Genomic DNA, 144,179 nt, shown 5'->3' on the forward strand with positions numbered 1-144,179 from the left:
TGTCACTTTGTTTTAACGTATATGTCAACTTCATGTCAGAATCTCGTCAATGTATGTCCAAGGGTTTGACCGATAGAGATATTTTAATTTTTCGAGATTATTCGGAAGTCGATTTTTCAAAAGGCAAATATCTCCCGATCTGTAGGCATCTGAGAGACAAAACTTATGTCACTTTGAGGGAACGCATATGTCAACTTCATGTCAGAGTCTCGTCAATGTATGTCCAAGGGTTTGGAGGATAGAGACATTTTAATTTTTCGAGATTATTCGATAGTCAATTTTTAAAAGGCAAATATCTCCCGATCTGTAGGCGTCTGAGGTACAAACCTTATGTCACTTTGAGAGAACGCATATGTCAACTTCGTGTCAGAGTCTCGTCAATGTATGTGCAAGGGTTTGGGGGATAGAGACATTTTAATTTTTCGAGATTATTCGAAACTCAATTTTTGAAAAGGCAAATATCTCCCGATCTGTAGGCATCTGAGAGACAAAACGTATGTCACTTTGAGGGAACGCATATGTCAACTTCATGTCAGAATCTCGTCAATGTATGTCAAAGGGTTTGGAGGATAGAGACATTTTAATTTTTCGAGATTATTCGAAAGTCAATTTTTGAAAAGGCAAATATCTCCCGATCTGTATTAGTCTGAGAGACAAAACTTATGTCACTTTGAGGGAACGTATATGTCAACTTCATGTCAGAGTCACGTCAATGTATGTCGAAGTGTTTGGAGGATAGAGACATTTAAATTTTTAGAGATTATTCGAAAGTCAATTTTTAAAAGGCAAATATCTCCCGAAATGTAGGAATCTGAGAGACAAAATTTATTTCACTTTGAGGGAACGCATATGTCAACGTCCTGTCAGAGTCACGTCAATGTATGTCCAAGGGTTTGGAGGATAGAGACATTTAAATTTTTAGAGATTATTCGAAAGTGAATTTTTGAAAAGGCAAATATCTCCCGATCAATAGGAATCTAAGAGACAAAACTTATGTCACTTTGTTTTAAGGTATATGTCAACTTCATGTCAGAATCTCGTCAATGTATGTCCAAGGGTTTGGAGGAAAGAGACATTTAAATTTTTCGAGATTATTCGAAAGTCAATTTTTAAAAGGCAAATATCTCCCGATCTGTAGGAATCTGAGAGACAAAACTAATGTCACTTTGAGGGAACATATATGTCAACTTCCTGTCAGAGTCACGTCAATGTATGTCCAAGGGTTTGGAGGATAGAGACATTTAAATTTTTAGAGATTATTCGAAAGTCAATTTTTAAAAGGCAAATATCTCCCGATCTGTAGGAATCTGAGAGACGAAACTTATGTCACTTTGAGGGAACGTATATGTAAATGTCCTGTCAGAGTCAAGTCAATGTATGTCCAAGGGTTTGGAGGATAGAGAAATTTTAATTTTACGAGATTATTCGAAAGTCAATTATTTAAAGGCAAATATCTCCCGATCTGTAAGAATCTGAGAGACAAACCTTATGTCACTTTGGGGTAACGCATATGTTAACTTCATGTCAGAGGCTCGTCAATGTATGTCCAAGGGTTTGGAGGATAGAGACAGTTTAATTTTTCGAGATTATTCGAAAGTCAATTTTTGAAAAAGCAAATATCTCTCGATCTGTATTAATCTGAGAGACAAAACTTATGTCACTTTGAGGGAACGTATATGTTAACTTCATGTCAGAGTCACGTCAATGTATGTCGAAGGGTTTGGAGGATAGAGACATTTAAATTTTTAGAGATTATTCGAAAGTCAATTTTTAAAAGGGAAATATCTCCCGATCTGTAGGAATCTGAGAGACAAAACTTATGTCACTTTGAGGGAACGTATATGTCAACGTCCTGTCAGAGTTACGTCAATGTATGTCCAAGGGTTTGGAGGATAGAGACATTTAAATTTTTAGAGATTATACGAAAGTGAATTTTTGAAAAGGCAAATATCTCCCGATCAATAGGTATCTAAGAGACAAAACTTATGTCACTTTGATGGACCGTATATATCAACTTCATGTCAGAATCTCGTCAATGTATGTCCAAGGGTTTGGACGATAGACACATTTTAATTTTTAGAGATTATTTGAAAGTCTATTTTTTAAAGGCAAATATCTCCCGATCTGTAGGAATCTGAGAGACAAACCTTATGTCACTTTGTGGGAACATATATGTAAACTTCATGTTAGAGTCACGTCAATGTATGTCCGAGGGTTTGGAGGATAGAGACATTTAAATTTTTCGAGATTATTCGAAAGTCGAGTTTTGAAAAGGCAAATATCTCCCGATCTGTGGGAATCTGAGAGACAACACTTATGCCACTTTGAGGGAAGGTATATGTCATAGACATGTCAGAGTCGCGACAATGTAAGTCCAAGGGTTTGGAGGATAGAGACATTTCAATTTTTCGAGGTTATTCGAAAGTCACTTTTTCAAAGGCATATATCTCGCGATGTGTAGGAATCTGAGAGAAACAACTCATGTCACTAGGAGGTCACGCATATGTCAACTTCATGTCAGAGTCACGTCAATGTATGTCCAAGGGTTTGGAGGATAGAGATAATTGAATTATTCGAGATTATTCGAAAGTCAATTTTTGAAAAGGCAAATAAGTCCCGATGTTTAGGAATCTGAGAGACAAAACTGATGTCACTTTGAGGGAACGTATATGTCAACTTCATGTCAGAGTCACGTCAATGTATGTCCAAGGGTTTGAAGGATAGAGACATTTAAATTTTTAGAGATTATTCGAAAGTCAATTTTTAAAAGGCATATATCTCGCGATGTGTTGGAATCTGAGAGAAACAACTCATGTCACTATGAGGTCACGTATATATAATCTTCGTGTCAGAGTCACGACAATGTACGTCCAAGGGTTTGGAGGATAGGGACATTTGAATTTTTCGAGATTATTCGAAAGTCAATTTTTGAAAAGGCAAATATCTCGCGATCTGTAGGAATCTGTGAGACAACACTTATGTCACTTTGAGGGAAGGTATATGTCATAGACATGTCAGAGTGGCGACAATGTAAGTCCAAGGGTTTGGAGGATAGAGACATTTTAATTTTTCGAGGTTATTCGAAAGTCACTTTTTCAGAGGCATATATCTCGCGATGTGTAGGAATCCGAGAGACAAAACTTATGTCACTTTGAGGGAACGTATATGTCAACTTCATGTCAGAGTCACGTCAATGTATGTCCAAGGGTTTGGAGGATAGAGACATTTTAATTTTTCGAGATTATTCGAAAGTCAATTTTTGAAAAGGCCAATATCTCCCGATCTGTAGGAATCTTGAGAGACAAAACTTATGTCACTTTGAGGGAACGTATATGTCAACTTCATGTCAGAGTCACGTCAATGTATGTCCAAGGGTTTGGAGGATAGAGACATTTTAATTTTTCACTGTTATTCGAAAGTCAATTTTTGAAAGGCATATATCTCGCGATGTGTAGGAATCCGAGTAACAAAACTTATGTCACTTTGAGGGAACGTATATGTCAACTTCATGTCAGAGTCACGTCAATGTATGTCCAAGGGTTTGGAGTATAGAGACAATTTAATTTTTCGAGATTATTCGAAAGTCAATTTTTGAAAAGGCAAATAAGTCCCGATGTGTAGGAATCTGAGAGACAAAACTGATGTCACTTTGAGGGAACGTATATGTCAACTTCATGTCAGAGTCACGTCAATGTATGTCCAAGGGTTTGAAGGATAGAGACATTTTAATTTTTCACAGTTATTCGAAAGTCAATTTTTCAAAGGCATATGTCTCGCGATGTGTAGGAATCTGATAGAAACAACTCATGTCACTATGAGGTCACGTATATGTCAACTTCGTGTCAGAGTCACGACAATGTACGTCCAATAGTCTGGAGGATATTGACATTTGAATTTTTCGAGATTATTCGAAAGTCAATTTTTGAAAAGGCAAATATCTCGCGATCTGTAGGAATCTGTGAGACAACACTTATGTCACTTTGAGGGAAGGTATATGTCATAGACATGTCAGAGTGGCGACAATGTAAGTCCAAGGGTTTGGAGGATAGAGACATTTTAATTTTTCGAGGTTATTCGAAAGTCACTTTTTCAAAGGCATATATCTCGCGATGTCTAGGAATCTGAGAGACAAACCTCATACCAGTGTGAGGACACTTGTATGCCAACTTCATGTCAGAGTCACGTCAATGTATGTCCAAGGGTTTGCGGGATAGAGGCATTTTAATTTTTCACGGTTATTCGAAAGTCAATTTTTCAAAGGCATTTATCTCGCGATGTGTACGAATCTGAGAGAAAGAACTCATGTCACTATGAGGTCACGTATATGTCAACTTCGTGTCAGAGTCACGACAATGTACGTCTAAGGGTTTGGGGGATAGAGACATTTTAATTTTTCGAGATTATTCGAAAGTCAATTTTTGAGAAGGCAAATATCTCCCGATCTGTAGGCATCTGAGAGACAAACCTTATGTCACTTTGAGGGATTGTATATGTCAACTTCCTGTCAGAGTCACGTCAATGTATGTCCAAGGGTTTGGAGGATAGAGACATTTTAATTTTTCGAGATTAATCGAAAGTCAATTTTTGAGAAGTCAAATATATCCCGATCTGTAGGCATCTGAGAGACAAACCTTATGTCACTTTGAGGGATTGTATATGTCAACTTCCTGTCAGAGTCACGTCAATGTATGTCCAAGGGTTTGGAGGATAGAGACATTTTAATTTTTCGAGATTATTCGAAAGCCAATTTTTGAAAAGGCAAATATCTCCCGATCTGTAGGAATCTGAGAGACAAACCTTATGTCACTTTGAGGGATTGTATATGTCAACTTCCTGTCAGAGTCACGTCTATGTATGTCCAAGGGTTTGGAGGATAGAGACATTTTAATTTTTCGAGATTAATCGAAAGTCAATTTTTGAGAAGGCAAATATCTCCCGATCTGTAGGCATCTGAGAGACAAACCTTATGTCACTTTGAGGGAACGTATATGTCAACTTCATGTCAGAGTCACGTCAATGTATGTCAAAGGGTTTGGAGGATAGAGACATTTTAATTTTTCACTGTTATTCGAAAGTCAATTTTTGAAAGGCATATATCTCCTGATGTGTAGGAATCCGAGAGACAAAACTTATGTCACTTTGAGGGAACGTATATGTCAACTTCATGTCAGAGTCACGTCAATGTATGGCCAAGGGTTTGGAGGATAGAGACAATTTAATTTTTGAGATTATTCGAAAGTCAATTTTTGAAAAGGCAAATATCTCCTGATCTTTAGGAATCTGAGAGACAAACCTTATGTCACTTTGAGGGAACGGTTATGTCAACTTCATGTCAGAGTCACGTCAATGTATGTCCAAGGGTTTGGATGATGGTGACATTTTAATTTTTCGAGATTATTCGAAAGTCAATTTTTGAAAAGGCAAATAAGTCCCGATGTGTAGGAATCCGAGTAACAAAACTTATGTCACTTTGTGGGAACGTATATGTCAACTTCATGTCAGAGTCACGTCAATGTATGTCCAAGGGTTTGGAGGATAGAGACAATTTAATTTTTCGAGATTATTCGAAAGTCAATTTTTGAAAAGGCAAATAAGTCCCGATGTGTAGGAATCTGAGAGACAAAACTGATGTCACTTTGAGGGAACGTATATGTCAACTTCATGTCAGAGTCACGTCAATGTATGTCCAAGGGTTTGAAGGATAGAGACATTTTAATTTTTCACAGTTATTCGAAAGTCAATTTTTCAAAGGCATATGTCTCGCGATGTGTAGGAATCTGATAGAAACAACTCATGTCACTATGAGGTCACGTATATGTCAACTTCGTGTCAGAGTCTTGACAATGTACGTCCAAGAGTCTGGAGGATAGGGACATTTGAATTTTTCGAGATTATTCGAAAGTCAATTTTTGAAAAGGCAAATATCTCGCGATCTGTAGGAATCTGTGAGACAACACTTATGTCACTTTGAGGGAAGGTATATGTCATAGACATGTCAGAGTGGCGACAATGTAAGTCCATGGGTTTGGAGGATAGAGACATTTTAATTTTTCGAGGTTATTCGAAAGTCACTTTTTCAAAGGCATATATCTCGCGATGTCTAGGAATCTGAGAGACAAACCTCATACCAGTGTGAGGACACTTGTATGCCAACTTCATGTCAGAGTCACGTCAATGAATGTCCAAGGGTTTGCGGGATAGAGGCATTTTAATTTTTCACGGTTATTCGAAAGTCAATTTTTCAAAGGCATTTATCTCGCGATGTGTACGAATCTGAGAGAAAGAACTCATGTCACTATGAGGTCACGTATATGTCAACTTCGTGTCAGAGTCACGACAATGTACGTCTAAGGGTTTGGGGGATAGAGACATTTTAATTTTTCGAGATTATTCGAGAGTCAATTTTTGAGAAGGCAAATATCTCCCGATCTGTAGGCATCTGAGAGACAAACCTTATGTCACTTTGAGGGATTGTATATGTCAACTTCCTGTCAGAGTCACGTCAATGTATGTCCAAGGGTTTGGAGGATAGAGACATTTTAATTTTTCGAGATTAATCGAAAGTCAATTTTTGAGAAGGCAAATATCTCCCGATCTGTAGGCATCTGAGAGACAAACCTTATGTCACTTTGAGGGATTGTATATGTCAACTTCCTGTCAGAGTCACGTCAATGTATGTCCAAGGGTTTGGAGGATAGAGACATTTTAATTTTTCGAGATTATTCGAAAGCCAATTTTTGAAAAGGCAAATATCTCCCGATCTGTAGGAATCTGAGAGACAAACCTTATGTCACTTTGAGGGATTGTATATGTCAACTTCCTGTCAGAGTCACGTCAATGTATGTCCAAGGGTTTGGAGGATAGAGACATTTTAATTTTTCGAGATTAATCGAAAGTCAATTTTTGAGAAGGCAAATATCTCCCGATCTGTAGGCATCTGAGAGACAAACCTTATGTCACTTTGAGGGAACGTATATGTCAACTTCATGTCAGAGTCACGTCAATGTATGTCAAAGGGTTTGGAGGATAGAGACATTTTAATTTTTCACTGTTATTCGAAAGTCAATTTTTGAAAGGCATATATCTCCTGATGTGTAGGAATCCGAGAGACAAAACTTATGTCACTTTGAGGGAACGTATATGTCAACTTCATGTCAGAGTCACGTCAATGTATGGCCAAGGGTTTGGAGGATAGAGACAATTTAATTTTTCGAGATTATTCGAAAGTCAATTTTTGAAAAGGCAAATATCTCCTGATCTGTAGGAATCTGAGAGACAAACCTTATGTCACTTTGAGGGAACGGTTATGTCAACTTCATGTCAGAGTCACGTCAATGTATGTCCAAGGGTTTGGATGATAGAGACATTTTAATTTTTCGAGATTATTCGAAAGTCAATTTTTGAAAAGGCAAATAAGTCCCGATGTGTAGGAATCTGAGAGACAAAACTGATGTCACTTTGAGGGAACGTATATGTCAACTTCATGTCAGAGTCACGTCAATGTATGTCCAAGGGTTTGAAGGATAGAGACATTTTAATTTTTCACAGTTATTCAAAAGTCAATTTTTCAAAGGCATATATCTCGCGATGTGTAGGAATCTGAGAGAAACAACTCATGTAACTATGAGGTCACGTATATGTCAACTTCGTGTCAGAGTCACGACAATGTACGTCCAAGGGTTTGGGGGATAGGGACATTTGAATTTTTTGAGATTATTCGAAAGTCAATTTTTGAAAAGGCAAATATCTCGCGATCTGTAGGAATCTGAGAGACAACACTTATGTCACTTTGAGGGAAGGTATATGTCATAGACATGTCAGAGTCGCGACAATGTAAGTCCAAGGGTTTGGAGGATAGAGACATTTTAATTTTTCGAGGTTATTCGAAAGTCACTTTTTCAAAGGCATATATCTCGCGATGTGTAGGAATCTGAGAGACAAACCTCATTCAGTGTGAGGACACTTATATGCCAACTTCATGTCAGAGTCACGTCAATGTATGTCCAAGGGTTTGGAGGATAGAGACATTTAAATTTTTAGAGATTATTCGAAAGTCAATTTTTAAAAGGCAAATATCTCCCGATCTGTAGGAATCTGAGAGACGAAACTTATGTCACTTTGAGTGAACGTATATGTAAATGTCCTGTCAGAGTCAAGTCAATGTATGTCCAAGGGTTTGGAGGATAGAGAAATTTTAATTTTACGAGATTATTCGAAAGTCAATTATTTAAAGGCAAATATCTCCCGATCTGTAAGAATCTGAGAGACAAACCTTATGTCACTTTGGGGTAACGCATATGTTAACTTCATGTCAGAGGCTCGTCAATGTATGTCCAAGGGTTTGGAGGATAGAGACAGTTTAATTTTTCGAGATTATTCGAAAGTCAATTTTTGAAAAAGCAAATATCTCCCGATCTGTATTAATCTGAGAGACAAAACTTATGTCACTTTGAGGGAACGTATATGTTAACTTCCTGTCAGAGTCACGTCAATGTATGTCGAAGGGTTTGGAGGATAGAGACATTTAAATTTTTAGAGATTATTCGAAAGTCAATTTTTAAAAGGGAAATATCTCCCGATCTGTAGGAATCTGAGAGACAAAACTTATGTCACTTTGAGGGAACGTATATGTCAACGTCCTGTCAGAGTTACGTCAATGTATGTCCAAGGGTTTGGAGGATAGAGACATTTAAATTTTTAGAGATTATTCGAAAGTGAATTTTTGAAAAGGCAAATATCTCCCGATCAATAGGTATCTAAGAGACAAAACTTATGTCACTTTGATGGATTGTATATATCAACTTCATGTCAGAATCTCGTCAATGTATGTCCAAGGGTTTGGACGATAGACACATTTTAATTTTTAGAGATTATTTGAAAGTCTATTTTTTAAAGGCAAATATCTCCCGATCTGTAGGAATCTGAGAGACAAACCTTATGTCACTTTGTGGGAACATATATGTAAACTTCATGTTAGAGTCACGTCAATGTATGTCCGAGGGTTTGGAGGATAGAGACATTTAAATTTTTCTAGATTATTCGAAAGTCGAGTTTTGAAAAGGCAAATATCTCCCGATCTGTGGGAATCTGAGAGACAACACTTATGCCACTTTGAGGGAAGGTATATGTCATAGACATGTCAGAGTCGCGACAATGTAAGTCCAAGGGTTTGGAGGATAGAGACATTTCAATTTTTCGAGGTTATTCGAAAGTCACTTTTTCAAAGGCATATATCTCGCGATGTGTAGGAATCTGAGAGAAACAACTCATGTCACTAGGAGGTCACGCATATGTCAACTTCATGTCAGAGTCACGTCAATGTATGTCCAAGGGTTTGGAGGATAGAGATAATTGAATTATTCGAGATTATTCGAAAGTCAATTTTTGAAAAGGCAAATAAGTCCCGATGTTTAGGAATCTGAGAGACAAAACTGATGTCACTTTGAGGGAACGTATATGTCAACTTCATGTCAGAGTCACGTCAATGTATGTCCAAGGGTTTGAAGGATAGAGACATTTAAATTTTTAGAGATTATTCGAAAGTCAATTTTTAAAAGGCATATATCTCGCGATGTGTTGGAATCTGAGAGAAACAACTCATGTCACTATGAGGTCACGTATATATAATCTTCGTGTCAGAGTCACGACAATGTACGTCCAAGGGTTTGGAGGATAGGGACATTTGAATTTTTCGAGATTATTCGAAAGTCAATTTTTTGAAAAGGCAAATATCTCGCGATCTGTAGGAATCTGTGAGACAACACTTATGTCACTTTGAGGGAAGGTATATGTCATAGACATGTCAGAGTGGCGACAATGTAAGTCCAAGGGTTTGGAGGATAGAGACATTTTAATTTTTCGAGGTTATTCGAAAGTCACTTTTTCAGAGGCATATATCTCGCGATGTGTAGGAATCCGAGAGACAAAACTTATGTCACTTTGAGGGAACGTATATGTCAACTTCATGTCAGAGTCACGTCAATGTATGTCCAAGGGTTTGGAGGATAGAGACATTTTAATTTTTCGAGATTATTCGAAAGTCAATTTTTGAAAAGGCCAATATCTCCCGATCTGTAGGAATCTTGAGAGACAAAACTTATGTCTCTTTGAGGGAACGTATATGTCAACTTCATGTCAGAGTCACGTCAATGTATGTCCAAGGGTTTGGAGGATAGAGACATTTTAATTTTTCACTGTTATTCGAAAGTCAATTTTTGAAAGGCATATATCTCGCGATGTGTAGGAATCCGAGTAACAAAACTTATGTCACTTTGAGGGAACGTATATGTCAACTTCATGTCAGAGTCACGTCAATGTATGTCCAAGGGTTTGGAGGATAGAGACAATTTAATTTTTCGAGATTATTCGAAAGTCAATTTTTGAAAAGGCAAATAAGTCCCGATGTGTAGGAATCTGAGAGACAAAACTGATGTCACTTTGAGGGAACGTATATGTCAACTTCATGTCAGAGTCACGTCAATGTATGTCCAAGGGTTTGAAGGATAGAGACATTTTAATTTTTCACAGTTATTCGAAAGTCAATTTTTCAAAGGCATATGTCTCGCGATGTGTAGGAATCTGATAGAAACAACTCATGTCACTATGAGGTCACGTATATGTCAACTACGTGTCAGAGTCACGACAATGTACGTCCAAGAGTCTGGAGGATAGGGACATTTGAATTTTTCGAGATTATTCGAAAGTCAATTTTTGAAAAGGCAAATATCTCGCGATCTGTAGGAATCTGTGAGACAACACTTATGTCACTTTGAGGGAAGGTATATGTCATAGACATGTCAGAGTGGCGACAATGTAAGTCCAAGGGTTTGGAGGATAGAGACATTTTAATTTTTCGAGGTTATTCGAAAGTCACTTTTTCAAAGGCATATATCTCGCGATGTCTAGGAATCTGAGAGACAAACCTCATACCAGTGTGAGGACACTTGTATGCCAACTTCATGTCAGAGTCACGTCAATGTATGTCCAAGGGTTTGCGGGATAGAGGCATTTTAATTTTTCACGGTTATTCGAAAGTCAATTTTTCAAAGGCATTTATCTCGCGATGTGTACGAATCTGAGAGAAAGAACTCATGTCACTATGAGGTCACGTATATGTCAACTTCGTGTCAGAGTCACGACAATGTACGTCTAAGGGTTTGGGGGATAGAGACATTTTAATTTTTCGAGATTATTCGAAAGTCAATTTTTGAGAAGGCAAATATCTCCCGATCTGTAGGCATCTGAGAGACAAACCTTATGTCACTTTGAGGGATTGTATATGTCAACTTCCTGTCAGAGTCACGTCAATGTATGTCCAAGGGTTTGGAGGATAGAGACATTTTAATTTTTCGAGATTAATCGAAAGTCAATTTTTGAGAAGGCAAATATCTCCCGATCTGTAGGCATCTGAGAGACAAACCTTATGTCACTTTGAGGGATTGTATATGTCAACTTCCTGTCAGAGTCACGTCAATGTATGTCCAAGGGTTTGGAGGATAGAGACATTTTAATTTTTCGAGATTATTCGAAAGCCAATTTTTGAAAAGGCAAATATCTCCCGATCTGTAGGAATCTGAGAGACAAACCTTATGTCACTTTGAGGGATTGTATATGTCAACTTCCTGTCAGAGTCACGTCAATGTATGTCCAAGGGTTTGGAGGATAGAGACATTTTAATTTTTCGAGATTAATCGAAAGTCAATTTCTGAGAAGGCAAATATCTCCCGATCTGTAGGCATCTGAGAGACAAACCTTATGTCACTTTGAGGGAACGTATATGTCAACTTCATGTCAGAGTCACGTCAATGTATGGCCAAGGGTTTGGAGGATAGAGACAATTTAATTTTTCGAGATTATTCGAAAGTCAATTTTTGAAAAGGCAAATATCTCCTGATCTGTAGGAATCTGAGAGACAAACCTTATGTCACTTTGAGGGAACGGTTATGTCAACTTCATGTCAGAGTCACGTCAATGTATGTCCAAGGGTTTGGATGATAGAGACATTTTAATTTTTCGAGATTATTCGAAAGTCAATTTTTGAAAAGGCAAATAAGTCCCGATGTGTAGGAATCTGAGAGACAAAACTGATGTCACTTTGAGGGAACGTATATGTCAACTTCATGTCAGAGTCACGTCAATGTATGTCCAAGGGTTTGAAGAATAGAGACATTTTAATTTTTCACAGTTATTCGAAAGTCAATTTTTCAAAGGCATATATCTCGCGATGTGTAGGAATCTGAGAGAAACAACTCATGTAACTATGAGGTCACGTATATGTCAACTTCCTGTCAGAGTCACGTCAATGTATGTCCAAGGGTTTGGAGGATAGAGACATTTTAATTTTTCGAGATTATTCGAAAGCCAATTTTTGAAAAGGCAAATATCTCGCGATCTGTAGGAATCTGAGAGACAAACCTTATGTCACTTTGAGGGATTGTATATGTCAACTTCCTGTCAGAGTCACGTCAATGTATGTCCAAGGGTTTGGAGGATAGAGACATTTTAATTTTTCAGAGATTAATCGAAAGTCAATTTCTGAGAAGGCAAATATCTCCCGATCTGTAGGCATCTGAGAGACAAACCTTATGTCACTTTGAGGGAACGTATATGTCAACTTCATGTCAGAGTCACGTCAATGTATGGCCAAGGGTTTGGAGGATAGAGACAATTTAATTTTTCGAGATTATTCGAAAGTCAATTATTGAAAAGGCAAATATCTCCTGATCTGTAGGAATCTGAGAGACAAACCTTATGTCACTTTGAGGGAACGGTTATGTCAACTTCATGTCAGAGTCACGTCAATGTATGTCCAAGGGTTTGGATGATAGAGACATTTTAATTTTTCGAGATTATTCGAAAGTCAATTTTTGAAAAGGCAAATAAGTCCCGATGTGTAGGAATCTGAGAGACAAAACTGATGTCACTTTGAGGGAACGTATATGTCAACTTCATGTCAGAGTCACGTCAATGTATGTCCAAGGGTTTGAAGGATAGAGACATTTTAATTTTTCACTGTTATTCGAAAGTCAATTTTTGAAAGGCATATATCTCGCGATGTGTAGGAATCCGAGTAACAAAACTTATGTCACTTTGAGGGAACGTATATGTCAACTTCATGTCAGAGTCTCGTCAATGTATGTCCAAGGGTTTGGATGATAGAGACAATTTAATTTTTCGAGATTATTCGAAAGTCAATTTTTGAAAAGGCAAGTAAGTCCCGATGTGTAGGAATCTGAGAGACAAAACTGATGTCACTTTGAGGGAACGTATATGTCAACTTCATGTCAGAGTCACGTCAATGTATGTCCAAGGGTTTGGAGGATAGAGACATTTCAATTTTTCGAGGTTATTCGAAAGTCACTTTTTCAAAGGCATATATCTCGCGATGTGTAGGAATCTGAGAGAAACAACTCATGTCACTAGGAGGTCACGCATATGTCAACTTCATGTCAGAGTCACGTCAATGTATGTCCAAGGGTTTGGAGGATAGAGATAATTGAATTATTCGAGATTATTCGAAAGTCAATTTTTGAAAAGGCAAATAAGTCCCGATGTTTAGGAATCTGAGAGACAAAACTGATGTCACTTTGAGGGAACGTATATGTCAACTTCATGTCAGAGTCACGTCAATGTATGTCCAAGGGTTTGAAGGATAGAGACATTTAAATTTTTAGAGATTATTCGAAAGTCAATTTTTAAAAGGCATATATCTCGCGATGTGTTGGAATCTGAGAGAAACAACTCATGTCACTATGAGGTCACGTATATATAATCTTCGTGTCAGAGTCACGACAATGTACGTCCAAGGGTTTGGAGGATAGGGACATTTGAATTTTTCGAGATTATTCGAAAGTCAATTTTTTGAAAAGGCAAATATCTCGCGATCTGTAGGAATCTGTGAGACAACACTTATGTCACTTTGAGGGAAGGTATATGTCATAGACATGTCAGAGTGGCGACAATGTAAGTCCAAGGGTTTGGAGGATAGAGACATTTTAATTTTTCGAGGTTATTCGAAAGTCACTTTTTCAGAGGCATATATCTCGCGATGTGTAGGAATCCGAGAGACAAAACTTATGTCACTTTGAGGGAACGTATATGTCAACTTCATGTCAGAGTCACGTCAATGTATGTCCAAGGGTTTGGAGGATAGAGACATTTTAATTTTTCGAGATTATTCGAAAGTCAATTTTTGAAAAGGCCAATATCTCCCGATCTGTAGGAATCTTGAGAGACAAAACTTATGTCTCTTTGAGGGAACGTATATGTCAACTTCATGTCAGAGTCACGTCAATGTATGTCCAAGGGTTTGGAGGATAGAGACATTTTAATTTTTCACTGTTATTCGAAAGTCAATTTTTGAAAGGCATATATCTCGCGATGTGTAGGAATCCGAGTAACAAAACTTATGTCACTTTGAGGGAACGTATATGTCAACTTCATGTCAGAGTCACGTCAATGTATGTCCAAGGGTTTGGAGGATAGAGACAATTTAATTTTTCGAGATTATTCGAAAGTCAATTTTTGAAAAGGCAAATAAGTCCCGATGTGTAGGAATCTGAGAGACAAAACTGATGTCACTTTGAGGGAACGTATATGTCAACTTCATGTCAGAGTCACGTCAATGTATGTCCAAGGGTTTGAAGGATAGAGACATTTTAATTTTTCACAGTTATTCGAAAGTCAATTTTTCAAAGGCATATGTCTCGCGATGTGTAGGAATCTGATAGAAACAACTCATGTCACTATGAGGTCACGTATATGTCAACTACGTGTCAGAGTCACGACAATGTACGTCCAAGAGTCTGGAGGATAGGGACATTTGAATTTTTCGAGATTATTCGAAAGTCAATTTTTGAAAAGGCAAATATCTCGCGATCTGTAGGAATCTGTGAGACAACACTTATGTCACTTTGAGGGAAGGTATATGTCATAGACATGTCAGAGTGGCGACAATGTAAGTCCAAGGGTTTGGAGGATAGAGACATTTTAATTTTTCGAGGTTATTCGAAAGTCACTTTTTCAAAGGCATATATCTCGCGATGTCTAGGAATCTGAGAGACAAACCTCATACCAGTGTGAGGACACTTGTATGCCAACTTCATGTCAGAGTCACGTCAATGTATGTCCAAGGGTTTGCGGGATAGAGGCATTTTAATTTTTCACGGTTATTCGAAAGTCAATTTTTCAAAGGCATTTATCTCGCGATGTGTACGAATCTGAGAGAAAGAACTCATGTCACTATGAGGTCACGTATATGTCAACTTCGTGTCAGAGTCACGACAATGTACGTCTAAGGGTTTGGGGGATAGAGACATTTTAATTTTTCGAGATTATTCGAAAGTCAATTTTTGAGAAGGCAAATATCTCCCGATCTGTAGGCATCTGAGAGACAAACCTTATGTCACTTTGAGGGATTGTATATGTCAACTTCCTGTCAGAGTCACGTCAATGTATGTCCAAGGGTTTGGAGGATAGAGACATTTTAATTTTTCGAGATTAATCGAAAGTCAATTTTTGAGAAGGCAAATATCTCCCGATCTGTAGGCATCTGAGAGACAAACCTTATGTCACTTTGAGGGATTGTATATGTCAACTTCCTGTCAGAGTCACGTCAATGTATGTCCAAGGGTTTGGAGGATAGAGACATTTTAATTTTTCGAGATTATTCGAAAGCCAATTTTTGAAAAGGCAAATATCTCCCGATCTGTAGGAATCTGAGAGACAAACCTTATGTCACTTTGAGGGATTGTATATGTCAACTTCCTGTCAGAGTCACGTCAATGTATGTCCAAGGGTTTGGAGGATAGAGACATTTTAATTTTTCGAGATTAATCGAAAGTCAATTTCTGAGAAGGCAAATATCTCCCGATCTGTAGGCATCTGAGAGACAAACCTTATGTCACTTTGAGGGAACGTATATGTCAACTTCATGTCAGAGTCACGTCAATGTATGGCCAAGGGTTTGGAGGATAGAGACAATTTAATTTTTCGAGATTATTCGAAAGTCAATTTTTGAAAAGGCAAATATCTCCTGATCTGTAGGAATCTGAGAGACAAACCTTATGTCACTTTGAGGGAACGGTTATGTCAACTTCATGTCAGAGTCACGTCAATGTATGTCCAAGGGTTTGGATGATAGAGACATTTTAATTTTTCGAGATTATTCGAAAGTCAATTTTTGAAAAGGCAAATAAGTCCCGATGTGTAGGAATCTGAGAGACAAAACTGATGTCACCTTGAGGGAACGTATATGTCAACTTCATGTCAGAGTCACGTCAATGTATGTCCAAGGGTTTGAAGGATAGAGACATTTTAATTTTTCACAGTTATTCGAAAGTCAATTTTTCAAAGGCATATATCTCGCGATGTGTAGGAATCTGAGAGAAACAACTCATGTAACTATGAGGTCACGTATATGTCAACTTCCTGTCAGAGTCACGTCAATGTATGTCCAAGGGTTTGGAGGATAGAGACATTTTAATTTTTCGAGATTATTCGAAAGCCAATTTTTGAAAAGGCAAATATCTCGCGATCTGTAGGAATCTGAGAGACAAACCTTATGTCACTTTGAGGGATTGTATATGTCAACTTCCTGTCAGAGTCACGTCAATGTATGTCCAAGGGTTTGGAGGATAGAGACATTTTAATTTTTCGAGATTAATCGAAAGTCAATATCTGAGAAGGCAAATATCTCCCGATCTGTAGGCATCTGAGAGACAAACCTTATGTCACTTTGAGGGAACGTATATGTCAACTTCATGTCAGAGTCACGTCAATGTATGGCCAAGGGTTTGGAGGATAGAGACAATTTAATTTTTCGAGATTATTCGAAAGTCAATTTTTGAAAAGGCAAATATCTCCTGATCTGTAGGAATCTGAGAGACAAACCTTATGTCACTTTGAGGGAACGGTTATGTCAACTTCATGTCAGAGTCACGTCAATGTATGTCCAAGGGTTTGGATGATAGAGACATTTTAATTTTTCGAGATTATTCGAAAGTCAATTTTTGAAAAGGCAAATAAGTCCCGATGTGTAGGAATCTGAGAGACAAAACTGATGTCACTTTGAGGGAACGTATATGTCAACTTCATGTCAGAGTCACGTCAATGTATGTCCAAGGGTTTGAAGGATAGAGACATTTTAATTTTTCACTGTTATTCGAAAGTCAATTTTTGAAAGGCATATATCTCGCGATGTGTAGGAATCCGAGTAACAAAACTTATGTCACTTTGAGGGAACGTATATGTCAACTTCATGTCAGAGTCTCGTCAATGTATGTCCAAGGGTTTGGATGATAGAGACAATTTAATTTTTCGAGATTATTCGAAAGTCAATTTTTGAAAAGGCAAGTAAGTCCCGATGTGTAGGAATCTGAGAGACAAAACTGATGTCACTTTGAGGGAACGTATATGTCAACTTCATGTCAGAGTCACGTCAATGTATGTCCAAGGGTTTGAAGGATGGGGAAAATTTTATTTTTCACAGTTATTCGAAAGTCAATTTTTCAAAGGCATATATCTCGCGATGTGTAGGAATCTGATAGAAACAACTCATGTCACTATGAGGTCACGTATATGTCAACTTCGTGTCAGAGTCACGACAATGTACGTCCAAGAGTTTGGAGGATAGGGACATTTGAATTTTTCGAGATTATTCGAAAGTCAATTTTTGAAAAGGCAAATATCTCGCGATCTGTAGGAATCTGTGAGACAACACTTATGTCACTTTGAGGGAAGGTATATGTCATAGACATGTCAGAGTGGCGACAATGTAAGTCCAAGGGTTTGGAGGATAGAGACATTTTAATTTTTCGAGGTTATTCGAAAGTCACTTTTTCAAAGGCATATATCTCGCGATGTCTAGGAATCTGAGAGACAAACCTCATATCAGTGTGAGGACACTTGTATGCCAACTTCATGTCAGAGTCACGTCAATGTATGTCCAAGGGTTTGCGGGATAGAGGCATTTTAATTTTTCACGGTTATTCGAAAGTCAATTTTTCAAAGGCATTTATCTCGCGATGTGTACGAATCTGAGAGAAAGAACTCATGTCACTATGAGGTCACGTATATGTCAACTTCGTGTCAGAGTCACGACAATGTACGTCCAAGGGTTTGGGGGATAGAGACATTTAAATTTTTCGAGATTATTCGAAAGTCAATTTTTGAGAAGGCAAATATCTCCCGATCTGTAGGCATCTGAGAGACAAACCTTATGTCACTTTGAGGGATTGTATATGTCAACTTCCTGTCAGAGTCACGTCAATGTATGTACAAGGGTTTGGAGGATAGAGACATTTTAATTTTTCGAGATTATTCGAAAGTCAATTTTTGAGAAGGCAAATATCTCCCGATCTGTAGGCATCTGAGAGACAAACCTTATGTCACTTTGAGGGATTGTATATGTCAACTTCCTGTCAGAGTCACGTCAATGTATGTCCAAGGGTTTGGAGGATAGAGACATTTTAATTTTTCGAGATTATTCGAAAGTCAATTTTTGAAAAGGCAAATATCTCCCGATCTGTAGGAATCTTGAGAGACGAAGCTTATGTCACTTTGAGGGAACGTATATGTCAACTTCATGTCAGAGTCACGTCAATGTATGTCCAAGTGTTTGGAGAATAGAGACATTTTAATTTTTCACTGTTATTCGAAAGTCAATTTTTGAAAGGCATATATCTCGCGATGTGTAGGAATCCGAGAGACAAAACTTATGTCACTTTGAGGGAACGTATATGTCAACTTCATGTCAGAGTCACGTCAATGTATGTCCAAGGGTTTGGAGGATAGAGACAATTTAATTTTTCGAGATTATTCGAAAGTCAATTTTTGAAAAGGCAAATATCTCCTGATCTGTAGGAATCTGAGAGACAAACCTTATGTCACTTTGAGGGAACGTATATGTCAACTTCATGTCAGAGTCACGTCAATGTATGTCCAAGGGTTTGGATGATAGAGACATTTTAATTTTTCGAGATTATTCGAAAGTCAATTTTTGAAAAGGCAAATAAGTCCCGATGTGTAGGAATCTGAGAGACAAAACTGATGTCACTTTGAGGGAACGTATATGTCAACTTCATGTCAGAGTCACGTCAATGTATGTCCAAGGGTTTGAAGGATAGAGACATTTAAATTTTTCACAGTTATTCGAAAGTCAATTTTTCAAAGGCATATATCTCGCGATGTGTAGGAATCTGAGAGAAACAACTCATGTAACTATGAGGTCACGTATATGTCAACTTCGTGTCAGAGTCACGACAATGTACGTCCAAGGGTTTGGGGGATAGGGACATTTGAATTTTTTGAGATTATTCGAAAGTCAATTTTTGAAAAGGCAAATATCTCGCGATCTGTAGGAATCTGAGAGACAACACTTATGTCACTTTGAGGGAAGGTATATGTCATAGACATGTCAGAGTCGCGACAATGTAAGTCCAAGGGTTTGGAGGATAGAGACATTTTAATTTTTCGAGGTTATTCGAAAGTCACTTTTTCAAAGGCATATATCTCGCGATGTGTAGGATTCTGAGAGACAAACCTCATATCAGTGTGAGGACACTTATATGCCAACTTCATGTCAGAGTCACGTCAATGTATGTTCAAGGGTTTGCAGGATAGAGGCATTTTAATTTTTCACGGTTAATTGAAAGTCAATTTTTCAAAGGCATTTATCTCGCGATGTGTACGAATCTGAGAGAAAGAACTCATGTCACTATGGGGTCACGTACATGTCAACCTCATGTCAGAGTCACGACAATGTACGTCCAAGGGTTTGCAGGATAGAGAACTTTTACTTTTTCGCGGGTATTCGAAAGTAAATTTTTCAAAGGCATATATCTTCCGATCTGTAGGAAACTGAGAGACAAAACTCCTGCCGTGTCTTCAAACTGTTGGTAACGTATCTGAAACACGCGTGTCATTGCTAAATGTACCTCTGCCTTGTCTTCACGGTGGTACTGTCTTGTCTCAATCTCGTACGTCTTAGGTAAATGTACTATTGTCGTGTCTTATGGAATTCATCGGAATAAAGTATAAATATCACAAAACAACGCACTTGCATACAGCACACCAGCTCAAGGAACACAATACATCATCATACAGTAGCGTATGACACAATAAATTGCCATTTGAAATATTATAAATTCTGTGTGATGTGTGACTAATTTTTGTCTTAACAAACAAAATACGAGCTACAAAACATGCATGATGTGGGTGGGTGCGTGTTTGGGTTAATCTTCTTATGGATACATAGATTGGTAAATACATGAAGGGATGGATAGATATGTAGATGGGTAAATAGATAAATAGGCAGACACATAGACAGGAGACAGAGAAAGAGATACACAGAGAGAGAGAGAGAGATAGAGATATTCAGATAGATAGAATAGATAGGTTATATAGGTAGAGAAACCGAGATATCTAAAGCCGGCCTGATAATCTTTTATACTCGTACTATTCTGTGGCCTGAGTGAACAACCGTCTGTCATCAAATGTTATATGAGTAAGGATCGCTTTTCACTACATCCTCGATGTTAATTCTGAAAATACCTAAACCCCATCTCTAATGAGTATTTGTATTCATAACATATTAATAATATAATTGGCTTCTTTCTCTAACTAACGAAACTAAAATATTTAATCCAAGAATGTATTCCACACATACTCAAGTGTAACCACTCATGTAGCCAAAAATCTATTATGTCATATGAAAAAGTAACGCAGTCCTAATACACGCCATGTGGGACGCTTGGCTGGAGAGGCAGTTATTAAGTACAAATTTATTTCTGCAGTAATTTTTAACTAAATTATGATATCAATCTTATACCGCATTGAATCAAAGAAGCTACTCAGGCACCTAGTCTACAAATTATGTCTACCGATGTTCATTCCCATGTTCACAGCAGCTGTTACTAGACACTATATTATCTTCACATCAAATTTTATGTCTTCCCTTCGGGGTTTTCTTTTACAGACCCAAAATCCGTATTCACTTGTAATTTCTAAGTCATCCCCGATTTTTACCACGATTAATACTTTATTTCTGGATCCTCTGCAAGTCCGCGGTTCAACTACCGACAGCGACACAATCAAGTTCGGTCCAATTCAATAATATACACAGAAGATACCGTGAATTTTTCCTTCGGGTAAAACCGGCTGGAACGTGATGCTGTCCACGTATCTCCATCTAGCTAGCTGTTAAAGATGCACGTACCTAAACCTTCAATAACCCATACGCCTTCATGCCGTAGTGCGTAATTAAACACGGACGCAACTTATATTTAAAAAGAAATTAGTCTATCCCGTGTAAGTAATAAGATGATGAGAAAGAGCGAGAAGATGAAGATTTGCAATTAGTTTTCCTTCAAGGATGGAAACAAGGACTTCATTAGATAAAACCTCTCAACTACGGGATACTGGCAAAAACTAAGCTACAAACTACTACGACTACTGCAACATTGAAGAGATAAATTTCACCCACCAGCGATGAACTGGAGGTTTCTCAGATGACGTCGTCGCTGGACATGGCAATCGTCCGTTGTTTTTCGTGTCGTCTGCTACAAGTTCACTCACGTTTCAGAGCTACGCGCTGCCTCCATTCACAAAGCAATGAGCAATTTTAGTTGACTTCTTTTTTTTGAGGGGGGGAGGCTCTCTATGATTTCTGTATTATTTGATTTATATATAATATGAGCGACGTTCTTTGCAAATGACTTGACAATGCGAGCTTTCATAACTCTGAAAGAACAAGGGAATTAATAGAAAGTGTCGGATGCAAAGTTGTATTTTTGCCGTCATACTCGCTAGATTTAAATCCAATTGAGAACTTTTGGTTTGCCATCAATGCACACTTTAATTTGCTAGTACGCTACTATATAATTAATAATTATAATGTAACAAGTCATGGAAATTTTAGCTGCTGTTAAAATCTGATCTCATTGAAAGTCAACTCATATGCGAAAATTTAAAGACGAAATAGTGACATAAGTCGTTCTTCTACCTGTTATAAAGGGATATGGAAACAGAGGTATACAAGCAAGTGTTACAGTTTTCGATGTTTCTACAATCGGAAAAAATAAAAGTACAAGTTATTTATTTATTTATTTATTAATTAATATCTTGAACATAAAACAATCTGAAAACTTCATTTAAAATCTCAGTGGCGGGCGTTTCACTTATTTCGGCTTCAAAAAGCCTGTATTATTTTATTCACACTTTATTTGCATGTGATTTCGTTGTCCACTACGTCTCGTCTCTAATTTCAGTGTGAATCTCCCATCAATCCACACTTTAATGTCCTAGTACCGATGCCTACGATATTATAAAATTTCAATCATTTCTCAATTACTTTCACTGAATGAACTTTGTCTACGTCAGAGGTGGTCAAATTTGGACTGTACGTCTGTCCTGCAATATGATTGTAATCTAAGGGCAAAGCTATGTAAATAAACAACGATAATGTAGTTTTCAGCCCCATGAAATTTTCCAAATTGGAAATCTTCCCCGCTTTATAGTTTGTGTTAGCAGACGCTTAAGTCACCTCAAAATTACTTAACTTGAAAAGCTAGCCGTTACTCAGATCATCAAAACAGAAAATCCCCACTTTTTAAAATCCTCAATATCTTCTATATATGCTTTAGCAAAGCCCACCACTGCAACTTAACGCATGGTCTGTGACCTCACACCCTCAACATTTCTAATATTGTGGGCAAACTAACTGCGTCTTTGCTGGATTCCGCTGATATTCCGTTGCAGCGCAGCGGCTGGACTGCAGGGTCGATGATGTTGTTAGTGGTTAAGAATGCATGCAGCTACAACTCGACACTAACCCGTCTATCCTCTGAGGGTAGGAAGAAGGCGAAAAAGAAGAAAAGAAAGAAGAAGAAGAGTAAATAGAAAGAATCTGGATTCATTTTGCTCAAGGGATGGAAACAGCAAAACATTAATTGGAGACTCAAAATTAAGGAACATTGGAAGGAGTTTAACCCCTGCACCCCAGGCGTTAGTCGTGTGTTAATTTAAAATTAAAGTAATTCGTTTCACTCGCCAGCAAAGATGGTAGAAACGAAATATGCCGGAGAGATGACCGCCGACACTGGAAACACGACAAGAGTGCAGCGTCCGGGTTCCCCGGAGCGTGTAGACGCAACCGCACGGGTGAAAATGCCATGAAGATCCTCCTCTGAGTTTCGGAACCACGAAGATTCACTTGCCTTTCCCCTGAAACGAGACAGAATGTCCCATATAATGACAAGAATTTATATGTAGGGTCTGAAGCTCCATATTATTTAACAGTTTATTAACATTAATTACGATGATAGCAAACCAAATTTAAACATAACAGTGTGTTGTTCATTAATATTTACAACTTTTATTTATCAGACTAGAAGACAAAAGATTCTAAATTCATGGTCAACGTTATTTTGATTAGAACATACAAACAGCTTGGTTGAAAGTTATCTCCTAAACACAACACACTCTTTTCTGAAATGCTAGACTAATTATAGAAAAAGCACTCATTAAAAGCAGCTTGGGGGGGGCGGGGGGATGCGGGTATTATCTGTCCCGACACTACGCCTCGGCCTCGCAAGATAGAAATCTGTGCCTTACATCTTCAATCTGCGCGTAAATTGTTATCTCCTGTTCTCACTGTGGTGATTGTGATGATTAAGTTTGCCGACGTTTAGGAAGTGATATTGCTACCTCCATCATAACAGCGATGATGGTGGGCCCTTGTGATGACGCAATATCACAAAAGACATTCATAAAACATTCTTCGGTTATGATTATTTGCTCCCAAGTGATTTTGGACCTTACGGGATAAAATTTATAAATAACCGTTGCCATGGTAACGCTGCTAAGAGATGTTGGGTCTAATCGGATAATTATTATGATTATTATTGTTTACTACTTTACATTTTTGCCGTCATTCTTAGCGGGCAATTTATTAGTCTTAAAAGTTTGTCCGTTACACCCCATAAAATGGCAGGATTCTTCTAAGAGATGAACTTGAAATTACATTGAATAAAGCAATAGCTGTCTACATTTAATGTGTCTTAAAATATGCTTCAGAATACTAAAAATCACGAGAAAGATCTCTAACGATTGTCTGTCGACGGGGAGAGATTCGAACCCGAAACCTATCGAGTAGGACAACTCAATATTTTTCTTGTATGTTTACTTAGCCAACTCTCCTGATCTGTGGAACTAACCCTGACCGATCATTAAACTGACTACGTGCGCGACGAGGGACCATACATCAAAGGAAGACAGTGATTTCTATCTACACCAAGACATTCCAACAGCACCATGTTCTAGCCAGTGTGCTCAACGGTTAAACGGGTACGGGGTTACTGCGACCTGCTGTAAACATCTGACCAGTAGCGAAGTATTACGGAACAGAGAATGACGTTCACACGTTCATAATCCCATGCTCTGGCAAAACAGATATGGGTGTAATTTGTCAATATTCGATTTAAAAGAAATTGGATAATAATCATTTTATGCGGAAAAGTTTACAAAGATATGAGAGACTCAAACAAGGAACAGAAATGTGATTAGTCCGTGAAACATTAAACAAGAATAATCTCTTTTAAAATTGACATATTGCAGAGGATATAGAGTCTGGATGTAATGACTCATACGACCCGGATTTAAAGAAATCAGATATTATTCCTTCAAGTATCATGTGGAGTAACAAATATTTCCGAGGAATATATTTCTTCCATCCTCACTGCTAAAGATTGGTGAGCATTAATGTTACATTCTACAACATTAGGTGTAACTGGGAGGATAATATTAAAATTGTTCTTACGGAAGTACTTTTCAAGGTTGCGAAATGGATTAATATAGCTCAGGAAAGACACCAGTGACGGGATTTTGTGAACACTACGCTGAACTTTCCATTCAAGGCGGATAATTTGACTGGCTGAGCCTATTGTTAGCTTCTAACTCCCACCTCAGAAATTCGCAAGACTACCTTTGATGGTCATATCGATGGCAAAGCATGTAAAATTTAAAAAAGAAAGTAGTATGGCATCTGGTGTCAGTTCAATAAAATAAATTCTTTCTAAAATAATTAATAATGCCATACACGCATACAATAAAAATAGAAATTAAAGTCTCACTGATTATTACAGAAATTTGGACATATAATAATAATAATATTTGCTTTAAAGGGTTATTTTGATCTGGGACCATGCACAGCTACTGTATAACTCACAGTCGAACGCACGTATATGTACGATGGTGTCCGACGCTACCAGAAGCTTGCTGGAATATCGGCTGGATACCGGCCTTGCGATACGACCTTAAGGTCAAAACGTGCCCCCCATTTCCAAACAACCATTCGCAGTCAATACTCTTCGTTTCTAACACCTACTACTAACATTACACAGGCCGATTTTCGTCAAATTCGATATTAACTGTATGTCACTATCTGTTACCTTCCATTGGTACTATCAGCCATGACCCTCGTTATTAATTTATGTATTAAAAGTACAAATCCACGATTAAGAATATCCATAAATTTAAATTTGCATGCATCTAGGACAAAAAATTTCTGAATGGATTAGGCATTGGACAAGGCAGGTAGCTCCAAAATTGACTTTCGATATTACGCCCGTGCGCACAGACATGTTTAATTTGTTACCATGCACTTGGGCAAACATTACACGGATCCCTAGGGTCAAATCAACAGGTCACGCCGCCATTGTGCCAATTCTTTCAAGTACTGCATAATTTTTTGAAAGCGTCTCCACGAACAGCGGAGAATTTTATGGAAGTGCATTAAGACGCACTCTTTCAACCAAGGTCAACAGTTCATGACACGAAATAACAGAAAAAGATAATTATTTGTCTGAATTCGATTCCACAAGGAATTTAATCCATGGTTACACGTGATATGAGCAATGCGACAAAGTTGGAGAATGTGTAATATTCCTAAGAATTCCATTCACGCAGTGCATTTATTGAGACTATCTGCTGGTTTCTTCCAGCTTAAAACATGTTTTCAAACACGGCAGCAATTTCTTTCTCGTACTGAACACGTACACGTGTTCAACCTATCAAATGGGACACGAAGTGCTGGAAACAGCGACTTCTTCAAGTTTTGCTATTATTCTCGAGACAATGTTCAATGGCGCAACAAATATTCGAGCTGAGGAACGGCTGGATTTTAGAGCAACCCACACCTGAACGCGGTCCTAAATTCGTCAGAATCTGTCGAGAATCGATGAACCAATTTACTGTAACCTGAGTGTCAACCCATCCTAATCTTCGGAACTTATTAAAAACACAGACAGAGAGAGAGAGAGATGCTTCAACTAAGTTAACAGTCCTATAATATTTCTTGATGATTTAGACAGGCGTAATACTTCGTTTCTCACTCTGTAAGACAATCCGAACTTGAAAACACTTAGGGAAAGAGATTCAAGAAGATTATTTACAAGCGAGTGGGGCGAAGTAATACTGATAAAGAAAAAGGCATGTAAACGGTACATTAAGCCTTCAACAGAGAATACTAAATACCAATTAGTTCAATTCTGAAAGTTTACTTCAACGTATGTACCAAGTGTTTTAATTATGATGCCTTTTATATTTATGGATTTTCTATGATTCTCACTATAAACAGCGATCATTTCCTTAAACAGCGTTAACCAGTTGATCTTCGTAATGGTGAAGAGTTGTGTTTTCTTCGCGGTACGGACTGGATTCTTAAATATTATTCAGACGAACTATGATGTCCACTGTTCCCAAGGCGGGACTAAAATTGATAAGGTCAGTGCGCAGAAAGCAACAGACTCTGCTACAGCGTCCTCTGAACGGTTGAATCCGGAGGAAATTGTGGAGGGAGATGACTTCACTGTCATTACCTCCAAAAAGAAATTAAAAAGAGCACCTCCAAAGCCCGCAATAACTGACGAAGCAATTAACGCTGAGTTACCTTCCTCTCCCACCCCTGAGACCCGTGATTCTGGGAAGACAGGACCCGCCAATAACCACTATTTAAACGCCCCGCGGGCAAAAATCCCACCGGTAATCATTCACCACCACTATGAAGGTGACATGACCCGACTCAACAAGGACTTCCATACAAAATTCCAGCCGCTGGGCTTCACTTCTCACAGAATAAAGTCCGGAATCGCTTGTCAAACTTCCACATACAAGGACTATCTGAACCTTCAAACCTTCTTGAAAGACAACAAGGTGCCGTTCAATTTACTCAGATCGAACGACTCCAAGCCCTTCAAAGTGGTCATAAAAGGCATTCCGCCAACCACCCCCCCAAAAACCATCCAAAACGAACTGATCGCACTGGGACTGGCAGTTCAAACCGTTATCCCAATGACCGCTTGGAGAGATAAAACCCCTCTGCCAATGCATATAGTCGAACTGGACAACGTTCCCCAGAGTCAAAAGATCTCTCAGCTGTCCCATCTCTGTTTTATAAAAATTTCTGTCGAACCTTATAAGGGGCGAACCGTGCCGCCTCAGTGCGCACGGTGCCAACAGTTTTACCACGTGGCGGCAAACTGTCAGGCCCCTCCGGCCTGTGCCCACTGCGCGGAGGAACATTGCTCGTGGCAATGTGAAAATAGATTCCTCCCAAACTTCGTGCCGACCTGCGCCCTGTGCAAGATCGGGGAGCACGGCTCCAAGTACAGAGGGTGTCCCTTCTTCCGTGACCTCATGGAGAGGGAGACGAAGAGCAGACCTCCGCAGGAAAATTCAAAAAGAATTGCTGGAGCGCGGGTCTCAGCTCAACCCCAGCGACCGCCCCCCAAAACGTTCCGTGACTTCCCCCCTATGGGTGCTGCAAATGCCTGGAGCAGGCCACTGAACTTCGTCAGCTCGCAACTAACACAGCCTCCACCACATCCCTACAGCTTCCATCAACCACGGGACCTTTATTCTCCCTATCATTTTCCACAGCCGCACATCATACAACAACACGCCCGGCTTGCCCACAGTGCTAACTGTCCCTGCTGCGTCCGGTCCAACACATCAACACAGGCTGCAGCGAGCAAGCCTCCGAATTCTGTAACAGGCAGATCTTCGCCGGTTCCGGACAGACCAGTCTCTCCCGCTCTCTCTGTAGTAGCGCAGGACGTCACACCTGCCGAATCATCTCTCGGCCCAAAATCTAGGCCCTCAGGCCCCAAGACCAAAGCAACTAAGGGGAACAACACAGAACCACTCAGGCAGGGAAAAGAAGAACACACGAGCCAGAGAGAGACACACACATCTCATGAACGCACCCAACAATACCCACACCCTCCCGCGGGTCTGAGACTCGGAAATCCTCACACCCAGCAGCAGACAAGAGAATTTGTCGAAATTGTTCGGACTTTCAATCCGAACTTCTCTTTCCATTACCTTCTATCTTCCATCTCAGGAATGCTTTTACAATTCATGCAGCACCCTTATGAGAGCGCCCTCCCAATAATCTTTAATAACTTCCTAGCCACCCTCCTCGGTCTTCCTAATCATGGGTAGGTCCCTCAGCCACACTGACATCCTGTTCTGGAACGCCAGAGGCGTCAAGACTAACAAATCAGAACTATTAGATTATTTGGAAACCAATAACATCCCCATAGCTCTAATTAATGAAACTCATTTACAATCTGCAACAAAATTTAAGTGCCCAAACTACACGACATTCCGGTCTGACAGGCTAAATCAGAGGGGTGGCGGAACGGCCATTCTAATTCGCCAGGGCTTCAAGCATTCGGAGATTCCCCTTCCCCCCCTCCAACACATGGAAGCGACAGCTATCCAAGTTAACATCAATAGGGAAACAATAGTACTAATCTCTATTTACAACCCCCCGGGCAAAATTATAGAGAGTGACCTGGACCATCTTTTGGAAACCGGAAACAAAGTAATTCTAGCAGGCGATTTCAACGCCAAGCATTTAACCTGGAACGCTCGGCAGAACAATGTAGCGGGGCAGACACTTCTCAAACATTACTATAAAAGTAATTACGTAATCTCGGCTCCATCCCACCCCACACACTTTCCAGATTGTAATCCTGGTGAAGCCGATATACTTGATTTTGCCATAATCAGTAACGTGCTTTCCAGCCACTCAATACGCACACAAGGCAGTCTTTCGACATCCGACCACAACCCAGTTCTTCTTAGAATACGTGGTCCACTAGAACCAGACGAATTAACACATACATTCGTCTACAGCGAAGCCAATTGGAATCTTTTTCAAAATTACATTTCTGAAAACCTAAACACAGAGTGCGTAGACGGGAACTGCTGTAACAGTGAGATTGATACAGCTGTTGACCACCTTACAGACGTTCTGAATAAGGCCACGCACCACTCTATTCCGCTCAGACGGAGAACTTTCAGGTCAATGCAAATTGCAGCAGCCCCTCGACTTCTCATCCAAGAAAGAAACAAACTGAGAAATCAGTGGCAAAGAACCCACGACATAAGGCTTCGGCCTCTCATCAACGGCTTGAAACAGAAAATCGACTCGGCCATTAAAGATCAAATTTCGAATACCTGGCAGCAAACACTCCAAGGCCTCGACACTACCAACACTAAAGACACGTGGAGGATAACAAAAAGCCTCACAAACACGGGCACAAAAATTCCACCCCTGAAACACAATGGCAACGTTGCAATTACCAACCTAGACAAAGTGAATATTTTTGCTGATACTTTAGAAGAAATATTCCAAACGAACCCAAACGTAGACACCAACTTCACCGTTAGCACAGAGCAGGTAGTTACCGACTTCCTGATGCAACCTCCGCAGGCCTCCGTAAGGCTTACAAACCATTGCGAGGTCGAATGGATTATCCGCCACCTTAAACCCCGCAAGGCTCCTGGCCCTGATGGGATTCAGAACATAGTACTAAAACACCTGCCACGGCCTGTTTTCAGATTTATTGCAAAAATATTTAACAAGTCATTAGCTTCAAATTATTTTCCTACCCAGTGGAAAAACGCTAAAGTTATCATGCTCCCAAAACCAAAAAAGGACCATTCCTCCCCGTTAAATTATAGGCCAATAAGTTTATTAAATTCCCTAGGCAAAGTTTTTGAGAAAATCATCTTAAAAAGACTTAATTTTCAACTTAAGGAGCTCCACATTATCAGAAATGACCAGTATGGTTTTAAACGTGGACATTCCACAACGCACACACTATTAAGAAATATAGAGAGAATCACTCACGGATTTAACTATAAGAAAGCTACAGTGGCATTGTTCCTGGACATAGAACGAGCATTTGATAAAGTTTGGATCACGGGGCTAATAGCAAAACTCATTAAAGCCAAAATTCCGCCTCACCTAATCCACGTAATTCACAGTTACCTCCAGAACCGTTCATTTTCTGTTTCACATGGGAGCTCTCATTCAAGCTGCCGCCCCATCAGGGCCGGCGTTCCCCAGGGTAGCCTACTCGGGCCAACACTTTTTAACATCTACATAAATGACATCCCATCCATTGAGAATGACTCCAACGTGTCCATCTCAATCTATGCAGATGACACAAATATCAGTGCTCGCTCAGGAAAATTAGACATAGCGATAACGAAATTAAACAGAGCAATAGGCCTTCTGGAACCCTGGTTTCGGAGATGGAGAATTCAGATCAACATTGACAAGTGCACCACAACCGTGTTTTCAAAACGTTTACGCGACTATCGCTGCACTGTTCCCACCGTAAAAATTTTTAATAAAACCGTAGCTTTTACCTCCGAAACCAAATATCTGGGTGTCATTCTAGATTCCAAATTGACGTACAAGGCCCACATATCATCCATTCTCCGTACAGCTAACTTCAGACTGAGGCAACTATTTCCTTTACTCAATAAATCCTCCAGAATGGATGTAAATTTATCGTTAATGATCTATAAATCACTCCTCCGGTCCATACTGACGTATGCCTCCCCCGCCTGGGGCTACGCTGCTAACACTCATTTACAAAAACTTCAGACATTTCAGAACAAAGTCCTCAGAATAATAACGAAATTGCCACGGGTTACTCCAATTAGTACCCTACACGAACAGACCGGAATACCGTTGATCAAGAATTACATTAAAGGATTAGCGAATAGGCTATACTTGAAATCGGCCACCAGCTACAACAGTCAAATTCAAGAGCTAGGACAGTACGATCCCAGCATTGACAAATACCTCCGCCCCCGAGCCCTTCTTGCGAGGTAACACAACCCGCGAAATCCTCCAATCCTTCTGCTCAATAAACGGTCAGAGGATTGCCTCTGTAGTACATTGTTCTGTAACATTAGCCCAACAGCACACCTTAAAATTCCTTCACCTCTAGCAAAAACACAGCTAAACCTCGGCTTTTCTTTTGTAGCCCCCACTACAGTGCACCACCAGCCCGTTATAGGTACCCCGGAGAGTCCAGTCCATAGGCGGTCACATCGACCACTCCCCTACGCTGGACCGACCGTGAACCAACGGACACAAGACAAGACGACCACAGCATGAAAATGGAAAAATGATTTATGGAATGTGAATTGAAACTTTTTTTGTAATTGGATAAGCAACGAGCCAAGTTGGTCGTTTCTTATCCAAAACAAATCTATGTAAAAAATGAAAAAAAAAAAAATGTATCAGTTTTTAATAAAGGGAAGCGCAAGGACAGAGGCTACCGTTAGGGCTCGCGATTTTAAATACCGGACTGCTGGCTAGAAGTCAGCAGCACGCATCCGGAAGGTCCTGCGACCGGCCAACTCGACCAAGGTTTTCCGTGGTTTTCCTCGGTACTAGAGCAAATGCTGAGTTGGTACCCAATTCCCACGTTGATCTGCATGCCTCCCATGCAGCTCTCTCAGAGTAATATCAAAATTCCGCTCTATAGCAGCCCCCCCAAAATTAACGTAAATTATTCCTAACGCCACCCCCAAGGCCAATATCAAAATTCAAAATTAACGCTAAGACCCGAATCAACTCCCCCCCCTATTTCTTACCCCATCCTGTCTCCTAAATCCCTTGTTCTCACTGAACTTATTCATACCAGAAGGACGAGCGGGCACTGCCTGGGAACCTTCGTAGCCCAGAACCAACTTTATACCCCTCCCCCATTTATTACAGTAGTGCCTATCGCTACTCCCCCCCACTTTCTCTCTTCTCTCTCTCTCTCTATGATTCTCGGAATAAACAGCTATCATTTCCTTAAACAGCGTTAACCAGTTGATCTTCGTAATGGTGAAGTGTTGTGTTTTCTTCGCGGTACGGACTGAATTCTTAAATATTAATCAGACGAACTACGATTCTTGGAATAAACAGCGATCATTTCCTTAAACAGCGTTAACCAGTTGATCTACGTAATGGTGAAGTGTTGTGTTTTCTTCGCGATACGGACTGAATTCTTTAATATTAATCAGACGAACTATGATTCTCGGAATAAACAGCGATCATTTCCTTAAACAGCGTTAACCAGTTGATCTACGTAATGGTGAAGTGTTGTGTTTTCTTCGCGGTACGGACTGAATTCTTTAATATTAATCAGACGAACTATGATTCTCGGAATAAACAGCGATCATTTCCTTAAACAGCGTTAACCAGTTGATCTTCGTAATGGTGAAGTGTTGTGTTTTCTTCGCGGTACGGACTGAATTCTTTAATATTAATCAGACGAACTATGATTCTCGGAATAAACAGCGATCATTTCCTTAAACAGCGTTAACCAGTTGATCTTCGTAATGGTGAAGAGTTGTGTTTTCTTCGCGGTACGGACTGAATTCTTAAATATTAATCAGACGAACTATGATTCTCGGAATAAACAGCGATCATTTCCTTAAACAGCGTTAACCAGTTGATCTTCGTAATGGTGAAGTGTTGTGTTTTCTTCGCGGTACGGACTGAATTCTTAAATATAATTCAGACGAACTATGATTCTCGGAATAAACAGCGATCATTTCCTTAAACAGCGTTAATCAGTTGATCTTCGTAATGGTGAAGAGTTGTGTTTTCTTCGCGGTACGGACTGAATTCTTAAATATTATTCAGACGACCTACGGCTTCATGGGGTTAATGATGCTTATTTTTTCATTTCAAAGAGCACATATAAGTTAATTTATGAACCCTCTTAGGAAGGGAATGAATTATTTCGGAAGATTTAGTAGCGGTGAGACTTAATATTAAACTGTGTTTTTGTATAAAGAGTATCCAGAGATGTGAATCAGACTGCAGTGACTCACGATAGACTCAAATTTCGGTTTCCTTGCAGTTGTAACCCTTCAGTTTCCATAACAGAGGAATTTCATTGATTAGGAAAATACATCAGGTACTCAATTTGACGATATTTTATATTACTATACACAGAATAAACTGAAAGTCCACAAAACTGCAATTTGTATTAGCGAAGAGTAATTATAACTGTTATAAATTACGCCTTCATAGCTTTCTGACTCGAGATACTGTAAACTGGTGCAGCTTTAATTCAATATATATCTCTACTGTGTTGCTACAAGTGGACTTGAATATCAACGCACTTCCTCTTGGTCTACGCTCCTGTATCCCATCACCATCCTTCGGGATACAACGCAGAACGATACTTCGTTCTGATGACTGCCTCAATCAAGCAAAGGATGTTGAAAATGTTTCTCCATATTTTGGGAACCTCTGCTCTATACAGCACTACATTCTAGCAGCTCTGTCTAATTCCATCACCGCGTAAAGAACGCCTACTCAGTCGCGTCCCTGGCAGACGGCTAATCCAAATCAATACAGACTCCGTACGCAATACTCGGTCCACCTAACACCAACAGCATTTCCTTACGAAATTTATCCAACAGAAATGAAGTAAGGACGACCAGTCAGTTTTTAAAATTTCTGTGTCTATACACGAAGAGAAAGGCTTTGACCAGTTAAACGACTGTCAGCTACACGATGACTGCCGTACATGTTTACATCAAGAGAGACGCAAGAAACTGGTCTCATACCGCAAGTGTGCGTGTCTATCACGTCTCTGCGATTGTCTGCATTTTCTCCTTTTCCAATTCTCAAATGATCTGTAACTTTTCCTTTCTGTTTCCAACTCATAAAAGAACTCGATTCCTTACCGTACGTAGGGGGTTTTAAAACATTCTTTGATTTTGGCGATATCGGTACCTTCGCGAAATCCCACCCACGCAGACCAGGCTTTACTCATTCACTACATTACCGTCGAGACATACTAATTTCTAATTTCCCACAGAACACTATCTACGAAAGTCATTATAATTTTTAATCAACCTCGAAATAATACATCACCGTACTCACCCGAGTCCATCGCTCGCTGGTGCCTCATCGGTTCTAACGTCTCGAGCCAGACGACGTCACAGAGCAGCGTCCAGAAGCGAGACGTGGAAAAATTTTCTGGTTCAGAGGTTCACGACGGCGATGAAGAATGATGATATCATAATCACCGTGAATGTGAAGAGGGCTCCGCCAATCACCTCAAAGCAGACATAATGACAAGAATTTATAATTACGTCGCTTCTGTACTGAACCCCCCGAGGAGGAAATTGCCAGATTACGTTACTGAGGCCACGATCGTCCCAGGCCGTGAGGTGGTACGGCTTGGGGGGGGGAGGTAAAGCGGTGAAAAGTCAAAAGAAAACCAAATGAAACTACTTCGAATAACTCCGGCTGGGTATCCAACTCCAGACGCCCAACTCAACCCCCACAAACCCTGACTTGCCTTCAGACTTTCTCCTCGAGTCGTTCTCTCTCCGGCGGACACACACAGACTGTCCTAACTGCCCTGCTGTCTGATCAGGGTCTCGAACTCGCCGACTCCAAAGAACTTAGAGAGGGGAGATAAGCCACTTCGAGCCATGAGGCATGGCTCAGTACGTACGCTCTGAAACTCGATCAGTGGGCATTATCTGACAATATCTCATTGTACTCACCGGAGTCCTTAGTTCGCTGCTGCTGTAATATAATTTTCGGGTTGTCGTGTTAGCGACCTCACTATGTAAGCGGCCGTCATCCTCACCGCTCCGTAAACCTCAAGTCTTGAACGAGTGTCACGGAGACGGAATGCGTGGGCAGTATCACAGAACAATCAAAACGTAAAATAAAATAATATCTCAGAATACTTAGTTCAGTGTTGCAACTTCATTTCAGCCATCTTGTCTTGTGTGACCTAGGACAAGTCACGTTTTATCCTCAACGTACTTTAAGAACTCTCTACTTCAGAGGATGGAATATTTCATGCAACTCACCTTGAATGACTTAAGCGGGTTCGCGTTGTACAAGACGTAGCACCCGGGGACACACAACAGGACACATGTACTCTCGCATGTGCGTTGTCACAGTCCTAGAGAAAAATATATAGACGATCTTATATCACTCCACTTTCTCCATGGAAAAGCGACGTAATTCACCTGTAAAGCCGCCAGACAGAAATGCCTATAAGTCAGGGTCGTTATCTATCCGACCAGGTTAAATCTGTATTCATTATGATAAGGTCAAATCCAGGAGTCAATTATAATCAATATTACAATTTTCATCGATTTGTGCTTACATTACACGTACAGTGAATGGCAAAAGAGGTGGAAATCAACACAATAAGAATTTATTATTATTATTTTCGCTTCAGATTCCAGGATTACATTTTCAATGGTGCAAGGGTTAATAAAATCTAACTCAAAGACGTTTGTAATTTCTAGAGAAAATCGGTTAGTATTTTCACTATCACGAAATCGCCTGCATTCTTTAGAGCTTCGTACTAACACCACGAAACCTTCAACAACTCTTTGGCTGTCGAATAAATCGAGAATTAAACCAAACACAAGCTGAGACGTAATATCAAAATGGCCGACTGAAGCCCCAACTTACCTAAAGACTGCGTACATACGCGCTGTACCGAAGCAGGAGACAGACAAACGGAAAGAACTCAACTTGTTCGAGGAAACAAGTTTCGCGGAGCATGCTGGGAAAGGCAAAGATGAAAAACTCATCCAACGCGTGTCGGCAGAGATGACTAAGGGGCAGATAAAATTATACGTCCAGTAATAAAACACTAAAAGCGAAAATACTACGAGCAGCGAAAACTCAATGATTTAATCGAATGAAACCAAATCGCGGGACCGAGGATCCTGTAAATGGTCGTACAGAATAAAACAAGGCTCAAAAACATAAAATAAATGGCAGCGTCCTCTGTGCGGGAACATCGGGACCCACCACAAGCGCCGTCCCGCATAGAGGGCGCAAGAGGTTATTTTGCTTTAAGAGGTTTGTTTTAAGTTCCTATGACCACTTAGCGGCTGGGGTTGAGCCCCCCTGTCGGTATTATTCCATATCAATTACCGCGCTTTCGTTGCTGGTACTATTTTCGAATTTTGAGTGGTCCTCTCATTATACCTAATCTTACTATGTTCCTGCTATATCCCCTAGACAAGATCTGTTGCCAGGTCGGTTAGTCGAAAGAGTTGAACGACTCGCCTCGCCCACGAGGTCCTGTTTTGCGTAGCGTGCGAGCGCAAAGCCAACGAGTTGGACTCGTCCGACTCGGGTGGTTCGTTGGAACCCGGCGCCCGGGCCATTGTCCGGAGCCGGGTCCGCGCCTCTGCTCGCTCAAGAAACGGCCTGGGCCTCCACCTCCCTTCGTGGGGCGCGGGGGGGTTAGGGCGCGGGGGGTTAGGGCGCGGGGGGTTAGGGCGCGGGGGGTTAGGGCGCGGGGGGTTAGGGCGCGGGGGTTAGGGCGCGGGGGTTAGGGCGCGGGGGTTAGGGCGCGGGGGTTAGGGCGCGGGGGTTAGGGCGCGGGGGTTAGGGCGCGGGGGTTAGGGCGCGGGGGTTAGGGCGCGGGGGTTAGGGCGCGGGGGTTAGGGCGCGGGGGTTAGGGCGCGGGGGTTAGGGCGCGGGGGTTAGGGCGCGGGGGTTAGGGCGCGGGGGTTAGGGCGCGGGGGTTAGGGCGCGGGGGTTAGGGCGCGGGGGTTAGGGCGCGGGGGTTAGGGCGCGGGGGTTAGGGCGCGGGGGTTAGGGCGCGGGGGTTAGGGCGCGGGGGTTAGGGCGCGGGGGTTAGGGCGCGGGGGTTAGGGCGCGGGGGTTAGGGCGCGGGGGTTAGGGCGCGGGGGTTAGGGCGCGCGTTTTGAATTCTGGTTGTGGATCCTATGTGGGATAATATGGGGATTTTTGGTGGGGAATCCTGCAGGATCGTGGGTAATATTATGTGGTGAATCCAGGGGAATATCCTGGGAATCATGGGTTGCGATCGTGGGAAATTCTGTTGGAAATGTTTGGTGGCAGATACTGCTAGATCTAGGTAGGGAATCCTTTGTGGGGATCCTAGGAAATCTGTGGGGAATACTAGGATGGTCATGGGGAGTCCTGGTAAATCCGAGGAATCCTGGAGGGGGTTATAGGGGATCCTAGAGGTGATTGTCTTCGGGGATCCTGCCGTAATCCTAGAGGGCAGTGTCCAGGGAATCCTGGGGTCCTAGGAAATCCTGTGGTTCCTGGGATATGGTGATGCTGCAGGGATCCTGAGGGGATGGTCCCGGGGGGGCGATCTTGTGTAGGGGTGATCATGAGGGTTGGCCCAAAGAAGGGGATAGCCCTGGGAAGGGGTGCGACTGGGGTAGTGGCCCTGGGGTAAAGGGTGTGGCCCTAGGGTGGCTGGCTAGCAGAAATATTGGTGAGAAGATATAACCTTGAGATTTTTTAAGACCAGTATCTACGAAACTATTGGGCCGAATTTGTCGTGGCTTCCTTGACCTATACGTGACCTCATTTTGACATGAGTATGGTCAATCAGGTATTTGCCGTTTGGCATAAATACGTATGACCTTGAGAATTTTAAAGACCTCTATCTGGCAAACTATTGGGGCGATCTTGTCTTGACTTTGTCATGACCTTGACCTAACAGTGACATCAATGTTACAAGAGAATAATCACTCTGATAACTGACGAAGATGTGAGGGCGAAATAATGTACAACAGTGGTCCCCAACGCGGTGATCGCGTTGATACGGAAAGAGGTTATACTAAATAATAAAGGCCGTTCAACCATGAACATTATAAAATCAAAGCACAGTTCTCTACGTACTAATGCCCATCTTGACGATTGCGAGCAGCAACATCATCCTACTCTCCCAAATTTGAAAAACTGGCCGATAAAATGCAGCGCCAAACATCACACTAACTTCCCACTTGAGTAATAATAATTGTACTTATAAAATTACGTATTTTTGATAGCGTGGTTTCTTGTATCAATAAACGTCGTGTTGTTTTGTGTATTATTTGGTGTCCGTATCTTATTTGTCCAGAGAAAGGAAAATTTGGCTTTGTTAATTGGTTGGTGCCCGCCACGATCTCATAAACTCTCAAATGTGCCCTTGGGCAAAAAAAAGGTTGGGGACCACTGACGTAAGGCAATACTTGCCAAACATTATCATCAGTGCGTTTGGTGTAATCACGCACGTCTGCTGATATCGAAGTTTCAAGGTTCCTACGTGCGGATATCCGTATATACCATGTATACATAAGATCGAGATTAGATACATTTCTTTTGTACATTCATGTATGTCTGATGGTACTCATGTTGATATGGGTTGCCATTATCCACACATTGAAGGCAGATTCATATTTATTTATGACGGACTTTGCCAAAGTACGTATGTGTTTGCCGTGTGGTATTCTACGTCCATACAGCATCCAGTTGATGTGATGTGTCCAGATGGGGGGGAGGGAGGAGGTCATAAATGCAGAGGGAGTTAAAGAGAGAAAAGTAATGCCGCACCAGCTTGGACCAAAAGTTATATTCTGAGCAAAAAATTTCGAAAAGGAATTCCCACAGTGGCAAAGCGTGACTTTTTCAAAAGTGTTGGCCAAATCCCACTCCGGGATGGGGGTCAGGGGAGTTGAAACTTTGGCAGTTGAGTTTTTGGATCGTAATTTATCTTCCATGATGAACAATTAAGTGTTAGCAGTCGAGGTTTGGCTAACATCTTAGCTTGGTAGGTCATGTAATCCTCTACTTACCCCCTCAAACCAGAACTATATTGTAAGATTTGAGGTTTCCACAGCAGATATTGTTTCTGTCATAATTGCGTTTGCGCAAATAGACTGGGAGCTTACGCCTGAATGAGGTACCCATCAACGCTTGTAGGGGAAGGTATTCCCATATGTCATTTCAGATAGATCCATTCAAACAGCACATCCAAGTTACTGCTATTCTTATGGGCACACACTCCAGAAGCATCTATACGTTAATGTGATTAAGTCAAGGTTGTGTACAATGTCTTCCGTGGTTTAATGCGTCACTGGGACATACGATTGTGTGGGTCGTATTAACGCGGTCAGTATCGCACTCCATTGCAGCAAGCTGCCACTACAAACAGTCCTACATATCGGGTGGCCATTATGACCCATTCCACTTGCATGAATAAACGGAAAATCAGTTAACACTGACACGATATCTAGTTGCTACAGGTTGCAGCGTGAACTTGTAACTAAATCAGTACACGAACTGTAAAGAAGTTTTTGACATAATCTCGCACAGTGCTAGGACAATGGATGTAAAATAAAATGTCGTACCTTTAGTTGCAACGAAGGTAACTGTTGCGAGCAGCGCCAACTGGGACAATCATAATTAATAAGAAAGCTGGTCATGTCGTTGACCGATTAACTAACTAGATGGCTTACCGAACCAGAAGGTTCATCACCGAACTAACCAAAGCCCTCCACCGGACCCTGTCCTGGGCCAACAAAATCCAGTCTCCTTCAACTCCTATCTCCCATAGATCCCGCCTGAGATTATCCTCCCATCTACGTCTAGGTCTCCCCAGAGGTCTCTCCCCCTCAGGCTTCCCGGTGCAAACCTCTTGTCCCATCCATGCACGCTACATGCCCAGACCATCTCATTCTTCTCGACTTAATCACCCTGACAATATTGGGGGAGGAGTACATATTTTTAAGCTCGTCATTGTGCAGTTTTCTCCATGCCCCATCATCTTCTCTCCTAGGCCCAAATATCCTCCTAAACACCCGATTCTCAAACACCTGCAATCTGTGTTCCTCCCTCTGAGTGAGAGACCATGTTTCGCACCCATACCACACAACAGGCAAGATTATTGTTTTGTATATTTTAATCTTCAGGTTCTTAGAAATCAGACGGGAAGACAAAATATTTTGAACTGAGATGTAGCGAGCATTTTCGGAATTTAGTCTCCTCCTAACTTCGTCGTGAGCATCATTTTGAATCGTTTTTGTTGTTCCCAAGTATTTGAACTTTGTCACACTTTCAAAGGATTTATGAGCCACCTTAATGTCTGTCGGGTACATCATCGTGTTCACAAAAGCCCGCCACCGGGGTCTATCCTGAGTCAGTTGCATCCAGTTCACTCCATTGAGACCCATCTTCGTAAGATTCGTCTTAATGTTATCTTCCCACCTACGCCGAGGTGTTCCCTTCAGGCCTTGTAAACTTTCAACTCGCCCTCACAACATCGGGTGAGGAGTTCGTCAAGCATTTTTCTCTCTTATCTGTCCCACTCCCGTTTTGGGTCCAGACATCTTCCTCGACACTCTGTTCTCAGAGGCCCTCAGTCTATGTTCCTCCCTCAAAGAGAGAGACCACGTTTTGCACCCATAAATACTTTGCACTCAATAATAGCAAGCATTCCCCAGATTTAATCTGCTGATGTAGGGAGATTCTTCAATATTTATTCTTCTAAATCCGGAATACAATTTCTTTCAGTTCCCTAAAACGCTTTAATAATGTCGATGTATCAAGAGATGAAAAGCGTTAGAATTATTGTTCAGAATACAAACCCCACTTCTTAGCATCCACGTATTTTTATTAAGATTCTGGGCCACGAAACACGTTTAATTCATTTAAAATTGTAAAAAGTTAATTGCCTACTGGAATATTCTTTTATTATAAATGTTGCCGTTAACAAACAGAAGTCAATCTAATGTTACTTGAAATTGTGTTAAAAAAGTTTAATTCTCTTACACGAGTTCACAAATGCAGACGAAAACATTAAATGTGATGAACAACAATATTTATAATTAGGAATCCCTTACCTCAAACTTTGTTCAATTGTAGGAGACCACGACGTCCACGGGCAAAGATCAGTTTAATCAAAATTAAAATGGAGAGAGTGGAAGGCGGTTTCACAGATTTCTTAATAATTCTTATATAAGATAAGAACTTGTGATATTCTATATTAGTAAGAATTACCACAAACAACATATTCCCTCCACCTAACATTTACCTGGGCAATACTCATTACAGCTGAATCTAAACGGTGACAAGCCGCTGCATCCAGTCTGTACAAAAAGTCATTATTTCACGGTCACCAACTCTGAAATGACAAATGTTCGTGTAAAAGACAGATCAATGAAAATGTCACCTTATATTTTAAACTGCGACAGTAGCTCAGTCTCTTGTGTGGAAGGAAACAATCTTGGATGAAGATAAGTGCAAAATTCCTCTGACAGCATAGCCGAGTTTCCAGGAAATTCCAAAGTGCAATGGCCGTGACATTCCACATGAAACCAGATTCATTCAGAATGGAGTTGCCTCTTTCCACATCCTACGTCATTAGGAACCCTGCATATTCCAAACTGCATCACAACACTGATATTTAAACACCGCAACCTATCTGCTGTCACACCACAGCGACCAGAATGGCATATCCAGATCACATCAGGCGTTATGAGTAAAGGTGACGATTCTGAAGAAAAAGTAACACACACATCGCGAAGACAAGTTTACTGCAATTACTGTCATCATCATTATTGCCATCTTCTTCTTCCAAACACCTGATCTGCCATATGCAACTTCCATGCTCATTCTTTTCCTTTCTGACTGCCTCACTAGAATCGTAACAAACTGGTAATATTACCAACTACAAAACATCAGTGCCTTCCTGGACAAACACGTAGTAGCTAGTTTTAACACTTTTCTTAGTATTCAAATTGAGCCGAGTTGTTTTGTAACGATTACGAGGACGAACAAGACCTCAAAACAATGTAGAAATACACGAATTCTGTCGGACAATGTAAAAACGTTCTAGGCTACGCTTCAGCAAGTTGTCAAATGTCACTTTCATAAATTACAAAGGGACCCTTTTCCCCCGCCCAGTAATGTATCCAACGCAACGAATTATGGTCGTATCACGTAGGAATATGGTGGGGACAAACGAAGTCAAATCAGACGACAAAACGATGAAGTAAAGCAAACGCGAAAAGCCGTTCAATATGACCTTCGTGACTGTGTGTTCGTAAATAATTTGTTTCGGCTACGGTAAACAAATGATCATTTCCTTGTTAACCAAAGCAACGCGCCATTCATTATGCTAAACTACGTTCAATTTTTCTGCTACCCTTTTTAAAACAATCCGCACACCTACGCCCACATCTTGGGGCAGATTTTTATTCAAGGTCTTGGTTACTCGTATGGTCACATTTCCAGCAATTACAGAAGCAGCAGTTTGCCAGAAGACAACTGCCTGCCTTCTCTCCCTCGCTCCACACCCAATTCACATAACATGATGGAAGGATGACTGTAAGTGCCAAAGAAACTGGCAGGGTGCTGGGGCCACCAACCCGGTCGCAAATACTTAGACATTCTGTACTGTGGACGTGGGGATTCCCCACTAAGTAAAGGAGAGCCACCAAAAATTTCTTACTTTGAGGAAACATCTCTCCATGACACCAGCAGCAGCACTCTCAATGTAATAACTTTAACAAGTAGAAACACAACAAAATAAAGAAAGCAATTCTACAAAACAATATTTTGTATCTGACATTACGTCAATAAACAGTTTTACGAGATGAGTTTTAGTGCACGCTGATTACTGAATTGACAGCATGTCTACACGAGAATTTCTGATTGTGGTCACAATGTTTATTAATATCCCGGGACCCCTTCAACATCGTGATCGTATGTTGATTGACTACCCAATAAAAAGATCAATAAAACGTGCAACAAACAAAGCTACGTTCTGCCTCCAAGAATCATACGCAAAGGAATCTTCACTCACAGACAGCTCAAACACTCTAATATTTTAACAAAAATCCTGCAAAAGAGCTGTACCACTTAAAGTCCTCTCCCTTCCATTTCAGCGCGGATTCTTACAGTAGTAGTTCTAGAAATGAAAGGAGGGGAGACACGGGTTTCGTATTGTATGCATTTCCTTCCTGATTTCTGCCCTCTAAAAAAAATAACTGAGGGTTTTAGTGGGTGCGATATGGGAGCCCAAGATGAGAGGAAGGAGGGGTTATGTAAAAATATATTTATGAGGGAGCAGCCAAAGTGGTCAACGAACACCAAACAGACATCATATATCATTTCATTTCCAGGTCAACAATCTTTAACCAAACTAAGTGGTCAATAACTTCGGCCTGTCTCTCTCTCACACACACAAAAACACAATCTCTACATTCTTCCTATAAACAATCTGACTGACAACACTAACAAATTAGTCTTTCGTAAGCCAAGAACTCTTCACAACCATTTTACAGACATAAAATAACAATCCTGACAACACCAGCACTGGTACATTGTGACCCACATAAGTGGCACTGCCTTTCTATACTTGGTTCCAACCAACCAAACCACTCCTCGATCCTAATGCAAATCCCCTTACCCCACCCGCAACCACGGAATATACCAGAAGTAATACTGAGCCTCATCACATGTCCATGAGACTGACACCTGACAACTCTCAACTTATGGTTAAGTCTCAAATAAATGGAACCTCTGACAGTCATCTCCATTTTTGCAAGCAAATCCAAATTCATAACGAACACCACACCACAAACTTACGACTTTTGTAACCGATCCCCTTGCTCAACACAGCAAACTCTCAAAATTAACCAAAAGCACAGAAAATATCCCGGCAGCTCCGCTCACTGTGCACAAAACTAAATTACTTACACTGGCAAATGCTCACTTATTAATTAGTAAACAGACCACATTAAAGGCTCCTCAGCACTGCACACATCTCACGTGTAACAAAACCTTATCACAAATAGTCACCACCCTCGTCTAAAAAGGATAAATAAACCTCACATTCTGATATCCTATGAACAATATCATGAATGCCTCTAGCGTACCACAGATACTGCAATAATGCCAATCCCTCACCACATTTACGTCTTTCAACATATCAACTCTCACACTTACAGTCACAACATCTAAAGTACCTAATAAAATTGGACAGACTCATCTCTCTCACACAACAACCACATCAAATACATTCTAATGCTCATGTACTCACACAACGAATGCCTGGTTCAGACCGATATCAGTCTCTTGCGGATACGAGTTTCCTTCTTTGTCCCAGCAGGTTTAATCTTCTGACATCAAGTCGGTCTGCCAACTGTTGCCGCACGTACTTCAACGCTTCTCTGGCTGGCAGTACGCGGGTCACGTGGTGCTCAGTAGAATCTGAAGGATCATTCTGTTTCTCGTAATCTGCTACTCCTAGAAAGAGAAAATACATTCACATTCAAGAAATCAAGACATCACACTCTTCTAAGAACACACAGTTTTACTTCACCAAGCAGGTAACACTCCCACCTTAGCCAATGAACAAGCACCTTCCATTTTCAGAAGACAAATTCTGTCAAGTTCATTACAAACCCATTCACAAGTTAACTTTAAATACGGGTCACGACCAGCGACCTGACAAATTCTGAACTCCCTCGCTCACATATTCATACTGGAGCCTTTCTTTCCTCCCCCCCAACAAATTTAAAACATTCGCCAAGTGGGCCATTATTCCACACGTCATAATACTGCAACTGCAAACTCTACAACTCACACACGTCACGTCAGACCCACGCAACTTCCGTTGCCACTGATTCAGTGGATATTTAACGAACAGTTCGCTTGCCGTCGGTTTGGAGCCGAGGATGTTGATCGCTGTCTCCAAGAAAAGAACAAGTGCCAGGTGTCCCGGCTTACAGGGCTCCCTCTCCTCGTGCCCCATTATGACAGCGAGGGAGTCTGTAAACACCAGTCGGTCCATGCCCTTCAGGTTCGCCTGTTTTGATGTCATGGAGAAAGGACGTAAATGAAAGATTAAGAAATGGCAAGCCACTACAACACAGCCAACATCTGTAGCACTTCTACTACTAAGGTGAATTCAACCGACAAGGGGCAAGAGGTAGCCGTATCAATTAGATTTATTTTCCATATCACCATCAGTAATGCCACTTTATAATGCCTTCTGGAAGCAAAGGTGGAAGCTTCACCATCAGTAATATAAATTGTTTCAATGTTGAACAATCTAAATTTATAAAACTGAACTCACCAGCTTCCTGTGATATCGCCACCATTGTGTAGTGACACACAAGGAACACCGTCGTAACTCTTTCATGGCTGCAGCAACAAACACTCCTACCAACTTACACAACAGGCCTTACTGGCTGTTCCAGATATGAAGCAGACGCTTTCAACAAGTTCACGTACTAAATGTGGTTTTAAGAGAGATTTCAGGTTCTCACAGTGGTCTTTGGGTTCTAACACCACTTGGACTTACAGAAAACCAACACCGATTATGGTTTTCAAACATTTAATGGTTCGCTATATCAGCTGAAGTTATCCTTGTGACTAAGCGCAATGCCATGAGGCAGTGGGAGCATGGAGGTAAACTCCATGCATTCTCAATTATAGAACTATGTGGAGGTCAGCCTCAAAATGTGGTTCCTTAAACTGCAAAGAAAAATCACGTTCTTCATTGTTTCTTTGTAGTCTCAATAGAAGAAATAGACAAGTTCTTTATTTCATTAAAACCATTTACTACTTTTCAGGAAAAAAGGTCTTCTTCTTTCAATAATGGCATTGCAATTCAGAAAATAAGTTCATTAAACAATTTACTCAAATGGATGAACTTGCCTGTGACTGCCATCTGGTGAGTGGCTCTGGCTTGCTTGTCCTGCAATCTGCACGCAATCCCATGGACTGCGGAGATCTCCACATGTGGATCATCAGAACTGCAACGGCGAATCACAATGAGTACAGATAATTACACTCACATCCTAATGTTCAGTGTACAAAATGTTGGTCACAACAGTGGCCAATGCAGTAGCTGCTTCCTAAATCAGCAACTGATGTAAAAGGGACAGAGAAAATGGGAAATCTGGGTTTATGATATGAGAAAGAAATACATTACGTGCAGATGCCTCCTGGTACTGGCAGGATACTAAACCCAAACTAATTGTGATACAGCCTCTAACAGGCTCACTGTACCAGTAAATAATGAGCTACTGAATTTCCACATGCAAGTCACAAAAACTGAGACTCCCACTACGTGTCTGTGGGTCATCCCAACCGCATCGCCTGATGAATTGTGTCCATCATGCACAATGGTCATGTCAGCTACCGGAGCAAAGTCTTGCTACCTCCGTAGTAATGATGGACTCGAAACTGCATAACGGCTGAAGTATCCCATATGCTTGCATTCACGCCTACCTGAAACAAAACCATGTACAGAAATAAACATCCGCATTGAGAGACCAGTATTAATTCTTACTACGAAGGCACTCTACACCACATTAATAACCTACTGGCTACTAATCCGGCCTTTCGTGCAACCAAAATATTTCCCACTTTACGTACTTCACACAGGAGAAAGATGACAAACATCAGTTCAAATAAACTTGCAAGCATCGGAAATATAAGAGAGTAAAGCTGCACTCGACTGGGCATGCATCCTACCATCACGCCGTCCGAAGTAAACAATAACAGCAGAGGAGCAGCGCCATTTTCTCGCACGCAGGGACGGCAACGTCTGAAAAACAGCGAACACATCCCGCCACCGGCGGAGCATGAGGGATATTCAATGATCAATATATGCGCACCCTGACGAACTGTCCTGTCATCTACCAACAATACACCTGAGTTACATGCCCCTCCGCGAACACTACACGGCACTGCCGAACCAAATGCTGCCTGAAATACCACTCCACAGTTTGTAAACTTATAAGCACCTGAAACGTAATTAAAGCCCTTCTGCCTTCTTGTCCACATGAAGTATTGTGGTTGTTATCAGGAATACAAAATATATTTGTGATTACATAAACTTTACATCAGGTACCCATCATATATGAGTTTGTTGTAAATGTAAACTGTGCTGTAGTTCACTGAAACATAATATAAAATATTCTCTTTAGCACCACTTTAAAGAAACAATATTATGCCTCCTTTTTTTGGGAACCAGGAATCTGACCATCTCCTCACTGCGGTAAATTTTGCCTGACTTTTCCTCCCTCCAAGCAGCTGAATAACCACGATCCTAACTTTGCGGTCTTATCGCGTTCCCTCAGTACTAATCTACACTTACCCACATGCTCCTGCCATCCTAAAGTGAACTGCGTTAATTTGTATTTTGGCTGCAATGTACCAGAGTAATAAGCATTTGTATAATCCATTTTCATCAAAATATTCTTTGCATTACGGCAAACCTGACACTATTTTAAATGAAGTTATTATAGAATCCCTTGACATTTTAGATTTCTTTACAGACAGTTACAGTGGTTATATGTGATTCCTCACGTAGCAAACGGAAAACGATTCACCACTGGGGGAGCCATCACACTTCTTACTAATGTACTGGTGAAATTGTTAAATGCAACTAAGAATATAAGGACATAATGCAGAGAGCTTATAACATTTCAATCTCTATCCATCTCCTACCCTTATTCAAAAGACTGAAACCTCTATCATTTCACACACACGAAAGTTTAACGTTACGTTAGAACAGTCCGGGAACTGAAACCAATAAGTGAAGAGAACGCTGTGGCAACGCAAAGACAGTCACCATTTCAACATATTTCACTAGGAGACAGGAACAAAATTCGAATGTCTAAGATACCAAAGACCACGAACAAAAGTGCTTTCAAGTATTTAGGCTGGAAGAGGGTTAAGAATTTTGATTAAACTTTATTTATTAATTTGTGGTTTATATAAAGTCAGTGTCAGAAGCTCATACAATGTAGCATAGATGACAATATTTGCTTTTAGGTTCATGAACATGCTCTTTCTTGCATGGAAATTTTAGAATGCCGTCTTCTGACAAATTATCAACAAACTGTGAAAGTGTGGAAGAATGGAGTCATGTTTTCATATTTGTTATCTTTAATTTCTAATACATTAATCTGTTACCAGAATAATGGTTAATTGCAAATGTTGGTAAACAAACTGCTAAGGAAAATATTGTTGAATGAAAATTTCAGTCTACAATTATTACACGTATAGCACAAAATTTCTCAGGTTATGTGCATCTCATGTTACTTGTAGGATAATAAAAGGAAGGAAGGTGGCATTTCAATAATATTGATGCACAAGGCATGCACGTACTGTGTTTGAAAGAATATTTATTGTAACTGGCCACTTCATTGACGTGGGGGGGGGGGTGTGGCATGGAAACATTACGATGGATTTTAGGGAAATATGTTTTGAACCTCTGAGATGATTGGAAATGGCTGACCACGGATTCCCATGTGCAGGTGTTGTTATTACTCTTGATTAATCTCCCAACTGTAGGCTGCTACTTATAGTGGCAACGATATCAAATATTTTCCAAGTGGGCACAATGTATATTTTGTACTCCTTGGCCTTTGATTTAAGAATGATCACAATTTCCTGCATTGGAGAACATGACCACATTATGCTACTGAAAATTTTATCAATGGATAGTACCACACCAATGACCATGAAGTTGTAAACCCAACATCCCCGAATTAGAAAATGAAGAAACACAGTAAATATTATTGAAGAGGCAGCACTACATACATAGGAAGATAATATTAAAATCGTCTTCTAACTAGTTCGAACTCAGCAAGTACATGAATTATTGCTCCTGTCAGTATGACATCTGAGTTCTGAAAAATTACCTCACAATTACACTTCACATTCTGACAGAAGACTCTACACAAAGAGGCGAAATAACACGTGACGTTTACAGAAATTTGTTAAAAAGAGTTACAAAAGACAGGATACTACTCTACCTGTACAAAGGAAAGCACATCACAGAAAGGCGTGGGATACGAACCCACGGTCCCTGCGACCAAGAGGCTACAAGGACCGCGCGGCCACTTTGACGCAATGTACGATGTGACATTTCAGGTACTAAGGTTTTTTTCGTAATTTTGGTGGCATTTTTCCTCTGGACACGGCGATATTTTGCGAATGATTTATGTACTTTTCACAAAATACACACCGCAATGTAGAACTTACGTTGCCACTTATCAACTTCTCGTTACCTTGAACTTGAGGTCGCCGACAGGACGTTTGGCGTACGGAATTCCAAAGAAACGCCACTTAATATTTCTTGTTTCGGATAGATGCTAAAACATTTGCCTTCAGCAAACCTTGTTGCACTCTGACCATTTGTTTACTTGAGGTCTGCCATCTTCAGAGGCGAGGCTGCCAACGCGCAGATCCGACGGCCCACCATGTCTCCAAGTCTGTGCGCTGGACTCCAGAGATCCAGATCCATTTTAAGTTACTGCATTATTTATTAGTAGCATAAATGGAAAGAAATCAATACTTTCGAATGGCATCGAGGACTAATCCAAAGTCAGCCAGTACTGATTCTGTCTTGAACAGTCGGCTGGTCCCATTTGAATAGTCGCCATTAAACTACGGTTGGAACTATTTGATTTCAGTCGGTAGGTATCAACGTAATTTATGTGTTCTAGAAATAGAGTTCTATGGGACCATCAACAAGATTAATTACCACCGTTCAATCACGTATTAACGCGTGCTACCTATAATGAATCTCAATGTAAGGAAGTCTTCTCGGTGACGTGAGAGAATAGAAACAAGTGAAACAACAATCCAACATAACACGCAAGAATATGTGCGGTTCGCCACATTGAGACATACGACTTCAGTGAGAAGATATTTCCATGCCATGTGTGCTCAGTAAAGACGTTTGTACGAGTTAGTAACACGTAAATCATATACAGACATCGCGTATCTGCAGAAGCTGGACCTATGTAATTTGAGAAAATTTATTCTATATAAAGATGACTGAGGTCACTGTAGTAATTACATGTAGTGTAATATAAAATTAAATAAATATTTTAATAAATTATTCTTCTTGTGACAACATATATACTTCCACAATGAAATATTCAATAACATCATATTTAAGTGATAAGTGATTGGTGTACATGCAATTACTGAAAGTATGTGTCCAATAAAATATCTTTGAAAAAAAATTAAATCAGGTATGAAAGTGAAGCCCAGAATATAATATACTTTTTAAAGTGACGGAATCGAATTTTTAAGTGTTTAATAATATACAATTAACCATAACGAGCTCAAGGTGCCCTCACATGCGCAAGTCATACGACTGCACTGCGCAACAACGTCTGCGCAGGTGCCCCACTAACCTAATCTAACCTAACCTAACCTAACCCAAGCCAACCAAAACGGGGTAATCTGCATCAGTGTAAAATGGTTTCCTGCGCACGAATTTTGGAAAAAGCGAATGGATGCTCAGAAATTATTGAAATTTTGTATGGACGTCATGCCACAGGTAAGTTAATGATATTCATACTCTATTATGTCTTATCGCTTTTTAGAAATTCGTACGAAGGCATCAAAGTCGTGAGGTGGAGGATGCGCAAAGTCGGCCACGACCACTTATCAATAACGATATTAAGCGCTCACACAATCCCCATATAACACAATTAGTGCTTATATGCGTGTAATATGTCATAACACGTCTAAAATTACATAATGTTTCCACAAGAAATATTTCTTCCAAAATTGATGCAGTGTAGATGTTGACGCAAATACATAGCAGATTCATGCGTAACGATGACCCAATCTAACTCACTATAAATAAGTATCATGTAACTAAAGAATCAAAATAAACATACGTGAATGATATTACGTCATTTATTAATATAAATCGCCTCACAAAAAAACTGAATATAAATTTCTGGTACATCAATTGCAATGTTTGGTGGGCGCGGAATTCGTGGCGCACGTCAAACTTGTGGTAACATATTAGTTTCCTATGTCAAACTTCTACAAAATATATCGAAAATATTGCCTCACATATACTCGAGGACACGACGTTCAAACACAAGGACGCAGTCTATCGGAAAAATACGGAACCAAAGATAAGACGTGCCATCTGTGACGAACTCAATGGAAAGAAATCAATAATTTCGAATTGCATCGACGACCAATCAGAAGCCGGTCAGTACTTATTCTGTCTTGGAACAGTCGGCTGGTCCCATTGGAATAGTCGCCATTAAACTACGGTTGGAACTATTTGATACCGGTCGGTCAGTATCAACGTAACTTTGTGTTCTAGGAATAGAGTTCTTCGGGACTATTAACAAGATTAATTACCACCGTTCAATCAAGTATTAACGGGTGCTACCTGCACTGAATCTCAGTGTAAGGATGTCTTCTCGGTGACGTGTGAGAATAGAAACAATTGAAACAACAATCCAACATAACACGCAAGAATATGTGCGGTTCGCCACATTGAGACATACGACTTCAGTGAATGGACATTTCCATGCCATGTGTGCTCAGTAAAGACGTTTGTAAGAGTTAGTAACACGGAAATCATATACAGACATCGCGTATCTGCAGAAGCTTGACCTATGTAATTTGAGAACATTTATTCTTTATAACGATGAATGGGGTCACTGTAGTAATTACATGTAGTGTAATATAAAATTAAAAAATATTTTAATAAATTATTCTTCGTGTGACAACATGTATACTTCCACAATGAAATATTCAATAACATCATATTTAAGTGATAAGTGATTGGTGTACTTGTAATTACTGAAAGTATGTGTCCAATAAAATATCTTTGTAAAAAAATTAAATCAGGTATGAAAGTGAAGCCCAGAATATAATATACTTTTTAAAGTGACCGAATCGAATTTTTGAGTGTTTAATAATATACAATAAACCATAACGAGCTCAAGGTGCCCTCACCTGCGCAAGTCATACGACTGCACTGCGCAACAACGTCTGCGCAGGTGCCCCACTAACCTAACCTAACCTAACCTAACCTAACCCAAACCAACCAAAACGGAGTAATCTGCATCAGTGCAAAATGGTTTCCTGCGCACGAATTTTGGAAAAATCGAATGGATGCTCAGAAATTATTGACATTTTGTATGGACGTCATGCAACAGGTAAGTTAATGATATTCATACTCTATTATGTCTTATAGCTTTTTAGAAATTCGCACGAAGGCATCAAAGTCGTGAGGTGGAGGATGAGCAAAGTCGGCCACGACCACTTATCAATAACGATATTATGCGCTCACACAATCCCCATATAACACAATTAGTGCTTATATGCGTGTAATACATCTTAACACGTCTAAAATTACATAATGTTTCCACAAGAAATATTTCTTCCAAAATTGATGCAGTGTAGATGTTGACGCAAATACGTAGCAGATTCATGCTTAACGATGACCCAATCTAACTCACTATAAATAAGTATCATGTAACGAAAGAATCGGAATAAACATTCGTGAATGATAGTACGTAATTTATTAATATAAATCGCTCACAAAGAAACTGAATATAAATTTCTGGTACATCAATTGCAATGTTTGGTTTGCGCGGAATTCGTGGCGCACGTCAAACTTGTGGGACATATTGGTTTCCTATGTCAAACTTCTACAAAATATATCGAAAATATTGCCTCACATATACTCGAGGACACGACGTTCAAACACAAGGACGCAGTCTATCGGAAAAATACGGAACCAAAGATAAGACGTGCCATCTGTGACGAACTCAATGGAAAGAAATCAATACTTTCGAATTGCATCGACGACCAATCAGAAGCCAGTCAGTACTGATTCTGTCTTGGAAGAGTCGGCTGGTCCCATTGGAATAATCGCCATTAAACTACGGTTGGGATTATTTGATACCGGTCGGTCAGTATCAACGTAACTTTGTGTTCTAGGAATAGAGTTCTTCGGGACCATTAACAAGATTAATTACCACCGTTCAATCAAGTATTAACGGGTGCTACCTACACTGAATCTCAGTGTAAGGATGTCTTCTCGGTGACGTGTGAGAATAGAAACAATTGAAACAACAATCCAACATAACACGCAAGAATATGTGCGGTTCGCCACATTGAGACATACGACTTCAGTGAATGGACATTTCCATGCCATGTGTGCTCAGTAAAGACGTTTGTACGAGTTAGTAACACGGAAATCATATACAGACATCGCGTATCTGCAGAAGCTGGACCTATGTATTTTGAGAACATTTATTCTTTATAACGATGACTGGGGTCACTGTAGTAATTACATGTAGTGTAATATAAAATTAAAAAAATATTTTAATAAAATATTCTTCGTGTGACAACATGTATACTTCCACAATGAAATATTAAATAACATCATATTTAAGTGATAAGTGATTGGTGTACTTGTAATTACTGAAAGTATGTGTCCAATAAAATATCTCTATAAAAAAATTAAATCAGGTATGAAAGTGAAGCCCAGAATATAAAATACTTTTTAAAGTGACGGAATCGAATTTTTGAGTGTTTAATAATATACAATTAACCATAACGAAATCAAGGTGCCCTCACATGCGCAAGTCATACGACTGCACTGCCCAACAACGTCTGCGAAGGTGCCCCACTAACCTAACCTAACCTAACCCAAACCAACCAAAACGGGGTAATCTGCATCAGTGCAAAATGGTTTCCTGCGCACGAATTTTGGAAAAAGCGAATGGATGTTCAGAAATTATTGAAATTTTGTATGGCCGTCATGCCACAGGTAAGTTAATGATATTCAACTCTATTATGTTTTATCGCTTTTTAGAAATTCGCACGAAGGCATCAAAGTCTTGAGGTGGAGGATGCGCAAAGTCGGCCACTTATCAATAACGATAATATGCGCTTACACAATCCCCATATAACACAATTAGTGCTTGTAAGCGTGTAATACATAATAACACGTCTAAAATTACATAATGTTTTAACAAGAAATATTTCTTCCAAAATTGATGCAGTGTAGATGTTGACGCAAATACGTAGCAGATTCATGCGTAACAATGACCCAATCTAACTCACTATAAATAAGTATCATGTAACGAAAGAATCGGAATAAACATACGTGAATGATAGTACGTCATTTATTAATATAAATCGCCTCACAAAGAAACTGAATATAAATCTCTGGTATATCAATTGCAATTTTGGTGGGCGCGGAATTCGTGGCGCACGTCAAACGTGTGGTAACATATTGGTGTCCTATGTCAAACTTCTACAAAATATATCGAAAATATTGCGTCACATTTACTTGAGGACACGAAGTACAAACACAAAGACGCAGTCTATCGCAGAAAATACGGAACCAAAGATAAGACGTGCCATCTGTGACGACCTAAATGGAAAGAAATCAATACTTTCGAATGGCATCGAGGACCAATCAGAAGCTAGTCAGTACTGGATCTGTCTTGGAACAGTTGGCTGGTTCAATTTGACTAGTCGCCATTAAACTAAGGGTGGAATTATTAGATTTCCGTCGGTCAGTATCAACATAAATTTGTGTTCTAGAAATAGAGTTCTTCGGGACCATTAACAAGATTAAATACCACCGTTCAATCAAGTATTAACGGGTGCTACCTACACTGAAACTCAGTGACGTGACGTGCGAGAATAGAAACAATTGAGACAACAATCCAACATAAAACGCAAGAATATGTGCGGTTCGCCACATTGAGACATCCGACTTCAGTGAATGGACATTTCCATGACACGTGTGCTCAGAAAAGACGTTTGTACGAGTTAGTAACACGTAAATCATATACAGACATCGCGTATCTGCAGAAGCTGAACCTATGTAATTTGAAAATATTTATTCTTTATAACGATGACTGGGGTCACTGTAGTAATTACATGTAGTGTAATATAAAATTAAAAAAATATTTTAATAAATTATTCTTCGTGTGACAACATATATACTTCCACAATGAAATATTCAATAACATCATATTTAAGTGATAAGTGATTGGTGTACTTGTAATTACTGAAAGTATGAGTCCAATAAAATATCCTTGTAAAAAAATTAAATCAGGTACGAAAGTGAAGCCCAGAATATAAAATACTTTTTAAAGTGACGGAATCGAATTTTTGAGTGTTTAATAATATACAATTAACCATAACGAAATCAAGGTGCCCTCACATGCGCAAGTCATACGACTGCACTGCGCAACAACGTCTGCGCAGGTGCCCCACTAACCTAACCTAACCTAACCTAACCTAACCTAACCCAAACCAACCAAAACGGGTTAATCTACGTCAGTGCAAAATGGTTTCCTGCGCACGAATTTTGGAAAAAGCGAATGGATGCTCAGAAATTATTGAAATATTGTATGGACGTCATGCCACAGGTAAGTTAATGATATTCATACTCTATTATGACTTATCGATTTTTAGAAATTCGCACGAAGGCATCAAAGTCGTGAGGTGGAGAATGCGCTTAGTCGGTCACGACCACTTATGAATAACGTAATTAAGCGCTCACACAATCCCCATATAACACAATTAGTGCTTATATGCGTGTAATACGTCATAACACGTCTAAAATTACATAATGTTTCCACAAGAAATATTTCTTCCAAAATTGATGCAGTGTAGATGTTGACGCAAATACGTAGCAAATTCATGCTTAACGATGACCCAATCTACCTCACTATAACTAAGTATCAGGTAACGAAAGAATCGGAATAAACATACGTGAATGATAGTACGTCATTTATTAATATAAATTGCCTCACAAAGAAACTGAATATAAATCTCTGGTACATCATTTGCAATGTTTGGTGGGCGCGGAATTCGTGGCGCACATCAAACTTGTGGTAACATATTGGTGTCCTATGTCAAATTTCTACAAAATATATCGAAAATATTGCCTCACATTTACTCGAGGACACGACGTACAAACACAATGACGCTGTCTATCGGAAAAATACGGTACCAAAGATAAGACGAGATATCTGTGATGAACCAATGGAAAGAAATCAATACTTTCGAATGGCATCGAGAACAATTCAGAAGCCAGTCAGTACTGGTTCTGTCTTGGAACAGTTGGCTGGTTCCATTTGACTAGTCGCCATTAAACTACGGTTCGGATTATTTGATACCGGTCGGTCAGTATCAACGTAACTTTGTGTTTTAGGAATAGAGTTCTTCGGGACCATTAACAAGATTAATTACCACCATTCAATCAAGTATTAACGGGTGCTACCTACACTGAATCTCAGTATAGGGATGTCTTCTCGGTGACGTGTGAGAATAGAAACAATTGAAACAACAATCAAACATAACACGCAAGAATATGTGCGGTTCGCCACATTGAGACATACGACTTCAGTGAATGGACATTTCCATGCCATGTGTGCTCAGTAAAGACGTTTGTACGAGTTAGTAACACGTAAATCATATACATACATCGTCTATCTGCAGAAGCTGGACCTATGTAATTTGAGAACATTTATTCTTTATAACGATGACTGGGGTCACTGTAGTAATTACATGTAGTGTAATATAAAATTAAATAAATATTTTAAATTATTCTTCGTGTAACAACATATATACTTCCACAATGAAATATTCAATAACATCATATTTAAGTGATAAGTGATTGGTGTACTTGCAATTATTGAAAGTATGTGTCCAATAAAATATCCTTGTAAAAAAATTAAATCAGGTATCAAAGTGAAGCCCAGAATATAATATACTTTTTAAAGTGACGGAATCGAATTTTTGAGTGTTTAATAATATACAATTAACCATAACGAGCTCAAGGTGCCCTCACATGCGCAAGTCATACGACTGCACTGCGCAACAACGTCTGCGCAGGTGCCCCACTAACCTAACCTAACCTAACCTAACCCAAACCAACCAAAACGGGGTAATCTGCATCAGTGCAAAATGGTTTCCTGCGCACGAATTTTGGAAAAACCGAATGGATGCTCAGAAATTATTGAAATTTTGTATGGACGTCATGCCACAGGTAAGTTAATGATATTCATACTCTCTTATGTCTTATCGCCTTTTGAGAAATTCGCACGAAGGCATCAAAGTCGTGAGGTGGAGGATGCGCAAAGTCGGCCACGACCACTTATCAATAACGATATTAAGCGCTCACACAATCCCCATATAACACAATTAGTGCTTATATGCGTGTAATACATCATAACACTTCTAAAATTACATAATGTTTCCACAAGAAATATTTCTTCCAAAATTGATGCAGTGTAGATGTTGACGCAAATACGTAGCAGATTCATGCGTAACGATGACCCAATCTAACTCACTATAAATAAGTATCATGTAACGAAAGAATCGAAATAAACATACGTGAATGATAGTACGTCATTTATTAATATAAATTGCCTCACAAAGAAACTGAATATAAATCTCTGGTACATCAATTGCAATGTTTGGTGGACGCGGAATTCATGGCGCACGTCAAACTTGTGGTAACATATTGGTGTCCTATGTCAAATGTCTACAAAATATATCGAAAAAATTGCATCACATTTACTCGAGAACACGAAGTACAAACACAAAGACACAGTCTATCGGAAAAATACGGAACCAAAGATAAGACGTTCCACCTGTGACGACCTAAATGGAAAGAAATCAATACTTTCGAATGGCATCGAGGACCAATCAGAAGACAGACAGTACTGATTCCGTCTTGGAACAGTCGGCTGGTCCCATTGGAATAGTCGCCATTAAACTACGGTTGGCATTATTTGATACCGGTCGGTCAGTATCAACGCAACTTTGTGGTCTAGGAATAGAGTTCTTCGGGATCATTAACAAGATTAATTACCACCGTTCAATCAAGTATTAACGCGTGCTACCTACACTGAATCTCAGTGTAAGGATGTCTTCTCGGTGACGTGTGAGAATAGAAACAATTGAAAAAACAATCCAACATAACATGAAAGAATATATGCGTTTCGCCACATTGAGATATACGACTTCAGTGAAAGGACATTTCCATGCCATGTGTGCTCAGTAAAGACGTTTGTACGAGTTAGTAACACGTAAATTATATACAGACATCGCGTAACTGGAGAAGCTGGACCTATGTAATTTGAGAACATTTATTCTTTATAACGATGACTGGGGTCACTGTAGTAATTACATGTAGTGTAACATAAAATTAAATAAATATTTTAATAAATTATTCTTCGTGTGACAACATATATACTTCCACAATGAAATATTCAATAACATCATATTTAAGTGATAAGTGATTGGTGTACTTCCTATTACTGAAAGTATGTGTCCAATAAAATATCTTTGTAAAAAAATTAAATCAGGTATGAAAGTGAAGCCCAGAATATAATATACTTTTTAAAGTGACGGAATCGAATTTTTGAGTGTTTAATAATATACAATTAACCATAACGAGCTCAAGGTGCCCTCACATGCGCAAGTCATACGACTGCACTGCGCAACAACGTCTGCGCAGGTGCCCCACTAACCTAACCTAACCTAACCCAAACCAACCAAAACGGGGTAATCTGCATCAGTGCAAAATGGTTTCCTGCGCACGAATTTTGGAAAAACCGAATGGATGCTCAGAAATTATTGAAATTTTGTATGGACGTCATGCCACAGGTAAGTTAATGATATTCATACTCTATTATGTCTTATCGACTTTTAGAAATTCGCACGAAGGCATCAAAGTCGTGAGGTGGAGGATGCGCAAAGTCGGCCACGACCACTTATCAATAACGATATTAAGCGCTCACAAAATACCTATATAACAGAATTAGTGCTTATATGCGTGTAATACATCATAAATCGTCTAAAATTACATTGTTTCCACAAGAAATATTTCTTCCAAAATTGATGCAGTGTAGATGTTGACGCAAATACGTAGCAGATTCATGCGTAACGATGACCCAATCTAACTCACTATAAGTAAGTATCATGTAACGAAAGAATCGGAATAAACATAGTGAATGATAGTACGTCATTTATTAATATAAATTGCCTCACAAAGAAACTGAATATAAATCTCTGGTACAACAATTGCAATGTTTGGTGGGCGTGGAATTCGTGGCGCACGTCAAACTTGTGGTAACATATTGGTGTCCTATGTCAAACTTCTACAAAATATATCGAAAATATTGCCTCACATTTACTCGAGGTCACGACGTACAAACACAAAGACGCAGTCTATCGCAGGAAATACGGAACCAAAGATAAGACGTGCCATCTGTGACGACCTAAATGGAAAGAAATCAATACTTTCGAATGGCATCGAGGACCAATCAGAAGCCAGTCAGTACTGGTTCTGTCTTGGAACAGTTGGCTGGTTCCATTTGACTAGTCGCCATTAAACTACGGTTGGAATTATTCGATTTCCGTCGGTCAGTATCAACCTAAATTTGTGTTCTAGAAATAGAGTTCTTCGGGACCATTAACAAGATTAATTACCACCGTTCAATCAAGTATTAACGGGTGCTACCTATAATGAATGTCAATGTAAGGATGTCTTATCGGTGACGTGTTAGAATAGTAACAAGTGAAACATCAATCCAACATAACATGCAAGAATATGTGCGGTTCGCCACATTGAGACATACGACTTCAGTGAATGGACATTTCCATGCCCTGTGTGCTCAGTAAAGACGTTTGTAGGAGTTAGTAACACGTAAATCATATACAGATATCGCGTATCTGCAGAAGCTGGACTTATGTAATTTGAAAATATTTATTCCTTATAACGATGACTGGGGTCACTGTAGTAATTACATGTAGTGTAACATAAAATTAAATAAATATTTTAATAAATTATTCTTCGTGTGACAACATATATACTTCCACAATGAAATATTCAATAACATCATATTTAAGTGATAAGTGATTGGTGTACTTCCAATTACTGAAAGTATGTGTCCAATAAAATATCCTTGTAAAAATATTAAATCAGGTATGAAAGTGAAGCCCAGAATATAATATACTTTTTAAAGTGACGGAATCGAATTTTTAAGTGTTTAATAATATACAAATAACCATAACGAGCTCAAGGTGCCCCCACATGCGCAAGTCATACGACTGCACTGCGCAAAAACGTCTGCGCAAATGCCCCACTAACCTAACCTAACCCAAACCAACCAAAACGGGGTAATCTGCATCAGTGCAAAATGGTCTCCTGCGCACGAATTTTGGAAAAAGCGAATGGATGCTCAGAAAGTATTGAAATTTTGTATGGACGTCATGCCACAGGTAAGTTAATGATATTCATACTCTATTATGTCTTATCGCTTTTTAGAAATTAGCACGAAGGCATCAAATTCGTGAGGTGGAGGATGCGCAAAGTCTGCCACGACTACTTATCAATAACGATATTAAGCGCTCACACAATCCTCATATAACACAATTAGTGCTTATATTCATGTAATACATCATAACACGTCTAAAATTACATAATGTTTCCACAAGAAATATTTCTTCCAAAATTGATGCAGTGTAGATGTTGACGCAAATACGTAGCAGATCCATACTTAACGATGACCCAATCTAACTCACTATAAATAAGTATCATGTAACGAAAGAATCGGAATAAACATAGTGAATGATAGTACGTCATTTATTAATATAAATTGCCTCACAAAGAAACTGAATATAAATCTCTGTTACATCAATTGCAATGTTTGGTGGACGCGGAATTCGTGGCGCACGTCAAACTTGTGCTAACATATTGGTGTCCTATGTCAAACTTCAACAAAATATATCGAAAATATTGCCTCACATTTACTCGAGGACACGACACTCAAACAAAATGAGGCAGTCTATCGGAAAAATACGGAACCAAAGATAAGACGATCCATCTGTGACGACCTAAATGGAAAGAAATCAATACTTTCGAATGGCATCGAGGACCAATCAGAAGACAGTCAGTACTGATTCCGTCTTGGAACAGTCGGCTGGTCCCATTGGAATAGTCGCCATTAAACTACGGTTCGGATTATTTGATACCGGTCGGTCAGTATCAACGTAACTTTGTGTTTTAGGAATAGAGTTCTTCGGGACCATTAACAAGATTAATTACCACCATTCAATCAAGTATTAACGGGTGCTACCTACACTGAATCTCAGTGTAGGGATGTCTTCTCGGTGACGTGTGAGAATAGAAACAATTGAAACAACAATCAAACATAACACGCAAGAATATGTGCGGTTCGCCACATTGAGACATACGACTTCAGTGAATGGACATTTCCATGCCATGTGTGCTCAGTAAAGAAGTTTGTACGAGTTAGTAACACGTAAATCATATACATACATCGTCTATCTGCAGAAGCTGGACCTATGTAATTTGAGAACATTTATTCTTTATAACGATGACTGGGGTCACTGTAGTAATTACATGTAGTGTAATATAAAATTAAATAAATATTTTAAATTATTCTTCGTGTAACAACATATATACTTCCACAATGAAATATTCAATAACATCATATTTAAGTGATAAGTGATTGGTGTACTTGCAATTACTGAAAGTATGTGTCCAATAAAATATCCTTGTAAAAAAATTAAATCAGGTATCAAAGTGAAGCCCAGAATATAATATACTTTTTAAAGTGACGGAATCGAATTTTTGAGTGTTTAATAATATACAATTAACCATAACGAGCTCAAGGTGCCCTCACATGCGCAAGTCATACGACTGCACTGCGCAACAACGTCTGCGCAGGTGCCCCACTAACCTAACCTAACCTAACCTAACCCAAACCAACCAAAACGGGGTAATCTGCATCAGTGCAAAATGGTTTCCTGCGCACGAATTTTGGAAAAACCGAATGGATGCTCAGAAATTATTGAAATTTTGTATGGACGTCATGCCACAGGTAAGTTAATGATATTCATACTCTCTTATGTCTTATCGCCTTTTGAGAAATTCGCACGAAGGCATCAAAGTCGTGAGGTGGAGGATGCGCAAAGTCGGCCACGACCACTTATCAATAACGATATTAAGCGCTCACACAATCCCCATATAACACAATTAGTGCTTATATGCGTGTAATACATCATAACACGTCTAAAATTACATAATGTTTCCACAAGAAATATTTCTTCCAAAATTGATGCAGTGTAGATGTTGACGCAAATACGTAGCAGATTCATGCGTAACGATGACCCAATCTAACTCACTAAAAATAAGTATCATGTAACGAAAGAATCGGAATAAACATACGTGAATGATAGTACGTCATTTATTTATATAAATCGCCTCACAAAGAAACAGAATATAGATTTCTGGTACATCAATTGCAATGTTTGGTGGGCGCGTAATTCGTGGAGCACGTCAAACTTGTGGTAACATATTGGTGTCCTATGTCAAACTTCTACAAAATATATCGAAAATATTGCTTCACATTTACTCGAGGACACGACGTACAAACACAAGGACGCAGTCTATCGGAAAAATACGGAACCAAAGGTAAGACGTGCCATCTGTGACGACCTAAATGGTAAGAAATCAATACTTTCGAATTTCACGGAGGACCAATCAGAAGACAGTCAGTACTGATTCTGTCTTGGAACAGTCGGCTGGTCCCATTGGAATAGTCGCCATTAAACTACGGTTGGGATTATTTGATACCGATCGGTCAGTATCAAAGTAACTTTGTGTTCTAGAAACAGAGTTCTTCGGGACCATTAATAAGATTAATTACCACCGTTCAATCAAGTATTAACGGGTGCTACCTACACTGAATCTCAGTGTAAGGATGTCTTCTCGTTGACGTGTGAGAATAGAAACAATTGAAACAACAATCCAACATAACAAGCAAGAATATGTGCGGTTCGCCACATTGAGACATACGAATTCAGTGAATGGAGATTTCCATGCCATGTGTGCTCAGTAAAAACGTTTGTACGAGTTAGTAACACGTAAATCATATACAGACATCGCGTATCTTCTGAAGCTGGACCTATGTATTTTGAGAACATTTATTCTTTATAACGATGACTGGGGTCACTGTAGTAATTACATGTAGTGTAATATAAAGTTAAAAAAATATTTTAATAAATTATTCTTCGTGTGACAACATATATACTTCCACAATGAAATATTCAATAACATCATATTTAAGTGATAAGTGATTGGTGTACTTTTAATTACTGAAAGTATGTGTCCAATGAAATAACTTTGTAAAAAAATTAAATCAGGTATGAAAGTGAAGCCCAGAATATAATAAAATTTTTAAAGTGACGAAATCGATTTTTTGTCTGTTTAATAATATACAAATAACCATAACGAGCTCAAGGTGCCCTCACATGCGCAAATCATACGACTGCACTGCGCAAAAACGTCTGCGCAGGTGCCCCACTAACCTAACCTAACCTAACCTAACCTAACCCAAACCAACCAAAACGGGGTAATCTGCATCAGTGCAAAATGGTCTCCTGCGCACGTATTTTGGAAAAAGCTAATGGATGCTCAGAAATTATTGAAATTTTGTATGGACGTCATGCCACAGGTAAGTTAATGATATTCATACTCTGTTATGTCTTATCGCTTTTTAGAAATTAGCACGAAGGCATCAAATTCGTGAGGTGGAGGATGCGCAAAGTCTGCCACGACTACTTATCAATAACGATATTAAGCGCTCACACAATCCGCATATAACACAATTAGTGCTTATATTCATGTAATACATCATAACACGTCTAAAATTACATAATGTTTCCACAAGAAATATTTCTTCCAAAATTGATGCAGTGTAGATGTTGACGCACATACGTAGCAGATTCATGCGTAACGATGACCCAATCTAACTCACTATAAATAAGTATCATGTAACGAAAGTATCGGAATAAACATACGTGAATGATAGTACTTCATTTATTAATATAAATCGCCTCACAAAGAAACTGAATATAAATTTCTGGTACATCAATTGCAATGTTTGGTGGGCGCGGAATTCGTGGCGCACGTCAAACTTGTGGTAACATATTGGTGTCCTATGTCAAACTTGTACAAAATATATCGAAAATATTGCCTCACATTTACTCGAGGACACGACCTACAAACACAAGGACGCAGTCTATCGGAAAAATACGGAACCAAAGATAAGACGTGCCATCTGTGACGACCTAAATGGAAAGAAATCAATATTTCGAATGGCATCGAGGACCAATCAGAAGACAGTCAGTACTGATTCTGTCTTGGAACAGTCGGCTGGTCCCATTGGAATAGTCGCCATTAAACTACGGTTGGGATTATTTGATACCGGTCGGTCAGTATCAACGTAAATTTGTGTTCTAGGAATAGAGTTCTTCGGGACCATTAACAAGATTAATTAATACCGTTCAATCAAGTATTAACGCGTGCTACCTACACTGAATCTCAGTGTAAGGATGTCTTCTCGGTGACGTGTGAGAATAGAAACAATTGAAACAAAAATCCAACATAACACGCAAGAATATGTGCGGTTCGCCACATTGAGACATACGACTTCAGTAAATGGGCATTTTCATGCCATGTGTGCTCAGTAAAGACGTTTGTACGAGTTAGTAACACGTAAATCATATACAGACATCGCGTATCTGCAGAAACTGGACCTATGTAATTTGAGAACATATATTCTTTTTAACGAAGACTGGTTTCACTGTAGTAATTACATGTAGTGTAAAATAAAATTAAAAAATATTTTAATAAATCATTCTTCGTGTGACAACATATATACTTCCACAATGAAATTTTCAATAACATCGTATTTAAGTGATAAGTGATTGGTGTACTTCCAATTACTGAAAGTATGTGTCCAATAAAATATCTTTGTAAAAAAACTAAATCAGGTATGAAAGTGAAGCCCAGAATATATTATACTTTTTAAAGTGACTGAATCGAATTTTTGAATGTGTTTAATAATATACAATAAACCATAACGTGCTCAAGGTGCCCTCACATGCGCAAGTCATAAGACTGCACTGAGCAACAACTTCTGCGCAAATGCCCCACTAACCTAACCTAACCCAAACCAACCAAAACGGGGTAATCTGCATCAGTGCAAAATGGTTTAATGCGCACGAATTTTGGAAAAAGCGAATGGATGCTCAGAAATTATTGAAATTTTGTATGGACGTCATGCCACAGGTAAGTTAATGATATTCATACTCTATTATGTCTTATCGCTTTTTAGAAATTCGCACCAAGGCATCAAAGTCGTGAGGTGGAGGATGCGCAAAGTCGGCCACGACCACTTATCAATAACGATATTAAGCGCTCACACAATCCCCATATAACACAATTAGTGCTTATATTCGTGTAATATATCATAACACGTCTAAAATTACATAATGTTTCCACAAGAAATATTTCTACCAAAATTGATGCAGTGTAGATGTTGACGCAAATACGTAGCAGATTCATGCGTAACGATGACCCAATCTAACTCACTATAAATAAGTATCATGTAACGAAAGAAACGGAATAAACATAGTGAATGACAGTACGTCATTTATTAATATAAATTGCCTCACAAAGATACGGAATATAAATCTCTGGTAAAATAATTGCAAAGTTTGGTGGGAACGGAATTCGTGGCGCACGTCAAACTTGTGGTAACATATTGGTGTCCTATGTCAAACTTATACAAAATATATCGAAAATATTGCCTCACATTTACTCGAGAATACGACGTACAAACACAAAGACGCAGTCTAGCGCAGAAAATACGGAACCAAAGATAAGACCTGCCATCTGTGACGACCTAAATGGAAAGAAATCAATACTTTCGAATGGCATCGAGGACCAACCAGAAGCCAGTCAGTACTGGTTCTGTCTTGGAACAGTTGGCTGGTTCCATTTGACTAGTCGCCATTAAACTACGGTTGGAATTATTCGATTTCCGTCGGTCAGTATCAACCTAAATTTGTGTTCTAGAAATAGAGTTCTTCGGGACCATTAAGAAGATTAATTACCACCGTTCAATCAAGTATTAACGGGTGCTACCTACACTGAATCTCAGTGTAAGGATGTCTTCTCGGTGACGTGTGAGAATAGAAACAATTGAGACAACAATCCAACATAACACGCAAGAATATGTGCGGTTCGCCACATTGAGACATACGACTTCAGTGAAAACACATTTCCATGCCATGTGTGCTCGGTAAAGACGTTTGTACGAGTTAGTAACACGTAAATCATATACAGACATCGCGTAACTGCAGAAGCTGGACCTATGTAATTTGAAAATATTTATTCTTTATAACGATGACTGGGGTCACTGTAGTAATTACATGTAGTGTAATATAAAATTAAATAAATATTTTAATAAATTATTCTTCGTGTGACAACATATATACTTCCACAATGAAATATTCAATAACATCATATTTAAGTGATAAGTGATTGGTGTACTTCCAATTACTGATTGTATGTGTCCAATAAAATATTCTTGTAGAAATATTAAATCAGGTATGAAAGTGAAGCCCAGAATATTATATACTTTTTAAAGTGAGGGAATCGAATTTTTGAGTGTTTAATAAAATATAATTAACCATAACGAGCTCAAGGTGCCCTCACATGCGCAAGTCATATGACTGCACTGCGCCACAACGTCTGCGCAGGTGCCCCAATAACCTAACCTAACCTAACCTAACCTAACCCAAACCAACCAAAACGGGGTAATCTGCATCAGTGCAAAATGGTCTCCTGCGCACGAATTTTGGAAAAAGCGAATGGATGCTCAGAAATTATTGAAATTTTGTATGGACGTCATGCCACAGGTAAGTTAATGATATTCATACTCTATTATGTCTCATTGCTTTTCAGAAATTCCCACGAAGGCATCAAAATCGTGAGGTGGAGGATGCGCAAAGTCGGCCACGACCACTTTTCAATAACGATTTTAATCGCTCACACAATACCCATATAACACAATTAGTGCTTATATGCGTGTAATACGTCATAACACGTCTACAATTTCATAATGTTTCCACAAGAAATATTTCTTCCAAAATTGATGCAGTGTAGATGTTGACGCAAATACGTAGCAGATTCATGCGTAACGATGAACCAATCTAACTCACTATAAATAAGTATCATGTAACGAAAGAATCGGAATAAACATACGTGAATGATAGTACGTCATTTATTAATATAAATGGCCTCACAAAAAAACTGAATATAAATCTCTGGTACATCAATTGCAATGTTTGGTGGGCGCGGAATTCGTGGCGCACGTCAAACTTGTGGTAACATATTGGTGTCCTATGTCAAATGTCTACAAAACATATCGAAAATATTGCCTCACATTTACTCGAGGACACGACGTACAAACACAAATACGCAGTCTATCGGAAAAATACGGAACCAAAGATAAGACGTTCCACCTGTGACGACCTAAATGGAAAGAAATCAATACTTTCGAATGGCATCGAGGACCAATCAGAAGACAGACAGTACTGATTCTGTCTTGGAACAGTCGGCTGGTCCCATTGGAATAGTCGCCATTAAACTACGGTTGGCATTATTTGATACCGGTCGGTCAGTATCAACGCAACTTTGTGTTCTAGGAATAGAGTTCTTCGGGATCATTAACAAGATTAATTACCACCGTTCAATCAAGTATTAACGGGTGCTACCTACACTGAATCTCAGTGTAAGGATGTCTTCTCGGTGACGTGTGAGAATAGAAACAATTGAAACAACAATCCAACATAACACGCAAGAATGTGTGCGGTTCGCCACATTGAGACACACGACTTCAGTGAATGGACATTTCCATGCCATGTGTGCTCAGTAAAAACGATTGTACGAGTTAGTAACACGTAAATCATATACAGACATCGCGTATCTTCTGAAGCTGGACCTATGTATTTTGAGAACATTTATTCTTTATAACGATGACTGGGGTCACTGTAGTAATTACATGTAGTGTAATATAAAATTAAATAAATATTTTAATAAATTATTCTTCGTGTACCAACATATATACTTCCACAATGAAATATTCAATAACATTATATTTAAGTGATAAGTGATTGGTGTACTTGCAAATACTGAAAGTATGTGTCCAATAAAATATCCTTGTAAAAAAATTAAATCAGGTATGAAAGTGAAGCCCAGAATATAATATACTTTTTAAAGTGACGGAATCGAATTTTTGAGTTTTTAATAATATACAATTAATCATAACGAGCTCAAGGTGCCCTCACATGCGCAAGTCATACGACTGCACTGCGCAACAACGTCTGCGCAGGTGCCCCACTAACCTAACCTAACCTAACCAAACCTAACCAAAACCAACCAAAACGGGGTAATCTGCATCAGTGCAAAATGGTCTCCTGCGCACGAATTTCGGAAAAAGCGAATGGATGCTCAGAAATTATTGAAATTTTGTATGGACGTCATGCCACAGGTAAGTTAATGATATTCATACTCTATTATGTCTTATCGCTTTTTAGAAATTCGCACGAAGGCATCAAATTCGTGAGGTGGAGGATGCGCAAAGTCGGCAACGACCACTTATCAATAACGATATTAAGCGCTCACACAATCCCCATATAACACAATTAGTGCTTATATTCGTGTAATACATCATAACACGTCTAAAATTACATAATGTTTCCACAAGAAATATTTCTTCCAAAATTGATGCAGTGTAGATGTTGACGCAAATACGTAACAGATTCATGCTTAACGATGACCCAATCTAACTCACTATAAATAAGTATCATGTAACGAAAGAATCGGAATAAACATACGTGAATGATAGTACGTCATTTATTTATATAAATCGCCTCACAAAGAAACAGAATATAGATTTCTGGTACATCAATTGCAATGTTTGGTGGGCGCGTAATTCGTGGAGCACGTCAAACTTGTGGTAACATATTGGTGTCCTATGTCAAACTTCTACAAAATATATCGAAAATATTGCCTCACATTTACTCGAGGACACGACGTACAAACACAAGGACGCAGTCTATCGGAAAAATACGGAACCAAAGGTAAGACGTGCCATCTGTGACGACCTAAATGGTAAGAAATCAATACTTTCGAATTTCACGGAGGACCAATCAGAAGACAGTCAGTACTGATTCTGTCTTGGAACAGTCGGCTGGTCCCATTGGAATAGTCGCCATTAAACTACGGTTGGGATTATTTGATACCGGTCGGTCAGTATCAAAGTAACTTTGTGTTCTAGAAATAAATAGAGTTCTTCGGGACCATTAATATGATTAATTACCATCGTTCAATCAAATATTAACGGGTGCTACCTACACTGAATCTCAGTGTAAGGATGTCTTCTCGTTGACGTGTGAGAATAGAAACAATTGAAACAACAATCCAACATAGCACGAAAAATATGTGCGGTTCGCCACATTGAGACATACGACTTCAGTGAATGGATATTTCCATGCCATGTGTGCTCAGTAAAAACGTTTGTACGAGTTAGTAACACGTAAATCATATACAGACATCGCGTATCTTCTGAAGCTGGACCTATGTATTTTGAGAACATTTATTCTTTATAACGATGACTGGAGTCACTGTAGTAATTACATGTAGTGTAATATAAAATTAAAAAATATTTTAATAAATTATTCTTCGTGTGACAACATATATACTTCCACAATGAAATATTCAATAACATCATATTTAAGTGATAAGTGATTGGTGTACTTCCAATTACTGAAAGTATGTGTCCAATAAAATAACCTTGTAAAAATATTAAATCAGGTATGAAAGTGAAGCCCAGAATATAATATACTTTTTAAAGTGACGGAATCGAATTTTTGAGTGTTTAATAATATACAAATAACCATAACGAGCTCAAGGTGCCCTCACATGCGCAAGTCATACGACTGCACTGCGCAAAAACGTCTGCGCAAATGCCCCACTAACCTAACCTAACCCAAACCAACCAAAACGGGGTAATCTGCATCAGTGCAAAATGGTCTCCTGCGCACGAATTTTGGAAAAAGCGAATGGATGCTCAGAAATTATTGAAATTTTGTATGGACATCATGCCACAGGTAAGTTAATGATATTCATACTCTATTATGTCTTATCGCTTTTTAGAAATTAGCACGAAGGCATCAAATTCGTGAGGTGGAGGATGCGCAAAGTCTGCCACGACTACTTATCAATAACGATATTAAGCGCTCACACAATCCCCATATAACACAATTAGTGCTTATATTCATGTAATACATCATAACACGTCTAAAATTACATAATGTTTCCACACGAAATATTTCTTCCAAAATTGATGCAGTGTAGATGTTGACGCAAATACGTAGCAGATCCATGCTTAACGATGACCCAATCTAACTCACTATAAATAAGTATCATGTAACGAAAGAATCGGAATAAACATACGTGAATGATAGTACGTCTTTTATTAATATAAGTTGCCTCACAAAGAAACTGAATATAAATCTCTGTTACATCAATTGCAATGTTTGGTGGACGCGGAATTCATGGCGCACGTCAAACTTGTGGTAACATATTGGTGTCCTATGTCAAACTTCTACAAAATATATCGAAAATATTGCCTCACATTTACTCGAGGACACGATACTCAAACAAAATGAGGCAGTCTATCGGAAAAATACGGAACCAAAGATAAGACGAGCCATCTGTGACGACCTAAATGGAAAGAAATCAATACTTTCGAATGGCATCGAGGACCAATCAGAAGACAGTCAGTACTGATTCCGTCTTGGAACAGTCGGCTGGTCCCATTGGAATAGTCGCCATTAAACTACGGTTGGCATTATTTGATACCGGTCGGTCGGTATCAACGTAACTTTGTGTTTTAGGAATAGAGTTCTTCGGGACCATTAACAAGATTAATTACCACCGTTCAATCAAGTATTAACGGGTGCTACCTACACTGAATCTCAGTGTAGGGATGTCTTCTCGGTGACGTGTGAGAATAGAAACAATTGAAACAACAATCAAACATAACACGCAAGTATATGTGCGGTTCGCCACATTGAGATATACGACTTCAGTGAATGGACATTTCCATGCCATGTGTGCTCAGTAAAGACGTTTGTACGAGTTAGTAACACGTAAATCATATACATACATCGTCTATCTGCAGAAGCTGGACCTATGTAATTTGAGAACATTTATTCTTTAAGTCAAGTAGTCACGGTTTGTCAAGATGTTGCTGATTCATTGGACGAGGGAATCAGGACTGATGCGGTTATAATAGATTTCTCAAAGGCATTCGTATTAGTCCCACACGATAGGCTGATTACAAAAATTGCTGCAACCGGTGTGGACTTGAGGGTAGTGTTATGGGTAAAGGAATTTCTCTTAGGACGTTCGCAAAGAGTAAGAGTGGAAGGACAGCTATCTCATGAAGTCAGGGTAACGGCAGGAGTGCCGCAAGGGAGCGTATTAGGTCCCTTGCTATTCCTAGCTTATGTTAATGATATTTGGAAAAACATTGATTCAAATATACGGCTTTTCGCTGATGATTGTATAGTATACAGGAAAATAATAGATAGTAGTGACATTGATAAGTTACAGACAGATATGAATAGATTATGGGAATGGGCGGTAGAAAATGAAATGAAGATAAATCCAGGTAAAAGTAAAGCAGTCAGCTTCAATAGAGCTAGGGTGAGGGATAAGCTGAGTTACTTTTTTGGGGACCAATTAATTCCAGAGGCAAATAGCTTTAAGTACTTAGGAATACTTATTCGCAGTGATCTGAGCTGGGCAGATCATGTGAATTATACACTAATTAAAGCATGGAAGGCTCTCCATTTCGTAATGCGTATACTAAAAAAGGGAAATAACAATACGAAACGTTTAGCTTATACGTCGCTAGTGAGACCGATACTTGAATATGGAGCTGTGTGTTGGGACCCTTACAGGGAAGGACAGGTAAGAGCACTAAATCGGGTGCAGAAGAGAGCGGCTAAATTTGCTAATTTCACGAACGAATCTGGTTGGGAAACATTGGCACAGCGTAGATTGATAGCCCGAATGTGCGCCCTTTTCAAAGCATACACGGGGGGCCGGGCTTGGAAAATGATAGAGGATAGATTATTAAAGCCATGCTACCTGGGCAGGGACGATCATACTCGGAAAATTAGGACTAGGAAACAAAGAACGGATGTAGGCAAATATTCCTTTGTAAATAGGACCATAAGAAGCTGGAACCAATTACCTCCAGGCGTGCTAGAGTCTTTCCCCTGTAAATTAGGCACCTTTAGAAAGAGGGTCAGAAAAGTAGTTACAAGCTAAGGGTTATTAAGTTGGGAATAAATGGTGATAAGTGAAGTGAAGTGTCTTAGTCTCCAAGTGATGAAGGGCTGTAGTTCTTTGGGATAAAATTTTCATGTACTGAGAGCGGACTTTATTTTCTACTCTTAAGTATTGTGATTAATTAGTGGATGTGTGTTTTTTTATTGTGTGTCAGATGTTTTATTTTGAGTGTGGTATGTTGTATTGTTGTGTCTCATTTGTATTGTTGTGTGAGTGCATCAGTTCATGACGTTTGTAATACATTACAGTTATTGTCTTATGTCTAGGTGGTATTAAGTTCTTTTTTTTAAGTTAAGTACTTGAGGTTGGATGGTTTTGTAATTTATGAGTTGGTTGATTTTGAGTGGGATGTGTTGTTTTTGTTGTGTCCTTTTTTATTGTTTTGTTCTGTCTCTGTGTTGATGTATCTCATTGTATGTTGTGTCTTATGGTTTTTGTTGTGTCCTTTGTTTATTGTTTTGTTGTGTCTCATTGTGTTGATGTATCCCATTGTTTGTGTGTCATATTGTTTTTGTTGTGTCCTTTTGTTTATTGTTTTGTTCTGTCTCTGTGTTGATGTATCTCATTGTTTATTGTGTCTTATTGTTTTTGTTGTGTCCTTTGTTTATTGTTTTGTTGTGTCTCATTGTGTTGATGTATCCCATTGTTTGGGTGTCATATTGTTTTTGTTGTGTCCTTTTGTTTATTGTTTTGTTCTGTCTCTGTGTTGATGTATCTCATTGTTTATTGTGTCTTATTGTTTTTGTTGTGTCCTTTTGTTTATTGTTTTGTTCTGTCTCATTGTGTTGATGTATCTCATTGTTCTGTTCTGTCTCATTGTTTTGTATGTTATTGTAGGACACTGCCACCGGGTATAAATCCATTTGCAGTCAATAATAAATAATAATAATAATAATAATAATAACGATAACTGGGGTCACTGTAGTAATTACATGTAGTGTAATATAAAATTAAATAAATATTTTAATAAATTATTCTTCGTGTAACAACATATATACTTCCACAATGAAATATTCAATAACATCATATTTAAGTGATAAGTGATTGATGTACTAGCAATTACTGAAAGTATGTGCCCAATAAAATATCCTTGTAAAAAAATTAAATCAGGTATGAAAGTGAAGCCCAGAATATAATATACTTTTTAAAGTGATGGAATTGAATTTTTGAGTGTTTAATAATATACAATTAACCATAACGAGCTCAAGGTGCCCTCACATGCGCAAGTCATACGACTGCACTGCGCAACAACGTCTGCGCAGGTGCCACACTAACCTAACCTAACCTAACCCAAACCAACCAAAACGGGGTAATCTGCATCAGTGCAAAATGGTTTCCTGCGCACGAATTTTGGAAAAACCGAATGGATGCTCAGAAATTATTGAAATTTTGTATGGACGTCATGCCACAGGTACGTTAATGATATTCGTACTCTCTTATGTCTTATCGCCTTTTAGAAATTCGCACGAAGGCATCAAAGTCGTGAGGTGGAGGATGCGCAAAGTCGGCCACGACCACTTATCAATAACGATATTAAGCGCTCACACAATACCCATATAACACAATTAGTGCTTATATGCGTGTAATACCTCATAACACGTCTAAAATTACATAATGTTTCCACAAGAAATATTTCTTCCAAAATTGATGCAGTGTAGATGTTGACGCAAATACGTAGCAGATTTATGCGTAACGATGACCCAATCTAACTCACTATAAATAAGTATCATGTAACGAAAGAATCGGAATAAACATACGTGAATGATAGTACGTCATTTATTAATATAAATTGCCTCACAAAAAAACTGAATATAAATCTCTGGTACAATAATTGCAATGTTTGGTGGACGCGGAATTCATGGCGCACGTCAAACTTGTGGTAACATATTGGTGTCCTATGTCAAATGTCTACAAAATATATCGAAAATATTGCATCCCATTTACTCGAGAACACGAAGTACAAACACAAAGACGCAGTCTATCGGAAAAATACAGAACCAAAGATAAGACGTTCCACCTGTGACGACCTAAATGGAAAGAAATCAATACTTTCGAATGGCATCGAGAACCAATCAGAGACAGTCAGTACTGATTCTGTCTTGGAACAGTCGGCTGGTCTCATTGGAATAGTCGCCATTAATCTAAGGTTGGGATTATTTGATACCGGTCGGTCAGTATCAAAGCAACTTTGTGTTCTAGGAATAGAGTTCTTCGGGACCATTAACAAGATTAATTACCACCGTTCAATCAAGTATTAACGGGTGCTACCTACACTGAATCTCAGTGTAAGGATGTCTTCTCGGTGACGTGTGAGAATAGAAACAATTGAAACAACAATCCAACATAACACGCAAGAATATGTGCGGTTCGCCACATTGAGACATACGACTTCAGTGAATGGACATTTCCATGCCATGTGTGCTCAGTAAAGACGTTTGTACGAGTTAGTAACACGTAAATCATATACAGACATCGCGTATCTTCTGAAGCTGTACCTATGTATTTTGAGAACATTTATTCTTTATAACGATGACTGGGGTCACTGTAGTAATTACATGTAGTGTAATATAAAATTAAATAAATATTTTAATAAATTATTCTTCGTGTACCAACATATATACTTCCACAATGAAATATTCAATAACATCATATTTAAGTGATAAGTGATTGGTGTACTTGCAAATACTGAAAGTATGTGTCCAATAAAATATCCCTGTTAAAAAAATTAAATCAGGTATGAAAGTGAAGCCCAGAATATAATATACTTTTTAAAGTGACGGAATCGAATTTTTGAGTGTTTAATAATATACAATTAATCATAACGAGCTCAAGGTGCCCTCACATGCGCAAGTCATACGACTGCACTGCGCAACAACGTCTGCGCAGGTGCCCCACTAACCTAACCTAACCTAACCAAACCTAACCCAAACCAACCAAAACGGGGTAATCTGCATCAGTGCAAAATGGTTTCCTACGCACGAATTTTGGAAAAAGCGAATGGATGCTCAGAAATTATTGAAATTTTGTATGGACGGCATGCCACAGGTAAGTTAATGATATTCATACTCTATTATGTCTTATCGCTTTTTAGAAATTTGCACGAAGGCATCAAAGTCGTGAGGTGGAGGATGCGGAAAGTCGGCCACGACCAATTATGAATAACGATATTAAGCGCTCACACAATCCCCATATAACACAATTAGTGCTTATATTCGTGTAATACATCATAACACGTCTAAAATTACATAATGTTTCCACAAGAAATATTTCTTCAAAAAATTGATGCAGTGTAGGTGTTGACGCAAATTCGTAGCAGATTCATGCGTAATGATGACCCAATCTAACTCACTATAAATAAGTATCATGTAACGAAAGAATCGGAATAAACATACGTGAATGATAGTACTTCATTTATTAATATAAATCGCCTCACAAAGAAACTGAATATAAATTTCTCGTACATCAATTGCAATGTTTGGTGGGCGCGGAATTCGTGGCGCACGTCAAACTTGTGGTAACATATTGGTGTCCTATGTCAAACTTCTACAAAATATATCGAAAATATTGCCTCACATTTACTCGAGGACACGACGTACAAACACAAGGACGCAGTCTATCGGAAAAATACGGAACCAAAGATAAGACGTGCCATCTGTGACGACCTAAATGTAAAGAAATCAATATTTCGAATGGCATCGAGGACCAATCAGAAGACAGTCAGTACTGATTCTGTCTTGGAACAGTCGGCTGGTCCCATTGGAATAGTCGCCATTAAACTACGGTTGGGATTATTTGATACCGGTCGGTCAGTATCAACGTAACTTTGTGTTCTAGGAATTGAGTTCTTCGGGACCATTAACAAGATTAATTACCACCGTTCAATCAAGTATTAACGGGTGCTACCTACACTGAATCTCAGTGTAAGGATGTCTTATCGGTGACGTGTTAGAATAGAAACAAGTGAAACATCAATCCAACATAACACGCAAGAATATGTGCGGTTCGCCACATTGAGACATACGACTTCAGTGAAAAGACATTTCCATGCCATGTGTGCTCAGTAAAGTCGTTTGTACGAGTTAGTAACACGTAAATCATATACAGACATCGCGTAACTGCAGAAGCTGGACCTATGTAATTTGAAAATATTTATTCTTTATAACGATGACTGGGGTCACTGGAGTAATTACATGTAGTGTAATATAAAATTAAATAAATATTTTAATAAATTATTCTTCGTGTGACAACATATATACTTCCACAATGAAATATTCAATAACATCATATTTAAGTGATAAGTGATTGGTGTACTTCCAATTACTGAAAGTATGTGTCCAATAAAATATTCTTGTAAAAATATTAAATCAGGTATGAAAGTGAAGCCCAGAATATAATATACTTTTTAAAGTGACGGAATCGAATTTTTGAGTGTTTAATAATATACAAATAACCATAACGAGCTCAAGGTGCCCTCACATGCGCAAGTCATACGACTGCACTGCGCAAAAACGTCTGCGCAAATGCCCCACTAACCTAACCTAATCCAAACCAACCAAAACGGGGTAATCTGCATCAGTGCAAAATGGTCTCCTGCGCACGAATTTTGGAAAAAGCTAATGGATGCTCAGAAATTATTGAAATTTTGTATGGACGTCATGCCACAGGTACGTTAATGATATTCATACTCTATTATGTCTTATCGCTTTTTAGAAATTAGCACGAAGGCATCAAATTCGTGAGGTGGAGGATGCGCAAAGTCTGCCACGACTACTTATCAATAACGATAATTAGCGCTCACACAATCCCCATATAACACAATTAGTGCTTATATTCATGTAATACATCATAACACGTCTAAAATTACATAATGTTTCCACAAGAAATATTTCTTCCAAAATTGATGCAGTGCAGATGTTGACGCAAATACGTAGCAGATCCATGCTTAACGATGACCCAATCTAACTCACTATAAATAAGTATCATGTAACGAAAGAATCGGAATAAACATAGTGAATGATAGTACGTCATTTATTAATATAAACTGCCTCACAAAGAAACTGAATATAAATCTCTGTTACATCAATTGCAATGTTTGGTGGACGCGGAATTCGTGGCGCACGTCAAACTTGTGGTAATATATTGGTGTCCTATGTCAAACTTCTACAAAATATATCGAAAATATTGCCTCACATTTACTCCAGGACACGACACTCAAACAAAATGAGGCAGTCTATCGGAAAAATACGGAACCAAAGATAAGACGAGCCATCTGTGACGTCCTAAATGGAAAGAAATCAATACTTTCGAATGGCATCGAGGATCAATCAGAAGACAGTCAGTACTGATTCCGTCTTGGAACAGTCGGCTGGTCCCATTGGAATAGTCGCCATTAAACTACGGTTCGGATTATTTGATACCGGTCGGTCAGTATCAACGTAACTTTGTGTTTTAGGAATAGAGTTCTTCGGGACCATTAACAAGATTAATTACCACCGTTCAATCAAGAATTAACGGGTGCTACCTACACTGAATCTCAGTGTAGGGATGTCTTCTCGGTGACGTGTAAGAATAGAAACAATTGAAACAACAATCAAACATAACACGCAAGTATATGTGCGGTTCGCCACATTGAGACATACGACTTCAGTGAATGGGCATTTCCATGCCATGTGTGCTCAGTAAAGACGTTTGTACGAGTTAGTAACACGTAAATCATATACATACATCGTCTATCTGCAGAAGCTGGACCTATGTAATTTGAGAACATTTATTCTTTATAACGATGACTGGGGTCACTGTAGTAATTACATGTAGTGTAATATAAAATTAAATAAATATTTTAATAAATTATTCTTCGTGTAACAACATATATACTTCCACAATGAAATATTCAATAACATCATATTTAAGTGATAAGTGATAGGTGTACTTGTAATTACTGAAAGTATGTGTCCAATAAAATATCCTTGTAAAAAAATTAAATCAGGTATCAAAGTGAAGCCCAGAATATAATATACTTTTTAAAGTGACGGAATCGAATTTTTGAGTGTTTAATAATATACAATTAACCATAACGAGCTCAAGGTGCCCTCACATGCGCAAGTCATACGACTGCACTGCGCAAAAACGTCTGCGCATGTGCCCCACTAACCTAACCTAACCTAACCTAACCTAACCCAAACCAACCAAAACTGGGTAATCTCCATCAGTGCAAAATGGTTTCCTGCGCACGAATTTTGGAAAAACCGAATGGATGCTCAGAAATTATTGAAATTTTGTATGGACGTCATGCCACAGGTAAGTTAATGATATTCATACTCTTATGTCTTATCGCCTTTTGAGAAATTCGCACGAAGGCATCAAAGTCGTGAGGTGGAGGATGCGCAAAGTCGGCCACGACCACTTATCAATAACGATATTAAGCGCTCACACAATCCCCATATAACACAATTAGTGCTTATATGCGTGTAATACATCATAACACGTCTAAAATTACATAATGTTTCCACAAGAAATATTTCTTCCAAAATTGATGCAGTGTAGATGTTGACGCAAATACGTAGCAGATTCATGCGTAACGTTGACCCAATCTAACTCACTATAAATAAGTATCATGTAACGAAAGAATCGGAATAAACATACGTGAATGATAGTACGTCATTTATTAATATAAATTGCCTCACAAAGAAACTGAATATAAATCTCTGGTACATCAATTGCAATGTTTGGTGGACGCGGAATTCATGGCGCACGTCAAACTTGTGGTAACATATTGGTGTCCTATGTCAAATGTCTACAAAATATATCGAAAAAATTGCATCACATTTACTCGAGAACACGAAGTACAAACACAAAGACACAGTCTATCGGAAAAATACGGAACCAAAGGTAAGACGTTCCACCTGTGACGACCTAAATGGAAAGAAATCAATACTTTCGAATGGCATCGAGGACCAATCAGAAGACAGACAGTACTGATTCCGTCTTGGAACAGTCGGCTGGTCCCATTGGAATAGTCGCCATTAAACTACGGTTGGCATTATTTGATACCGGTCGGTCAGTATCAACGCAACTTTGTGTTCTAGTAATAGAGTTCTTCGGGATAATTAACAAGATTAATTACCACCGTTCAATCAAGTATTAACGCGTGCTACCTACACTGAATCTCAGTGTAAGGATGTCTTCTCGGTGACGTGTGAGAATAGAAACAATTGAAAAAACAATCCAACATAACATGAAAGAATATATGCGTTTCGCCACATTGAGATATACGACTTCAGTGAAAGGACATTTCCATGCCATGTGTGCTCAGTAAAGACGTTTGTACGAGTTAGTAACACGTAAATTATATACAGACATCGCGTAACTGGAGAAGCTGGACCTATGTAATTTGAGAACATTTATTCTTTATAACGATGACTGGGGTCACTGTAGTAATTACATGTAGTGTAACATAAAATTAAATAAATATTTTAATAAATTATTCTTCTTGTGACAACATATATACTTCCACAATGAAATATTCAATAACATCATATTTAAGTGATAAGTGATTGGTGTACTTCCTATTACTGAAAGTATGTGTCCAATAAAATATCTTTGTAAAAAAATTACATCAGGTATGAAAGTGAAGCCCAGAATATAATATACTTTTTAAAGTGACGGAATCGAATTTTTGAGTGTTTAATAATATACAATTAACCATAACGAGCTCAAGGTGCCCTCACATGCGCAAGTCATACGACTGCACTGCGCAACAACGTCTGCGCAGGTGCCCCACTAACCTAACCTAACCTAACCCAAACCAACCAAAACGGGGTAATCTGCATCAGTGCAAAATGGTTTCCTGCGCACGAATTTTGGAAAAACCGAATGGATGCTCAGAAATTATTGAAATTTTGTATGGACGTCATGCCACAGGTAAGTTAATGATATTCATACTCTATTATGTCTTATCGACTTTTAGAAATTCGCACGAAGGCATCAAAGTCGTGAGGTGGAGGATGCGCAAAGTCGGCCACGACCACTTATCAATAACGATATTAAGCGCTCTCAAAATACCTATATAACAGAATTAGTGCTTATATGCGTGTAATACATCATAAATCGTCTAAAATTACATTGTTTCCACAAGAAATATTTCTTCCAAAATTGATGCAGTGTAGATGTTGACGCAAATACGTAGCAGATTCATGCGTAACGATGACCCAATCTAACTCACTGTAAGTAAGTATCATGTAACGAAAGAATCGGAATAGACATAGTGAATGATAGTACGTCATTTATTAATATAAATTGCCTCACAAAGAAACTGAATATAAATCTCTGGTACAACAATTGCAATGTTTGGTGGGCGTGGAATTCGTGGCGCACGTCAAACTTGTGGTAACATATTGGTGTCCTATGTCAAACTTCTACAAAATATATCGAAAATATTGCCTCACATTTACTCGAGGACACGACGTACAAACACAAAGACGCAGTCTATCGCAGGAAATACGGAACCAAAGATAAGACGTGCCATCTGTGACGACCTAAATGGAAAGAAATCAATACTTTCGAATGGCATCGAGGACCAATCAGAAGACAGTCAGTACTGGTTCTGTCTTGGAACAGTTGGCTGGTTCCATTTGACTAGTCGCCATTAAACTACGGTTGGAATTATTCGATTTCCGTCGGTCAGTATCAACCTAAATTTGTGTTCTAGAAATAGAGTTCTTCGGGACCATTAACAAGATTAATTACCACCGTTCAATCAAGTATTAACGGGTGCTACCTATAATGAATCTCAATGTAAGGATGTCTTATCGGTGACGTGTTAGAATAGAAACAAGTGAAACATCAATCCAACATAACATGCAAGAATATGTGCGGTTCGCACATTGAGACATACGACTTCAGTGAATGGACATTTCCATGCCCTGTGTGCTCAGTAAAGACGTTTGTAGGAGTTAGTAACACGTAAATCATATACAGATATCGCCTATCTGCAGAAGCTGGACTTATGTAATTTGAAAATATTTATTCCTTATAGCGATGACTGGGGTTACTGTAGTAATTACATGTAGTGTAACATAAAATTAAATAAATATTTTAATAAATTATTCTTCGTGTGACAACATAAATACTTCCACAATGAAATATTCAATAACATCATATTTAAGTGATAAGTGATTGGTGTACTTCCAATTACTGAAAGTATGTGTCCAATAAAATATCCTTGTAAAAATATTAAATCAGGTATGAAAGTGAAGCCTAGAATATAATATACTTTTTAAAGTGACGGAATCGAATTTTTGAGTGTTTAATAATATACAAATAACCATAACGAGCTCAAGGTGCCCCCACATGCGCAAGTCATACGACTGCACTGCGCAAAAACGTCTGCGCAAATGCCCCACTAACCTAACCTAACCCAAACCAACCAAAACGGGGTAATCTGCATCAGTGCAAAATGGTCTCCTGCGCACGAATTTTGGAAAAAGCGAATGGATGCTCAGAAAGTATTGAAATTTTGTATGGACGTCATGCCACAGGTAAGTTAATGATATTCATACTCTATTATGTCTTATCGCTTTTTAGAAATTAGCACGAAGGCATCAAATTCGTGAGGTGGAGGATGCGCAAAGTCTGCCACGACTACTTATCAATAACGATATTAAGCGCTCACACAATCCTCATAACACAATTAGTGCTTATATTCATGTAATACATCATAACACGTCTAAAATTACATAATGTTTCCACAAGAAATATTTCTTCCAAAATTGATGCAGTGTAGATGTTGACGCAAATACGTAGCAGATCCATACTTAACGATGACCCAATCTAACTCACTATAAATAAGTATCATGTAACGAAAGAATCGGAATAAACATAGTGAATGATAGTACGTCATTTATTAATATAAATTGCCTCACAAAGAAACAGAATATAAATCTCTGTTACATCAATTGCAATGTTTGGTGGACGCGGAATTCGTGGCGCACGTCAAACTTGTGCTAACATATTGGTGTCCTATGTCAAACTTCTACAAAATATATCGAAAATATTGCCTCACATTTACTCGAGGACACGACACTCAAACAAAATGAGGCAGTCTATCGGAAAAATACGGAACCAAAGATAAGACGATCCATCTGTGACGACCTAAATGGAAAGAAATCAATACTTTCGAATGGCATCGAGGACCAATCAGAAGACAGTCAGTACTGATTCCGTCTTGGAACAGTCGGCTGGTCCCATTGGAATAGTCGCCATTAAACTACGGTTCGGATTATTTGATACCGGTCGGTCAGTATCAACGTAAATTTGTGTTTTAGGAATAGAGTTCTTCGGGACCATTAACAAGATTAATTACCACCATTCAATCAAGTATTAACGGGTGCTACCTACACTGAATCTCAGTGTAGGGATGTCTTCTCGGTGACGTGTGAGAATAGAAACAATTGAAACAACAATCAAACATAACACGCAAGAATATGTGCGGTTCGCCACATTGAGACATACGACTTCAGTGAATGGACATTTCCATGCCATGTGTGCTCAGTAAAGACGTTTGTACGAGTTAGTAACACGTAAATCATATACATACATCGTCTATCTGCAGAAGCTGGACCTATGTAATTTGAGAACATTTATTCTTTATAACGATGACTGGGGTCACTGTAGTAATTACATGTAGTGTAATATAAAATTAAATAAATATTTTAATAAATTATTCTTCGTGTAACAACATATATACTTCCACAATGAAATATTCAATAACATCATATTTAAGTGATAAGTGATTGGTGTACTTGCAATTACTGAAAGTATGTGTCCAATAAAATATCCTTGTAAAAAAATTAAATCAGGTATCAAAGTGAAGCCCAGAATATAATATACTTTTTAAAGTGACGGAATCGAATTTTTGAGTGTTTAATAATATACAATTAACCATAACGAGCTCAAGGTGCCCTCACATGCGCAAGTCATACGACTGCACTGCGCAACAACGTCTGCGCAGGTGCCCCAATAACCTAACCTAACCTAACCTAACCCAAACCAACCAAAACGGGGTAATCTGCATCAGTGCAAAATGGTTTCCTGCGCACGAATTTTGGAAAAACCGAATGGATGCTCAGAAATTATTGAAATTTTGTATGGACGTCATGCCACAGGTAAGTTAATGATATTCATACTCTCTTATGTCTTATCGCCTTTTGAGAAATTCGCACGAAGGCATCAAAGTCATGAGGTGGAGGATGCGCAAAGTCGGCCACGACCACTTATCAATAACGATACTAAGCGCTCACACAATCCCCATATAACACAATTAGTGCTTATATGCGTGTAATACATCATAACACGTCTAAAATTACATAATGTTTCCACAAGAAATATTTCTTCCAAAATTGATGCAGTGTAGATGTTGACGCAAATACGTAGCAGATTCATGCGTAACGATGACCCAATCTAACTCACTATAAATAAGTATCATGTAACGAAAGAATCGGAATAAACATACGTGAATGATAGTACGTCATTTTTTAATATAAATTGCCTCACAAAGAAACTGAATATAAATCTCTGGTACATCAATTGCAATGTTTGGTGGACGCGGAATTCATGGCGCACGTCAAACTTGTGGTAACATATTGGTGTCCTATGTCAAATGTCTACAAAATATATCGAAAAAATTGCATCACATTTACTCGAGAACACGAAGTACAAACACAAAGACACAGTCTATCGGAAAAATACGGAACCAAAGATAAGACTTTCCACCTGTGACGACCTAAATGGAAAGAAATCAATACTTTCGAATGGCATCGAGGACCAATCAGAAGACAGACAGTACTGATTCCGTCTTGGAACAGTCGGCTGGTCCCATTGGAATAGTCGCCATTAAACTACGGTTGGCATTATTTGATACCGGTCGGTCAGTATCAACGCAACTTTGTGTTCTAGGAATAGAGTTCTTCGGGATCATTAACAAGATTAATTACCACCGTTCAATCAAGTATTAACGCGTGCTACCTACACTGAATCTCAGTGTAAGGATGTCTTCTCGGTGACGTGTGAGAATAGAAACAATTGAAAAAACAATCCAACATAACATGCAAGAATATATGCGTTTCGCCACATTGAGTTATACGACTTCAGTGAAAGGACACTTCCATGCCATGTGTGCTCAGTAAAGACGTTTGTACGAGTTAGTAACACGTAAATCATATACAGACATCGCGTAACTGGAGAAGCTGGACCTATGTAATTTGAGAACATTTATTCTTTATAACGATGACTGGGGTCACTGTAGTAATTACATGTAGTGTAACATAAAATTAAATAAATATTTTAATAAATTATTCTTCGTGTGACAACATATATAATTCCACAATGAAATATTCAATAACATCATATTTAAGTGATAAGTGATTGGTGTACTTCCTATTACTGAAAGTATGTGTCCAATAAAATATCTTTGTAAAAAAATTAAATCAGGTATGAAAGTGAAGCCCAGAATATAATATACTTTTTAAAGTGACGGAATCGAATTTTTGAGTGTTTAATAATATACAATTAACCATAACGAGCTCAAGGTGCCCTCACATGCGCAAGTCATACGACTGCACTGCGCAACAACGTCTGCGCAGGTGCCCCACTAACCTAACCTAACCTAACCCAAACCAACCAAAACGGGGTAATCTGCATCAGTGCAAAATGGTTTCCTGCGCACGAATTTTGGAAAAAGCGAATGGATGCTCAGAAATTATTGAAATTTTGTATGTACGTCATGCCACAGGTAAGTTAATGATATTCATACTCTATTATGTCTTATCGACTTTTAGAAATTCGCACGAAGGCATCAAAGTCGTGAGGTGGAGGATGCGCAAAGTCGGCCACGACCACTTATCAATAACGATATTAAGCGCTCACAAAATACCTATATAACAGAATTAGTGCTTATATGCGTGTAATACATCATAAATCGTCTAAAATTACATTGTTTCCACAAGAAATATTTCTTCCAAAATTGATGCAGTGTAGATGTTGACGCAAATACGTAGCAGATTCATGCGTAACGATGACCCAATCTAACTCACTATAAGTAAGTATCATGTAACGAAAGAATCGGAATAAACATAGTGAATGATAGTACGTCATTTATTAATATAAATTGCCTCACAAAGAAACTGAATATAAATCTCTGGTACAACAATTGCAATGTTTGGTGGGCGCGGAATTCGTGGCGCACGTCAAACTTGTGGTAACATATTGGTGTCCTATGTCAAACTTCTACAAAATATATCGAAAATATTGCCTCACATTTACTCGAGGACACGACGTACAAACACAAAGACGCAGTCTATCGCAGGAAATACGGAACCAAAGATAAGACGTGCCATCTGTGACGACCTAAATGGAAAGAAATCAATACTTTCGAATGGCATCGAGGACCAATCAGAAGCCAGTCAGTACTGGTTCTGTCTTGGAACAGTTGGCTGGTTCCATTTGACTAGTCGCCATTAAACTACGGTTGGAATTATTCGATTTCCGTCGGTCAGTATCAACCTAAATTTGTGTTCTAGAAATAGAGTTCTTCGGGACCATTAACAAGATTAATTACCACCGTTCAATCAAGTATTAACGGGTGCTACCTATAATGAATCTCAATGTAAGGATGTCTTATCGGTGACGTGTTAGAATAGAAACAAGTGAAACATCAATCCAACATAACATGCAAGAATATGTGCGGTTCGCCACATTGAGACATACGACTTCAGTGAATGGACATTTCCATGCCCTGTGTGCTCAGTAAAGACGTTTGTAGGAGTTAGTAACACGTAAATCATATACAGATATCGCGTATCTGCAGAAGCTGGACTTATGTAATTTGAAAATATTTATTCCTTATAACGATGACTGGGGTCACTGTAGTAATTACATGTAGTGTAACATAAAATTAAATAAATATTTTAATAAATTATTCTTCGTGTGACAACATAAATACTTCCACAATGAAATATTCAATAACATCATATTTAAGTGATAAGTGATTGGTGTACTTCCAATTACTGAAAGTATGTGTCCAATAAAATATCCTTGTAAAAATATTAAATCAGGTATGAAAGTGAAGCCCAGAATATAATATACTTTTTAAAGTGACGGAATCGAATTTTTGAGTGTTTAATAATATACAATTAACCATAACGAGCTCAAGGTGCCCTCACATGCGCAAGTCATACGACTGCACTGCGCAACAACGTCTGCGCAGGTGCCCCACTAACCTAACCTAACCTAACCCAAACCAACCAAAACGGGGTAATCTGCATCAGTGCAAAATGGTTTCCTGCGCACGAATTTTGGAAAAACCGAATGGATGCTCAGAAATTATTGAAATTTTGTATGGACGTCATGCCACAGGTAAGTTAATGATATTCATACTCTATTATGTCTTATCGACTTTTAGAAATTCGCACGAAGGCATCAAAGTCGTGAGGTGGAGGATGCGCAAAGTCGGCCACGACCACTTATCAATAACGATATTAAGCGCTCTCAAAATACCTATATAACAGAATTAGTGCTTATATGCGTGTAATACATCATAAATCGTCTAAAATTACATTGTTTCCACAAGAAATATTTCTTCCAAAATTGATGCAGTGTAGATGTTGACGCAAATACGTAGCAGATTCATGCGTAACGATGACCCAATCTAACTCACTGTAAGTAAGTATCATGTAACGAAAGAATCGGAATAGACATAGTGAATGATAGTACGTCATTTATTAATATAAATTGCCTCACAAAGAAACTGAATATAAATCTCTGGTACAACAATTGCAATGTTTGGTGGGCGTGGAATTCGTGGCGCACGTCAAACTTGTGGTAACATATTGGTGTCCTATGTCAAACTTCTACAAAATATATCGAAAATATTGCCTCACATTTACTCGAGGACACGACGTACAAACACAAAGACGCAGTCTATCGCAGGAAATACGGAACCAAAGATAAGACGTGCCATCTGTGACGACCTAAATGGAAAGAAATCAATACTTTCGAATGGCATCGAGGACCAATCAGAAGACAGTCAGTACTGGTTCTGTCTTGGAACAGTTGGCTGGTTCCATTTGACTAGTCGCCATTAAACTACGGTTGGAATTATTCGATTTCCGTCGGTCAGTATCAACCTAAATTTGTGTTCTAGAAATAGAGTTCTTCGGGACCATTAACAAGATTAATTACCACCGTTCAATCAAGTATTAACGGGTGCTACCTATAATGAATCTCAATGTAAGGATGTCTTATCGGTGACGTGTTAGAATAGAAACAAGTGAAACATCAATCCAACATAACATGCAAGAATATGTGCGGTTCGCACATTGAGACATACGACTTCAGTGAATGGACATTTCCATGCCCTGTGTGCTCAGTAAAGACGTTTGTAGGAGTTAGTAACACGTAAATCATATACAGATATCGCCTATCTGCAGAAGCTGGACTTATGTAATTTGAAAATATTTATTCCTTATAGCGATGACTGGGGTTACTGTAGTAATTACATGTAGTGTAACATAAAATTAAATAAATATTTTAATAAATTATTCTTCGTGTGACAACATAAATACTTCCACAATGAAATATTCAATAACATCATATTTAAGTGATAAGTGATTGGTGTACTTCCAATTACTGAAAGTATGTGTCCAATAAAATATCCTTGTAAAAATATTAAATCAGGTATGAAAGTGAAGCCTAGAATATAATATACTTTTTAAAGTGACGGAATCGAATTTTTGAGTGTTTAATAATATACAAATAACCATAACGAGCTCAAGGTGCCCCCACATGCGCAAGTCATACGACTGCACTGCGCAAAAACGTCTGCGCAAATGCCCCACTAACCTAACCTAACCCAAACCAACCAAAACGGGGTAATCTGCATCAGTGCAAAATGGTCTCCTGCGCACGAATTTTGGAAAAAGCGAATGGATGCTCAGAAAGTATTGAAATTTTGTATGGACGTCATGCCACAGGTAAGTTAATGATATTCATACTCTATTATGTCTTATCGCTTTTTAGAAATTAGCACGAAGGCATCAAATTCGTGAGGTGGAGGATGCGCAAAGTCTGCCACGACTACTTATCAATAACGATATTAAGCGCTCACACAATCCTCATAACACAATTAGTGCTTATATTCATGTAATACATCATAACACGTCTAAAATTACATAATGTTTCCACAAGAAATATTTCTTCCAAAATTGATGCAGTGTAGATGTTGACGCAAATACGTAGCAGATCCATACTTAACGATGACCCAATCTAACTCACTATAAATAAGTATCATGTAACGAAAGAATCGGAATAAACATAGTGAATGATAGTACGTCATTTATTAATATAAATTGCCTCACAAAGAAACAGAATATAAATCTCTGTTACATCAATTGCAATGTTTGGTGGACGCGGAATTCGTGGCGCACGTCAAACTTGTGCTAACATATTGGTGTCCTATGTCAAACTTCTACAAAATATATCGAAAATATTGCCTCACATTTACTCGAGGACACGACACTCAAACAAAATGAGGCAGTCTATCGGAAAAATACGGAACCAAAGATAAGACGATCCATCTGTGACGACCTAAATGGAAAGAAATCAATACTTTCGAATGGCATCGAGGACCAATCAGAAGACAGTCAGTACTGATTCCGTCTTGGAACAGTCGGCTGGTCCCATTGGAATAGTCGCCATTAAACTACGGTTCGGATTATTTGATACCGGTCGGTCAGTATCAACGTAAATTTGTGTTTTAGGAATAGAGTTCTTCGGGACCATTAACAAGATTAATTACCACCGTTCAATCAAGTATTAACGGGTGCTACCTACACTGAATCTCAGTGTAGGGATGTCTTCTCGGTGACGTGTGAGAATAGAAACAATTGAAACAACAATCAAACATAACACGCAAGAATATGTGCGGTTCGCCACATTGAGACATACGACTTCAGTGAATGGACATTTCCATGCCATGTGTGCTCAGTAAAGACGTTTGTACGAGTTAGTAACACGTAAATCATATACATACATCGTCTATCTGCAGAAGCTGGACCTATGTAATTTGAGAACATTTATTCTTTATAACGATGACTGGGGTCACTGTAGTAATTACATGTAGTGTAATATAAAATTAAATAAATATTTTAATAAATTATTCTTCGTGTAACAACATATATACTTCCACAATGAAATATTCAATAACATCATATTTAAGTGATAAGTGATTGGTGTACTTGCAATTACTGAAAGTATGTGTCCAATAAAATATCCTTGTAAAAAAATTAAATCAGGTATCAAAGTGAAGCCCAGAATATAATATACTTTTTAAAGTGACGGAATCGAATTTTTGAGTGTTTAATAATATACAATTAACCATAACGAGCTCAAGGTGCCCTCACATGCGCAAGTCATACGACTGCACTGCGCAACAACGTCTGCGCAGGTGCCCCAATAACCTAACCTAACCTAACCTAACCCAAACCAACCAAAACGGGGTAATCTGCATCAGTGCAAAATGGTTTCCTGCGCACGAATTTTGGAAAAACCGAATGGATGCTCAGAAATTATTGAAATTTTGTATGGACGTCATGCCACAGGTAAGTTAATGATATTCATACTCTCTTATGTCTTATCGCCTTTTGAGAAATTCGCACGAAGGCATCAAAGTCATGAGGTGGAGGATGCGCAAAGTCGGCCACGACCACTTATCAATAACGATACTAAGCGCTCACACAATCCCCATATAACACAATTAGTGCTTATATGCGTGTAATACATCATAACACGTCTAAAATTACATAATGTTTCCACAAGAAATATTTCTTCCAAAATTGATGCAGTGTAGATGTTGACGCAAATACGTAGCAGATTCATGCGTAACGATGACCCAATCTAACTCACTATAAATAAGTATCATGTAACGAAAGAATCGGAATAAACATACGTGAATGATAGTACGTCATTTATTAATATAAATTGCCTCACAAAGAAACTGAATATAAATCTCTGGTACATCAATTGCAATGTTTGGTGGACGCGGAATTCATGGCGCACGTCAAACTTGTGGTAACATATTGGTGTCCTATGTCAAATGTCTACAAAATATATCGAAAAAATTGCATCACATTTACTCGAGAACACGAAGTACAAACACAAAGACACAGTCTATCGGAAAAATACGGAACCAAAGATAAGACTTTCCACCTGTGACGACCTAAATGGAAAGAAATCAATACTTTCGAATGGCATCGAGGACCAATCAGAAGACAGACAGTACTGATTCCGTCTTGGAACAGTCGGCTGGTCCCATTGGAATAGTCGCCATTAAACTACGGTTGGCATTATTTGATACCGGTCGGTCAGTATCAACGCAACTTTGTGTTCTAGGAATAGAGTTCTTCGGGATCATTAACAAGATTAATTACCACCGTTCAATCAAGTATTAACGCGTGCTACCTACACTGAATCTCAGTGTAAGGATGTCTTCTCGGTGACGTGTGAGAATAGAAACAATTGAAAAAACAATCCAACATAACATGCAAGAATATATGCGTTTCGCCACATTGAGTTATACGACTTCAGTGAAAGGACACTTCCATGCCATGTGTGCTCAGTAAAGACGTTTGTACGAGTTAGTAACACGTAAATCATATACAGACATCGCGTAACTGGAGAAGCTGGACCTATGTAATTTGAGAACATTTATTCTTTATAACGATGACTGGGGTCACTGTAGTAATTACATGTAGTGTAACATAAAATTAAATAAATATTTTAATAAATTATTCTTCGTGTGACAACATATATAATTCCACAATGAAATATTCAATAACATCATATTTAAGTGATAAGTGATTGGTGTACTTCCTATTACTGAAAGTATGTGTCCAATAAAATATCTTTGTAAAAAAATTAAATCAGGTATGAAAGTGAAGCCCAGAATATAATATACTTTTTAAAGTGACGGAATCGAATTTTTGAGTGTTTAATAATATACAATTAACCATAACGAGCTCAAGGTGCCCTCACATGCGCAAGTCATACGACTGCACTGCGCAACAACGTCTGCGCAGGTGCCCCACTAACCTAACCTAACCTAACCCAAACCAACCAAAACGGGGTAATCTGCATCAGTGCAAAATGGTTTCCTGCGCACGAATTTTGGAAAAAGCGAATGGATGCTCAGAAATTATTGAAATTTTGTATGTACGTCATGCCACAGGTAAGTTAATGATATTCATACTCTATTATGTCTTATCGACTTTTAGAAATTCGCACGAAGGCATCAAAGTCGTGAGGTGGAGGATGCGCAAAGTCGGCCACGACCACTTATCAATAACGATATTAAGCGCTCACAAAATACCTATATAACAGAATTAGTGCTTATATGCGTGTAATACATCATAAATCGTCTAAAATTACATTGTTTCCACAAGAAATATTTCTTCCAAAATTGATGCAGTGTAGATGTTGACGCAAATACGTAGCAGATTCATGCGTAACGATGACCCAATCTAACTCACTATAAGTAAGTATCATGTAACGAAAGAATCGGAATAAACATAGTGAATGATAGTACGTCATTTATTAATATAAATTGCCTCACAAAGAAACTGAATATAAATCTCTGGTACAACAATTGCAATGTTTGGTGGGCGCGGAATTCGTGGCGCACGTCAAACTTGTGGTAACATATTGGTGTCCTATGTCAAACTTCTACAAAATATATCGAAAATATTGCCTCACATTTACTCGAGGACACGACGTACAAACACAAAGACGCAGTCTATCGCAGGAAATACGGAACCAAAGATAAGACGTGCCATCTGTGACGACCTAAATGGAAAGAAATCAATACTTTCGAATGGCATCGAGGACCAATCAGAAGCCAGTCAGTACTGGTTCTGTCTTGGAACAGTTGGCTGGTTCCATTTGACTAGTCGCCATTAAACTACGGTTGGAATTATTCGATTTCCGTCGGTCAGTATCAACCTAAATTTGTGTTCTAGAAATAGAGTTCTTCGGGACCATTAACAAGATTAATTACCACCGTTCAATCAAGTATTAACGGGTGCTACCTATAATGAATCTCAATGTAAGGATGTCTTATCGGTGACGTGTTAGAATAGAAACAAGTGAAACATCAATCCAACATAACATGCAAGAATATGTGCGGTTCGCCACATTGAGACATACGACTTCAGTGAATGGACATTTCCATGCCCTGTGTGCTCAGTAAAGACGTTTGTAGGAGTTAGTAACACGTAAATCATATACAGATATCGCGTATCTGCAGAAGCTGGACTTATGTAATTTGAAAATATTTATTCCTTATAACGATGACTGGGGTCACTGTAGTAATTACATGTAGTGTAACATAAAATTAAATAAATATTTTAATAAATTATTCTTCGTGTGACAACATAAATACTTCCACAATGAAATATTCAATAACATCATATTTAAGTGATAAGTGATTGGTGTACTTCCAATTACTGAAAGTATGTGTCCAATAAAATATCCTTGTAAAAATATTAAATCAGGTATGAAAGTGAAGCCTAGAATATAATATACTTTTTAAAGTGACGGAATCGAATTTTTGAGTGTTTAATAATATACAAATAACCATAACGAGCTCAAGGTGCCCCCACATGCGCAAGTCATACGACTGCACTGCGCAAAAACGTCTGCGCAAATGCCCCACTAACCTAACCTAACCCAAACCAACCAAAACGGGGTAATCTGCATCAGTGCAAAATGGTCTCCTGCGCACGAATTTTGGAAAAAGCGAATGGATGCTCAGAAATTATTGAAATTTTGTATGGACGTCATGCCACAGGTAAGTTAATGATATTCATACTCTATTATGTCTTATCGCTTTTTAGAAATTAGCACGAAGGCATCAAATTCGTGAGGTGGAGGATGCGTAAAGTCTGCCACGACTACTTATCAATAACGATATTAAGCGCTCACACAATCCTCATATAACACAATTAGTGCTTATATTCATGTAATACATCATAACACGTCTAAAATTACATAATGTTTCCACAAGAAATATTTCTTCCAAAATTGATGCAGTGTAGATGTTGACGCAAATACGTAGCAGATCCATACTTAACGATGACCCAATCTAACTCACTATAAATAAGTATCATGTAACGAAAGAATCGGAATAAACATAGTGAATGATAGTACGTCATTTATTAATATAAATTGCCTCACAAAGAAACTGAATATAAATCTCTGTTACATCAATTGCAATGTTTGGTGGACGCGGAATTCGTGGCGCACGTCAAACTTGTGCTAACATATTGGTGTCCTATGTCAAACTTCTACAAAATATATCGAAAATATTGCCTCACATTTACTCGAGGACACGACACTCATACAAAATGAGGCAGTCTATCGGAAAAATACGGAACCAAAGATAAGACGATCCATCTGTGACGACCTAAATGGAAAGAAATCAATACTTTCGAATGGCATCGAGGACCAATCAGAAGACAGTCAGTACTGATTCCGTCTTGGAACAGTCGGCTGGTCCCATTGGAATAGTCGCCATTAAACTACGGTTCGGATTATTTGATACCGGTCGGTCAGTATCAACGTAACTTTGTGTTTTAGGAATAGAGTTCTTCGGGACCATTAACAAGATTAATTACCACCATTCAATCAAGTATTAACGGGTGCTACCTACACTGAATCTCAGTGTAGGGATGTCTTCTCGGTGACGTGTGAGAATAGAAACAATTGAAACAACAATGAAACATAACACGCAAGAATATGTGCGGTTCGCCACATTGAGACATACGACTTCAGTGAATGGACATTTCCATGCCATGTGTGCTCAGTAAAGACGTTTGTACGAGTTAGTAACACGTAAATCATATACATACATCGTCTATCTGCAGAAGCTGGACCTATGTAATTTGAGAACATTTATTCTTTATAACGATGACTGGGGTCACTGTAGTAATTACATGTAGTGTAATATAAAATAAAATAAATATTTTAAATTATTCTTCGTGTAACAACATATATACTTCCACAATGAAATATTCAATAACATCATATTTATGTGATAAGTGATTGGTGTACTTGCAATTATTGAAAGTATGTGTCCAATAAAATATCCTTGTAAAAAAATTAAATCAGGTATCAAAGTGAAGCCCAGAATATAATATACTTTTTAAAGTGACAGAGTCGAATTTTTGAGTGTTTAATAATATACAATTAACCATAACGAGCTCAAGGTGCCCTCACATGCTCAAGTCATACGACTGCACTGCGCAACAACGTCTGCGCAGGGGCCCCACTAACCTAACCTAACCTAACCCAAACCAACCAAAACGGGGTAATCTGCATCAGTGCAAAATGGTTTCCTGCGCACGAATTTTGGAAAAACCGAATGGATGCTCAGAAATTATTGAAATTTTGTATGGACGTCATGCCACAGGTAAGTTAATGATATTCATACTCTATTATGTCTTATCGCTTTTTAAAAATTCGCACGAAGGCATCAAAGTCGTGAGGTGGAGGATGCGCAAAGTCGGCCACGACCACTTATCAATAACGATATTAAGCGCTCACAAAATACCTATATAACACAATTAGTGCTTATATGCGTGTAATACATCATAAATCGTCTAAAATTACATTGTTTCCACAAGAAATATTTCTTCCAAAATTGATGCAGTGTAGATGTTGACGCAAATACGTAGCAGATTCATGCGTAACGATGACCCAATCTAACTCACTATAAATAAGTATCATGTAACGAAAGAATCGGAATAAACATACTTGAATGATAGTACGTCATTTATTAATATAAATTGCCTCACAAAGAAACTGAATATAAATCTCTGGTACATCAATTACAATGTTTGGTGGGCGCGGAATTCGTGGCGCACGTCAAACTTGTGGTAACATATTGGTGTCCTATGTCAAACTTCTACAAAATATATCGAAAATATTGCCTCACATTTACTCGAGGACACGACGTACAAACACAAAAACGCAGTCTATCGCAGAAAATACGGAACCAAAGATAAGACGTGCCATCTGTGACGACCTAAATGGAAAGAAATCAATACTTTCGAATTGCATCGAGGACCAATCAGAAGCCAGTCAGTACTGGTTCTGTCTTGGAACAGTTGGCTGGTTCCATTTGACTAGTCGCCGTTAAACTGCGGTTGGAATTATTTGATACCGGTCGGTCAGTATCAACGCAACTTTGTGTTCTAGGAATAGAGTTCTTCGGGACCATTAACAAGATTAATTACCACCGTTCAATCAAGTATTAACGGGTGCTACCTACACTGAATCTCAGTGTAAGGATGTCTTCTCGGTGACGTGTGAGAATAGAAACAATTGAAACAAAAATCCAACATAACACGCAAGAATATGTGCGGTTCGCCACATTGAGACATACGATTTCAGTGAATGGACATTTCCATGCCATGTGTGCTCAGTAAAGACGTTTGTACGAGTTAGTAACACGTAAATCATATACAGACATCGCGTAACTGCAGAAGCAGGACCTATGTAATTTGAAAATATTTATTCTTTATAACGATGACTGGTGTCACTGTAGTAATTACATGTAGTGTAATATAAAATTAAATAAATATTTTAATAAATTATTCTTCGTGTGACAACATATATACTTCCACAATGAAATATTCAATAACATCATATTTAAGTGATAAGTGATTGCTGTACTTGTAATTACTGAAAGTATGTGTCCAATAAAATATCCTTGTAAAAATATTAAATCAGGTATCAAAGTGAAGCCCAGAATATAATATACTTTTTAAAGTGACGGTATCGAATTTTTGAGTGTTTAATAATATACAATTAACCATAGCGAGCTCAAGGTGCCCTCACATGCGCAAGTCATATGACTGCACTGCGCAACAACGTCTGCGCAGGTTCCCCACTAACCTAACCAAACCTAACCTAACCTAACCCAACCCAAACCAACCAAAACGGGGTAATCTGCATCAGTGCAAAATGGTTTCCTGCGCACGAATTTTGGAAAAAGCGAATGGATGCTGAGAAATTATTGAAATTTTGTATGGACGTCTTGCCACAGGTAGGTTAATGATATTCATACTCTATTATGTTTTATCGATTTTTAGAAATTCGCACGAAGGCATCAAAGTCGTGAGGTGGAGGATGCGCAAAGTCGGCCACGACCACTTATCAATAACGATATTAAGCGTTCACACAATCCCCATATAACACAATTAGTGCTTATATTCGTGTAATACATCATAACACGTCTAAAATTACATAATGTTTCCACAAGAAATATTTCTTCCGAAATTGATGCAGTGTAAATGTTGACGCAAATACGTAGCAGATTCATGCTTAACGATGACCCAATCTAACTCACTATAAATAAGTATCATGTAACGAAAGAATCGGAATAAACATACGTGAATGATAGTACGTCATTTATTAATATAAATCGCCTCAAAAAGAAACTGAATATAAATCTCTGGTACATCAATTGCAATGTTTGGTGGGCGCGGAATTCGTGGCGCACGTCAAACTTGTGGTAACATATTGGTGTCCTATGCCAAACTTCTACAAAATATATCGAAAATATTGCCTCACATTTACTCGAGGACACGACGTACAAACACAAGGACGCAGTCTATCGCAGAAAATACGGAACCAAAGATAAGACGTGCCATCTGTGACGACCTAAATGGAAAGAAATCAATATTTCGAATGGCATCGAGGACCAATCAGAAGCCAGTCAGTACTGATTCTGTGTTGGAACAGTCGGCTGGTCCTATTGGAATAGTCGCCATTAAACTACGGTTGGGATTATTTGATACCGGTCGGTCAGTATCAACGCAACTTTGTGTTCTAGGAATAGAGTTCTTCGGGACCATTAACAAGATTAATTACCACCGTTCAATCAAGTATTAACGGGTGCTACCTACACTGAATCTCAGTGTAAGGATGTGCTGCAAACAGACCTTCTTCAAGTTTTGCTATTATTCTCGAGACATTGTTCAATGGCGCAACAAATATTCGAGCTGAGGGACGACTGGATTTTTAGAGCAACACACACCTGAACGCGGTCCTAAATTCGTCAGAATCTGTCGAGAATCGATGAACCAATTTACTGTAACCTGAGTGTCAACCTATCCTAATCTTCGGAACTTATTAAAAACACAGACAGACAGACAGACAGATGCTTCAACTGAGTTAACAGTCCTATAATATTTGTTGATGATTTAGACAGGCGTAATACTTCGTTTCTCACTCTGTAAGACATTCCGAACTTGAAAACACTTAGGGAAAGAGATTCAAGAAGATTATTTACAAGCGAGTGGGGCGAAGTAATACTGATAAATAAAAAGTTATGTAACCGGTACATTAAGCCTTCAACAGAAAATGCTAAATACCAATTAGTTCAATTCTGAAAGTTTACTTCAACGTACGTACCAAGTGCTTTAATTATGATGCCTTTTATATTTATGGATTTTCTATGATTCTCACCATAAACAGCGATCATTTCCTTAAACAGCGTTAACCAGTTGATCTTCGTAATGGTGAAGAGTTGTGTTTTCTTCGCGGTACGGACTGGATTCTTAAATATTATTCAGACGAACTATGATTCTCGGAATAAACAGCGATCATTTCCTTAAACAGCCTTAATCAGTTGATCTTCGTAATGGTGAAGAGTTGTGTTTTCTTCGCGGTACGGACTGAATTCTTAAATATTATTCAGACGAACTACGATTCTCGGAATAAACAGCGATCATTTCCTTAAACAACCTTAATCAGTTGATCTTCGTAATGGTGAAGAGTTGTGTTTTCTTCGCGGTACGGACTGAATTCTTAAATATAATTCAGACGAACTATGATTCTCGGAATAAACAGCGATCATTACCTTAAACAGCGTTAACCAGTTGATCTTCGTAATGGTGAAGAGTTGTGTTTTCTTCGCGGTACGGACTGAATTCTTAAATATAATTCAGACGAACTATGATTCTCGGAATAAACAGCGATCATTTCCTTAAACAGCGTTAACCAGTTGATCTTCGTAATGCTGAAGAGTGTTTTCTCTTCGCGGTACGGACTGAATTCTTAAATATAATTCAGACGAACTATGATTCTCGGAATAAACAGCGATCATTTCCTTAAACAGCGTTAATCAGTTGATCTTCGTAATGGTGAAGGGTTGTGTTTTCTTCGCGGTACGGACTGAATTCTTAAATATAATTTAGACGAACTATGATTCTCGGAATAAACAGCGATCATTTCCTTAAACAGCGTTAACCAGTTGATCTTCGTAATGGTGAAGAGTTGTGTTTTCTTCGCGGTACGGACTGGATTCTTAAATATTATTCAGACGAACTACGATTCTCGGAATAAACAGCGATCATTTCCTTAAACAGCGTTAACCAGTTGATCTTCGTAATGGTGAAGAGTTGTGTTTTCTTCGCGGTACGGACTGAATTCTTAAATATAATTCAGACGAACTATGATTCTCGGAATAAACAGCGATCATTACCTTAAACAGCGTTAACCAGTTGATCTTCGTAATGCTGAAGAGTGTTTTCTCTTCGCGGTACGGACTGAATTCTTAAATATAATTCAGACGAACTATGATTCTCCGAATAAACAGCGATCATTTCCTTAAACAGCGTTAACCAGTTGATCTTCGTAATGGTGAAGAGTTGTGTTTTCTTCGCGGTACGGACTGAATTCTTAAATATAATTCAGACGAACTATGATTCTCGGAATAAACAGCGATCATTTCCTTAAACAGCGTTAACCAGTTGATCTTCGTAATGGTGAAGAGTTGTGTTTTCTTCGCGGTACGGACTGGATTCTTAAATATTATTCAGACGAACTACGATTCTCGGAATAAACAGCGATCATTTCCTTAAACAGCGTTAACCAGTTGATCTTCGTAATGCTGAAGAGTGTTTTCTCTTCGCGGTACGGACTGAATTTTTAAATATAATTCAGACGACCTACGGCTTCATGGGGTTAATGATGCTTATTTTTTCATTTCAAAGAGCACACAAAAAGTTAATTTATGAACCCTCTTAGGAAGGGAATGAATTATTTCGGAAGATTTAGTAGCGGTGAGACTTAATATTAAACTGTGTTTTTGTATAAAGAGTATCTAGAGATGTGAATCAGACTGCAGTGACTCACGATAGACTCAAATTTCGGTTTCCTTGCACTTGTAAAGCTTCAGTTTCATTGATTAGGAAAATAGATCAGGTACTCAATTTGACGATATTTTATATTACTATACACAGAATAAACTGAAAGTCCACAAAACTGCAATTTTTATTAGCGAAGAGTAATTATAACTGTTATAAATTACGCCTTCATAGTTTTCTGACTCGAGATACTGTAAACTGGTGCAGCTTTAATTCAATATATATCTCTACTGTGTTGCTACAAGTGGACTTGAATATCAACGCACTTCCTCTTGGTCTACTCTCCTGTATCCCATCACCATCCTTCGGGATACAACGCAGAACGATACTTCGTTCTGATGACTGCCTCAATCAAGCAAAGGATGTTGAAAATGTTTCTCCATATTTTGGGAACCTCTGCTCTATACAGCACTACATTCTAGCAGCTCTGTCTAATTCCATCACCGCGTAAAGAACGCCTACTCAGTCGCGTCCATGGCAGACGGCTAATCCAAATCAATACAGACTCCGTACGCAATACTCGGTCCACCTAACACCAACAGCATTTCCTTACGAAATTTATCCAACAGAAATGAAGTAAGGACGACCAGTCAGTTTTTAAAATTTCTGTGTCTATACACGAAGAGAAAGGCTTTGACCAGTTAAACGACTGTCAGCTACACGATGACTGCCGTACATGTTTACATCAAGAGAGACGCAAGAAACTGGTCTCATACCGCAAGTGTGCGTGTCTATCACGTCTGCATTTTCTCCTTTTCCAATTCTCAAATGATCTGTAACTTTTCCTTTCTGTTTCCAACTCATAAAAGAACTCGATTCCTTACCGTACGTAGGGGGTTTCAAACATTCTTTGATTTTGGCGATATCGGTACCTTAGCGAAATCCCATCCACGCAGACCAGGCTTTACTCAGACACTACATTACCGTCGAGACATACTAATTTCTAATTTCCCACAGAACACTATCTACGAAAGTCATTATAATTTTGAATCGACCTTGAAATAATACATCACCGTACTCACCCGAGTCCATCGCTCGCTGGTGCCTCATCGTTTCAGACGTCTCGAGCCAGACGACGTCACAGAGCAGCGTCCAGGAGCGAGACGTGGAAAAATCTTCTGGTTCAGAGGTTCACGACGGCGATGAAGAATGATGATATCATAATCACCGTGAATGTGAAGAGGGCTCCGCCAATCACCTCAAAGCAGACATAATGACAAGAATTTATAATTACGTCGCTTCTGTACTGAACCCCTCGAGGAGGAAATTGCCAGATTACGTTACTGAGGCCACGATCGTCCCAGGCCGGGAGGTGGTACGGCTTGGGGGGGGAGGTAAAGCGGTGAAAAGTCAAAAGAAAACCAAATGAAACTACTTCGAATAACTCCGGCTGGGTATCCAACTCCAGACGCCCAACTCAACCCCCACAAACCCTGACTTGCCTTCCGACTTTCTCCTCGAGTCGTTCTCTCTCCGGCGGACACACACAGACTGTCCTACCTGCCCTGCTGTCTGATCAGGGTCTCGAAGCCGCCGACTCCAAAGAACTTAGAGAGGGGAGATAAGCCACTTCGAGCCATGAGGCATGGCTCAGTACGTACGCTCTGAAACTCGAACAGTGGGCATTATCTGACAATATCTCATTGTACTCACCGGAGTCCTTAGTTCGCTGCTGCTGTAATATAATTTTCGGGTTGTCGTGTTAGCCACCTCACGATGTAAGCGGCCGTCATCCTCACCGCTCCGTAAACCTCAAGTCTTGAACGAGTGTCACGTGGTTGTTACCACTGACCTAGAAGGAGACGGAATGCGTGGGCAGTATCACAGAACAATCAAAATGTAAAATAGAATAATATCTCAGAATACTTAGTTCAGTGTTGCAACGTCATTTCAGCCATCTTGTCTTGTGTGACGTAGGCCAAGTCACGTTGTATCGGTAACAGCACGCAATATAAGTTTTCTCTCAACGTACTTTAAGAACTCTCTACTTCAGAGGATGGAATATTTCATGCAACTCACCTTGAATGACTTAAGCGGGTTCGCGTTGTACAAGACGTAGCACCCGGGGACACACAACAGGACACATGTACTCTCGCATGTGCGTTGTCACAGTCCTAGAGAAAAATATATAGACGATCTTATATCACCCCACTTTCTCCATGGAAAAGCGACGTAATTCACCTGTAAAGCCGCCAGACAGAAATGCCTATAAGTCAGGGTCGTCATCTATCCGACCAGGTTAAATCTGTATTCATTATGATAAGGTCAAATCCAGGAGTCAATTATAATCAATATTACAATTTTCATCGATTTGTGTTTACATTACACGTACAGTGAATGGCAAAAGAGGTGGAAATCCACACAATAAGAATTTATTATTATTATTTTCGCTTCAGATTCCAGGATTACATTTTCAATGGTGCAAGGGTTAATAAAATCTAACTCAAAGACGTTTGTAATTTCTAGAGAAAATCGGTTAGTATTTTCACTATCACGAAATCGCCTGCATTCTTTAGAGCCTCGTACTACCACCACGAAACCTTCAACAACTCTTTGGCAGTCGAATAAATCGAGAATTAAACCAAACACAAGCTGAGACGTAATATCAAAATGGCTGACTGAAGCCCCAACTTACGTAAAGACTGCGTACATCCGCGCTGTACCGAAGCAGGAGACAGACAAACGGAAAGAACTCAACTTGTTCGAGGAAACAAGTTTCGCGGAGCATGCTGGGAAAGGCAAAGATGAAAAACTCATCCAACGCGTGTCGGCAGAGATGAATAAAGGGCAGATAAAATTATACGTCCAGTAATAAACACTCGAAGCGAAAATACTACGAGCAGCGAAAACTCAATGATTTAATCGAATGAAACCAAATCGCGGGACCGAGGGTCCTGTAAATGGTCGTACAGAATAAAACAAGGCTCAAAAACATAAAATAAATGGCAGCGTCCTCTGTGCGGGAACATCGGGACCCACCACAAGCGCCGTCCCGCACAGAGGGCGCAAGAGGTTATTTTGCTTTAAGAGGTTTGTTTTAAGTTCCTATGACCACTTAGCGGCTGGGGTTGAGCCCCCCTGTCGGTATTATTCCATATCAATTACCGCGCTTTCGTTGCTGGTACTATTTTCGAATTTTGAGTGGTCCTCTCATTATACCTAATCTTACTATGTTCCTGCTATATCCCCTAGACAAGATCTGTTGCCAGGTCGGTTAGTCGAAAGAGTTGAACGATTCGCCTCGCCCACGAGGTCCTGTTTTGCGTAGCGTGCGAGCGCAAAGCCAACGAGTTGGACTCGTCCGACTCGGGCGGTTCGTTGGAACCCGGCGCCCGGGCCATTGTCCGGAGCCGGGTCCGCGCCTCTGCTCACTCAAGAAACGGCCTGGCCCTCCACCTCCCTTCGTGGGGCGCGGGGGGGTTAGGGCGCGGGGGTGTAAGGGCGCGGGGGTGTTAGGGCGCGGGGGTGTTAGGGCGCGGGGGTGTTAGGGCGCGGGGGTGTTAGGGCGCGGGGGTGTTAGGGCGCGGGGGTGTTAGGGCGCGGGGGTGTTAGGGCGCGGGGGTGTTAGGGCGCGGGGGTGTTAGGGCGCGGGGGTGTTAGGGCGCGGGGGTGTTAGAGCGCGGGGGGGTTAGGGCGCGGGGGGGGTTAGGGGGGGTTAGGGGGGGTTAGGGCGGGTTAGGGCGCGCGGGGGTTAGGGCGCACGTTTTGAATTCTGGTTGTGGATCCTATGTGGGATAATATGGGGATTTTTGGTGGGGAATCCTGCAGGATCGTGGTTAATATTATGTGGTGAATCCAGGGGAATATCCTCGGAATTATGGGTTGTGATCGTGGGAAATTCTGTTGGAAATGTTTGGTGGCAGATTCTGCTAGATCTGGGTAGGGAATCCTTGGTGTGGATCCTAGGTAATCTGTGGGGAATACTAGGATGGTCATGGGGAGTCCTGGTAAATCCGAGGAATCCTGGAGTGGGTTATAGGGAATCCTAGAGGTGATTGTCTTCGGGGATCCTGCCGTGATCCTAGAGGGCAGTGTCCAGGGAATCCTGGGGTCCTAGGGGATCCTGTGGTTCCTGGGATATGGTGATGCTGCAGGGATCCTGAGGGGATGGTCCCGGGGGGGCGATCTTGGGTAGGGGTGATCATGAGGGTTGACCCAAAGAAGGGGATAGCCCTGGGAAGGGGTGCGACTGGGGTAGTGGCCCTGGGGTAAAGGGTGTGGCCCTAGGGTGGCTGGCTAGCAGAAATATTGGTGAGAAGATATAACCTTGAGATTTTTTAAGACCAGTATCTACGAAACGTGGCTTCCTTGACCTATACGTGACCTCATTTTGACATGAGTATGGTCAATCAGGTATTTGCCGTTTGGCATAAATACGTATGACCTTGAGAATTTTAAAGACCTCTATCTGGCAAACTATTGGGGCGATCTTGTCTTGACTTTGTCATGACCTTGACATAACAGTGACATCAATGTTACAAGAGAATAATCACTCTGATAACTGATGAAGATGTGAGGGCGAAATAATGTACAACAGTGGTCCCCAACGCGGTGCCCGCGTTGATACGGAAAGAGGTTATACTGAATAATAAAGGCCGTTCAACCATGAACATTATAAAATCAAAGCACAGTTCTCTACGTACTAATGCCCATCTTGACGATTGCGAGCAGCAACATCATCCTACTCTCCCAAATTTGTAAAACTGGCCGCTGAAATGCAGTGCCAAACATCACACTGACTTCCCACTTGAGTAATAATAATTGTACTTATAAAATTACGTATTTTTGATTGCGTGGTTTCTTGTATCAATAAACGTCGTGTTGTTTTGTGTATTATTTGGTGTCCGTATCTTATTTGTCCAGAGAAAGGAAAAAAAAGGTTGGGGACCACTGACGTAAGGCAATACATGCCAAACATTATCATCAGTGCTTTTGGTGTAATCACGCACGTCTGCTGATATCGAAGTTTCAAGGTTCCTACGTGCGGATATCCGTATATCCCATGTATACATAAGATCGAGATTAGATATATTTCTTTTGTACATTCATGTATGTCTGATGGTACTCATGTTGATATGGTTTGCCATTATCCACACATTGAAGGCAGATTCATATTTATTTATGACGGACTTTGCCACAGTACGTATGTGTTTGCCGCGTGGTATTCTACGTCCATACAGCATCCAGTTGATGTGATGTGTCCAGATGGGGGGGGAGGTCATAAATGCAGAGGGAGTTAAAGAGAGAAAAGTAATGCCGCACCAGCTTGGCCCAAAAGTTATATTCTGAGCAAAAAATTTCGAAAAGGAATTCCCACAGTGGCAAAGCGTGACTTTTTCAAAAGTGTTGGCCAAATCCCACTCCGGGATGGGGGTCAGGGGGGTTGAAACTTTGGCAGTTGAGTTTTTGGATCGTAATTTATTTTCCATGATGAACAATTAAGTGTTAGCAGTCGAGGTTTGGCTAGCATCTTAGCTTGGTAGGTCATGTAATCCTCTACTTACCCCCTCAAACCAGAACTATATTGTAAGATTTGAGGTTTTCACAGCAGATATTGTTTCTGTCATAATTGCGTTTGCGCAAATAGACTGGGAGCTTACGCCTGAATGAGGTACCCATCAACGCTTGTAGGGGGAGGTATTCCCATATGTCATTTCAGATAAATCCATTCAAACAGCACACCCAAGTTACTGCTATTCTTATGGGCACACGCTCCAGAAGCATCTATAAGTTAATGTGATTAAGTCAAGGTTGTTTACAATGTCTTCCGTGGTTTAATGCGTCACTGGGACATACGATTGTGTGGGTCGTATTAACCCGGTCAGTATCGCACTCCATTGCAGCACGCTGCCACTACAAACAGTCCTACATATCGGGTGGCCATTATGTCCCATTCCACTTGCATGAATAAACGGAAAATCAGTTAACACTGACACGATATCTAGTTGCTACAGGTTGCAGCGTGAACTTGTAACTTAATCAGTACACGAACTGTAAAGAAGTTCTTGACATAAACTCGCACAGTGCTAGGACAATGGATGTAAAATAAACTGTCGTACCTTTAGTTGCAACGAAGGTAACTGTTGCGAGCAGCGCCAACTGGGACAATCATAATTAATAAGAAAGCTGGCCATGTCGTTGACCGATTGATTAACTAACTAGATGGCTTACCAAACCCGAAGGTTCATCACAGAATTAACCAAAGCCCTCCACCGGACCCTGTCCTGGGCCAACAAAATCCAGTCTCCTTCAACTCCTATCTCCCATAGATCCCGCCTGAGATTATCCTCCCATCTACGTCTAGGTCTCCCCAGAGGTCTCTCCCCCTCAGGCTTCCCGGTGCACACCTCTTGTCCCATCCATGCACGCTACATGCCCAGACCATCTCATTCTTCTCGACTTAATCACCCTGACAATATTGGGGGAGGAGTACATATTTTTAAGCTCGTCATTGTGCAGTTTTCTCCATGCCCCATCATCTTCTCTCCTAGGCCCAAATATCCTCCTAAACACCCGATTCTCAAACACCTGCAATCTGTGTTCCTCCCTCTGAGTGAGAGACCATGTTTCGCACCCATACCACACAACAGGCAAGATTATTGTTTTGTATATTTTAATCTTCAGGTTCTTAGAAATCAGACGGGAAGACAAAATATTTTGAACTGAGAAGTAGCAAGCATTTCCAGAATTTAGTCTCCTCCTAACTTCGTCGTGAGCAACATTTTGAATCGTTTTTGTTGTTCCCAAGTATTTGAACTTTGTCACACTTTCAAAGGATTTATGAGCCACCTTAATGTCTGTCGGGTACATCATCGTGTTCACAAAAGCCCGCCACCGGGGTCTATCCTGAGTCAGTTGCATCCAGTTCACTCCATTGAGACCCATCTTCGTAAGATTCGTCTTAATGTTATCTTCCCACCTACGCCGAGGTGTTCCCTTCAGGCCTTGTAAACTTTCAACTCGCCCTAACAACATCGGGTGTGGAGTTCGTCAAGCATTTTTCTCTCTTATCTGTCCCACTCCCGTTTTGGGTCCAGACATCTTCCTCGACACTCTGTTCTCAGAGGCCCTCAGTCTATGTTCCTCCCTCAAAGTTAAAGACCACGTTTTGCACCCATAAATACTTTGCACTCAATACTAGCAATCATTCCCCGGATTTAATCTGCTGATGTAGGAGATAATGAGAGGGAGATTCTTCAATATTTATTCTTCTAAATCCGGAATACAATTTCTTTCAGTTCCCTAAAACGCTTTAATAATGTCGATGTATCAAGAGATGAAAAGCGTTAGAATTATTGTTCAGAATACAAACCCCACTTCTTAGCATCCATGTATTTTTATTAAGATTCTGGGCCACGAAACACGTTTAATTCATTTAAAATTGTAAAAAGTTAATTGCCTACTGGAATATTCTTTTATTATAAATGTTGCCGTTAACAAACAGAAGTCAATCTAATGTTACTTGAAATTGTGTTAAAAAAGTTTAATTCTCTTACACGAGTTCACAAATGCAGACGAAAACATTAAATGTGATGAACAACAATATTTATAATTAGGAATCCCTTACCTCAAACTTTGTTCAATTGTAGGAGACCACGACGTCCACGGGCAAAGATCAGTTTAATCAAAATTAAAATGGAGAGAGTGGAGGGCGGTTTCACAGATTTCTTAATAATTCTTTTATAAGATAAGAACTTGTGATATTCTATATTAGTAAGAATTGCCACAAACAACATATTCCCTCCACCTAACATTTACCTGGGCAATACTCATTACAGCTGAATCTAAACGGTGACAAGCCGCTGCATCCAGTCTGTACAGAAAGTCATTATTTCACGGTCACCAACTCTGAAATGACAAATGTTCGTGTAAAAGACAGATCAATGAAAATGTCACCTTATATTTTAAACTGCGACAGTAGCTCAGTCTCTTGTGTGGAAGGAAACGATCTTGGATGAAGATAAGTGCAAAATTCCTCTGACACCATAGCCGAGTTTCCAGGAAATTCCAAAGTGCAATGGCCGTGACTTCCACATGAAACCAGATTCATTCAGAATGGAGTTGCCTCTTTCCACATCCTACGTCATTAGGAACCCTGCATATTCCAAACTGCATTACAACACTGATATTTAAACACCGCAACCTATCTGCTGTCATACAACAGCGACCAGAATGGCATATCCAGATCACATCAGGCGTTCCGAGTAAAGGTGACGATTCTGAAAAAAAAAGTAAGACAAGTTTATTGCAATTACTGTCATCATCATTATTGCCATCTTCTTCTTCCAAACATCTGATCTGCCATATGCAACTTCCGTGCTCATTCTTTTCCTTTCTGACTGCCTCACTAGAATCGTAACAAACTGGTAATATTACCAACTACAAAACATCAGTGCCTTCCTGGACAAACACGTAGTAGCTAGTTTTAACACTTTGCTTAGTATTCAAATTGAGCCGAGTTGTTTTTTAACGATTACGAGGACGAACAAGACCTCAAATCAATGTAGAAATACACGAATTCTGTCGGCCAATGTACAAACGTTCTAGGCTACGCTTCAGGAAGTTGTCAAATGTCACTTTCATAAATTACAAAGGGACCCTTTTCCCCCGCCCAGTAATGTATCCAACGCAACGAATTATGGTCGTATCACGTAGGAAGATGGTGGGGACAAACGAAGTCAAATCAGACGACAAAACGATGAAGTAAAGCAAAAGCGAAAGCCGTTCAATATGACCTTCGTGACTGTGTGTTCGTAAATAATTTGTTTCGGCTACGGTAAACAAATGATCATTTCCTTGTTAACCAAAGCAACGCGCCATTCATTACGCTAAACTACGTTCAATTTTTCTGCTACCCTTTTTAAAACAATCCGCACACCTACGCCCACATCTTGGGGCAGATTTTTATTCAAAGTCTTGGTTACTCGTATGGTCACATTTCCAGCAATTACAGAAGCAGCAGTTTGCCAGAAGACAACTGCCTGCCTTCTCTCCCTCGCTCCACACCCAATTCACATAACATGATGGAAGGATGACTGTAAGTGCCAAAGAAACTGGCAGGGTGCTGGGGCCACCAACCCGGTCGCAAATACTTAGACATTCTGTACTGTGGACGTGGGGATTCCCCACTAAGTAAAGGAGAGCCACCAAAAATTTCTTACTTTGAGGAAACATCTCTCCATGACACCAGCAGCAGCACTCTCAATGTAACAACTTTAACAAGTAGAAACACAACAAAATAAAGAAAGCAATTCTACAAAACAATATTTTGTATCTGACATTACGTCAATAAACAGTTTTACGAGATGAGTTTTAGTGCACGCTGATTACTGAATTGCCAGCATGTCTACACGAGAATTTCTGATTGTGGTCACAATGTTTATTAAGATCCCGGGACCCCTTCAACATCATGATCGTATGTTGATTGACTACCCAATAACAAGATCAATAAAACGTGCAACAAATAAAGCTACGTTCTACCTCCAAGAATCATACGCAAAGGAATCTTCACTCGCAGACAGCTCAAACACTCTAATATTTTAACAAACATCCTGCAAAAGAGCTGTACCACTTAAAGTCCTCTCCCTTCCATTTCAGCACAGATTCTTACAGTAGTAATAAGTTCTAGAAATGAATGGAGGGGAGACACGGGTTTCGTATTGTATGCATTTCCTTCCTGATTTCTGCCCTCTAAAAAATAACTGAGGGTTTTCGTGGGTGCGATATGGGAGCCCAAGATGAGAGGAAGGAGGGGTTATGTAAAAATATATTTATGAGGGAGCAGCCAAGGTGGTCAACGAACACCAAACAGACATCATATATCATTTCATTTCCAGGTCAACAATCTTTAACCAAACTAAATTGTCAATAACTTCAGCCTGTCTCTCTCTCACACACACAAAAAAACAATCTCTACATTCTTCCTATAAACAATCTGACTGACAACACTAACAAATTAGTCTTTCCTAAGCCAAGAACTCTTCACAACCATTTTACAGACATAAAATAACAATCCTGACAAACACCAGCACTGGTACATTGTGACCCACATAAGTGGCACTGCCTTTCTATACTTGGGTCCAACCAACCACACCACTCCTCAATCCTAATGCAAATCCCCTTACCCCACCACCAACCACGAAATATACCAGAAGTAATACTGAGCCTCATCACATGTCCATGAGACTGACACCTGACAACTCTCAACATATGGTTAAGTCTCAAATAAATGGAACCTCTGACAGTCATCTCCATTTTTGCAAGCAAATCCAAATTCATAACGAACACCACACCACAAACTTACAAGTTTTGTAACCGATCCCCTTGCTCAACACAGCAAACTCTCAAAATTAACCAAAAGCACAGAAAATATCCCGGCAGCTCCGCTAACTGTGCACAAAACTAAATTACTTACACTGGCAAATGCTCACTTATTAATTAGTAAACAGACCACATTAAAGGCTCCTCAGCACTGCACACATCTCACGTGTAACAAAACCTTATCACAAATAGTCACCACCCTCGTCTACAAGCTACACCTAACCTCCAATTTTGGTGTCCTATAAACAATATATTCACTAGAGAATCATGAATGCCTCTAGCATACCACAGATACTGCAATAATGCCAATCCCTCACCACATTTACGTCTTTCAACATATCAAATCTCACGCTTTAAGTCACAACATCTAAAGTACCTAATAAAATTGGACAGACTCATCTCTCTCACACGACAACCGCATCAAATACATTCTAATGCTCATGTACTCACACAACGAATGCCTGGTTCAGACCGATATCAGTCTCTTGCGGATATGAGGTTCCTTCTTTGTCCCAGCAGGTTTAATCTTCTGACATGAAGTCGGTCTGCCAACTGTTGCCGCACGTACTTCAACGCTTCTCTGGCTAGCAGTACGCAGGTCACGTGGTGCTCAGTAGAATCTGAAGGATCATTCTGTTTCTCGTAATCTGCTACTCCTAGAAAGAGAAAATAAATTCACATTCAAGAAATCAAGACATCACACTCTTCTAAGAACACACAGTTTTACTTCACCAAGCAGTTAACACTCCCACCTTAGCCAATGAACAAGCACCTTCCATTTTCAGAAGACAAATTCTGTCAAGTTCATTACAAACTCATTCACAAGTTAACTTTAAATACGGGTCACGACCAGCGACCTGACAAATTCTGAACTCCCTCGCTTACAGATTCATACTGGAGCCTTTCTTTCCTCCCCCCCAACAAATTTAAAACATTCGCCAAGTGGGCCATTATTCCACACGTCATAATACTGCAACTACAAACTCTACAACTCACACACGTCACGTCAGACCCACGCAACTTCCGTTGCCACTGATTCAGTGGATATTTAACGAACAGTTCGCTTGCCGTCGGTTTGGAGCCGAGGATGTTGATCGCTGTCTCCAAGAAAAGAACAAGTGCCAGGTGTCCTGGCTTACACGGCTCCCTCTCCTCGTGCCCCATTATGACAGCGAGGGAGTCTGTAAACACCAGTCGGTCCATGCCCTTCAGGTTCGCATGTTTTGATGTCATGGAGAAAGGACGTAAATGAAAGATTAAGAAATGGCAAGCCTCTACAACACAGCCAACATCTGTAGCACTTCTACTACTAAGGTGAATTCAACCGACAAGGGGCAATTAGATTTATTTTCCATATCACCATCAGTAATGCCACTTTATAATGCCTTCTTGAAGCAAAGGTGGAAGCTTCACCATCAGTAATATAAATTGTTTCAATGTTGAACAATCTAAATTTATAAAACTGAACTCACCAGCTTCCTGTGATATCGCCACCATTGTGCAGTGACAAACAAGGAACACCGTCGTAACTCTTTCATGGCTGCAGCAACAAACACTCCTACCAACTTACACAACAGGCCTTACTGCTTTTTCCAGATATGAAGCAGACGCTTTCAACAAGTTCACGTACTAAATGTGGTTTTAAGAGAGATTTCAGGTTCTCACAGTGGTCTTTGGGTTCTAACACCACTTGGACTTACAGAAAACCAACACCGATTATGGTTTTCAAACATTTAATGGTTCGCTATATCAGCTGAAGTTATCCTTGTGACTAAGCGCAATGCCATGAGGCAGTGGGAGCATGGAGGTAAACTCCATGCATTCTCAATTATAGAACTATGTGGAGGTCAGCCTCAAAATGTGGTTCCTTAAACTGCAAAGAAAAATCACGTTCTTCATTGTTTCTTTGTAGTCTCAATAGAAGAAATAGACAAGTTCTTTATTTCATTAAAACCATTTGCTACTTTTCAGGACAAAAGGTCTTCAACACTTTCTTCTTCTTCTTTCAATAATGGCATTATAATTCAGAGAAGAAGTTTATTAAACAATTTACTCAAATGGATGAACTTGCCTGTGACTGCCGTCTGGTGAGTGGCTCTGGCTTGCTTGTCCTGCAATCTGAACGGAATCCCATGGACTGCGGAGATCTCCACATGTGGATCATCAAAACTGCAACAGCGAATCACAATGAGTACAGATAATTACACTCACATCCTAATGTTCAATGGTCACAGCAGTGGCCAATGCAGTAGCTGCTTCCTAAATCAGCAACTGATGTAAGAGGCACAGAGCAAATGGGAAATCTGGGTTTATGATATGACAAAGAAATACATTACTTGTAGAAGCCTCCTGGTACTGGCAGGATACTAAACACAAACTAATTGTGATACAGCCTCTAACGGGCTCACTGTACCAGTAAATAATGAGCTCTGGGTGCTCAGAGAAAAATCTATATCAGTGCCTCATAGACTGCCTTGGGATTCGCTTACAATTCTGCGAAGAAAAGCCAGTGATTAACAATCTGTTATGTCATGTTAGTACCATCAGGCTGGAAAAACATCTTTTGTTTTGTACACTTTATTGATATCAAGAATGAGGTTAGTTTGACAATATTCTTCTGCCTCCAACTGCTCTTATATACCTTGGACAGAAGAAAAGCTGCTGCGCTCTATTCTCATCATCATTAAAATTCAGGGATGCCACCAAGAAACAGCAAATTATTTCCCAGCACTGACGACGGTAGAACGGATCCGTCGTGCTTGACTTCAGAGCACTAGATGCTGTCTCCACGACCTAGAAAACACAAGCAACAGTTTCAAGTTATAACGAGTGACAACGCAAGCCAGATTCAATGGTAAGGGAAGTCAAATGTTTTAGTTACAGTAACTTTCACGTACTGCAATTACTGTAATACTCTAAACACATTTTCTCCACATCAGGGCGCATGTCATATTTATTTCCAGAAACTTTGGGTTTCATGGACACCTAGACTTTTATTTTGTACGTAAAAAACGAGTTTGACAAATCTCAACAACACTGAAATAAAAATTAACTACAAGCATATAATTTTTGTATAGTCTATGCTAACCCTATAAACGTCAAAAAGGAACGTACTATACGCGTATCAAGTTATTTAATAATCTTCCACCAACAATTAAAACTCTAAATTAAGATATAAATGTATTCAAGCCTGCACTAAAATTAGCTTTCATACTTGAATTGCAAAATCTGAAGGTTATGTACATTCATATGTGAAACACGTTCTTGTAATTGTGTCCAAAGTACTGAGGTTAATGTATATTGAATGAAGTCCTGAAGTTTATGTTTATTGTATGAAATGACTTGCTCTGCATCCCATGGTTTAGTCCTAAGAAGGATCTATGGAATGCAAACAAACTCTACTCTCTAACATACCTGAATAATGCAATTCCTTATCCAAGTAACAAACATTCCAGGTGCTTCGTTCTGTCTGGTTCTTCACGTCCCCAACTCCAAAAAAGCTGCTTCCCCATCACGCACACAACTGATCTTCTGAAACACTGATATTCAGACAAATTGGTCCTCCATGTCTTCGTTGATGCCAGTAAACACACACTACAGCTACAGTTCACATGAAAGTTGCTACTCAGCACATCCCCTGATCTCAAACTCCTCTTTGAGACAGACTAGGCACTCCCACTAAATCTATAACAGTACACCTCCTCGGAAAGCAAGGTATATAATCGCACGAGGGCCTGAGGTCTTCCTTGTGGCATTGTGAGGCATGCTACGAACACCCCATACTTGGTCACTAGGAATCAAAAGTGGGCAACTGTGGTGTGGTGTGGTGTGGTGGCCACATAACCAACATTACAACCTGTAACCCTAGCTGCTTACTTCTAGCTTCTTCACTGCGATAAGCTCTTGCACAAATTTAAATCAACAGCTACTGAATTTCCACATGCAAGCCACAAAAACAGAGGCTGCCACCACGAGTCTGTGGGTCATCCCAACCGCATCGACTGATGAATTGTGTCCATCATGCACAGTGGTCATGTCAGCTACCGGAGCAAAGTGTCGCTACCTCCGTAGTAATGATGGACTCGAAACTGCGTAACGGCTGAAGTATCCCATATGCTTGCATTCACGCCTACCTGAAACAAAACCATGTACAGAAATAAACATCCGCATTGAGAGACCAGTATTAATTCTTACTACGAAGGCACTCTACACCACATTAATAACCTACTGGCAACTAATCCGGCCTTTCGTGCAACCAAAATATTTCCAACTTTACGTACTTCACACAGGAGAAAGATGACAAACATCAGTTCAAATAAACTTACAAGCCCTGGCAATATATGAGAGTAAAGCTGCACTCGACTGGCCATGCATCCTACCATCACGCCGTCCGAAGTAAACAATACCAGCAGAGGAGCTGCGCCATTTTCTCGCGCGCAGGGACGGCAAAGTCTGAAAAACAGCGAACACATCCCGCAACCGCCGGAGCACGAGGAATATTCAATGATCATTATGTGCGCACCCTGACGAACTCTCCTGTCATCTACCGACAATACCCCTGAGGTACATGCCCAACCGCGAACACTACACGGCACTGCCGAACAAAATGCTGCCTGAAATACCACTCCACAGTTTGTAAACTTATAAGCACCTGAAACGTAATTAAAGCCCTTCTTCCTTCTTGTCCACATGAAGTATTGTGGTTGTTATCAGGAATACAAAATATATTTGTGATTACATAAACTTTACATCAGGTACCCATCATATATGAGTTTGTTGTAAATGTAAACTGTGCTGTAGTTCACTGAAACATAATATAAAATATTCTCTTTAGCACCACTTTAAACAAACAATATTATGCCTCCTCTTTTTTTGGGAACCAGGAATCTGACCATCTCCTCACTGCGGTAAATTTTGCCTGACTGTTCCTCCCTCCATGCAGCTGAGTAACCACGATCCAAACTTTCCGGTCTTATCGCGTTCCCTCAGTACTAATCTACACTTACCCACATGCTCCTGCCATCCTAAAGTGAACTGCGTTAATTTGTATTTTGGCTGCAATGTACCAGAGTAATAAGCATTTGTATAATCCATTTTCATCAAAATATTCTTTGCATTACAGCAAACCTGACACTATTTTAAATGAAGTTATTTTAGAATCCCTTGACATTTTAGATTTCTTTACAGACAGTTACAGTGGTTATATGTGATTCCTCACGTAGCAAACGGAAAACGATTCACCACTGGGGGAGCCATCACACTTCTTACTAATGTACTGGTGAAATTGTTAAATGCAACTAAGAATATAAGGACATTATGCAGAGAGCTTATAACATTTCAATCTCTATCCCTCTCCTACCCTTATTCAAAAGACTGAAACCTTATCATTTCACACACACGAAAGTTTAACGTTACGTTAGAACAGTGTGGGAACTGAAACCAATAAGTGAAGAGAACGCTGTGGCAACGCAAAGACAGTCACCATTTCAACATATTTCACTAGGAGACAGGAACAAAATTCGAATGTCTAAGATACCAAAGACCACGAACAAAAATGCTTTCAAGTATTTAGGCTGGAAGAGGGTTAACAATTTCGATTAAACTTTATTTATTAATTTGTGGTTTATATAAAGTCAGTGTCAGAAGCTCATACAATGTAGCATAGATGACAATATTTGCTTTTAGGTTCATGAACATGCTCTTTCTTGCATGGAAATTTTAGAATGCCGTCTTCTGACAAATTATCAACAAACTGTGAAAGTTTGGAAGAATGGAGTCATGTTTTCATATTTGTTATCTGTAATTTCCAATGCATTAATCTGTTACCAGAATAATGGTTAACTGCAACTGTTGGTAAACAAACTGCTAAGGAAAATATTGTTGAATGAAGATTTCAGTTTACAATTATTACACGTATAGCACAAAATTTCTCAGGTTATGTGCATCTCATGTTACTTGTAGGATAATAAAAGGAAGGAAGGTGGCATTTCAATAATATTGATGCACAAGGCATGCATGTACTGTGTTTGAAAGAATATTTATTGTAATTGGCCACTTCAGTGACGGGGGGGAGGTGGCATGGAAACATTACGATGGATTTTAGGGAAATATTTTTTGAACCTCTGAGATGACTGGAAATGGCTGACCACGGATTCCCATGTGCAGGTGTTGTTATTACTCGTGATTAATCTTCCAACTGTGGGCTACGACTTATAGTGGCAATGACATAAGATATTCAGATAGTTTAGTTGAAAATATTTATTCTTTATAACGATGACTGAGGTCACTGTAGTAATTACATGTAGTGTAATATAAAATTAAATAAATATTTTAATAAATTATTCTTCGTGTGACAACATATATACTTCCACAATGAAATATTCAATAACATCATATTTAAGTGATAAGTAATTGGTGTACTTGTAATTACTGAAAGTATGTGTCCAATAAAAAATATCTTTGTAAAAAAATTAAATCAGGTATGAAAGTGAAGCCCAGAATATAATATACTTTTTAAAGTGACGGAATCGAACTTTTAAGTGTTTAATAATATACAATTAACCATAACGAGCTCAAGGTGCCCTTACATGCGCAAGTCATACGACTGCACTGCGCAACAACGTCTGCGCAGGTGCCCCACTAACCTAATCTAACCTAACCTAACCTAACCCAAGCCAACCAAAACGGGGTAATCTGCATCAGTGTAAAATGGTTTCCTGCGCACGAATTTTGGAAAAAGCGAATGGATGCTCAGAAATTATTGAAATTTTGTATGGACGTCATGCCACAGGTAAGTTAATGATATTCATACTCTATTATGTCTTATCGCTTTTTAGAAATTCGTACGAAGGCATCAAATTCGTGAGGTAGAGGATGCGCAAAGTCGGCCACGACCACTTATCAATAACGATATTAAGCGCTCACACAATCCCCATATAACACAATTAGTGCTTATATGCGTGTAATATGTCATAACACGTCTAAAATTACATAATGTTTCCACAAGAAATATTTCTTCCAAAATTGATGCAGTGTAGATGTTGACGCAAATACGTAGCAGATTCATGCGTAACGGTGACTCAATCTAACTCACTATAAATAAGTATCATGTAACGAAAGAATCAAAATAAACATACGTGAATGATGGTACGTCATTTATTAATATAAATGGCCTCACAAAGAAACTGAATATAAAACTCTGGTACTTCAATTGCAATGTTTGGTGGACGCGGAATTCGTGGCGCACGTCAAACGTGTGGTAACATATTGGTGTCCTATGACAAATGTCTACAAAATATATCGAAAATATTGCCTCACATTTACTCGAGGACACGAAGTACAAACACAAAGACGCAGTCTTTCGGAAAAATACAGAACCAAAGATAAGACGTGCCACCTGTGACGACCTAAAAGGAAAAAAATCAATACTTTCGAATGGCATCGAGGACCAATCAGAAGACAGTCAGTACTGATTCTGTCTTGGAACAGTCGGCTGGTCCCATTGGAATAGTCGCCATTAAACTACGGTTGGGATTATTTGATACCGGTCGGTCAGTATCAACGTAACTTTGTGTTCTAGACGTAGAGTTCTTCGGGACCATTAACAAGATTAATTACCATCGTTGAATCAAGTATTAACGGTAGCTACCTACACTGAATCTCAGTGTAAGGATCTCTTCTCGGTGACGTGTGAGATTAGAAACAATTGAAACAACAATCCAACATAAGACGCAAGAATATGTGCGGTTCGCTACATTGAGACATACGACTTCAGTGAATGGACATTTCCATGCCATGTGTGCTCAGTAAAGACGTTTGTACAAGTTAGTAACACGTAAATCATATACAGACATCGCGTATCTTCTGAAGCTGGACCTATGTATTTTGAGAACATTTATTCTTTATAACGATGACTGGGGTCACTGTAGTAATTACATGTAGTGTAATATAATATTAAATAAATATTTTAATAAATTATTCTTCGTGTAACAACATATATACTTCCACAATGAAATATTCAATAACATCATATTTAAGTGATAAGTGATTGGTGTACTTGCAAATACTGAAATTATGTGTCCAATAAAATATCCTTGTAAAAAAATTAAATCAGGTATGAAATTGAAGCCCAGAATATAATATAATTTTTAAAGTGACGGAATCGAATTTTTGAGTTTTTAATAATATAAAATTAACCATAACGAGCTCAAGGTGCCCTCACATGCGCAAGTCATACGACTGCACTGCGCAACAACGTCTGCGCAGGTGCCCCACTAACCTAACCTAACCTAACCTAACCTAACCCAAACCAACCAAAACGGGGTAATCTGCATCAGTGCAAAATGGTTTCCTGCGCACGAATTTTGGAAAAAGCGAATAGATGCTCAGAAATTATTGAAATTTTGTATGGACGTCATGCCACAGGTAAGTTAATAATATTCATACTCTATTATGTCTTATCGCTTTTTAGAAATTCGCACGAAAGCATCAAAGTCGTGAGGTGGAGGATGAGGAAAGTCGGCCACGATCACTTATCAATAACGATATTAAGCGCTCACACAATCCCCATATAACACAATTAGTGCTTATATGCATGTAATATGTCATAACACGTCTAAAATTACATAATATTTCCACAAGAAATATTTCTTCCAAAATTGATGCTGTGTAGATGTTGACGCAAATACGTAGCAGATTCATGATAAACGATGACCCAATCTAACTCACTATAAATAAGTATCATGTAACGAAAGAATCGGAATAAACATAGTGAATGATAGTACGTCATTTATTTTTATAAATCGCCTCACAAAGAAACTGAATATGAATTTCTGGTACATCAATTGCAATGTTTGGTGGGCGCGGAATTCGTGGCGCACGTCAAACGTGTGGTAACATATTGGTGTCCTATGTCAAACTTCTACAAAATATATCGAAAATATTGCCTCACATTTACTCGAGGACACGACGTACAAACAAAAGGACGCAGTCTATCGCAGAAAATACGGAACCAAAGATAAGACGTGCCATCTGTGACGACCTAAATGGAAAGAAATCAATACTTTCGAATGGCATCGAGAACCAATCAGAAGCCAGTCAGTACTGATTCTGTCTTGGAACAGTCGGCTGGTCCCATTGGAATAGTCGAAATTAAACTACGGTTGGGATTATTTGATACCGGTCGGTCAGTATCAACGTAACATTGTGTTCTAGGAATAGAGTTCTTCGGGACCATTAACAAGATTAATTACCACCGTTCAATCAAGTATTGACGGGTGCTACCTACACTAAATCTCAGTGTAAGGAAGTCTTCTCGGTGACGTGTGAGAATAGAAACAAGTGAAACATCAATCCAACATAACATGCAAGAATATGTGCGGTTCGCCACATTGAGACATACGACTTCAGTGAATGGACATTTCCATGCCAAGTGTGCTCAGTAAAGACGTTTGTACGAGTTAGTAAATCGGAAATCATATACAGACATCGCGTATCTACAGAAGCTTGACCTATGTAATTTGAGAACATTTATTCTTTATAACGATGACTGGGGTCACTGTAGTAATTACATGTAGTGTAATATAAAATTAGAAAAATATTTTAATAAATTATTCTTCGTGTGACAACATGTATACTTCCACAATGAAATATTCAATAACATCATATTTAAGTGATAAGTGATTGGTGTACTTGTAATTACTGAAAGTATGTGTCCAATAAAATATCTTTGTAAAAAAATTAAATCAGGTATGAAAATGAAGCTCAGAATATAATATACTTTTTAAAGTGACGGAATCGAATTTTTGAGTGTTTAATAACATACAATAAACCATAACGAGCTCAAGGTGCCCTCACATGCGCAAGTCATATGACTGCAATGCGCAACATCGTCTGCGCAGGTGCCCCACTAACCTAACCTAACCTAACCTAACCCAACCCAAACCAACCAAAACGGGGTAATCTGCATCAGTGCAAAATGGTTTCCTGCGCACGAATTTTGGAAAAAGCGAAAGGGTGCTCAGAAATTATTGAAATTTTGTATGGACGTCATGCCACAGGTAAGTTAATGATATTCATACTCTATTATGTCTTATCGCTTTTTAGAAATTCGCACGAAGGCATCAAAGTCGTGAGGTGGAGGATGAGCAAAGTCGGCCACGACCACTTATCAATAAAGATAAAAAGCGCTCACACAATCCCCATATAACACAATTAGTGCTTATATGCGTGTAATACATCATAACACGTCTAAAATTACATAATGTTTTAACAAGAAATATTTCTTCCAAAATTGATGCAGTGTAGATGTTGACGCAAATACATAGCAGATTAATGCGTAACGATGACCCAATCTAACTCACTATAAAAAAGTACCATGTAACGAAAGAATCGGAATAAACATACGTGAATGATAGTACGTCATTTGTTAATATAAATGGCTTCACAAAGAAACTGAATATAAATCTCTGGTACGTCAATTGCAATGTTTGGTGGACGCGGAATTAATGGCGCACGTCCAACGTGTGGTAACATATTGGTGTCCTATGTCAAACTTCTACAAAATATATCGAAAATATTGCCTCACATTTACTTGAGGACACGACGTACAATCACAATGACGCAGTCTATGGCAGAAAATACGGAACCAAAGATAAGACGTGCCATCTGTGACGACCTAAATGGAAAGAAATCAATACATTCGAATGGCATCGAGGACCAATCAGAAGCCAGTCAGTACTGGATCTGTCTTGGAACAGTTGGCTGGTTCCATTTGACTAGTCGCCATTAAACTAAGGTTGGAATTATTAGATTTCCGTCGGTCAGAATCAACCTAAATTTGTGTTCTGGATATTGAGTTCTTCGGGACCATTAACAAGATTAATTACCACCGTTCAATCAAGTATTAACGGGTGCTACCTACACTGAATCTCAGTGTAAGGATGTCTTCTCGGTGACGTGTGAGAATAGAAACAATTGAAACAACAATCCAACATAACACGCAAGAATATGTGCGGTTCGCCACATTGAGACATACGACTTCAGTGAATGGACATTTCCATGCCATGTGTGCTCAGTAAAGACGTTTGTACGAATTAGTAACACGTAAATTATATACAGATATCGCGTATCTTCTGAAGCTGGACCTATGTATTTTGAGAACATTTATTCTTTATAACGATGACTGGGGTCACTGTAGTAATTACATGTAGTGTAATATAAAATTAAAAAAATATTTTAATAAATCATTCTTCGTGTGACAACATGTATACTTCCACAATGAAATATTCAATAACATCATATTTAAGTGATAAGTGATTGGTGTACTTGTAATTACTGAAAGTATGTGTCCAATGAAATAACTTTGTAAAAAAATTAAATCAGGTATGAAAGTGAACCAAGAATATAATATACTTTTTAAAGTGACGGAATCGAATTTTTGAGTGTTTAATAATATACAGTAAAGCATAACAAGCTCAAGGTGACCTCACCAGCGCAATTCATACCACTGCACTGCGCAACAACGTCTGCGCAGGTGCCCCACTAACCTAACCTAACCTAACCTAACCTAACCTAACCTAACCCAAACCAACCAAAACGGTGTAATCTGCATCAGTGCAAAATGGTATCCTGCGCACGAATTTTGGAAAAACCGAATGGATGCTCAGAAATTATTGAAATTTTGTATGGACGTCATGCCACAGGTAAGTTAACGATATTCATACTCTATTATGTCTTATCGCTTTTTAGAAATTCGCACGAAGGCATCAAATTCGTGAGGTGGAGGATGCGCAAAGTCGGCCACGACCACTTATCAATAACGATATTAAGCGCTCACAAAATACCTATATAACACAATTAGTGCTTATATGCGTGTAATACATCATAAATCGTCTAAAATTACATTGTTTCCACAAGAAATATTTCTTCCAAAATTGATGCAGTGTAGATGTTGACGCAAATACGTAGCAGATTCATGCGTAACGATGAACAAATCTAACTCACTATAAATAAGTATCATGTAACGAAAGAATCGGAATAAACATAGTGACTGATAGTACGTCATTTATTAATATAAATTGCCTCACAAAGAAACTGAATATAAATCTCTGGTACATCAATTGCAATGTTTGGTGGGCGCGGAATTCCTGGCGCACGTCAAACTTGTGGTAACATATTGGTGTCCTATGTCAAACTTCTACAAAATATATCGAAAATATTGCCTTACATTTACTCGAGAACACGACGTACAAACACAAAGACGCAGTCTATCGCAGAAAATACGGAACCAAAGATAAGACGAGCCATCTGTGACGAACTAAATGGAAAGAAATCTATACTTTCGAATGGCATCGAGGACCAATCAGAAGCCAGTCAGTACTGGTTCTGTCTTGGAACAGTTGGCTGGTTCCATTTGACTAGTCGCCATTAAACTACGGTTGGAATTATTCGATTTCCGTCGGCCAGTATCAACCTAAATTTGTGTTCTAGAAATAGAGTTCTTCGGGACCATTAACAAGATTAATTACCACCGTTCAATCACGTATTAACGGGTGCTACCTATAATGAATCTCAATGTAAGTGTCTTATCGGTGACGTGTTAGAATAGAAACAAGTGAAACATCAATCCAACATAACATGCAAGAATATGTGCGTTTCGCCACATTGAGACATACGACTTCAGTGAAAAGACATTTCCATGCCATGTGTGCTCAGTAAAGACGTTTGTACGAGTTAGCAACACGTAAATCATATACAGACATCGCGTATCTTCTGAAGCTTGACCTATGTAATTTGAAAATATTTATTCTTTATAACGATGACTGGGGTCACTGTAGTAATTACATGTAGTGTAATATAAAATTAAATAAATATTTTAATAAATTATTCTTCGTGTGACAACATATATACTTCCACAATGAAATATTAAATAACATCATATTTAAGTGATAAGTGATTGGTGTACTTGCAATTACTGAAAGTATGAGTCCAATAAAATATCCTTGTAAAAAAATTAAATCAGGTACGAAAGTGAAGCCCAGAATATAAAATACTTTTTAAAGTGACGGAATCGAATTTTTGAGTGTTTAATAATATACAATTAACCATAACGAAATCAAGGTGCCCTCACATGCGCAAGTCATACGACTGCACTGCCCAACAACGTCTGCGAAGGTGCCCCACTAACCTAACCTAACCTAACCCAAACCAACCAAAACGGGGTAATCTGCATCAGTGCAAAATGGTTTCCTGCGCACGAATTTTGGAAAAAGCGAATGGATGTTCAGAAATTATTGAAATTTTGTATGGCCGTCATGCCACAGGTAAGTTAATGATATTCAACTCTATTATGTTTTATCGCTTTTTAGAAATTCGCACGAAGGCATCAAAGTCTTGAGGTGGAGGATGCGCAAAGTCGGCCACTTATCAATAACGATAATATGCGCTTACACAATCCCCATATAACACAATTAGTGCTTGTAAGCGTGTAATACATAATAACACGTCTAAAATTACATAATGTTTTAACAAGTAATATTTCTTCCAAAATTGATGCAGTGTAGATGTTGACGCAAATACGTAGCAGATTCATGCGTAACAATGACCCAATCTAACTCACTATAAATAAGTATCATGTAACGAAAGAATCGGAATAAACATACGTGAATGATAGTACGTCATTTATTAATATAAATCGCCTCACAAAGAAACTGAATATAAATCTCTGGTATATCAATTGCAATTTTGGTGGGCGCGGAATTCGTGGCGCACGTCAAACGTGTGGTAACATATTGGTGTCCTATGTCAAACTTCTACAAAATATATCGAAAATATTGCGTCACATTTACTTGAGGACACGAAGTACAAACACAAAGACGCAGTCTATCGCAGAAAATACGGAACCAAAGATAAGACGTGCCATCTGTGACGACCTAAATGGAAAGAAATCAATACTTTCGAATGGCATCGAGGACCAATCAGAAGCTAGTCAGTACTGGATCTGTCTTGGAACAGTTGGCTGGTTCAATTTGACTAGTCGCCATTAAACTAAGGGTGGAATTATTAGATTTCCGTCGGTCAGTATCAACATAAATTTGTGTTCTAGAAATAGAGTTCTTCGGGACCATTAACAAGATTAAATACCACCGTTCAATCAAGTATTAACGGGTGCTACCTACACTGAAACTCAGTGACGTGACGTGCGAGAATAGAAACAATTGAGACAACAATCCAACATAAAACGCAAGAATATGTGCGGTTCGCCACATTGAGACATCCGACTTCAGTGAATGGACATTTCCATGACACGTGTGCTCAGAAAAGACGTTTGTACGAGTTAGTAACACGTAAATCATATACAGACATCGCGTATCTGCAGAAGCTGAACCTATGTAATTTGAAAATATTTATTCTTTATAACGATGACTGGGGTCACTGTAGTAATTACATGTAGTGTAATATAAAATTAAAAAAATATTTTAATAAATTATTCTTCGTGTGACAACATATATACTTCCACAATGAAATATTCAATAACATCATATTTAAGTGATAAGTGATTGGTGTACTTGTAATTACTGTAAGTATGAGTCCAATAAAATATCCTTGTAAAAAAATTAAATCAGGTACGAAAGTGAAGCCCAGAATATAAAATACTTTTTAAAGTGACGGAATCGAATTTTTGAGTGTTTAATAATATACAATTAACCATAACGAAATCAAGGTGCACTCACATGCGCAAGACATACGACTGCACTGCGCAACAACGTCTGCGCAGGTGCCCCACTAACCTAACCTAACCTAACCTAACCTAACCTAACCCAAACCAACCAAAACGGGTTAATCTACGTCAGTGCAAAATGGTTTCCTGCGCACGAATTTTGGAAAAAGCGAATGGATGCTCAGAAATTATTGAAATATTGTATGGACGTCATGCCACAGGTAAGTTAATGATATTCATACTCTATTATGACTTATCGATTTTTAGAAATTCGCACGAAGGCATCAAAGTCGTGAGGTGGAGAATGCGCTTAGTCGGTCACGACCACTTATGAATAACGTAATTAAGCGCTCACACAATCCCCATATAACACAATTAGTGCTTATATGCGTGTAATACGTCATAACACGTCTAAAATTACATAATGTTTCCACAAGAAATATTTCTTCCAAAATTGATGCAGTGTAGATGTTGACGCAAATACGTAGCAAATTCATGCTTAACGATGACCCAATCTACCTCACTATAACTAAGTATCAGGTAACGAAAGAATCGGAATAAACATACGTGAATGATAGTACGTCATTTATTAATATAAATTGCCTCACAAAGAAACTGAATATAAATCTCTGGTACATCATTTGCAATGTTTGGTGGGCGCGGAATTCGTGGCGCACATCAAACTTGTGGTAACATATTGGTGTCCTATGTCAAATTTCTACAAAATATATCGAAAATATTGCCTCACATTTACTCGAGGACACGACGTACAAACACAATGACGCTGTCTATCGGAAAAATACGGAACCAAAGATAAGACGAGATATCTGTGATGAACCAATGGAAAGAAATCAATACTTTCGAATGGCATCGAGAACAATTCAGAAGCCAGTCAGTACTGGTTCTGTCTTGGAACAGTTGGCTGGTTCCATTTGACTAGTCGCCATTAAACTACGGTTCGGATTATTTGATACCGGTCGGTCAGTATCAACGTAACTTTGTGTTTTAGGAATAGAGTTCTTCGGGACCATTAACAAGATTAATTACCACCATTCAATCAAGTATTAACGGGTGCTACCTACACTGAATCTCAGTGTAGGGATGTCTTCTCGGTGACGTGTGAGAATAGAAACAATTGAAACAACAATCAAACATAACACGCAAGAATATGTGCGGTTCGCCACATTGAGACATACGACTTCAGTGAATGGACATTTCCATGCCATGTGTGCTCAGTAAAGACGTTTGTACGAGTTAGTAACACGTAAATCATATACATACATCGTCTATCTGCAGAAGCTGGACCTATGTAATTTGAGAACATTTATTCTTTATAACGATGACTGGGGTCACTGTAGTAATTACATGTAGTGTAATATAAAATTAAATAAATATTTTAAATTATTCTTCGTGTAACAACATATATACTTCCACAATGAAATATTCAATAACATCATATTTAAGTGATAAGTGATTGGTGTACTTGCAATTATTGAAAGTATGTGTCCAATAAAATATCCTTGTAAAAAAATTAAATCAGGTATCAAAGTGAAGCCCAGAATATAATATACTTTTTAAAGTGACGGAATCGAATTTTTGAGTGTTTAATAATATACAATTAACCATAACGAGCTCAAGGTGCCCTCACATGCGCAAGTCATACGACTGCATTGCGCAACAACGTCTGCGCAGGTGCCCCACTAACCTAACCTAACCTAACCTAACCCAAACCAACCAAAACGGGGTAATCTGCATCAGTGCAAAATGGTTTCCTGCGCACGAATTTCGGAAAAACCGAATGGATGCTCAGAAATTATTGAAATTTTGTATGGACGTCATGCCACAGGTAAGTTAATGATATTCATACTTTCTTATGTCTTATCGCCTTTTGAGAAATTCGCACGAAGGCATCAAAGTCGTGAGGTGGAGGATGCGCAAAGTCGGCCACGACCACTTATCAATAACGATATTAAGCGCTCACACAATCCCCATATAACACAATTAGTGCTTATATGCGTGTAATACATCATAACACTTCTAAAATTACATAATGTTTCCACAAGAAATATTTCTTCCAAAATTGATGCAGTGTAGATGTTGACGCAAATACGTAGCAGATTCATGCGTAACGATGACCCAATCTAACTCACTATAAATAAGTATCATGTAACGAAAGAATCGAAATAAACATACGTGAATGATAGTACGTCATTTATTAATATAAATTGCCTCACAAAGAAACTGAATATAAATCTCTGGTACATCAATTGCAATGTTTGGTGGACGCGGAATTCATGGCGCACGTCAAACTTGTGGTAACATATTGGTGTCCTATGTCAAATGTCTACAAAATATATCGAAAAAATTGCATCACATTTACTCGAGAACACGAAGTACAAACACAAAGACACAGTCTATCGGAAAAATACGGAACCAAAGATAAGACGTTCCACCTGTGACGACCTAAATGGAAAGAAATCAATATTTTCGAATGGCATCGAGGACCAATCAGAAGACAGACAGTACTGATTCCGTCTTGGAACAGTCGGCTGGTCCCATTGGAATAGTCGCCATTAAACTACGGTTGGCATTATTTGATACCGGTCGGTCAGTATCAACGCAACTTTGTGTTCTAGGAATAGAGTTCTTCGGGATCATTAACAAGATTAATTACCACCGTTCAATCAAGTATTAACGCGTGCTACCTACACTGAATCTCAGTGTAAGGATGTCTTCTCGGTGACGTGTGAGAATAGAAACAATTGAAAAAACAATCCAACATAACATGAAAGAATATATGCGTTTCGCCACATTGAGATATACGACTTCAGTGAAAGGACATTTCCATGCCATGTGTGCTCAGTAAAGACGTTTGTACGAGTTAGTAACACGTAAATTATATACAGACATCGCGTAACTGGAGAAGCTGGACCTATGTAATTTGAGAACATTTATTCTTTATAACGATGACTGGGGTCACTGTAGTAATTACATGTAGTGTAACATAAAATTAAATAAATATTTTAATAAATTATTCTTCGTGTGACAACATATATACTTCCACAATGAAATATTCAATAACATCATATTTAAGTGATAAGTGATTGGTGTACTTCCTATTACTGAAAGTATGTGTCCAATAAAATATCTTTGTAAAAAAATTAAATCAGGTATGAAAGTGAAGCCCAGAATATAATATACTTTTTAAAGTGACGGAATCGAATTTTTGAGTGTTTAATAATATACAATTAACCATAACGAGCTCAAGGTGCCCTCACATGCGCAAGTCATACGACTTTACTGCGCAACAACGTCTGCGCAGGTGCCCCACTAACCTAACCTAACCTAACCCAAACCAACCAAAACGGGGTAATCTGCATCAGTGCAAAATGGTTTCCTGCGCACGAATTTTGGAAAAACCGAATGGATGCTCAGAAATTATTGAAATTTTGTATGGACGTCATGCCACAGGTAAGTTAATGATATTCATACTCTATTATGTCTTATCGACTTTTAGAAATTCGCACGAAGGCATCAAAGTCGTGAGGTGGAGGATGCGCAAAGTCGGCCACGACCACTTATCAATAACGATATTAAGCGCTCACAAAATACCTATATAACAGAATTAGTGCTTATATGCGTGTAATACATTATAAATCGTCTAAAATTACATTGTTTCCACAAGAAATATTTCTTCCAAAATTGATGCAGTGTAGATGTTGACGCAAATACGTAGCAGATTCATGCGTAACGATGACCCAATCTAACTCACTATAAGTAAGTATCATGTAACGAAAGAATCGGAATAAACATAGTGAATGATAGTACGTCATTTATTAATATAAATTGCCTCACAAAGAAACTGAATATAAATCTCTGGTACAACAATTGCAATGTTTGGTGGGCGTGGAATTCGTGGCGCACGTCAAACTTGTGGTAACATATTGGTGTCCTATGTCAAACTTCTACAAAATATATCGAAAATATTGCCTCACATTTACTCGAGGTCACGACGTACAAACACAAAGACGCAGTCTATCGCAGGAAATACGGAACCAAAGATAAGACGTGCCATCTGTGACGACCTAAATGGAAAGAAATCAATACTTTCGAATGGCATCGAGGACCAATCAGAAGCCAGTCAGTACTGGTTCTGTCTTGGAACAGTTGGCTGGTTCCATTTGACTAGTCGCCATTAAACTACGGTTGGAATTATTCGATTTCCGTCGGTCAGTATCAACCTAAATTTGTGTTCTAGAAATAGAGTTCTTCGGGACCATTAACAAGATTAATTACCACCGTTCAATCAAGTATTAACGGGTGCTACCTATAATGAATGTCAATGTAAGGATGTCTTATCGGTGACGTGTTAGAATAGTAACAAGTGAAACATCAATCCAACATAACATGCAAGAATATGTGCGGTTCGCCACATTGAGACATACGACTTCAGTGAATGGACATTTCCATGCCCTGTGTGCTCAGTAAAGACGTTTGTAGGAGTTAGTAACACGTAAATCATATACAGATATCGCGTATCTGCAGAAGCTGGACTTATGTAATTTGAAAATATTTATTCCTTATAACGATGACTGGGGTCACTGTAGTAATTACATGTAGTGTAACATAAAATTAAATAAATATTTTAATAAATTATTCTTCGTGTGACAACATATATACTTCCACAATGAAATATTCAATAACATCATATTTAAGTGATAAGTGATTGGTGTACTTCCAATTACTGAAAGTATGTGTCCAATAAAATATCCTTGTAAAAATATTAAATCAGGTATGAAAGTGAAGCCCAGAATATAATATACTTTTTAAAGTGACGGAATCGAATTTTTAAGTGTTTAATAATATACAAATAACCATAACGAGCTCAAGGTGCCCCCACATGCGCAAGTCATACGACTGCACTGCGCAAAAACGTCTGCGCAAATGCCCCACTAACCTAACCTAACCCAAACCAACCAAAACGGGGTAATCTGCATCAGTGCAAAATGGTCTCCTGCGCACGAATTTTGGAAAAAGCGAATGGATGCTCAGAAAGTATTGAAATTTTGTATGGACGTCATGCCACAGGTAAGTTCATGATATTCATACTCTATTATGTCTTATCGCTTTTTAGAAATTAGCACGAAGGCATCAAATTCGTGAGGTGGAGGATGCGCAAAGTCTGCCACGACTACTTATCAATAACGATATTAAGCGCTCACACAATCCTCATATAACACAATTAGTGCTTATATTCATGTAATACATCATAACACGTCTAAAATTACATAATGTTTCCACAAGAAATATTTTTTCCAAAATTGATGCAGTGTAGATGTTGACGCAAATACGTAGCAGATCCATACTTAACGATGACCCAATCTAACTCACTATAAATAAGTATCATGTAACGAAAGAATCGGAATAAACATAGTGAATGATAGTACGTCATTTATTAATATAAATTGCCTCACAAAGAAACTGAATATAAATCTCTGTTACATCAATTGCAATGTTTGGTGGACGCGGAATTCGTGGCGCACGTCAAACTTGTGCTAACATATTGGTGTCCTATGTCAAACTTCAACAAAATATATCGAAAATATTGCCTCACATTTACTCGAGGACACGACACTCAAACAAAATGAGGCAGTCTATCGAAAAAATACGGAACCAAAGATAAGACGATCCATCTGTGACGACCTAAATGGAAAGAAATCAATACTTTCGAATGGCATCGAGGACCAATCAGAAGACAGTCAGTACTGATTCCGTCTTGGAACAGTCGGCTGGTCCCATTGGAATAGTCGCCATTAAACTACGGTTCGGATTATTTGATACCGGTCGGTCAGTATCAACGTAACTTTGTGTTTTAGGAATAGAGTTCTTCGGGACCATTAACAAGATTAATTACCACCATTCAATCAAGTATTAACGGGTGCTACCTACACTGAATCTCAGTGTAGGGATGTCTTCTCGGTGACGTGTGAGAATAGAAACAATTGAAACAACAATCAAACATAACACGCAAGAATATGTGCGGTTCGCCACATTGAGACATACGACTTCAGTGAATGGACATTTCCATGCCATGTGTGCTCAGTAAAGAAGTTTGTACGAGTTAGTAACACGTAAATCATATACATACATCGTCTATCTGCAGAAGCTGGACCTATGTAATTTGAGAACATTTATTCTTTATAACGATGACTGGGGTCACTGTAGTAATTACATGTAGTGTAATATAAAATTAAATAAATATTTTAAATTATTCTTCGTGTAACAACATATATACTTCCACAATGAAATATTCAATAACATCATATTTAAGTGATAAGTGATTGGTGTACTTGCAATTACTGAAAGTATGTGTCCAATAAAATATCCTTGTAAAAAAATTAAATCAGGTATCAAAGTGAAGCCCAGAATATAATATACTTTTTAAAGTGACGGAATCGAATTTTTGAGTGTTTAATAATATACAATTAACCATAACGAGCTCAAGGTGCCCTCACATGCGCAAGTCAAACGACTGCACTGCGCAACAACGTCTGCGCAGGTGCCCCACTAACCTAACCTAACCTAACCTAACCCAAACCAACCAAAACGGGGTAATCTGCATCAGTGCAAAATGGTTTCCTGCGCACGAATTTTGGAAAAACCGAATGGATGCTCAGAAATTATTGAAATTTTGTATGGACGTCATGCCACAGGTAAGTTAATGATATTCATACTCTCTTATGTCTTATCGCCTTTTGAGAAATTCGCACGAAGGCATCAAAGTCGTGAGGTGGAGGATGCGCAAAGTCGGCCACGACCACTTATCAATAACGATATTAAGCGCTCACACAATCCCCATATAACACAATTAGTGCTTATATGCGTGTAATACATCATAACACGTCTAAAATTACATAATGTTTCCACAAGAGATATTTCTTCCAAAATTGATGCAGTGTAGATGTTGACGCAAATACGTAGCAGATTCATGCGTAACGATGACCCAATCTAACTCACTATAAATAAGTATCATGTAACGAAAGAATCGGAATAAACATACGTGAATGATAGTACGTCATTTATTTATATAAATCGCCTCACAAAGAAACAGAATATAGATTTCTGGTACATCAATTGCAATGTTTGGTGGGCGCGTAATTCGTGGAGCACGTCAAACTTGTGGTAACATATTGGTGTCCTATGTCAAACTTCTACAAAATATATCGAAAATATTGCTTCACATTTACTCGAGGACACGACGTACAAACACAAGGACGCAGTCTATCGGAAAAATACGGAACCAAAGGTAAGACGTGCCATCTGTGACGACCTAAATGGTAAGAAATCAATACTTTCGAATTTCACGGAGGACCAATCAGAAGACAGTCAGTACTGATTCTGTCTTGGAACAGTCGGCTGGTCCCATTGGAATAGTCGCCATTAAACTACGGTTGGGATTATTTGATACCGATCGGTCAGTATCAAAGTAACTTTGTGTTCTAGAAACAGAGTTCTTCGGGACCATTAATAAGATTAATTACCACCGTTCAATCAAGTATTAACGGGTGCTACCTACACTGAATCTCAGTGTAAGGATGTCTTCTCGTTGACGTGTGAGAATAGAAACAATTGAAACAACAATCCAACATAACAAGCAAGAATATGTGCGGTTCGCCACATTGAGACATACGAATTCAGTGAATGGAGATTTCCATGCCATGTGTGCTCAGTAAAAACGTTTGTACGAGTTAGTAACACGTAAATCATATACAGACATCGCGTATCTTCTGAAGCTGGACCTATGTATTTTGAGAACATTTATTCTTTATAACGATGACTGGGGTCACTGTAGTAATTACATGTAGTGTAATATAAAATTAAAAAAATATTTTAATAAATTATTCTTCGTGTGACAACATATATACTTCCACAATGAAATATTCAATAACATCATATTTAAGTGATAAGTGATTGGTGTACTTTTAATTACTGAAAGTATGTGTCCAATGAAATAACTTTGTAAAAAAATTAAATCAGGTATGAAAGTGAAGCCCAGAATATAATATAATTTTTAAAGTGACGAAATCGATTTTTTGTCTGTTTAATAATATACAAATAACCATAACGAGCTCAAGGTGCCCTCACATGCGCAAATCATACGACTGCACTGCGCAAAAACGTCTGCGCAGGTGCCCCACTAACCTAACCTAACCTAACCTAACCTAACCCAAACCAACCAAAACGGGGTAATCTGCATCAGTGCAAAATGGTCTCCTGCGCACGTATTTTGGAAAAAGCTAATGGATGCTCAGAAATTATTGAAATTTTGTATGGACGTCATGCCACAGGTAAGTTAATGATATTCATACTCTGTTATGTCTTATCGCTTTTTAGAAATTAGCACGAAGGCATCAAATTCGTGAGGTGGAGGATGCGCAAAGTCTGCCACGACTACTTATCAATAACGATATTAAGCGCTCACACAATCCGCATATAACACAATTAGTGCTTATATTCATGTAATACATCATAACACGTCTAAAATTACATAATGTTTCCACAAGAAATATTTCTTCCAAAATTGATGCAGTGTAGATGTTGACGCACATACGTAGCAGATTCATGCGTAACGATGACCCAATCTAACTCACTATAAATAAGTATCATGTAACGAAAGTATCGGAATAAACATACGTGAATGATAGTACTTCATTTATTAATATAAATCGCCTCACAAAGAAACTGAATATAAATTTCTGGTACATCAATTGCAATGTTTGGTGGGCGCGGAATTCGTGGCGCACGTCAAACTTGTGGTAACATATTGGTGTCCTATGTCAAACTTGTACAAAATATATCGAAAATATTGCCTCACATTTACTCGAGGACACGACCTACAAACACAAGGACGCAGTCTATCGGAAAAATACGGAACCAAAGATAAGACGTGCCATCTGTGACGACCTAAATGGAAAGAAATCAATATTTCGAATGGCATCGAGGACCAATCAGAAGACAGTCAGTACTGATTCTGTCTTGGAACAGTCGGCTGGTCCCATTGGAATAGTCGCCATTAAACTACGGTTGGGATTATTTGATACCGGTCGGTCAGTATCAACGTAAATTTGTGTTCTAGGAATAGAGTTCTTCGGGACCATTAACAAGATTAATTAATACCGTTCAATCAAGTATTAACGGGTGCTACCTACACTGAATCTCAGTGTAAGGATGTCTTCTCGGTGACGTGTGAGAATAGAAACAATTGAAACAAAAATCCAACATAACACGCAAGAATATGTGCGGTTCGCCACATTGAGACATACGACTTCAGTAAATGGGCATTTTCATGCCATGTGTGCTCAGTAAAGACGTTTGTACGAGTTAGTAACACGTAAATCATATACAGACATCGCGTATCTGCAGAAACTGGACCTATGTAATTTGAGAACATATATTCTTTTTAACGAAGACTGGTTTCACTGTAGTAATTACATGTAGTGTAAAATAAAATTAAAAAATATTTTAATAAATCATTCTTCGTGTGACAACATATATACTTCCACAATGAAATTTTCAATAACATCGTATTTAAGTGATAAGTGATTGGTGTACTTCCAATTACTGAAAGTATGTGTCCAATAAAATATCTTTGTAAAAAAACTAAATCAGGTATGAAAGTGAAGCCCAGAATATATTATACTTTTTAAAGTGACTGAATCGAATTTTTGAATGTGTTTAATAATATACAATAAACCATAACGTGCTCAAGGTGCCCTCACATGCGCAAGTCATAAGACTGCACTGAGCAACAACTTCTGCGCAAATGCCCCACTAACCTAACCTAACCCAAACCAACCAAAACGGGGTAATCTGCATCAGTGCAAAATGGTTTAATGCGCACGAATTTTGGAAAAAGCGAATGGATGCTCAGAAATTATTGAAATTTTGTATGGACGTCATGCCACAGGTAAGTTAATGATATTCATACTCTATTATGTCTTATCGCTTTTTAGAAATTCGCACCAAGGCATCAAAGTCGTGAGGTGGAGGATGCGCAAAGTCGGCCACGACCACTTATCAATAACGATATTAAGCGCTCACACAATCCCCATATAACACAATTAGTGCTTATATTCGTGTAATATATCATAACACGTCTAAAATTACATAATGTTTCCACAAGAAATATTTCTACCAAAATTGATGCAGTGTAGATGTTGACGCAAATACGTAGCAGATTCATGCGTAACGATGACCCAATCTAACTCACTATAAATAAGTATCATGTAACGAAAGAAACGGAATAAACATAGTTAATGACAGTACGTCATTTATTAATATAAATTGCCTCACAAAGATACGGAATATAAATCTCTGGTACAATAATTGCAATGTATGGTGGGAACGGAATTCGTGGCGCACGTCAAACTTGTGGTAACATATTGGTGTCCTATGTCAAACTTATACAAAATATATCGAAAATATTGCCTCACATTTACTCGAGAATACGACGTACAAACACAAAGACGCAGTCTAGCGCAGAAAATACGGAACCAAAGGTAAGACCTGCCATCTGTGACGACCTAAATGGAAAGAAATCAATACTTTCGAATGGCATCGAGGACCAACCAGAAGCCAGTCAGTACTGGTTCTGTCTTGGAACAGTTGGCTGGTTCCATTTGACTAGTCGCCATTAAACTACGGTTGGAATTATTCGATTTCCGTCGGTCAGTATCAACCTAAATTTGTGTTCTAGAAATAGAGTTCTTCGGGACCATTAAGAAGATTAATTACCACAGTTCAATCACGTATTAACGGGTGCTACCTACACTGAATCTCAGTGTAAGAATGTCTTCTCGGTGACGTGTGAGAATAGAAACAATTGAAACAACAATCCAACATAACACGCAAAAATATGTGCGGTTCGCCACATTGAGACATACGACTTCAGTGAAAACACATTTCCATGCCATGTGTGCTCAGTAAAGACGTTTGTACGAGTTAGTAACACGTAAATCATATACAGACATCGCGTAACTGCAGAAGCTGGACCTATGTAATTTGAAAATATTTATTCTTTATAACGATGACTGGGGTCACTGTAGTAATTACATGTAGTGTAATATAAAATTAAATAAATATTTTAATAAATTATTCTTCGTGTACCAACATATATACTTCCACAATGAAATATTCAATAACATCATATTTAAGTGATAAGTGATTGGTGTACTTGCAAATACTGAAAGTATGTGTCCAATAAAATATCCTTCTAAAAAAATTAAATCAGGTATCAAAGTGAAGCCCAGAATATAATATACTTTTTAAAGTGACGGAATCGAATTTTTGAGTGTTTAATAATATACAATTAACCATAACGAGCTCAAGGTGCCCTCACATGCGCAAGTCATACGACTGCACTGCGCAACAACGTCTGCGCAGGTGCCCCACTAACCTAACCTAACCTAACCTAACCCAAACCAACCAAAACGGGGTAATCTGCATCAGTGCAAAATGGTTTCCTGCGCACGAATTTTGGGAAAACCGAATGGATGCTCAGAAATTATTGAAATTTTGTATGGACGTCATGCCACAGGTAAGTTAATGATATTCATACTCTCTTATGTCTTATCGCCTTTTGAGAAATTCGCACGAAGGCATCAAAGTCGTGAGGTGGAGGATGCGCAAAGTCGGCCACGACCACTTATCAATAACGATATTAAGCGCTCACACAATCCCCATATAACACAATTAGTGCTTATATGCGTGTAATACATCATAACACGTCTAAAATTACATAATGTTTCCACAAGAAATATTTCTTCCAAAATTGATGCAGTGTAGATGTTGACGCAAATACGTAGCAGATTCATGCGTAACGATGACCCAATCTAACTCACTAAAAATAAGTATCATGTAACGAAAGAATCGGAATAAACATACGTGAATGATAGTACGTCATTTATTTATATAAATCGCCTCACAAAGAAACAGAATATAGATTTCTGGTACATCAATTGCAATGTTTGGTGGGCGCGTAATTCGTGGAGCACGTCAAACTTGTGGTAACATATTGGTGTCCTATGTCAAACTTCTACAAAATATATCGAAAATATTGCTTCACATTTACTCGAGGACACGACGTACAAACACAAGGACGCAGTCTATCGGAAAAATACGGAACCAAAGGTAAGACGTGCCATCTGTGACGACCTAAATGGTAAGAAATCAATACTTTCGAATTTCACGGAGGACCAATCAGAAGACAGTCAGTACTGATTCTGTCTTGGAACATTCGGCTGGTCCCATTGGAATAGTCGCCATTAAACTACGGTTGGGATTATTTGATACCGATCGGTCAGTATCAAAGTAACTTTGTGTTCTAGAAACAGAGTTCTTCGGGACCATTAATAAGATTAATTACCACCGTTCAATCAAGTATTAACGGGTGCTACCTACACTGAATCTCAGTGTAAGGATGTCTTCTCGTTGACGTGTGAGAATAGAAACAATTGAAACAACAATCCAACATAACAAGCAAGAATATGTGCGGTTCGCCACATTGAGACATACGAATTCAGTGAATGGAGATTTCCATGCCATGTGTGCTCAGTAAAAACGTTTGTACGAGTTAGTAACACGTAAATCATATACAGACATCGCGTATCTTCTGAAGCTGGACCTATGTATTTTGAGAACATTTATTCTTTATAACGATGACTGGGGTCACTTTAGTAATTACATGTAGTGTAATATAAAATTAAAAAAATATTTTAATAAATTATTCTTCGTGTGACAACATATATACTTCCACAATGAAATATTCAATAACATCATATTTAAGTGATAAGTGATTGGTGTACTTGTAATTACTGAAAGTATGTGTCCAATGAAATAACTTTGTAAAAAAATTAAATCAGGTATGAAAGTGAAGCCCAGAATATAATATAATTTTTAAAGTGACGAAATCGATTTTTTGTGTGTTTAATAATATACAAATAACCATAACGAGCTCAAGGTGCCCTCACATGCGCAAATCATACGACTGCACTGCGCAAAAACGTCTGCGCAGGTGCCCCACTAACCTAACCTAACCTAACCTAACCTAACCCAAACCAACCAAAACGGGGTAATCTGCATCAGTGCAAAATGGTCTCCTGCGCACGTATTTTGGAAAAAGCTAATGGATGCTCAGAAATTATTGAAATTTTGTATGGACGTCATGCCACAGGTAAGTTAATGATATTCATACTCTGTTATGTCTTATCGCTTTTTAGAAATTAGCACGAAGGCATCAAATTCGTGAGGTGGAGGATGCGCAAAGTCTGCCACGACTACTTATCAATAACGATATTAAGCGCTCACACAATCCGCATATAACACAATTAGTGCTTATATTCATGTAATACATCATAACACGTCTAAAATTACATAATGTTTCCACAAGAAATATTTCTTCCAAAATTGATGCAGTGTAGAAGTTGACGCACATACGTAGCAGATTCATGCGTAACGATGACCCAATCTAACTCACTATAAATAAGTATCATGTAACGAAAGTATCGGAATAAACATACGTGAATGATAGTACTTCATTTATTAATATAAATCGCCTCACAAAGAAACTGAATATAAATTTCTGGTACATCAATTGCAATGTTTGGTGGGCGCGGAATTCGTGGCGCACGTCAAACTTGTGGTAACATATTGGTGTCCTATGTCAAACTTCTACAAAATATATCGAAAAAATTGCCTCACATTTACTCGAGAACACGAAGTACAAACACAAAGACACAGTCTATCGGAAAAATACGGAACCAAAGATAAGACTTTCCACCTGTGACGACCTAAATGGAAAGAAATCAATACTTTCGAATGGCATCGAGGACCAATCAGAAGACAGACAGTACTGATTCCGTCTTGGAACAGTCGGCTGGTCCCATTGGAATAGTCGCCATTAAACTACGGTTGGGATTATTTGATACCGGTCGGTCAGTATCAACGTAAATTTGTGTTCTAGGAATAGAGTTCTTCGGGACCATTAACAAGATTAATTAATACCGTTCAATCAAGTATTAACGGGTGCTACCTACACTGAATCTCAGTGTAAGGATGTCTTCTCGGTGACGTGTGAGAATAGAAACAATTGAAACAAAAATCCAACATAACACGCAAGAATATGTGCGGTTCGCCACATTGAGACATACGACTTCAGTAAATGGGCATTTTCATGCCATGTGTGCTCAGTAAAGTCGTTTGTACGAGTTAGTAACACGTAAATTATATACAGACATCGCGTATCTGCAGAAACTGGACCTATGTAATTTGAGAACATATATTCTTTTTAACGAAGACTGGGGTCACTGTAGTAATTACATGTAGTGTAAAATAAAATTAAAAAATATTTTAATAAATCATTCTTCGTGTGACAACATATATACTTCCACAATGAAATTTTCAATAACATCGTATTTAAGTGATAAGTGATTGGTGTACTTCCAATTACTGAAAGTATGTGTCCAATAAAATATCTTTGTAAAAAAACTAAATCAGGTATGAAAGTGAAGCCCAGAATATATTATACTTTTTAAAGTGTCTGAATCGAATTTTTGAATGTGTTTAATAATATACAATAAACCATAACGAGCTCAAGGTGCCCTCACATGCGCAAGTCATAAGACTGCACTGCGCAACAACGTCTGCGCAGGTGCCCCACTAACCTAACCTAAACTAAACCAACCAAAACGGGGTAATCTGCATCAGTGCAAAATGGTTTCCTGCGCACGAATTTTGGAAAAAGCGAATGGATGCTCAGAAATTATTGAAATTTTGTATGGACGTCATGCCACAGGTAAGTTAATGATATTCATACTCTATTATGTCTTATCGCTTTTTAGAAATTCGCACCAAGGCATCAAAGTCGTGAGGTGGAGGATGCGCAAAGTCGGCCACGACCACTTATCAATAACGATATTAAGCGCTCACACAATCCCCATATAACACAATTAGTGCTTATATTCGTGTAATATATCATAACACGTCTAAAATTACATAATGTTTCCACAAGAAATATTTCTACCAAAATTGATGCAGTGTAGATGTTGACGCAAATACGTAGCAGATTCATGCGTAACGATGACCCAATCTAACTCACTATAAATAAGTATCATGTAACGAAAGAAACGGAATAAACATAGTGAATGACAGTACGTCATTTATTAATATAAATTGCCTCACAAAGATACGGAATATAAATCTCTGGTAAAATAATTGCAAAGTTTGGTGGGAACGGAATTCGTGGCGCACGTCAAACTTGTGGTAACATATTGGTGTCCTATGTCAAACTTATACAAAATATATCGAAAATAATGCCTCACATTTACTCGAGAATACGACGTACAAACACAAAGACGCAGTCTAGCGCAGAAAATACGGAACCAAAGATAAGACCTGCCATCTGTGACGACCTAAATGGAAAGAAATCAATACTTTCGAATGGCATCGAGGACCAACCAGAAGCCAGTCAGTACTGGTTCTGTCTTGGAACAGTTGGCTGGTTCCATTTGACTAGTCGCCATTAAACTACGGTTGGAATTATTCGATTTCCGTCGGTCAGTATCAACCTAAATTTGTGTTCTAGAAATAGAGTTCTTCGGGACCATTAAGAAGATTAATTACCACAGTTCAATCACGTATTAACGGGTGCTACCTACACTGAATCTCAGTGTAAGAATGTCTTCTCGGTGACGTGTGAGAATAGAAACAATTGAAACAACAATCCAACATAACACGCAAGAATATGTGCGGTTCGCCACATTGAGACATACGACTTCAGTGAAAACACATTTCCATGCCATGTGTGCTCAGTAAAGACGTTTGTACGAGTTAGTAACACGTAAATCATATACAGACATCGCGTAACTGCAGAAGCTGGACCTATGTAATTTGAAAATATTTATTCTTTATAACGATGACTGGGGTCACTGTAGTAATTACATGTAGTGTAATATAAAATTAAATAAATATTTTAATAAATTATTCTTCGTGTGACAACATATATACTTCCACAATGAAATATTCAATAACATCATATTTAAGTGATAAGTGATTGGTGTACTTCCAATTACTGATTGTATGTGTCCAATAAAATATTCTTGTAGAAATATTAAATCAGGTATGAAAGTGAAGCCCAGAATATTATATACTTTTTAAAGTGAGGGAATCGAATTTTTGAGTGTTTAATAAAATATAATTAACCATAACGAGCTCAAGGTGCCCTCACATGCGCAAGTCATATGACTGCACTGCGCCACAACGTCTGCGCAGGTGCCCCAATAACCTAACCTAACCTAACCTAACCTAACCCAAACCAACCAAAACGGGGTAATCTGCATCAGTGCAAAATGGTCTCCTGCGCACGAATTTTGGAAAAAGCGAATGGATGCTCAGAAATTTTTGAAATTTTGTATGGACGTCATGCCACAGGTAAGTTAATGATATTCATACTCTATTATGTCTCATTGCTTTTCAGAAATTCCCACGAAGGCATCAAAATCGTGAGGTGGAGGATGCGCAAAGTCGGCCACGACCACTTTTCAATAACGATTTTAATCGCTCACACAATACCCATATAACACAATTAGTGCTTATATGCGTGTAATACGTCATAACACGTCTACAATTTCATAATGTTTCCACAAGAAATATTTCTTCCAAAATTGATGCAGTGTAGATGTTGACGCAAATACGTAGCAGATTCATGCGTAACGATGAACCAATCTAACTCACTATAAATAAGTATCATGTAACGAAAGAATCGGAATAAACATACGTGAATGATAGTACGTCATTTATTAATATAAATGGCCTCACAAAAAAACTGAATATAAATCTCTGGTACATCAATTGCAATGTTTGGTGGGCGCGGAATTCGTGGCGCACGTCAAACTTGTGGTAACATATTGGTGTCCTATGTCAAATGTCTACAAAACATATCGAAAATATTGCCTCACATTTACTCGAGGACACGACGTACAAACACAAATACGCAGTCTATCGGAAAAATACGGAACCAAAGATAAGACGTTCCACCTGTGACGACCTAAATGGAAAGAAATCAATACTTTCGAATGGCATCGAGGACCAATCAGAAGACAGACAGTACTGATTCTGTCTTGGAACAGTCGGCTGGTCCCATTGGAATAGTCGCCATTAAACTACGGTTGGCATTATTTGATACCGGTCGGTCAGTATCAACGCAACTTTGTGTTCTAGGAATAGAGTTCTTCGGGATCATTAACAAGATTAATTACCACCGTTCAATCAAGTATTAACGGGTGCTACCTACACTGAATCTCAGTGTAAGGATGTCTTCTCGGTGACGTGTGAGAATAGAAACAATTGAAACAACAATCCAACATAACACGCAAGAATGTGTGCGGTTCGCCACATTGAGACACACGACTTCAGTGAATGGACATTTCCATGCCATGTGTGCTCAGTAAAAACGATTGTACGAGTTAGTAACACGTAAATCATATACAGACATCGCGTATCTTCTGAAGCTGGACCTATGTATTTTGAGAACATTTATTCTTTATAACGATGACTGGGGTCACTGTAGTAATTACATGTAGTGTAATATAAAATTAAATAAATATTTTAATAAATTATTCTTCGTGTACCAACATATATACTTCCACAATGAAATATTCAATAACATTATATTTAAGTGATAAGTGATTGGTGTACTTGCAAATACTGAAAGTATGTGTCCAATAAAATATCCTTGTAAAAAAATTAAATCAGGTATGAAAGTGAAGCCCAGAATATAATATACTTTTTAAAGTGACGGAATCGAATTTTTGAGTTTTTAATAATATACAATTAATCATAACGAGCTCAAGGTGCCCTCACATGCGCAAGTCATACGACTGCACTGCGCAACAACGTCTGCGCAGGTGCCCCACTAACCTAACCTAACCTAACCAAACCTAACCAAAACCAACCAAAACGGGGTAATCTGCATCAGTGCAAAATGGTCTCCTGCGCACGAATTTCGGAAAAAGCGAATGGATGCTCAGAAATTATTGAAATTTTGTATGGACGTCATGCCACAGGTAAGTTAATGATATTCATACTCTATTATGTCTTATCGCTTTTTAGAAATTCGCACGAAGGCATCAAATTCGTGAGGTGGAGGATGCGCAAAGTCGGCAACGACCACTTATCAATAACGATATTAAGCGCTCACACAATCCCCATATAACACAATTAGTGCTTATATTCGTGTAATACATCATAACACGTCTAAAATTACATAATGTTTCCACAAGAAATATTTCTTCCAAAATTGATGCAGTGTAGATGTTGACGCAAATACGTAACAGATTCATGCTTAACGATGACCCAATCTAACTCACTATAAATAAGTATCATGTAACGAAAGAATCGGAATAAACATACGTGAATGATAGTACGTCATTTATTTATATAAATCGCCTCACAAAGAAACAGAATATAGATTTCTGGTACATCAATTGCAATGTTTGGTGGGCGCGTAATTCGTGGAGCACGTCAAACTTGTGGTAACATATTGGTGTCCTATGTCAAACTTCTACAAAATATATCGAAAATATTGCCTCACATTTACTCGAGGACACGACGTACAAACACAAGGACGCAGTCTATCGGAAAAATACGGAACCAAAGGTAAGACGTGCCATCTGTGACGACCTAAATGGTAAGAAATCAATACTTTCGAATTTCACGGAGGACCAATCAGAAGACAGTCAGCACTGATTCTGTCTTGGAACAGTCGGCTGGTCCCATTGGAATAGTCGCCATTAAACTACGGTTGGGATTATTTGATACCGGTCGGTCAGTATCAAAGTAACTTTGTGTTCTAGAAATAAATAGAGTTCTTCGGGACCATTAATATGATTAATTACCATCGTTCAATCAAATATTAACGGGTGCTACCTACACTGAATCTCAGTGTAAGGATGTCTTCTCGTTGACGTGTGAGAATAGAAACAATTGAAACAACAATCCAACATAGCACGAAAAATATGTGCGGTTCGCCACATTGAGACATACGACTTCAGTGAATGGATATTTCCATGCCATGTGTGCTCAGTAAAAACGTTTGTACGAGTTAGTAACACGTAAATCATATACAGACATCGCGTATCTTCTGAAGCTGGACCTATGTATTTTGAGAACATTTATTCTTTATAACGATGACTGGAGTCACTGTAGTAATTACATGTAGTGTAATATAAAATTAAAAAATATTTTAATAAATTATTCTTCGTGTGACAACATATATACTTCCACAATGAAATATTCAATAACATCATATTTAAGTGATAAGTGATTGGTGTACTTCCAATTACTGAAAGTATGTGTCCAATAAAATAACCTTGTAAAAATATTAAATCAGGTATGAAAGTGAAGCCCAGAATATAATATACTTTTTAAAGTGACGGAATCGAATTTTTGAGTGTTTAATAATATACAAATAACCATAACGAGCTCAAGGTGCCCTCACATGCGCAAGTCATACGACTGCACTGCGCAAAAACGTCTGCGCAAATGCCCCACTAACCTAACCTAACCCAAACCAACCAAAAC

At 38.8% G+C, this 144,179-nt stretch overlaps 2 protein-coding genes across 7 annotated transcripts; both read right to left on the minus strand.

Moving 5' to 3' along the window:
• Positions 1–40,633: 40,633 nt before the first annotated feature.
• LOC147871856 (transformation/transcription domain-associated protein-like) lies at positions 40,634–114,275 on the minus strand. 4 transcript variants are annotated; one of them, XM_087360043.1, is made up of 7 exons: positions 114,151–114,275; positions 113,240–113,958; positions 112,467–112,618; positions 45,836–45,933; positions 45,252–45,337; positions 44,760–44,981; positions 40,634–44,413 (listed from the first exon to the last, which is right to left on the minus strand). In XM_087360043.1, exons 2-7 carry the CDS (start codon positions 113,273–113,275, stop codon positions 44,363–44,365), a joined length of 645 nt encoding a protein of 214 aa, XP_087216169.1. In that variant the 5' UTR covers positions 113,276–113,958; positions 114,151–114,275; the 3' UTR covers positions 40,634–44,362. The 4 variants fall into 4 exon arrangements, with proteins under 4 accessions (XP_087216169.1, XP_087216173.1, XP_087216172.1 ...); XM_087360047.1 differs by having other exon boundaries at positions 40,634–44,419; XM_087360046.1 differs by having other exon boundaries at positions 114,106–114,165.
• LOC147871857 (transcription-associated protein 1-like) lies at positions 100,530–111,209 on the minus strand. Of its 3 annotated transcripts, none has more exons than XR_015538262.1 (5): positions 110,578–111,209; positions 110,276–110,481; positions 101,525–101,619; positions 101,159–101,297; positions 100,530–100,703 (listed from the first exon to the last, which is right to left on the minus strand). XR_015538262.1 is itself a non-coding variant. In XM_087360054.1 (5 exons), exons 1-2 carry the CDS (start codon positions 111,056–111,058, stop codon positions 110,476–110,478), a joined length of 171 nt encoding a protein of 56 aa, XP_087216180.1. In that variant the 5' UTR covers positions 111,059–111,209; the 3' UTR covers positions 100,530–100,703; positions 101,159–101,297; positions 101,525–101,619; positions 110,276–110,475. The 3 variants fall into 3 exon arrangements, 2 of the variants coding, with proteins under 2 accessions (XP_087216180.1, XP_087216179.1); XM_087360054.1 differs by having other exon boundaries at positions 110,894–111,209; XM_087360053.1 differs by having other exon boundaries at positions 110,822–111,209.
• Positions 114,276–144,179: the final 29,904 nt, after the last annotated feature.

The sequence above is a fragment of the Zootermopsis nevadensis genome, unplaced genomic scaffold, assembly GCF_977971745.1.
Source record: "Zootermopsis nevadensis isolate Lab colony 2312 unplaced genomic scaffold, Znev_1.0 Znev_ptg000037l, whole genome shotgun sequence".
In the NCBI taxonomy this organism is placed as follows: Eukaryota; Metazoa; Arthropoda; class Insecta; order Blattodea; family Termopsidae; genus Zootermopsis; species Zootermopsis nevadensis.

Coding starts and splice junctions, on each gene's coding strand:
- LOC147871857 (XM_087360053.1), bottom strand. CDS start 111,058: ATGACATCAAAACATGCGAACCTGAAGGGCATGGACCGACTGGTGTTT.
- LOC147871856 (XM_087360043.1), bottom strand. CDS start 113,275: ATGTTTGTTACTTGGATAAGGAATTGCATTATTCAG. Junction 112,619..113,239: donor TAAGGAATTGCATTATTCAG/GTATGTTAGAGA, acceptor TGTGTTTTCTAG/GTCGTGGAGACAGCATCTAG. Junction 45,338..45,835: donor TCACCAGATGGCAGTCACAG/GCAAGTTCATCC, acceptor GTAAGTTGGTAG/GAGTGTTTGTTGCTGCAGCC.